The 125,321-nt window shown below is 33.0% G+C and overlaps 14 protein-coding genes and 1 long non-coding RNA gene across 23 annotated transcripts; 9 read left to right on the forward strand and 6 right to left on the reverse strand.

Annotated features, from left to right (window-relative positions):
* The first annotated feature begins 1,297 nt into the window (after positions 1–1,297).
* Positions 1,298–4,917, forward strand: LOC107954037 (TBC1 domain family member 2A). Its single transcript, XM_016889494.2, has 7 exons — positions 1,298–2,128; positions 2,965–3,081; positions 3,333–3,511; positions 3,607–3,700; positions 3,825–3,902; positions 4,031–4,132; positions 4,548–4,917. Exons 1-7 carry the CDS (start codon positions 1,637–1,639, stop codon positions 4,680–4,682), a joined length of 1,197 nt encoding a protein of 398 aa, XP_016744983.1. The 5' UTR covers positions 1,298–1,636; the 3' UTR covers positions 4,683–4,917.
* A 1,190-nt stretch (positions 4,918–6,107) lies between these two features.
* LOC107954035 (BTB/POZ domain-containing protein At2g04740) lies at positions 6,108–10,375 on the forward strand. 2 transcript variants are annotated; one of them, XM_016889492.2, is made up of 5 exons: positions 6,108–6,716; positions 7,699–8,458; positions 8,743–8,779; positions 8,865–8,998; positions 9,748–10,375. In XM_016889492.2, exons 1-5 carry the CDS (start codon positions 6,245–6,247, stop codon positions 10,097–10,099), a joined length of 1,755 nt encoding a protein of 584 aa, XP_016744981.1. In that variant the 5' UTR covers positions 6,108–6,244; the 3' UTR covers positions 10,100–10,375. The 2 variants fall into 2 exon arrangements, with proteins under 2 accessions (XP_016744981.1, XP_016744982.1); XM_016889493.2 differs by having other exon boundaries at positions 8,916–8,998.
* Positions 10,376–10,525: 150 nt separating this feature from the next.
* LOC107954034 (fimbrin-5) lies at positions 10,526–15,192 on the reverse strand. The gene is made up of 15 exons (XM_016889491.2): positions 14,923–15,192; positions 14,530–14,652; positions 14,187–14,357; positions 13,818–14,050; positions 13,555–13,726; positions 13,410–13,448; positions 13,212–13,280; positions 12,980–13,096; positions 12,494–12,705; positions 12,260–12,415; positions 11,973–12,172; positions 11,557–11,714; positions 11,369–11,465; positions 11,041–11,132; positions 10,526–10,918 (listed from the first exon to the last, which is right to left on the reverse strand). Exons 2-15 carry the CDS (start codon positions 14,614–14,616, stop codon positions 10,754–10,756), a joined length of 1,968 nt encoding a protein of 655 aa, XP_016744980.1. The 5' UTR covers positions 14,617–14,652; positions 14,923–15,192; the 3' UTR covers positions 10,526–10,753.
* A 3,487-nt stretch (positions 15,193–18,679) lies between these two features.
* On the reverse strand, positions 18,680–21,083 carry LOC107954033 (fasciclin-like arabinogalactan protein 7). 2 transcript variants are annotated; one of them, XM_016889490.2, is made up of 2 exons: positions 20,765–21,083; positions 18,680–19,729 (listed from the first exon to the last, which is right to left on the reverse strand). In XM_016889490.2, the coding sequence occupies exon 2, from the start codon at positions 19,701–19,703 to the stop codon at positions 18,906–18,908; it is 798 nt and encodes a 265-aa protein (XP_016744979.1). In that variant the 5' UTR covers positions 19,704–19,729; positions 20,765–21,083; the 3' UTR covers positions 18,680–18,905. The 2 variants fall into 2 exon arrangements, with proteins under 2 accessions (XP_016744979.1, XP_040953410.1); XM_041097476.1 differs by lacking the exon at positions 20,765–21,083 and adding an exon at positions 20,473–20,739.
* A 7,234-nt stretch (positions 21,084–28,317) lies between these two features.
* Positions 28,318–31,379, reverse strand: LOC107956619 (rho GDP-dissociation inhibitor 1). The gene is made up of 5 exons (XM_016892218.2): positions 31,063–31,379; positions 30,876–30,942; positions 29,976–30,194; positions 29,755–29,879; positions 28,318–28,593 (listed from the first exon to the last, which is right to left on the reverse strand). Exons 1-5 carry the CDS (start codon positions 31,207–31,209, stop codon positions 28,522–28,524), a joined length of 630 nt encoding a protein of 209 aa, XP_016747707.2. The 5' UTR covers positions 31,210–31,379; the 3' UTR covers positions 28,318–28,521.
* A 609-nt stretch (positions 31,380–31,988) lies between these two features.
* On the forward strand, positions 31,989–35,318 carry LOC107956616 (uncharacterized). 2 transcript variants are annotated; one of them, XM_041097477.1, is made up of 4 exons: positions 31,989–33,295; positions 34,303–34,409; positions 34,505–34,812; positions 34,946–35,318. In XM_041097477.1, exons 1-4 carry the CDS (start codon positions 33,205–33,207, stop codon positions 34,980–34,982), a joined length of 543 nt encoding a protein of 180 aa, XP_040953411.1. In that variant the 5' UTR covers positions 31,989–33,204; the 3' UTR covers positions 34,983–35,318. The 2 variants fall into 2 exon arrangements, with proteins under 2 accessions (XP_040953411.1, XP_040953412.1); XM_041097478.1 differs by having other exon boundaries at positions 32,013–33,295; positions 34,906–35,318.
* LOC121203516 (polygalacturonase) lies at positions 34,992–35,744 on the forward strand. Its single transcript, XM_041096807.1, has 2 exons — positions 34,992–35,338; positions 35,552–35,744. The coding sequence occupies exons 1-2, from the start codon at positions 34,992–34,994 to the stop codon at positions 35,742–35,744; spliced, it is 540 nt and encodes a 179-aa protein (XP_040952741.1).
* Positions 35,745–42,165: 6,421 nt separating this feature from the next.
* Positions 42,166–43,840, forward strand: LOC107956009 (polygalacturonase-like). The gene is made up of 4 exons (XM_016891767.2): positions 42,166–42,312; positions 42,595–42,717; positions 42,809–43,324; positions 43,402–43,840. Exons 1-4 carry the CDS (start codon positions 42,166–42,168, stop codon positions 43,660–43,662), a joined length of 1,047 nt encoding a protein of 348 aa, XP_016747256.2. The 3' UTR covers positions 43,663–43,840.
* An 8,031-nt stretch (positions 43,841–51,871) lies between these two features.
* LOC107954032 (uncharacterized) lies at positions 51,872–55,680 on the forward strand. 2 transcript variants are annotated; one of them, XM_016889488.2, is made up of 8 exons: positions 51,872–52,057; positions 52,154–52,294; positions 52,396–52,544; positions 52,632–52,712; positions 54,732–54,843; positions 54,934–55,003; positions 55,185–55,247; positions 55,358–55,680. In XM_016889488.2, exons 3-8 carry the CDS (start codon positions 52,502–52,504, stop codon positions 55,412–55,414), a joined length of 426 nt encoding a protein of 141 aa, XP_016744977.1. In that variant the 5' UTR covers positions 51,872–52,057; positions 52,154–52,294; positions 52,396–52,501; the 3' UTR covers positions 55,415–55,680. The 2 variants fall into 2 exon arrangements, with proteins under 2 accessions (XP_016744977.1, XP_016744978.1); XM_016889489.2 differs by having other exon boundaries at positions 51,902–52,057; positions 52,143–52,294.
* A 1,047-nt stretch (positions 55,681–56,727) lies between these two features.
* On the reverse strand, positions 56,728–59,952 carry LOC107954031 (heterogeneous nuclear ribonucleoprotein 1). Of its 2 annotated transcripts, XM_016889486.2 has the most exons (5): positions 59,874–59,952; positions 59,334–59,439; positions 58,907–59,135; positions 57,470–58,670; positions 56,728–57,198 (listed from the first exon to the last, which is right to left on the reverse strand). In XM_016889486.2, the coding sequence occupies exons 3-5, from the start codon at positions 59,123–59,125 to the stop codon at positions 57,185–57,187; spliced, it is 1,434 nt and encodes a 477-aa protein (XP_016744975.1). In that variant the 5' UTR covers positions 59,126–59,135; positions 59,334–59,439; positions 59,874–59,952; the 3' UTR covers positions 56,728–57,184. The 2 variants fall into 2 exon arrangements, with proteins under 2 accessions (XP_016744975.1, XP_016744976.1); XM_016889487.2 differs by having other exon boundaries at positions 59,334–59,934.
* A 3,549-nt stretch (positions 59,953–63,501) lies between these two features.
* On the reverse strand, positions 63,502–72,313 carry LOC107956007 (GBF-interacting protein 1-like). Of its 2 annotated transcripts, none has more exons than XM_041097479.1 (11): positions 71,767–72,313; positions 70,556–70,599; positions 70,057–70,159; positions 69,505–69,634; positions 68,983–69,377; positions 68,712–68,894; positions 67,532–67,922; positions 67,044–67,317; positions 66,610–66,759; positions 65,396–65,896; positions 63,502–64,403 (listed from the first exon to the last, which is right to left on the reverse strand). In XM_041097479.1, the coding sequence occupies exons 1-11, from the start codon at positions 71,930–71,932 to the stop codon at positions 64,110–64,112; spliced, it is 2,631 nt and encodes an 876-aa protein (XP_040953413.1). In that variant the 5' UTR covers positions 71,933–72,313; the 3' UTR covers positions 63,502–64,109. The 2 variants fall into 2 exon arrangements, with proteins under 2 accessions (XP_040953413.1, XP_016747255.2); XM_016891766.2 differs by having other exon boundaries at positions 66,610–66,768.
* A 7,931-nt stretch (positions 72,314–80,244) lies between these two features.
* Positions 80,245–82,745, forward strand: LOC107954030 (heterogeneous nuclear ribonucleoprotein 1). Its single transcript, XM_016889483.2, has 6 exons — positions 80,245–80,448; positions 80,538–80,578; positions 80,678–80,841; positions 81,225–81,324; positions 81,439–81,608; positions 81,891–82,745. The coding sequence occupies exons 1-6, from the start codon at positions 80,405–80,407 to the stop codon at positions 82,389–82,391; spliced, it is 1,020 nt and encodes a 339-aa protein (XP_016744972.1). The 5' UTR covers positions 80,245–80,404; the 3' UTR covers positions 82,392–82,745.
* Positions 82,746–87,016: 4,271 nt separating this feature from the next.
* On the forward strand, positions 87,017–93,025 carry LOC107954029 (long chain acyl-CoA synthetase 8). 2 transcript variants are annotated; one of them, XM_016889481.2, is made up of 12 exons: positions 87,017–87,217; positions 88,349–88,956; positions 89,028–89,108; positions 89,280–89,552; positions 89,730–89,861; positions 89,940–90,113; positions 90,210–90,439; positions 90,539–90,656; positions 90,823–90,954; positions 91,044–91,178; positions 91,254–91,460; positions 92,680–93,025. In XM_016889481.2, exons 2-12 carry the CDS (start codon positions 88,408–88,410, stop codon positions 92,842–92,844), a joined length of 2,196 nt encoding a protein of 731 aa, XP_016744970.2. In that variant the 5' UTR covers positions 87,017–87,217; positions 88,349–88,407; the 3' UTR covers positions 92,845–93,025. The 2 variants fall into 2 exon arrangements, with proteins under 2 accessions (XP_016744970.2, XP_016744971.2); XM_016889482.2 differs by having other exon boundaries at positions 87,213–87,351.
* A 2,349-nt stretch (positions 93,026–95,374) lies between these two features.
* Positions 95,375–102,420, forward strand: LOC107954027 (uncharacterized). Of its 2 annotated transcripts, none has more exons than XM_041097480.1 (6): positions 95,375–95,860; positions 97,765–98,073; positions 98,326–98,657; positions 98,738–98,801; positions 98,891–99,084; positions 101,697–102,420. In XM_041097480.1, the coding sequence occupies exons 1-5, from the start codon at positions 95,507–95,509 to the stop codon at positions 99,062–99,064; spliced, it is 1,233 nt and encodes a 410-aa protein (XP_040953414.1). In that variant the 5' UTR covers positions 95,375–95,506; the 3' UTR covers positions 99,065–99,084; positions 101,697–102,420. The 2 variants fall into 2 exon arrangements, with proteins under 2 accessions (XP_040953414.1, XP_016744969.1); XM_016889480.2 differs by lacking the exon at positions 101,697–102,420 and adding an exon at positions 99,337–99,563.
* Positions 102,421–109,443: 7,023 nt separating this feature from the next.
* Positions 109,444–110,340, reverse strand: LOC121219394 (uncharacterized). The gene is made up of 2 exons (XR_005916126.1): positions 110,142–110,340; positions 109,444–109,834 (listed from the first exon to the last, which is right to left on the reverse strand). It is a non-coding gene; the product is annotated as an uncharacterized lncRNA (long non-coding RNA).
* Positions 110,341–125,321: the final 14,981 nt, after the last annotated feature.

Genomic DNA, 125,321 nt, shown 5'->3' on the forward strand with positions numbered 1-125,321 from the left:
GGGAAAATGTAGAAATCAGAAACTAAATGACTTTAGTGTGTCACTTGTGACCAAATCTAATATTCCGGGTTAAACATCCCAATAGAGTCAACCGAGGAGTTATCGGTGGAACATACCACGTAGACCTGAGACAAATGACTTGCGACTGTGGGGGATTTCAAGCACTTCGTTATCCATACGCACATGCAATTACAGCATGTGCCTCGACACGTGTAGATTACATGACCTATGTTGATGAAGTTTACAAACTTGACGCGCGTATAATGTTTGGAAATATGAATTTCTACTTGTCCTAGATGAACGCATGTAGTCTTCTACCTCGCACGCTCTTTTTGAGTTTGTACCAGGTAAGAACTCGCGACACAAGCTGAAAGGTCGACTGAACTCAACTTGGATACGAGACAATATGGATATTCAAGAGCGGGGAGACACACTGAGGTTATGCAGTTACTGTAGGAACCCAAGGCATATGAAGCCAACATGTCTACACAACTCAGGAGCATCGAGGAGAAGAGCTAATTAAAACACTAACTAATGTAGTGAAAACACTGACTTATTTGTTTATTTATTAATTTTTTTCTGTAAAATGTAAGTTAATATTAATTATTGAAGTAATATATATTACAATACGCAAACCAAAGTTTTAATTTTTTTCAGTACCTTTTGAACAATTCTTTGCTTTTTCAAAAGATTGTATTGAACAAATAGACGGAGAAAAACTTAAATGAAAAAGAAACAGAAATAGTTGTAAATTTTAAACTCATAATATAATATAGTACAAAGTAAACCAATTTAATAAATAAGTTTTGTATATTATAAATAAGTGTGCATTTGGGATGTAAAATAAAGTATACAATTTGAGAAAATTACAAAAAACATAATCATCGGCGTCCCGAATATGTATTGAGTATTTGGTTGAAAAGAATAAAGTTTGGAGGGGCTTATATAAGAAATTTTTTTACTGTTGAAATCTTTTTAGCGGTTGAAAAAGCTACCGTTGAAAGGAAAACGCGTTTTTCCTTTCTCTCTCCAAAAATAACATAAATCAGTAAATTTTCAAAAAAAAACAACATAATTTCTTAAATAATTTTTTTCAGCATATTTGTACAATTTTGCCTCAAGATGCCTATACATATGAAAAAATAGTAAATTAAAAATAGTATACTTATTTTTTAATTTTTTAATTTTTTTTAAAAAATAAACAAATCTAAAATAAGCTTTAATTAATTAATTATAAATATGAATAATATAAAGAATATTCATATTATATTTACACCCAATTCGACCGGACTATTCTGTTTTTGAAAATAATTTTTTTTTTAAGAAATGAAAATGTATTATTATAACATGAAGGAAATTTCATGGATATCCAAACATCATCACTGTGGGATTTTTTTTTTTTTGCCCCCACTGTCGTGTCTGTAACTCTTCCTGTCATCAATTTTCTTGAAAGTTAAATAAAAATCCCCATTTGCACGGCTCAACCTTTCTTCAAATTTCCAACCTTGCAAGCTTGAAAAAAAATTGACCTTTTCATGGTCCAAAGCTTACAGCTTTCTCTAATTTTGACAAATCCCCCATAACCCATTTCTTCGTTTTCCTCTTGATCCATCACCACAACCACCGAACAAAAAAAATGCATGGTGCCCAAAGCAAAAGGGACCTTGCCATGGAATTACAAGCACAGCTACCGATCTTAAGACCAAGTATCCACACAAGAAGAGCAAATCTAACAGTGAAATTCCAAGACCTTTATGGGTTCACAGTAGAAGGCAATGTGGACGATGTTAATGTATTGAATGAGGTTAGAGAAAAAGTAAGGCAACAAGGGCGTGTTTGGTGGGCACTTGAAGCAAGCAAAGGAGCCAATTGGTATTTACAACCACAAGTTTCTTCATTATCTGAAGGGATTGTTTTGAAATCTTCACTCAAAATTTCAGCTTTGGCTAATGCTATGACATTGAAGAAGCTTATTAGGAAAGGTATTCCACCTGTGCTTAGGCCTAAGGTTTGGTTCTCACTTTCAGGCGCTGCTAAGAAGAAATCCACGGTGCCTGAAAGTTATTATAATGATTTGACTAAAGCGGTGGAAGGTAAAGTCACACCTGCTACACGACAGATTGATCATGTAAGTACCCTTGCATTGCTTGATTGTGGATCTGTGTTTTGATTGATAATGCATAATGAATTTGGAACTGAAAATTGTTGATGGACCTAAATGTAAAGATGAATTTATAGGTTAAATATTGGGGTTTTGAGATGGTAATTCACTTTATATTGATCTGTATACAAAAGGGTTTTCTTTTTTGGAATGAAATCTTAAGATTTTGGAGTTTAAATGAATATATATTATATGTTTATGCCTTGACAATGAAGTTTATTGAATGTACTTGATAATGAGGAAGGTTGTGCTTTGCCATCTGAAGCTATTGAATCAAAATATAAGAGAATTGGGAAGTTTATCTTTGAAATATAACTGTGGAAATGGTAAAGGTACCTTGGAGGCCCTAATAAAAAATGGGTAAATTGATTTTTGTAAGTTAAACCAAAGAGCAAGTTGTTCTTTTCTGTTAAAATTTGATTCATTTGTACTGTTAAAAACTGGCAAGAACATAGAATAACTAAAAGTGTATCTCATGCCGATGTACACGGACCAGTTTTTTGCTGTAGAAATGGATGAAAATTTTAATAGAAGGACCAAATTGCTCTTTGATCTATCGTACAGGGATTAATTTGCCCATTTTTTAGTAGAAGGGGCAAAATGCATTCTAACTCCTAGTACAGAGGCCTCCATGGTACTTTTATCCTGTGGAAATCTGTTTGATTGGATTTTGATATAAACTAAAAATCCTATTTTTTCGAGCTTGGATTTAGTAGATGAATGAGTAAAATTTAAGTTATTGAGTTGTTAATGACAGATTGTATTGTAGTTATGGTGCTGCAAATTTTCTTATATGCTTGTAGGACCTTCCACGAACATTCCCCGGTCACCCTTGGTTGGACACACCACAGGGCCATGCAGCTCTCCGGCGTGTGCTTGTGGGGTATTCTTTTCGTGATTCTGATGTGGGGTACTGTCAGGTGAGTTATATCGACACTTGTGTGTCCCATCGGTTCATATTTTTGAGCCTATTACGAAAGTTAACAAGGCACTACACATTTTATGCAATTCCGTGTTGCTTGAACTGCAACCAAACTCATACCACATTTCTTTTTTTTACTTTGGTTACTAATCATTCCTACCAAATTTGATGTTCCCTTTTGTTTCGACATTAACAGTTAATACCTCTTGCTTTGGTTTTTGAGTAATGGCATTGTTATTTCTTGTGTAGGGGTTAAACTACGTCGCGGCATTGTTATTGCTTGTAATGAAAACGGAGGAAGATGCATTTTGGATGCTTGCTGTACTCCTTGAAAATGTCCTAGTTAACGACTGCTATACAAATAACTTATCCGGATGCCATGTTGAGCAAAGGGTTTTTAAAGATTTGCTTTCTAAGAAGTGTCCAAGGTATTAAACTTTTCAATTTATTTATGGTTTTTTTTTTCGTTAAATTAATCTGTTTTTGTTATACATTAAACCCGGGGTTTATCTTATAAATGCAGGATTGCTGCTCATTTGGAAGCGTTAGAGTTCGATGTCTCCCTCGTTACTACAGAGTGGTTTCTATGCCTTTTTGCTAAAAGCTTGCCTTCCGAGGTTTGAACATTATTTGGTTACATCTTTACATATTCCCTCCTACAGACATCTCTTGATTGAATTTTGCAGCCGATACCAAATTTGTCTCCTTTTGACTTTTCTCTTTGTTGGGCTATTTGTCCAGACAACTCTGCGTGTATGGGATGTCCTTTTCTACGAGGGAGCGAAGGTTCTTTTTCATGCAGCTTTGGCTATATTTAAGGTGCCGTTTCAGTTTCCGTTTGGCTCTTCATTCTTGCTGATTATTTTTCTTCCCGATATTCTTAAAATTTGCTCGGTTGTCAAAACAATACTACCAGAGCTAATTTAAGCTTCGATCTACTTATGCAGATGAAGGAAGAAGATGTACTTCTAGCACATCAGGTCGGCGATGTTATTAATATAATACAAAGAACTACGCATCACCTTTTCAATCCCGATGAGTTATTGACGGTACTATAAGTCATTGATTGTTCTTCTGTTTTCCTTTTCTTATTTAACTTCTACCTCTTTCCTTGTTTTCTGCGGAGAAATGAATTAGAGTAACAAACCTAGTCCTCAATATAAACCAGATAGGAGATTATTTCAATTTGTTTTAACATGGCATTTCTAGGAACTGACTTATTGAGTATAAACAGAACCCGAAAACCGATACTATATGTCTTCTTTTGCTAGAAAGAAACGGTAGACACTTATTTGTTTGATAAGTTTTCCGTATATGCCTGAATATGCATCGAACATGGAAAGTGGTTGGCCCTATTTTTACCTTCTTGGTCTAGCTCTTTTACGAGTACGGACTATAGACTTGGTGTATGTATCTGAAGTACCATTGTTCCACTGTGATACATCTCGCCCTATATCTCTACAGGTTGCATTCAATAAAATCGGGTTTATGACGACAAACACTATATCGAAGCAAAGGAAAAAGCAGGAACCGGAAGTAATGAAAGAGCTCGACGAGAGATTAAGAAGATTAAATTCTCTGAGAGAAGATGACAGGTAACAACAATGACTGTGGTAAGACCCAAGTTTGTAATGACAAGGTTAAGAGAGTGTTTATTGCTCTTTCTATGGGGACTTAGTTGATAAAAATGTAAATTTTGAAGGTCATATACTTTACATTGCTGAAGTTTGTTTTGCACATTTGTTTAAATTATATGACTAAATTTGTTACCTAATCATCTTCAAATGAATTTCTGTACTTTGTCATTGAGCAATATAAAGGTTAAATTCTGCAATTAGTTGTTGGACTTTACGAAAGTTGTAGATTTAATATCTGTATTTTAATTTGGACACTTTTTAGTCTTTGTATTTTTTAAATTTAAATTTCAGTTCTCGTTAAATGTTAACGGTTAAATTTATTAAGTTTTTGCCATTTCTAAAGTCTAAATTTATTAAGTTTTTGCTATTCTTAAAATCTAATGTGACAAATATAGTCATATGTGTGATGTAATGTGGGATTGTTATTTTCACCTTTTATTCACTAAACTTCAGTTAATGGACCATAGCCATTATTTTCATTTGCATCAAGATAGAAAAGAAACTTTTAAAAAATATATGTACTAATAGTAAATTTTAACCATTTTAAAATATACTTTTCTTTAATGGAAAATATAACCAAAAGTTATGCTTCAGGGGAAAAAATATCTCACATCCAATTTCTGAGTAATTTTGTGTAAAAATGTTATATAAAACATCCCAAACTATCATTTATATTTCAAATTCACCTTTAGATTTTAAAATTTTTTAATTAAGTCTTCAAAATATTAGCATCGTACCAACCAAGGCTTTACATAAATTTATCAATCAATTTAAGCGTTAATTGTGAATTTGGATTCAACATGTAACACATATTTAATTATGTAGATAAATTATAAATATGTAATTTATTGCATGGATAACTTGAATATGACACATTTAGAAAAAATTTCAGGATTATTTCAAAATTTTTAACTTATTAGGTTCAAGTTGTTTATGTAATAAGTATACGTGTATTTACAATTTGATCCACTTATTTTAAATATACTTTATTCACGTTAGATTTGAGTAACATCCAAACTTATTGATAGATATGTGTGCCGAAATTAACCTTTTTAAAAAGGTTAAAATATGTCATAAGTTTATGTAATCTTAAGAAATTTAGAATATAGTCTCTATACTTTTATTTCTAACTTTTATTTCTAGGAATTTAGTTCCTCTACTTTTCAAATTTCAAAATTCAGGTCCAATTGTTAACACTGTTTTGACTTAGAACATGAATTTTGAAATCCGAAAAATGCGGGGACTAAGTTCCTAAAAATAAAAATATAGAGACTAAATTTTAATTTTATGAAAAGTACAAAGACTCATGGCATATTTTAACCCTTAAAAAGTTAACTTGTGAAAGGTAAACGGTTATGACTTGGGACAAAAATCCAGGTTGCAAGAAATCCGAATCCAATAATTTTCATTTTTAATGGGCCCAAAATATAGATTTCCCTTCCCTCCAATTGCAATAAGACCCTTCCCACAGGGGCCTCGACCCAAAACCGGAACTAAAGTGAAAATCTCCATAGCCATTCCCAAATGCCCTCAGCTTCACCCCATTCCTCCGAGCTCGACGAGATAGACCTTGACGCCTCTGACTTCACCGCCTCCGTCCCACTCAAGAAGGTTCCAAACGGTGACATCTTCGAAGCTTCACGTGCCGGCGACGTAGACCGTCTCCGTTACCTCCTCGAGTCCGGCGTCAACGTTAACGCCCGGGATAACTGGGATTCTGTTGCCTTGTACTATGCTTGCTTAGCTGGTCACTTGGATGCTGCCCGTATGTTACTGGAGAATGGGGCTATTTGCTCCGAACATACCTTCGATGGGGATAGGTGTCACTATGCTGCCTTGAACTTGAAGGTTAGGAAACTTCTCAAGGCTTTTGAGGCTCGGCCACCGCCTCTTGGCCCGTTACAGGGTGCCCTTAGAGATACTTTCTTGAGCTGTGAGGCTAATCGGGGTTTTCTGGACCAGGCTAATGAGAGTGGGTTGCATTTCCAGGTTTCGGGTCAGTTCATCCCCTCTCCCCCCCCTTTTATTCAATTCTCGGTTTGGGTTTATTAGGATTAAGCTGATGCTACTTAATTAAACCTTGATTATTGTTCTTATTTAGCGACATGTGGCTTGATTAATGCAGAATTGCTTAATGGTTGATGTTTAGTAAAAGTGGAGTTTTTATACATTGGCGTATCGGGGTTAATAGATATTGGTGTTTTTTGTTTATAATTATTGGAAAGATCTCAAATTTTGGACTAAGAATTGCTCCCCTGTTTTGACTAAATAAAGAGTAATTTCATCATTACACTTATCTTCTCTTCATTTCTCTAATTTCAAAAACGATGTTGGCTAATAAGGAGGATTGGTTTAAGGTCATGTGCTCATTAAATTAGCGTCAAGGATTCAATATTAGAAAAAGGGTATATTGAGTTTCCATCATTTTGGTTTTCTTTGACCTGTAATGCTAACATTAGAGAATGGTTGTAAGTTATATGGTGCTGTGATCCACTTTGAGGGTACTAAAGTCTAGGGGGTACTTATTTAAAAAAGAAAGTTAATTTTCGGGGCATGGTGGTATCACATAAGCTCTATCAGCTCATGGTTAGTAGCTTCAAGTCAAATCTTTAATTCAATTGAAGAATGTAGCTTTTAGACCCCGCCGTGCGCACGTGCATGTTTTTAGTAAGTTTCTAGCATGATTGACTCAGAACTTTATATATGTCCATCAGAGGCAATCTATTTTCTTAATGAAGTAAATGTGAAAGCTAGCTTTGGAAGAGCATTTTTGTTAATTTTTTTCGTCCCTAGATATCAAAACTAGTGGAACACTGAAATTTTTGATGAAATCTTAAGTCAATTGCGTATTACTTGCAGGTGTTGCTTTTTGTTAAGTTATTGGGTCCCTAAATATAAACAAATTTTAGTTGCAAGTATTGTTCTTCTGAGAGTAATATGCATGTATGAGTCTGACATGACGTTGAATATCCAATCAGGTTTTGCATCCAATGGGGCATCAAGTTCCTATTATTTCCCACCAGATGTTGTATTTTTTGTGCAAGGCAGACCCATTGAAGCTCATAGAGTTATTTTAAGTTCCCGGTCACCTTTTTTTAGGAAAAAGTTTGAAAGTGACTGGAAAGGTCGCAATGAAGTGCGATTTTCAAGAGAAAAGTTGTCGTATCCTGCTCTCTATAGCCTCATCCACTTCTTTTATTCTGACAGACTAGAGGTTGCTGTAGATGATATGGAAGATCTTGTGAGAATTTGTAAAGTATGCAAATGTGAATCACTACAAAAGTTTCTAGAGGAAGAACTGATTCACCAAAAATATGCTGAATACAAAGCATTGAGAGATGTAGACAACTCTCAAAAACGGTATATTTTACAGGGCGTGTCCCTACCTGAGGAGGACCGGCTTCCTGCTGCATTGCATCGGATCCTTCAAATTTCCCAGGCAAAGTCATCCAAGGAACACAGCCTTGACATTGGTATTGACAGATTACTGCCTCGTGTTGGTGCAATGCAGTTAAGTGACTCTCTGGATGATCTTGCAGATATTTGTGTAAGAGTTGACAAAAGGATTTTCCGTTGTCATCAAGTTGTTTTAGCATCAAGATCAGAATATTTTAAAACAAGATTGTCTCGTATGAAAGAATTTCATGAAAGAACAGATGCATTTTCTAGTGATACCCTTCCATATCTAGAAGAACATGATTTGAGAGCTGAGGCATTTGAGAAAATGATCGAGTATATGTAAGTGTTCTTTTTTTCTTTTTTCTTTTCTCTCTAACTTCTTACTTTTTACTTCAGCTCTGTAACTAAAGTCTAGGATTTTCTTTTTCTAAATCGGTTCTGTGGTTTGGACATTACTGCTACTAGTGTGAAGGTCTTGAAGCTGTCTTGCATCATAGATCATGTTAGTAAAGGGACAAGAGATATGTTACTTGATATCCTTTGAGGCATGGTCAAGTGTGCTTTAGTTATTCATAGTCTCTCATAACTTCATGGAACTTATAATAGCTCCATAACTGCCTCAGGTACACTGATGGTTTGACAGATATAGACCCTGATCAGGTATCATATATTGTCTTGTGAAAGTGACTCATATACGTCAGTTAAATGAATAATTATTCGATTTTTAACTGTTCTAATTAATCAGGCAGATGAAATGTTTGATGCTGCTTCTCGTTATCTATTATTTCCTTTGAAGCGTGCTGTCGCTGATGTCCTGTTGCCACATCTAGAGATGGTCTCACCGGCAGAATTGTGCCATTGGCTTGTATTATCTGACATGTATGGTATATCTACCTTTTATTTTCCTCTAAAGTATGAAGAATTAGATCAATGCCTTATTTCTTTAAAATTTATTTAAATGGGGGTAATGAACATTAGAGTCATTGCTGGTCTAGGAATGGATTTTGTACTTGCGTGCTACTAGAGGTAGGTAAAAGTATCATAGAAGCTCCTGTACTAAGAGTTAGATTGCATTTGCCTCTATTAAAAATGAGAAAATTAGTTCCTGTACGTTAAATCTAAAGAGCAAATTGGTCATTTTTATTAAAAATTTCATCTTTTTATATTGTTAAAAATTGGCGTGGCTAACAGAATAATCGGAAAGTGACACATAACATGCCATGTGTACATCATGCTGATGTACAATGACCGGTTTTTAACAATAGAAATGGATGGAATTTTTAACAGAAGGATTGGTTTGCTCTTTGACCTAACGTACAGGGAATAATTTACTTATTTTTTAGTAGAGGGGGCAAAATGCAATCCGACTCCTAGTACAGGGGCCTCTATGGTACTTTTACCAATGAAGGTACAGTAATCAACAGCTATTTGTTGATTGTTAAATGGAGCTTTGGGAGTTGTAGACTCTTAGCATGCAGCTTTTACTTGGCCTGCCAGAATAGTTCAGCAATTGCTTTTACATGGAACTTTTGTACTTGTCAACAGATGAACTAATGCCATTATCAGCCTTAGACTAGCCGTTATGGCCATAAAGCCTTTTATTTTATAATTTTAATTCACACGTGTAGGTATGGTGTTTTGAAGATACGTGAGTATTGTCTAGATACCATTGCTTGTAACTTCGAGACATTTGCCGACACAAGTGAGTTCCGAGCAATGCTTTTGACACTGCCACCGCCATCTGGAGATTCGTCACTCCGGACTACAGTTCCAAGTGCCCCAGGTGCTGTAATCAATACAGACCAAGCCAATCTTTTGGATGATCTTCGAGAAAAATGGCTTGAAGCAGAAGGTGCTGAGCTTGACAAGAGAGATGAGAGCGCTCTATTTTTTGATAAGCGCTTAGAGATGCTTATGGTTGTTGCAGAACAAGAAAAATCTCTTCCTTCTGCTGCTGATGGCCATGATCATGTTATATAAGCTCTTTATTTTATTCATCCGTCTTGTCTTTGCTTGAAATTAACTGATAAATTTTAAGCATAGAAATTTTCTTTCTTTTCCCTATATATATTTGACAGAAAAATAAGTCTCTTATGTATAATGCTGTATTTCCTAATACAAACAGTTCTGTGAGTGTTTTTCCCTTTTTTTGGTTACTCTTTTTGCTAGTATTTGATGATAGCAGCAAAGAGTTATATGATTTTGATGTGTAATTTTGCAGAATGAAATTAGAAATGTTTTCAAGTTTTGTTTTAATAAGGTTTAACATCTGCTTTGGCCACTGTACTTTAATGATAATTTCACTCTGACCTTATTACTATTTTAACATGCCATATTTATGTATAATATTGCCAAGTGCTTCTAATCCAATTGAAATTCTCCCCCTCTTCTGCATTATTCAGCATATGAAAATCAATGCAATCCAAATAATATTTTCCAACAGTAGTTAATGTTTTTTTACAGACCCATATCTTTTCTTTTCTCCTGTGGTCTACAAAAAAAGGCAATAAAACTGGAACAATGCCTCTTAGTTCCAGTTGCTTAGAGACAGTTTTAAGGGGGAAAAAAAACTAGAAAGCTTATCTAAGATCATTAATTGTTACCATAATTTTCTTCAATTATTATGGGAATTCCCTAATCTTCAGCTTGGGGAGATGGAGCAGCATCTGAAACTGAACCGTCAACAGACAACCTCGAGACTTCACTGGCAAGGTCACTGTCATCAGGCCCTTCTCCTTGCTGCTGTAGGCAAAAGTACATGATGCTGGCAGTCAATGTAAGAATCATTTTCTGGTTTACCTGTTATGGTAATGCAAAACAGACATAAAAAAGAGAAGTTAAGCGCATTACAAAGATCCCAATCCCCTGCAACATTACTAAGTGCCTAACATCATGTTGATTTGAACTCAGAAATGGTTTACCTCTATGACATCCTCCGGTAATAAGAAAATGGAGCATCCAATCTTTCGTGCAACACTGATTATATAGGTTGCATTCGACTTCTTGTCTTCATCTGCAATGTGACAACAACAATAAACCTAACAGATCTCTTCCATTGAATTTGTGTACATGGTATCATCTATTTATTTGCAAGTGTGAGACTTGAACAAAGTTTTGCGTGTAAAGTTCATACGTTCTTGGTAGGGAACAAAAAGAACCAAATCTTGGCAGGTACTTATTTTTACTGCTCATGTGTTATAAAATATTATACTGAACCATGTTTCATGGAAAGGTGAAGTGATGCCATACCAGTTTCTCCCTTGGTAACGAGATTCCAGTCAACCACCCTTGGCTCCACTGCAGTAAGAAGCTCGAGGAAGAATACACCATTTGAAAGGCTTTTATCCTAAAACCGAGAGTCCAACAAAAAGAAGAGCATCGGTCTATGTGTGACAACAGAAATTTTAAGATACGATTTTGTTCTAATGCTTATGTACCTTGAAGCTCTCCATTTGAGTGGTTCTACCTGACTTCTTTACTTTATTGTTAGCCCAGTTCAGAATGTCGGCATCAGTAATTTCTTTACCATGAGAGAAAGACCTCAAGTTTTTAAGGAGTTGGAGCATAGAGAACCGCATGAGTTGCCATAAAAATGCTGGAAATGAGGCAGAAAAGAAAATGAGAAGAGTGAAGTTGTTTTACAGAACATGGGGTAATATAGAACAAGGAGCCATTTCAAGGCTTGTATATAAATGTGCCACTCAAAAGGTAGCCACTGTAAGGCCACAACTTCAAAATAACAGCCCCTGTACGCACTAGAGAATGGCATAAAAAGGTTAAAAGTGTTTCTCCATTAACAATCAGAAACAGATAGCAGAAGTACTGTTGGAAAATGTAAAGAGGAAGATCTTACCAACTATAAGTTTCTTGTTTCCTGCCACAACATCATTGCCAGCTACATTCACAAGTGAGAAGTTTAAATCCTTCCCAATATTTATAACTTGATTGCAATTCTCAACCTTTTTAAATGGCATCTTTATAGGAGGCTTATTAGCTTGCTTCCAGTTTACCGTTCCAGGAAAAAGTTTGTCTAAAACCTCTAGCATAACCCATCTGCAGGCACAAAAAAGGTGAAAACCAAACAATATCCAACAACTGCTTGATATTTCTGGGAAAGCAAGAAGACAAAGAGAACATTACCCGTTTCTAACATCTTCAAAAAGATTGTTGACATATGTAGAAATTCCAAGACTGTTAATCCAAAGTCGAAAGCATCTTTCTTCACGAGAAGTTTCTACATCATCGGTCATCATCTCAGCATAGGACATATTTTTGCTTTCAGTAGATAAACCATTCCTGCAAGAGAAATTATATGCTAGTTAAAATACATGGAACAGAAGCTACATCAGTTCACTAACTAGTTGAGAAAATCACCTGTTGTGGAAAATTTGTGCAACAAATGCAAGATTGAGATTTGGTGAGCCCTCAACAATGTCCTTAGGAGTGAGAAATCTTTTGCATTCCAATTTCTCAGCCTGCTGAAGAACCATGTTTGCTCTTTCGGTTGGATCACTTGTATCCAAAGTTGAGGGGGTACTGTGTTCAGGGGCAAGCGCATTAAGCAGGTATGCATATGCCTCTCCATCCTACAAATAAAGAGGTTTATTGACAAGTGGCAACGTTTACACATCAACAACTACTAGTTATTTTATTTTAAGTAACCATGAATCAAATCTTTATCCCAATGAGGAGGTGTTGTTTGCGAATACATTTATAATTGCTGAGATTAGTGGAATTTAAGGCCCAAAGCTGAAGATTAGTGCAGCACCAAAAAGGCAAAAACCATGACAAGAATTATCTTTTGTAGATAACGTTTGACATGGCCTCGTCTGGAATTGTTGAATTGACGTGTTTTCTCACCTTCAAATCTGTAGAGAAGTTTGTAACCTGCTTTTCGTATCCCACTTTCTTCAGATGAAAATTCATCCATTTCAGCAAAACCTTTTCAGGTGCTAAACTTAAGAGCTCCTCCACATCCTACAAAATTCAAACAAAATAAAATTTTGTTTCTGACCTGCAAAAACCGAACTTATCCGGCATATGATATTATCAAAACACTGAAAAGAGGCAAAACCAATTAACATTCTGTGACCTGGCTATCATCCACCAATTCCACGAGTTGAGGAGTTTTCTTCAGATTGAGATCTGCTAGTACTTGAATCTGATTTCATGGCAATGTAAACTTCATTAGTAATATAACTAAAAATGCATCCCTTGAAACACCTAGGGATGAAGAAAACAGATATGATCAATATGATTTCCATGATTCTATGAAATACAAACACAATACCTTAATAATTTGAGAAATCAATCCAAGTATCAGATGGGGCTACATAAAGAAAAAGGATGAAAAAAGAGGTTAAAACATTGTGCATATTTATATTAAAAAGCGTGTATAACACCTAAAGTGGTATCAGGAAGGAGAATTTACTCACTCTTCCTTCAGCAAGGTCTTGTGTGCCAATATTAACCACAGTGCAACCAATAGCTTTTGCAGAATTAAGGCAAAGAGTATGGTTCTCATTCCTCTCCCAGGGATTGAGAACCTTTTTGGTGTTAATAGCTCTCTCATCTATGGTCCCAGGAACAGCTACATTGATAAGCTTGCTGCATTAAAGTGCTAAAAACATCAACAAACTTCAAATCATGAATAAATACAAGGGAGTAAAGCTGTTTCAAGTCTGTCTAGCGAACCAACCAAAGAAGAACTCCGTTTTTAGCAAGATCGAATAAGGCATCAGTAGCTGGATCAATAGGAAGAAAATCTTTCAAGAATTTATCTTCAGCTAGGTAGTTATTAATATGAGCAACATAAGAAGCCTTCTCGGATTCATTAATAGCATGATGAAAAGTGGTTGTGGTTGCCTTGAGAAACGAAGATTTTGTTCCACCCGATTTTTCAATTGCATGAGTTTGCAAATTTAAATAAGCCTGCCAATTCACCAAATCAAACAGATTCAACTTAAGAACAAGATATGCGAAACAAGCCAAATCACACAACATATCATCTTCTTCGTCATTAACAAAGCTAGAAAAGTAGTGGATACACTACATCGAGAAGACTCACCCGAAGAAAGCCCTCGAAATCAATTTCTTCACCCATATCACTATTGGATTCTCCCAAAACAGTCTTAATCTCATCCTCATTAAACATTTCAGTAAAAGCCTTCAACTTGGAGAAAACTGGCGGCAAATCACCGAGAGTAACACGACCATGTTGAGTCCTCACGTTGATAAACTGAAGGCAAACAGATAATTCAATGTCCCATCACAAAACAAAGGTTGCCAATTCACTACATAATCTAATTAAAACAATGCTACTTGGTACATTTGCATACAAAAAGCAAACTATATGTTTAAGAGTTATAAACTAAAAATTGAATCTTTTAGACAAAAAAAATAAAGGTTACCTTGGATTTAAGGGTACGGAGCTCAACTTGAGTGAACTGGCTTTGAAGCCAAGGATCAGAAACGATGACACCTTGATAACTAGACATTGTTTTTGCCTTGCTGGTTTCCACCAAAAATGCTACCTTTAATCACAAAATAAAAAATTTAAAAAAATCAAAGGACCATTACTACGTTTCAACAAAAACCAGATCCAATGAATGCAAAAACAAAGAGAAACCCAATTGAGAAACCATCACGTAGGTTTAAAATTAACGTGCATGCACATACATAATTCAATAGGACAAACAATCAAACCAAACTACGAAAACCCAAAAGAAAATTACAATAATATATTTATAAAAAAAACATTAGAAAAAATAAAATAAAAAAACAAAAAGGACCCATCAAAGAACCTTATGAGAAACAGAAAAAATCAGAGATAGAACAGCTAAGATTGAAGGGTGGTTCACTCCATTTTTTTTTTTTGTTGTTGTTGTTGTTTTGCTCGTTGTATGTATGGTTTTCAGGCAAGAGAGAATATAAGGGATGGTTTTTGCTATTGGGTTATGAAAAATGATTGAATTAAGTGAAGGAAATGAAGATGAGAGAAAAGCGTTTAGTCCCCAGAGAACCCGCCAATACTGTCGATTGCAAATGTGAATGAGAGAATGAGAAGAGAGAGAAAAGGCTAAATAAAAACAGAGAATAGATTTTTTTGTGGGGTTTTCATTTACCTGAAATGTCACCATAAAGTTCAATTCTAGTGATAAATATTCTTCTAACTCTTGATAAACTACACAATTATTCATTAAATGTGTGAATATTTATTTTAAAGTTAGAATTTGATGAATAAATTATTTAAAATTTTTATTTAAATTGTTAAGTTTGTTAAAATCGATGTTATATAAATTTTTTATTTGTATTTTTACATCAATTAAAAGTTTTCTTTATCATTTTTTCTACAATTTAATTTTTTTTCATGAAACGACTTTGAATGTCATAAATCTACGAATCGAAATTCAATTAACTTTTTTCTCTAATCTTCGACTCTAACTGTTAGATCAACTTCGATCTAAAGTATATTTTTCTATTCATCGGTGGGTACTGATCTACTACACTAATTATTGAATTTTAACTTGAATTCGTTAGCAAAACTTTTTTAAAAAAAACTTAACAGCTAAGTGACTTAAATAATTTTTTTTGAATTGTTCAATGAGTCTAATGAAAACTTTCAAATAGTTCAGTAACTAAATTGTAACTTTTTTGAGTTAAATGATCAAAACAAAAACTTAACAATATTTTAGTAACTAATGGCGTAGTTTACCCCTTACTTTTTTATGACTAATTGGGATAAGCTATTATTTAGTCACTGAACTTAGTAAAATTTTCAATTTGGTCCCTAAACTTTACTTGGTCCATTTTAGCCTTGGAATGTGGCAACCTTTTTTTTTAAATTTTGGTCCCTGGATAATGTTGGACTTGGAGATTGTGCCACGTTATTACATAATTTTTAGATGATGATATGTCACAATATCAGAGTGCCACGTTATGACATGGACCAAAACTGCTAAAAACTGTCAGGTTTTAAGAATAACATGGATAAAAAAAAAAGATAAAGACTAAGTTGAAAAAAGTTGTTAAATTTAGGGACTAACTATCTCTTATTAGTTCTACGCTTAATAAATTATTTGGTATTTGAATTTGGTAAATTTTTTTTGTGCAATATTTGTCTCTTTTTTTCCTCATCTAGTGTGGCATTTGTATTTGTCGAAAGTTACAAATATTGACACTCAAAAGTAACAATGTTAACTTTTTAATATTTACTTTAGTTTCAATTAATTTGGTAAAATTTTATTAATAGAAAAAATTTAGCTTCAATTGTAAATTTGTTTAATATGTTAAATACAATATGATACTCGTACTTTTTTTCTTTCTATTTTATGGTTTATTTGATGCCGGTTAATTGTTAATATTATTAGTTAATTACGAATTTTTATCACTTCAATCTTAAAACTAAAATTAAGTACTAAAAAATTAACACTGTTATTTTTAAGTACCAAAATACAGATACCAAATTAAAAATATATATTAAACACGAGTACTAAATATTGTGTTAAAAGTTAGTCATTTTTTTAATTTATTAAAAAATGGTCCTCATACTTTATGAATACTAAGAAGTAAGTCTCTCTTTTTTTTTCTTTTTTTTTTTTGCCATCACCAAAAGGTTAGCCTAATTGTTAATAAAACATGTACTAGAACGGTTGTTTTTTGCTATTTTGTTATATATAAATTGTTGAATTGTTAATTTTTATTAATTTTTTATTATAAAATGTTAAATTGCTGATTTTCAGGTGAGCGATTTAATGATAAGTTTATCATTTTTATCTAATTAGATTAACTTCTTAATTTTTATAAAGCACAAGGACCAAAATTAATAAATTGAAATAAAGGAACTAACTTTTCAATTTCCTTAAAATGAAGGGATGAACTTCATAATTAACTTTATGATTAGTAGTACTAGATTACTTTAGGGCACTGTTTGGGTGGATGAGCGAAAAACTGTAGATGAATAAATTGATTCTTGGATTTTTTTAAGTTTTTAATAATTTTATTTATTGAATTGTAAATATTAGGATAAATATTTTCTTAAAATTTTAAATAATGTTCTTTAATATTCTAAATAATATATTTTATTATTGAGTCCATTGCTGCTGGTTGTGCTGTGGATACTAACCCTGTGGAGACTCTGCTGGAACTGATCGGTTAGGCTGCGCCATGTTTGTCCTACTGGTAACTGTGTTACAGATAATATGACTAAATTAATATGTTTGAATAAAAAAAAGATCTGTTTTTTAAATGAATCGGATCTTAGATAAATTTTTTTATCTGGACCTTATCCGAATTTGTAAAAGATGCTGCTGTATTTTACTGCTATTTTTACTGTTTTGTTGTTGTTTCTCCTATTTTATTGTTGTGTTTTGTTATCATTTTATTATTTTATTGTTATTATTTTGTTGTTGTTTGAATATTGTATAATTATTGTTTTATTGTTAATTTTGTTATTATTTTAGAGACATTTGTTAAGTTACACCTATTTTAATATTATTTTAGTGTTATTATATTGTTTTAGTGTATTTGATGTATTATATTTTTTAAAATTGTTTTTATATAAAAATAATATTATAAAAAATTTTAGTACTGATGGGTCGGGCTGGACTCGAGTTTTAATATTTTTATTTGTGTCAAGCTTAGACAAAATTTTTAATCTATTTTTTTAAACCAGACCCGAACTTAAAATTAAACTAAAATTCTATTAAAATCTGATTCGAACTTGACTCGAACCATGATTACCTCTACGCAGTACTCAAACCATGATTACCTAAAACTACCGCGACCTTCACGTTATTGGCACCCCGCTCTAGCCAACTGAGCGAGAAGAGGAAGACCATACTTTAACTTCTAAAATATATCCTATATATTTTAATTATAAAATTTCACAAATGTTCCTCTTTAGTCCAAGGTTAAGCACCAAATTGCTCCAATCCATACTTTTATCTTCATTTGATAAATTATACCTAAGATCATTAACTATTAATATATTCACGTTTTGGTCATTTAACTTCAAAAAGTTACAAAATGATCATTAAATTATTTAAAAATTTTCATTCAAGTTATTGAACTATTCAAAAATTTTAATTTAAGTTATTGAAATGTAAGTTTTTCTTTTAAAGTTCAGCTGGTGAGCAGGCAGCAATTTGACGATTGGTATGACAAATTTGATAGTGAATTTGACAAGTAGAACATGCCTTAAATCTAAGCTAATTTGACAATTAGTGTAAGAGATTAGAAAAGAAAATTGTTTAGATTTTGGTTCATAAATTTGTGACGTTTAAAGCCATTTTATGAAAAAAATTGAACCGTAAAAGAGAAGGAAGAAAATTTTTCAATTGGTGCAAACTATGTGAACAAAAAATGCCACATAATAACAATTTTAACAACTCAGTGACTTAAATGAAAACTTTAAAAATAGTTTAGTGACCATTTTGTATTTTTTTGAAGTTGAATGACTAAACTATAAATTTACTAATAGTTTTAATATCAGTTTACCCTTTTCAATGATGGCCATACCGAAGAACATATTTGTTGCAATATACTAATTACGCAACTAAGAACTTGAAATTTGCGAACTTTATTCAAGTAAATTGAGAAACTCAATTTAAAAAAAAAATAGTAACTGCAAAACAAGAACTCACATTCTTTTCAACACATAAAAATCTCTCCATAACATATAAATGAAAAAATGGTTCTAAAAATCTGAAGTAAATTGAAAAACCCAAATATGATTTTCTCCCCAACATGAACATAAATTAGACTCGAAATGAAAGTCCCTTTGAACTTAGAAGAACATGACCCACCCGCCGAACAATGCCAAAAGCAGCTGATTCCATGTCCCAAAGTTCATGATCCTATGGGATGATGAAGTTGAAGGTTCAGCCTTGGATGAAGAACCTTTTCCCTTGGTTTCTGCTGATGGAGCATCTGCAGCTGGGCTAATATCGGGAGCAGGGGCAGGAGCTGGTGGCATTGGAGGAATGTCAGTTCCGAAGATAGCCTCTGGAAGGAGGACTTTATCGACTTGGTATATGGCAACAGGGTCAGTTGAGTGAACAGCGCTGGAAACTTTCGTTTTGCTCCATCCTGAATCAAGGTGAACAGTGCCGGAATTGTCTGTGAAGTTCAAACTGTATTGGCTACCTGCGAGGGTACTAACAGGGCCTTTGGTACTAAGCTTGTTGAAGTCGGCGAGAGAGTAGAATTTGGGCATGGCATGGAAAAGGATGAGTGATTTAAGTTGGTCGTTAGTGAGATTAGATAATGAAGGCTTCTTAAGAGCTTTAAAGGCACTGTCTTTTGGCACGAAAATCGTAATGCCTTGGTCAGTGTTGTTGGCTTGGTTTTGGAAAGTATCCAGGACTTTAGTGGATTCAAGGTAGTTGAGGAATGTGTGAAATGGACCAGCCACAGAGAGCAAATAAGTTAGGTTTACATATTCCGGTGCAGGGGCTGGTGCCGGTGACGGTGTCGGGCTGGGACTCATTGCCATAGGAGCTGGAGGACTAGAGGCACCATATGCCAAGGAGGAGCACAAGAGTAACGCAAAACAACTAATCATAGAAACCCTGGAAAACTCCATTTTTTACCACCACCAACTCCAAATTCCTACAAGAATCAAATATTTCACAATCATATTGCAACTAATGGTGAAATCTACATTATGAACAACATAATAAACAATTCCCTAAGATCAGCCACATCACAATCTAGATCAGAATCTCAGGGTTCAATCTTATGCATAATGCATTATAAACAGGGTTAAATCACTTTTTGGGATCTGATCTTGGTAACTTTGCCCACATTGGGGCTTGAATTTTGTTTTTGGTACAAGTTAGGCCTTGAATTTGGCACTTGTTTGAACTTTTTTTTTTCAAGTTAGGCCTTAAGCTTGGTAATTATTCTTGCATTGGAGCTTGAACATTTTTTTCCAAGTTAGTCTTTGGAAACTCTAAAGTTCAAGCCCAATGTGAGACTAATTGTCAAGTTCAAGCTCCGATATAGAAACAATTGTCAATTTTAGGGATTAACTTGGACAAAATAAAAGTTCAAACCCCAATGTCAAGTTCACGAGGTAACTTGGACAAGAAAAATTTTAGACCCCTTGCCATCTTCAGAACCAAACAGTGATTTAACCCTTGTAAATAAAACCAAATCTCCAATGAATGGAATGGAATGAAATGAAAAATCAGATCTTGATTAGCTCATCCAACAAATCCAATAATGAAAACACTAGTCAACCATAATGAAACAACAGGCTTAAAACAGGATCTAAGACAATGCAAATATGGATTACATAGAATTAACCATATTTTGTTGTTCTTGAGCTCCTTCACTAAATTACAGCTTACCAAATGGCTCAAGTAATAAAGAAAAAACCAGATCAAAATTACTCCTTTGAATCTACAAATGGCTTGAACACAACTATAGTTTTGCTGGGTACTTTAAAGCCAAGTTCTTCAAGAACCAAAAACAAGGTACATCAACAAAAAAATGTCAAGCAAAGATCTGGGTATAACTTAAAAACTCGGTTAACTTGAAAGAAAAAGGATCTTTAGAACTTAGAAAGACTTAAAGAATGGAACTTTAACAAAAGAAAAACTTAAAACTACAATGAGAGCTGAAAAAATGCAGGGAACTAACCTTACTAAAGAGGAACCCAGGGAGAAAGTTTAGTGCTTGGGTACCCAATGTAGCAGATTGAAATAACCTGGGAGAAAGAGAGCGACTATAAAGATGGGATATTTTTTTTTCTTTGGCTTCTATAAAAGAATAAAAACAAAGTGAGTTTGAGGATGGTACCAGCTGGTGGTGTTTTAAAGTGGGATTTAAAGGGTAAATACAAAAAATAAAAATAAAAAATTGGGAAAAAGAATACACTACACATGGGGGGTGTTGTTTTTGTGTAGTGGGGATTGAATAATGGGTGGGAAATCAATGAATACTTCCTTAAAGGAAAAATAATGCAATCTGGATTTGGCAACTCTTTCAAGGAAAGATGACAATGTAAGTGTAAGGTAGGCTTTCGTAATCAACTTTCAACTAAGTTATATGACTATATTACTGCGAGATACCCTAATCATTGAATTTTTTTTACCATAAAAGTTTTCTTTTACCTTAAATCAGATTATATTTTATTTTTAACTTAAAAATGAGTAAATTAATTTTTATATATAGACTAATCATTCAAGTTAAAGATAATGTAACGCCTCACACCCGGCCTAGAAATTATAATCTAATTATGAATGTTACATTGATAAATTAAAAACTTTAGCCATTTATTCTCAAAACACATCTTATTTTGAAAAACGAAAATTTGGAAAACTAATGGTCAAAAAACATTAATTTTAGCTAACCTTTTATGTGTTTTTAGAAAATCTCATACTCGAAAACACTTATTTTATAATAAGATCACTTAATCACTTATTTAGTATAGTAGCGGAAAATTTTCAGAGTTTTTAGTTTTGAAAACCGATGTTTATTTTGATAATTCGTATGATTATGCAGTTTTACGTTTAAAATATCAAAATCGGACAAAATGAACAAAAACCATAAAGCAAAGTCCAAAAATAGATATACAGTCGAGAAAAGAATTAAACATAAACCGTTTTATGGTATTATCCAAAAAATCAATCCGAGCTCCAATTCGCCGCCCGGTCCTAAATTTGTTGTTCACTTGAGAAATCAAAAATAAAAGGGTGAGCTAACAAGATTATTGTGTAATTCAACCCTTAAAAGCAAAACAAATAGTATACTTCACACAAAAGTCAGAAACTGAACAAAATACATAGCATGACATATGATGCAATGCAATATAATTATCATATCAGATGCGAATGGCATGACATATTATGCGATGCGACACTTAATATCGAATAGATACAAATCTTACCCCCATCCGTTACACACCATTTTCGTCCATCCCTACACACCAATTAGGGTAATAAATACTCATCCAACCCCAAACAGCTAGCGTATGTCACTTTTTAGAATAGTACAAACAAGCTGCCAGAATAGCGTGGTAATCCATCAGAATTAGATAAATATGATCAAACCATTAGAACAGATATGTGGTTAAAACCACCAGATAAGACAAATAATTAAATTGCCACACTTCCTCCATGACATTTTTATCCCACCCCAATGCACATGCAAATTAACACTAACCAGACATTCAGATACACATGTATCATACATGCTTTACACATCAGTACATGCTAACATGCTTGTAGAAGTCATACATGCAAAAGCATAATATTAGATTTCATGTATCAAAATCATATTTACCGCCTAACAAACCCTATGAAATAGCTAACCTTGATACTCACTTCAAATTATGGTCCTAATTAGAGTTTACCGAAAATGGGCCCATACGCCCTTGTGGCTCACACAGCCAGGCACACGGCCATTTAGCGTCAACAGAATGCTTTTTGACATCGTGTCGTTCATTGTTTTTCAAGACAAAAGGTACACACTTGATCGAAACTAGGACGTCAGTAGAACAACAACACCAGGTTCTGCACATTGATATCCACCAACAACCAATTAACAACATTTACAATCAATTGAATTTTACTCAACCAGCGAATTAATAAACAACAAATGGGCATTTGGCTTTTGCCGAAATTCACCACCAGCCCCTAATTGAAGTATTCAACCACTTACCCTGAAAAACACAACACTTAATCAAGTATAATTCGTTGATGAACTATCCGTTTCGCATTCGTTACCCAACAAAATCGTTGAAATTAGTCAAAACCAACCCCAATCCAAACAACCAAATAGCCCACTTACCTCTACATGAGAAACAAGAAACAAAATTTAATTCACTTTACCACCAAAGAATGCACTTACGAGACTTAATCTAGAATAGAAACACGAATTCCTCGCTCAAAACACAGCACCACCACGGTAAAACATCAGAAAACAACAGCTGACAATCGTTAAAAAAGGAACTAAGATTGTATTTGCGCTTACGAAAACAAAAAAAAAAGAGAGAGAGAAAAGAATGAGAAAATCGGCATAGGAAATTAGTCAACAAAACAAAAGAACTTGGGATGTGGGAAAAAGGAGAGAGAAAAAAGATGGCAGATTGGAAAGGAAATGGAAAAGTGGACGACAATCCACGTGGGCAGCACAACAAGAGGGAATAAAAATAGTTCCATTTTGCACACACACAAGATTCAAAAATAGAACGTAAAGTGAAGCCTTACCACTGAACCAGTAGGTTAATTCTTCTTAATAGTTGAGCAAAAATAATAAATAAGCTAGATGTTCAGATATAGGGGTTGAGACAAAAATAACAAAAATTTAAAGGAAGAGATTTGAACACAAAACCTCAAGCAAACATAACTAACATTTTGCTACTTCAACAAATTAACTACTTGACATGATTTCTACAACATTTAATTAAAAAAAGATAGAATGTGATCACTCTTGGTTCACTAACCCAATTTCTACCAACCTAGTTTTTGGGATGTGACAAATAAAATCTTTCTGATAAGTATGCTTCAGAAAATTCGATTTGTGTTCTTACACTTATGTCATAAAAGGGTAAAAGTATAATGTAAGCCATTGTATTAGGAGATGGATTGTTTTTTGCCCTCTTTGTTTAAAAAAGGGCAAATTAATCCCTATACGTTATTCAAAGAATAAATTGGTCTATTCTATTAAAAAATTATCTATTTGTATTGTTAAAAACTAGAATAACTGATAGAATAACCACATAATGATACATGGTGTATGCGATGTGTACCTCTTATTAACGTATAAAAATTAATTTTTAACAATAGAAATAAAAAAAAACTTTAACAAAAGGACTAACTTGCCTTTTGATCTAATATATATGAATTAATTTACCTATTTTTTATTAAAAGGAGGTAAATATAATCCGACTCTTAATATTGATGACTACATGAAGGTTTTCTTTTGCATAATTATGAATTACACTTGCAAATATGTAATTGAAAGGGATTAACCCGGTTTTGGAAACAATTTTTTAGATGTGGGTAAATAAAACTATTGTTATTTTTACAGTGAAAATAAGACCCACTATCCCACAATTTCTTTTTGAAGTCGATGAATGAGACAAAAATAAGAACCCAAAAAACTTCTTAGTATTACCAACCAAACACATGGTTCTTCACGTTTTACAAGTTAAAATTTTCTATTGTACTAATAATTATTATCATAATCAAGGGTAAAAATATTATCAACGTTGTTAGATTATATTTTATCCTTTTCATTTAAAAAAATTACAAATTAATTTCTGTATAATAGATTAGAGAATAAATTAATTTTTCTATTAAAAATTTCATCAATTTCTATTGTTAAAAAATAATATGACAAAAATAACTAAACAGTAACATGTGACGTGTCACTTGTTATATCTTAACCTAATATTCAGTGATCAATTTTTAACAGTAAAAATAGAAAAAATTTAACAAAAAACTAATTTACTTTTTAAACTAATGTACGTGAAATAATTTACGTATGATACTTTTACCCAAAATCAAGCATTACAAATATTAAAATAATTAATTAATTTATCCCACATATAATTTATACCATTAAATCAAAACATCATTAACAACTTTATAATCATTGTTGGCTGGTTTAATTTGAATGCTTTTTAAAATTGAATAAAAAGGGAAAGAAAATGAACTTCTAAATAGAGGTTAAAGGCAGAGAAAGTCTTTAAAAAGAGTGGAAAATAAGAAAAGAAAAAGCATATTAATGTTACTCAAGAGCATGTCCTTTAAATTTCATGATTTGGTATATGATATAAATTCATGATAAGGTGGAAGCCATAATTTTTTTAAAAATAATCCAGAAGAGGTGAATTCCAACGTAATATTAATTTATAATATCATAACTTAAAAAGAAATTAAATTCAATTTTTTTAAACACCAAACTGCCGACCTAACTAAGGCTATCCAAAGATACGAATATAATTAATTTGATTAACATTACACATTTAATGTATTTATATTTTAAATAAGATATAATGATGATTTTACTTCTTAATATTTATACTTTTTTATCACTTTAGTTTTTTTTTATAGCTAAATTGAAAAAAATGTAAGTGTTAAAAATTAAATTTGTCATTATATCTTTAAATAATTTATGTTATGTTTATAATTATTAGGTTAAAATATGTCATAAGTCTCTTACTTTTATTTTTAGGAATTTAGTCCATCTACTTTTTAAATTTCAAAATTCAACTCCAACTACTTGCACTGTTAAAATCATTTTGTTAAATTTAGGTTCATTATAAGGCTACCAAATAAGTATTTTTTTTAAATGTCATACCAACAATTTTAACAAAAAAAAAAATAACAATATTAACAATTGGATTTGAATTTTGAAATCCGAGAAACTAAATTCTAAATTTGTGAAGGGTGTAGTTGCTTATGTTGTATTTTAACTTGATTATTAAATATATTTAGGAAAAAAAAGAAATAGTAAACATAAGTGAAACAAATAAAAGAAAAATGATTAATATATACGGTAGTATCTGAGCTTGGCAATTTATACTTAGTTGGTATTTATGTTTTTTTTTCACTTAACTGGCACCTGAACTTGAAAACCGTAAGCTAACTTAGTACTTTTCTTTAGGTATCTAATTAACATTGTTAAAATATACTAGTGTGGCACTGACATGACGCTGACGTGATATTGTTAACTAATAACATGGTGACACATGTCGACATCATACTTTGACACATGACAAAAATAAAATTTTAATTTTTAATAAATATTTTAATATTTTGTTACATGTCAAAATGTGAGATTATCACGTATTATCATGCTATTAGTTGTCAGATCTACGTCAATCTATTTTAACTATATTAGTCAATTACCTAACAAAAGTATGAAATTGACTAATGATTTCTAAATTTAGATACCAAGTAAATATAAATTATCAAATTCAAATTTCCACGTATATATTAACCAAAAAAGAAAAGAGTGGAGACAGAGAGAGAAGCCGACAAAGGTGGCTGTCGCATGTTGAGTGGTTGGCTGCCGCCACGAGAAGAAGGTCGGATTAGAGCCAATCAGCATTGGCTGTTTGCTGTCAGCCATGATCGACAACTGTAAATTAACTAATTTTATGTGTCCATGAGTTTGCTCTATTTTAATATTCTTACTCTTTAATCCAAATTATTAGATAATCCAATCATCACCCCCCATTTCCTCCTACTTTCCTTTCTTCCCTATACACCTCATTTTTAGGGATGTTACCAAATTCACCTCATTTTATAATTAAAATGCAGATATTTCAATATAATTTTTCAAAAAAAATATTTTTAATATTTTCAATTTGGATTTTTAGTCTTGAAAAATAAATTAAGAAAAATGTAAAAAGAATATAATTTTTTTATAATAAATTTTATATATAAGGGTAAAATAATAATTTTATATAGCGAATTGATTAGATGGTTCATAATCCATTAGAAATATTTTATAATAAAAATTACTTCTTTAGAAGCAAATTGATTCATAATCCATTAGATGGCTCGAATTTTGCCATTCGTATTTATTTTTCTGCATGAAATACGACTATAAACTCAATTCGATTCGATTGATAAGAATCCATCCATCTCGAATGAGAAAAAAAAAAACCAACTCAAAATAGTTTAACTTAAAATAATATTTAAAAAAATTAAAAATTCCTGAATCTGAAAACGGATCCAAAAAAAAATCTTAACTTACAAATATGATTGACCTGAATGTAAAATAATTCCCTCAACCAGAAACAATATGAAAATCCTAATTTTTTTATTCAAAATTTTAATTAACACTTGCCTAGATTTGATGAATTTCCCACATGCACCTTGTTTTAACTAATAAAATCTTTTGGATTAATTTAATCAACAACTTGGACTAATAGTTTGATCACTGACACCTCTTTAAATAAATCTCAATTAACAATTAGAAATTCGTCAATCGGTTGGTGTAGATGCAAAATTTTAATCAAACTTAATTATACAAATTTGATGGAGATTTTCTAAAACTTGATTTAAAGCTGATATATATAATTGCATATACCAACCAGTCAATCATATTCTGAAACTTAATAATAAAATAAAACTAGTGCACCTATTTAAAGGGACATGTCCACAAGTTGCAATATGCAATGGAAAGAATGTACAATAAATAAATAATTCAAAAAAATATGAAATTTATCACACTTTTAAATTTGTGAAGTATAAATTCACTGGCGATGATCAAATAATTACACAAAAAAAAATGTCACAAACATTTTCTTTTTATCGTTAGAAATAAATTTATGTAATTATCTAGTATATAAGGTGATGGTAAGTTTTTATTCTATAAGTAGGATTAAGATTTTGTCAAATATCTTATTTAATTTTTTTTAATTTTTTAAATACAATTTAAGGATATATAATAAAACCTCAACTCTCCAGTAACAATATACCAAATAATTATTCATAAATTTATGATAAACTAATATTATTTTGATATGAAGTTAGAATGCATACAAAATGTATCGTTTTGGGTTGGTTATTTTTAATTGTATTTTATCATAAAATTTTATTAGACCTCGGCTTAATGGTAAGATTGGATCTTTAAGAATTTTGTGAGTTTTTGGTCCAAATTTTAGTTTAAATTTTACCATGTGAGTTATGCTAGATTTATTCTAGTATAGGTCCGGATTTAGATATAAATATAAATTTATATATGAACTTTAATTTTTTGCAATTATACATAACTCATATGTATACATGAAACTTTAGTTTTAATTTAAATGTACATATTTAAATAAATGAATATATTAATTTATTTTCATATTTGACTAATATGATTGTTTATGTATATTATATATCAAACAGAAAATAGTGTTAATTTAATAATGTTGTCATGATTTGTGAAAATTGAATCTAATAAAATTTTCATGCATAAAGTCGCACAAAATCAAAATTTATGTATGACATTATATATTGAATCAAATACATGTATAATTTTGATATTTATCTCTTAAATTTATTTCAAATTTTCAACTTGCTTGTTTATTATAATGATTTGATTTTAATTATAAATAATCATGTATTATTTATGATTATACTTGTAACTAGAACATAAAAAATGTTAATAAAAAGAAAAGAAAAATAAAAGCATAAAATCATGCAAAGACAAGTAACGAACAAGAACAATGTGTCGAGACATCGTCATAAGCCAAACATGTTCCTAGAAATGCTAACTCTCTGCCCTTAAATTAATAGTAAAGTTCTTCCTAGTGAGAGAATTTTTTCTCACTTCATTGCATGAAAAATGTAGAAGTTAAAAATGTCTGAAAGGGATAAACTTTAGTAGTGAATAAAAGAAATATGTATATAATACGATAAGAACATTGATGTGAATGAAGGGTGCTAGAGCTAAGCCCAGTCTTTACGAATGTCAAATGTGTAGTTGATCTCCAAGTGACATTTTTGATCATCGTCAAGAAACTGCAACAAAAAGAGAAATCGATATCGATAAGCATTGAAAAGAAATGTCAAACATGAATACATTAAAAAAATGATAAAATATTTATCTTGATAAAGGTAGCCAAATAATGATAAACATGAGCTATGATTGTTGTTGTCGTTGGTACAAGGTTTGCTGTTAGGAGGATTGGAGGAGGTTTACATGGGGTGCTGAGAGTCTCTAGTGGTAGCTTGTGAGTGTTTGAAGAGTTACGAAGATAGTTGGATAGAATTCTGGTAGTCCTTATATTAATTGGCTCTTTGAGGAGTTTGAAGAGCTGTGTGGGATTTTTTGGATAACCGTCGAGTGGGAAAAAGATTATATGAAACAAAAACGTTACATCATTATGAATCTCTTACCAATTATTTAATATTATTTTCTTATATTTTTATATGTAATCGACACATCATTTTGGCAATTTTTTTAACTTGAATCATTGACCTTTGACCCTAAACCTTAAATTTTGAATTTAGGGTTCATAGTGCAAGATCCAGGGTTTAAAGTTTAGAGTGTAAGATCCAGAGTCCAAGGTTTAAGGTAAAAAAATTATCAACATGATGTGTCAATGATATAAAAAAATGTTAAAATGGCATTAAATAGTTGATAAGAGATATATAAAATGATGTGACGTCTCTGTTTCATATAATCTTTTTCCCGTGGGGAGGGTTGTAGAGTACTACCAGGAATGCTTTATTATGATGTGATTGGATAGGATTTAGTCTTACTCTAGTACAATCAAGAGTATAGTTACGGGAGGCTTTATGGGATATGATAAGAGAAGCATCTGAGTGGACATTGATGTAATTTGGTGATGGCACACGTGATAAGCATGCAAGAATCTTTGTACTAATGAACTCTTCCTTGGTCAAGGGCAAAGCATGGGGGTAGGCAAGTTCTTGGCCCCCTAAAATTACGAAATTTTATATGACTCTTTATACTTTATAAGTTAATATATAGTGAAATTATAGTTTAAACTCTTATAAAAATAATAAAATTTTGATTTAGTCAATAAAATGATATTACATTTTAACCCTTATAAAAATATATAACATAATCTCCGACCTCAAAACAATTTCAGATTTCGCCCCTGTCCATGATCAAGGTGGTTGACTCGAATGTAACAACAAAGTTGAACAACATACCTTTGATTTTGCAGTATATGATCCTCTAGCCATAAAACCAGAAGGGGCTGTTTCTTCTGGCATTTCATGCGTATAAGGCTCTAGCTGAGGACTAAAAGTTCCAATCATATCTTTTGTGCTATAAACTAAAAAAAAAAAAAAAAATCATTTTCAGTCAAGTGTTTTTAATTCTCTCTCTCCTTTTTTTTTTCATGAGTCAAAGACATAGTATATTGGCTTACCCTTAACACCTGTTTTCCATACAGTATTAGTGTACCTGAGACCAGATACAATGTTGTTGCTGACTTGAAAGGTGAACTTCAAGCGATATTGACTACCTTCTTTCAGTGTAAACCATAAGCCATGCGGCTTCCCATCTTCAGGGATCGGAAGAACCATGTCCTGCCTGTCCGCCGACACGATCGACACGCTAAGGAACTTCACTTCCGGATCGAGTGTCTCTGCAACAAAAAATGTATAAAACCATAACCAACAAATGCATTCAAAATGTTGTTCATTGGAGACGTCAAACCCTTCAATGGTTCGATATTGTTTCCGAACAAGGTTTTGTGTCTCGACTTCATGGAGAGCTTTAGTGCGTGAGATGACAGGTTTAATTGTCGAATTGGCTATGTTTGGTGCAGATTTTCTTTGATAGGGTTTGATTGTGGCCATTTAAGGGATAAGGGTTCAAACCCTATGCAAATATCCACATTTCCTTTGGTAGGACGAGGCACTTTGCGAACCTAATGCATCAAGCACTTGAGATCTCAATAAAATTGAGAGACAAAACTCTTGACTGGAAATAATATCAATTCGTTAAAAAATTCTTCAACTCTCAATAAACAACATTTAAAAAACTTTTTTGAAAGAAGTCGGCCTCCCAGACACAAGGGCAGCAGCACTAAAGGAGGGTTGGCAGGGTCAATGCCTTCTTTAAAATGAGAAAATATTATATTCGCTCCTTTAAATTTTATAAATTTATATATTAATAAATTATAAAATTATATTTTTGACTCCTAAAATAATAAAATTTTAATTTAATTATTCAAAAATTATAAAAATGAAAACTAATATAAGGAAGAAATTATATTAATGAAGATTTTTCCCGAAGTACTATTTTCGTGAAGAAGACTACCTACCTCCAATGTTGTTAATATCCACACTTCCAAGAAGCTGTTCTTTCCATTTCCTTAAGCTCTCGTCATCCTACACACAATAAAATCACCAAACCCCATGCATGCATGCATATTGTTTATATAGATTCCACAACTTAAAAAGTCAAATTAAAAAACCTCATCATGTGTGTATGTAAGAAACAAAACAAACCTTGTCTTTTTCAAGCTGTTCTTTGAGAGAGCACTGTGGACCTAATGGAATAGCATTGTCATCTTCATTATCATCATCACTCTCTTCAGGACGAGTTGCCTTGTTATCCTCAGCTTCTTGCTTGTCTTTGTTATCATCTAACGCCATATTAACTGCAACTTTGGAACAGCCAAAGAGACATCAAACAGTGTTCTTTTTTTGACCCTTCCCCAAACAAACAGAAACAAAAACAGAAAAAAAGGGGGTAAGAACAGAAAGGGTCACAATTGTGTGCTAGATGGTTAATGAGTTGAAAAACTCAAATGCACTTGGTCTTCGTTTGTTACTTTATTTATTTTTTATATTTTTTGGTTGGAACGTGAAAGAGGGTATTAGAAAGTGTCATATGTGATGATCCGAAATTTACTGCATTTGTTATTAAGGGGAAAGAGCCATGATTGAAGGTGAGATAAATGGAAACTGATAATAATAGAGTAAGATGGCCTTAAAATGGGATCTAATTTTCAGATAAATATTCTCCCAAATTTATATTATTTCTCGAATTTTTTTTTCGAAAAAGCGTTAAATCGGTTGATTTGCGAATAGGTATGAATTGTATTGAAAAATCAATTAAATTGATGATTGAACTAGGTGAATTGGTTTTTCTATTAATTTTATATTTTTTAATAATTTATTTGATTGAACCAGACAAATTAGTAGAATTGGTCAAACCGAAAATTGGTGGCTTGACTAGTTCGACAATTGATTTGATTTTGAAAACCTTGATTTTTTAATCAAATTAGATTAATAAGTCAAAGAAAACATTTTGATAATACTCTAAAATGACATACTTTTATATGTTAATTACACATATATTTTGAGTACGATTCTACTAATTTGGGCTATTTATGGTTGTTTATCTTGTAGGGACTAAATTGATGGCAAAAGAAAATTTAGAGGCAAAAAATGTGAATTTAAAGATAAAATGAGTTAACATGCAAAATAGGGAAGAATTGGTGCCAAAAATATAAAGTGTAGATGACTTGGAAAAAATTTAAAAGAAGAAATTTATGAACATAAAACTTTATTTAAATTTAAATTTTATTTTTAGGATTATTGTTAGGATTATTCCGATATTATTTAGATTTAATTTCAAATTATATCTTTTGAACATTATCATCTAGAGTTTAAATAGGAATAAACATTTTTTTATTTTTTTATAAAAATACCCGAAGGTCAACATCAATTTATTAAATCTTTCATCACTAACTCATAAATATTCTCAGGGTAATCCAACTTAAAAATCGAATTACAGTTATCAACAATAGCTTGCTTACAAATAAAATCAGCAATCTTATTACAAAATCTGTTGGCCCACAAGACCTTGGAATGGGTGAACTGCTTCAACTGCGTACAAATCACCTCCGTGTAAAAGCCCAAAGGAGTAATATCCTGCCCCCTTTTATTAATGCGGTTTACCAGACTGACACAATCAGTCTCAAAATATACTTTTTGGATATTTAAAGTTTGGATAAACTACAAAAGTAATCACTTTTATTTGTCTCATATTACATTTTAGTCATTTATATTTGAAATGTTACGTTTTAGTCACTTACGTTATCATTTTATTACGAAGTGGTCACTCTACCTTTAAACTCCGTTACCTCCCTAATGACGACCCTACGTGACAGTCCAAATGAGTTTTAAATGCCAACTTAGATATACTACGTGGCAATTCAAATTAAATTTATTTAATTAAAAACTTATTTTCATCCCTGCAACTGGATATCCAAGTTGACATTTAAAATCTATTTGGAGTACCACGTAGGACTACCGTTAGGGAGGTAACGAATTTTAACGATAGAGTGACCACTTTGTAACAAAACGATAACATAAGTGACTAAAACGTAACATTTCAAACATAAGTGACTAAAATGTAATATAAGGCAAACAAAAGTGACTATTTTTATAGTTTACCCTTAAAGTTTTAGCAAATTTGATACTTTCTTCCAAAGCTTTAAATTCGGCCCAGGCAGCAGTCATCTTCGCATCAATAACGCTTCCCCCACCTCCAAGCACAAAGCCATCCGAGTCATGCACTGTCATCCCAACACCAATCTTCTCCGGTGAGACAACAGTATCGAAGTTGATCTTGATGATATCATGAGGGGGTTTGAGCCAACACTTTCCACTCTGAGGCACTGGCAGCATGGGTTTAAAGACCATGTTATGGATCTGGAAGTCTTGACTCAAGGTAGCAACTCTCTCCCACACCACCCTCGCTTCTTCCTCTTTACCTCTAAAAAGAAAATTGTTTCTATTATTCTAGCTATTCCAGAGCGTGGTAACGAAGTCCGAAACAGCCTTATTGTTTCTATTAACAACCATTCAATTTGCATATTTCACAATTTAATCCCTATTTGACATTTTTGTCAAAAATTACTTTACAAAACATATTAATCTATCAACAATTATTCATTTTCCATCATCAACATTCAAAAACATCAAGCTATCATCAATGGCAACTCACAAATTCATCAACCAATTCAAAAATTAAGGCAATGGCTAGCTAGATCACGAAGCAACAATCTCAAAAACATAGAAATAATCAAAAACGAGACAAAAATGCATACCTAATTGAGCTTACAAGCTTGGCCGAATGTTTTGCACAAAAATGACTTCTTTCCCTTCTAAAAATCGGTGGAAGATGGTAATGGAAGATGATGATAATTTTGTTTTGTTTATTTTTAACATTAATTACTATTTTACTTAATTAACCTTTATAAACTTTAATAATTACACAAAATGTCACTCCACTATACTCCACTAACTCATAAATGGCCTATTTACCACTTAAGGACCTTCACTTTAATGTTCTATAGCTATTAGACACCTTTAGCTTATAGAACACAACTTTTACGCTTTACACGATTTAGTCTTTTTTACCGAATTAAGCATTCAAACAGTAAAATTTCTTTACGAAACTTTCACACATATATAATCACATGTTGTAAATACTAAAAATAATATTAAAATAATTTTTTGACCTTAGATTTGTGGTTCTAAAATCATTATTCCGATTTAACTAAAACCGGGATATTACAGCCTTACTCTCTTTATGTAAGAAGGTTTGAAACAAAACAAAACACAAAATCATTCTCTTTTAAAGTAAATGAAAATAAAAATAAATTATGGCTATTCAATTTAATTTTGTTTCATCCATGTTAATACTGTTACTTTTAACCATATCATCCGCTAAAGCTCAAGAGGCTGGTGGTGGTGGCGGTGGAGGAGGAGGAGGTGGTGGCGTTATTGATGTTGTTGCAAAGTTTGGTGCTAAGGCAGACGAGAAAACAGATTTGAGTAAGGTAACAAAAATTTCATATAACTTTATAGTCAGATGGTAAAAGCATGTATAATTGTTTTTCAAATCTCTTATCGTTATATATGTTTGCTTTTTTAGCCATTGTTGGATGCTTGGAAAGAAGCATGTGCCTCGACATCTCCAGCAAAAATTGTCGTTCCTAAAGGGATATATTTTTTAAGTACAGCTACCTTAGATGGTCCTTGCAAGGCTCCTATTGAGCTTCAAGTTGAAGGCACTGTGAAGGCTCCGGCAGACCCTGGTGCTTTCAAGGAGCCTAATGGATTGCCTTCAATAGAATTGAAAATTTCAAATTGTCTGGCGCAGGAGTTTTCGACGGCCAGGGAACCACTGCTTATAAAAGGGAATGTTGCAAAAAGCATGATTATTGTGATTCACTTCCTATTGTAAGTTCTTTTCTTATCGAGAAGTTATGACTTTTGTTTTTATAAATAGAATTAAGTAATATTTTTTTTTTGTTTCATTCTAAAATTAAACAGAACCTAAGGTTTGATTTTTTAACCAACGCAATGGTACAAGGTATAACTACCAAAGACAGCAAGCAGTTCCACGTTAATGTTCTAGGATGCAAAAAATTACTTTCAAACATTTCACCGTATCAGCACCTGGAGAAAGCCCAAACACAGATGGGATTCACATCGGGAGATCAGATTGGGTCAATGTTCTTAACACGGAGATAAAAACTGGTGATGATTGTGTTTCAATTGGGGATGGTTCCAAAAATTTGGTTATCAATGGAGTAACTTGTGGACCAGGACATGGTATCAGTATTGGTAGTCTCGAATTGTTTAAAAATGAAGAACCCGTTGATGGAGTTACTGTAAAAAACTTCACATTGACTAATACTTCAAATGGTGTCAGAATCAAAAGTTTGCCAGGTGTTGTTCGAACATTCACTTTGAGGATACTACTGTGACCAATGTCAGTTCTCCTATTATAATTGATCAGAAATATTGCCCATGGAACAAATGCAAAATAAATGTATGTACATATTTATCAAAATGGTAAGAGAGCAAAAAGAGTTAACCGGTCATTGAATCATTATTTTGTTGATGCAGGAAGAATCAAAAGTTAAACTAAGCAACATTAATTTCAAAAACATTCATGGCACTTCTGTGCTTCCAGAAGCTGTCAAGATTATTTGCAGCGTACTTTGCCGTGTGAAAATTTGGAACTTGTCGACATTGAAATTACGCACAGTGGACCGACTGGACCTGCAGTATCACAATGTTCGAATGTGAAGCCTAAAGTTAGTGGCAAACAAAATCCAGCTGCATGTTCTGCCCTTGTCCCAACAAACCTTGCCCGCACCGCTTAATCAATAGCATAGGTATAAAAAATTTTGATGAGGTTGTAACTTCTATAATTATTTATTTTTTACAAACAATTTTTTTTGTTTTACATTCTATGTTAAGAATTTTTTGCTTAAAATTAATTATTTTTAAAAATACAATTCGACAAAAAATATTGCAATGTGATAACATTTTATGCATTTAGGCTTACGATATAATTATTATTAAAATACTATTAAACCAGATACTATTTAATTATTTTTTATTTATATATATTTTTTGTTTTTTATAACATAAATTGATGCTTTTAAAGAAAATTGAATATTAATGTGAAAACTCTAATTATAATAAAATTAAAATTATCATCCTAATTCATCTAATAAAATAATTACAAAATATTTTCATTTTGAAGCAAAGTTGAAGAGCTTTTTTTTAAGAGTATTTTTTTATTATTCGTATGCACTTGCACTTATGATTATATTTATACACATATTTCAATTTCGTTTCAATTAGAGATTTGGAGGCATCACATTACATACTCAAATGATAGCAGGTTTAATCTATGGTATTGTACTAGATTTAAATAGTTATGACATGTAAAGACGAGCTGAGACCTTTTAAAGAATGGTACTACGATATCTTACAATTTTGAGTGAAGAATGCATTTAATTTGCTAATGTGTATGTTATGCTTTGGTTTAGATTTTCTTTAAACTCACTTCTACAATGAATCATGTTTGAAATCCCATTTAAATGTGTTCTAAATGGATTGAAACTTATTAGTAAGTTCTGTGGATATTTAGGGGTAATTTGGGGATATTTTAGAGTGATTTTGGGCTATTTAGAGGACGACATTGCGACCTCATCCTTGCAATGTCACAACATTCACTTCTGACGTCGCGACCTCACCCAACCAGCAAGTGACGTCATGACTTCATATGTGTGACATCGCGACCTCGCGCGCTACCCCAACATATTGTCCTCACTACATTGTTTTAATTCTTTTTGGCTCCCAAATGTCTTTTTTTTTCAGCCTGTACACTTTCGATCACCCACAAATAGCTTCTAAATGATTGTAGGATGATTTTAAAGTCTCCAAAATGATTTTATCTTATTTCTAAAATTTTATTTAAATTGTTTTAAGTTTTAAGTTATTGTAAAACTCATATCTTCCTCAACCCGAATAACCTCAATTTAAGCGAAGGAACATTTGTTTTATGATTTGGACGTGTCCCTATATGTATTCAATGCCTCGAAATGATTTCTAATTATATTTGAATAATTTTAAATGTTCCAAATTTGATTTATAAAACATAAGTATGTTTCGAAATGGACACTTGTTTCTTTTTTATTTAAAAAAAGTGTTTAAGCTTGAAAGTGTAACTGTAGCATCTCATGTCCATATAGATTTTCAAGATAAGTGAGGGATGTTACAACAAATGACTACTTATCAAGTATCGATACCTGGGTTACAGAGTTACTTTTCCAACTCGAAATTAATGTTTCTAATGGCTCCAAATTATCCGCAATAGTCATAAACGTTCACAAACTTATTCTTTTACATTAATATAAGTCAAAGACAATTCCAGACTCGATGGGGACATGTCCAAGCTTTGAAGTCAAGAGAACTCATTGTAGATCTCCTTTTTTTCATATTCTCTTATACATAGCCTCTTAGGTGGTTATTGAATTTTTTTTATCATTCCCATTTTTCATTCTTTGATTGAGCTGACACTTGTAAACACACACCTTTGAGGCATCTTAGGTTTCTACACATTTGTCTTCATATTAAAGAGTTTACTTAACATTTCTTCTGGTAGAATACCTACAGAGGATTGTAAGGGATTTCTAATTGAGCCAGAAAAGCTAGAGGATTTTAGCTTACTCACAAAAATCAAGGGGAAAGTTCTATTGTAACCATTTTATAAAGATAGAGACTGTAAAGGTTATACCTTAACTTTGAATGTACCAATTCTAAATAGTGAATTGAGAAAATCCTTGGTAGAGACATAGCAAGGTAATGGAGTAGGAAATTATGGCTGAACCACTATAAATCGGTTGTGCAAACTTTTCTCCCTCGTCTTATAATATCTAAAAAAGTTTGTAGATATCTAAAAATATCAATTTATCCCTTCTTGGTTTTTTCTAGTCCAACAATTATAATGGCACATTGGATTGGTTTTTAAAAAAATATTTGTGTACCTTATTTTTGTTTGTGTTTGCGTAAGTGTGTGTGAAAGTACCTAGCAATTCTATATATTATATGGACCAGATCAAATTGTTCCATCTATTTTTAAGGGAAACAATCTATTCCTTATTTTTTTAAAAGAATCAAATAAGACAATATTTTAACAATTAAAATTTCTTGTGTAAAAAATGTCATTTTTTCTTTAATATAGTTAATATTTTTAATATTTTTATAGTTCTTGTTGAGTTTGACTCATATTTCACTCAAATTTGAGAGATAATCTCTCAGTTAAACTCTGTTTATTTGTTTTAGTCGAGCTCTGATTAATTTAGAATGTTTTATTATTATTTGACCTAGGAATTTAGCCTATAATTAAATATGCTCTTTTATAACCTTAGAAAATACACCCATTAATGATTAGAACTTATAACACTTTTGGAGAATTTTGTGTTTACGTTCTGAGGGTTTTTTGTTTTCGACTTTTAGGGTTTAGTTTTTTTTATCTCCATCATTTGTACTCTTCATTCTTTTGCCATTGAAGTAGAATTATCTTTGCATGTGGTTTTTTATTCTCTTTGGAGTGGTTTTTCCACGTTCAATTTGTGTGTTCAATATCTCAATTTCTTCTACTATTCTTTTACTTGTTCGTTACTTAATTAAGTCAATCACCAACAAGTGTTACCAGAGCTAGTTCAATTTTTGTAGATCAGTCCGTTCAGAGATGGCAGCTACAAGGTTTGTAACAACCCGTTTTCAGTGAAATTAGAATAGTGGTTTTGGGACCACAAATCCGACGTCAAAAAATTTATTATATTATTATTTTAATGTCTACAGCATGATAGTAATGTTGTATAAAAGTTTCACGAAGAAATTTTTATCATTTGCATGTTTAATTTGAAAAAAAAAAAGATTAAATTGCAAAATATGAAAAACTTAGTTTGGAGGGTTTATGTTGTAATTAGATCATCCATAATGTGACTGGACTTATATGGACACATTATTAATGGTTTTAAAGGTTTTTAATTAATGTTAAAGTTGTAATTTAATAAAATAAACTTAGTAAAATAATGAAAACAAAATTGTATCACTTTCTAACTCATCTTCAACCGAAAATAAGAAATAAAAAACCCCATTATTGTGCTTTTGAAGGTTCGACCACAGTATCCTTGCATGTAAGTGCATTTTCAACTCGTTTTTAATTATTTCTATATTTTCGGGATCGTTGTAGCTTAATCTAGCTAGCTCGGGGACTAATTTGCAAAATTGTTAAAATTCTAGGGTTTTACCATGAATGTGTGTTAGTTGTTTTTCATGTTTGATGGATGAAAATGAATATTTGATGATAGTTGAACAACTTTTGTAAAGGAATTTTTGATGAATTTGTCATTTAAGGATTTAATTGAAACATAGAAAAATGTTCATGGTAAAAATGTGAAATAAATGAAGTATAGGCTTGCTATGGACCTAGGTGGTATTCGACCATAATGGGTTGGTACTAAATTGCATGAATTTTCATTTTTATGAGATAGGGACTAAATTGTACTAAATTCAAAATTTTAAGGGCAAAAGTGTAATTTTTCCAAAACATGATTTTTGAATTAAAGTGAATAGAATGAAGTTTGGATTAGTTAAATTTGATTATATAGATCAAGAAAAGCAAAGTACGAATTTAGATCGAGAAAAAGAAAAAGTATTAGATTAATCGATCGTAATTCTCCATTCGTGTTTAAGGTAAGTTTGTATGTTTAATTAGCATTAAATTATGTTTGACTTAAATGCTTTTATGATATATTCTTGGTATTACGACTCTACGAAATTATCCAACAAAGTTTCGGCGACTTTTAAATCCCGTTTGAACCTTAGGAATATATAGGATATAAATGACATGTCATTAGGGGTTACCGTGTTTCGAGTGCTGGTCTTGTACGTCCTACCAATGGCTGAGTTTTTGGCATGTGTTGCGATTACTTGACAGCTTGTGTGAACAGTACTATGTAGCTACGTCTTGACTGATAGCTTGTGTGAGCAGATCCATTTATGGCTCGAAAGAGAAAATTGATACAATATATGATATAGTTGTGGTTCTGACCATATGTTGGCACATAGTGTGCGGGATTCTCGTGTATCCAATATTATTCTAGTGGTTCAACGGGTACACAAAAAGGGAAGGATTGCTATAAGCATCGACTTATAATTTCACGAAAGCATGGGAAAGGTGTGATAAGATATTGATTAAAGATTTTTAGTATGTTCATAATAGAATGAACGTTTACATGGAAAGCTTAATGAAGCTCTTTTTTGAATAATGAGTTTGGTTAATTTATATGCTAATCACATTTGTGAATTGTTGTTGGTCTTTAAGCTTGTGCCAAGCAATGTTGGATATGTTCACTATTTGCCTTTAAACTTTTATAATGAAATGGTAAGTAATGCTAATGATTTACGAACTTACTAAGCATTATATGCTTACTTGTGTGATTTTCTCTTATGTTTCTAGTTAGTCGGAGGTTCATGTGGTTTGGAAGCTTGTCGGAGATCCATCACACTATCCATCGGTTATATTAGTATATTTTGAAGATTTTGAGTCATGGTTATAATGGCATGTATAGGTGTCTTGTTTAATGAATTTAGCCATTATGTGTGGCTTGTATATATGTTATTTTGGTTGATGAATTAGTTGGTATGATATTAAGATTATATGGTATTTTGTGTGGTTGTTAATTTGATGTTGTGTTGGTTAAGATGATGGTAAGGAAATGTTGATGGAAATGATATAGTGGCAATTAATGGTTGATGTGGAATTAATGTGGCATAATGTTGAAAATGGCTAGTTTTTGGTAATTTGGAAGTGAACATCTTTGGCCAAATTAGTATGGTACATGTTAGTTGAGAAATGGTCATTTTGCATTGGTTGTTTATGAATTTTTGGTATAAGATCATTATGAAAAATGTGTTAGTGAATTTGTTCATTTGGTAGTTAAATGATGATTGAATTGGATAGTTGATTAAATAAGTTTGTTTGTGGAAGTTGAGGTGACATTTTGGCATATTGGTTGTATGGATAGTTTCTATGTTGTATAAACTTGGATATGTATATGCAAAGTGAGTTTTGAATGCTTAATTTTAGGTGCAAATGGTTTGTGCATGAGTTGTGAGTTTGGGTGAGAAAAATGTCTTGGAAATGGCCTTTTTTTCCATACGGGTAAAGACACGGGTGTATGTCTCAGCCGTGTATGACACACAGCCAGGCGACACAGACATGATTCCCCTGTAGCTTTCAAAGGGTTACAAGTCAGGTTGTTACACGACCTAGCACACAGACATGTGAGGTTATTTCGAAGGGTATACGGCCTGGCACACGGGCATGTGGCTTGGCTGTGTAGCCCAAGTCAGTGAGTTATACGGGTGCAGACACTGGCTGGGACACAGCAGTGTGTCCCTATTTTGAATACCCACACGGCCTAAGACACGGGCGTGTCTCACCCTCATCATAGGTGAAAAAAGAATCATGTAACAAGTATATTTAAAAAAAAGTTGATATAAAAAACAAATAAGGCATTTTTTTGAAATGGTTAGGGAACCATTATGTTTATTTTTTCTACTTCTCATATGAAAGATATAAAAAGACAAAAACACCCTCAAAATAATATAATACACTTTGTAAACAAATGTTAGTTTAATTATTACCCAGCAGAGTTGTCGCTCCTTTGACTTGTGACACCAACTCAGTAAAGGCTTAAAATGTAATATAAAAAATAAATTAATAACGGATAATTTTATTTATTATTTTTTATACAATGCCTAGCAACAATGTCAATGCTAATCAAGCTAAAACACAGTCGGTAATTTCATTCATCATTTTTATTGCATTAAATAAATATCTTATTATATAGAGAAACCTAAAATAATTATATTAATTCATATGTTAGTTAACTCTTTTTACTATATGATTTTATTGCATCAAGTTTGTTGGCAAATTAACCTCAAATTTATATACCCAAACCATGTAGAAATAAAAGAAAGGAGTTAATTCCCTTCCAAAAAAGAAAAAGAAGAATAAGAGCTAATTATAGTAAGTAAAACTTGGTCATATTATTTACCCACACTAATTAAAATAGAAAATATTTAGTTGGTTGTAATTTGGTCTTACTCTCTTTATATAAGAAGGTTTGAAACAAAACAAAACACAAAATCATTCTCTTTTAAAGTAAATGAAAATAAAAATAAATTATGGCTATTCAATTTAATTTTGTTTCATCCATGTTAATACTGTTACTTTTAACCATATCATCCGCTAAAGCTCAAGAGGCTGGTGGTGGTGGCGGTGGAGGAGGAGGAGGTGGTGGCGTTATTGATGTTGTTGCAAAGTTTGGTGCTAAGGCAGACGAGAAAACAGATTTGAGTAAGGTAACAAAAATTTCATATAACTTTATAGTCAGATGGTAAAAGCATGTATAATTGTTTTTCAAATCTCTTATCGTTATATATGTTTGCTTTTTTTAGCCATTGTTGGATGCTTGGAAAGAAGCATGTGCCTCGACATCTCCAGCAAAAATTGTCGTTCCTAAAGGGATATATTTTTTTAAGTACAGCTACCTTAGATGGTCCTTGCAAGGCTCCTATTGAGCTTCAAGTTGAAGGCACTGTGAAGGCTCCGGCAGACCCTGGTGCTTTCAAGGAGCCTAATGGATTGCCTTCAATAGAATTGAAAATTTCAAATTGTCTGGCGCAGGAGTTTTCGACGGCCAGGGAACCACTGCTTATAAACGGAAAGGTTGCGAAAAGCATAATTTTTGTGGTTCACTTCCTATTGTAAGTTCTTTTCTTATCGAGAAGTTATGACTTTTGCTTTTATAAATAGAATTAAGTAATAATTTTTTTGGTTCATTCTAAAATTAAACAGAACCTAAGGTTTGATTTTTTAACCAACGCAATGATACAAGGTGTAACTACCAAAGACAGCAAGCAGTTCCACATTAATGTTCTAGGATGCAAAAACATTACTTTCGAACATTTCACCGTATTAGCACCTGGAGAAAGCCCAAACACTGATGGGATTCACATCGGGAGATCAGATGGGGTCAATGTTCTTAACACGAAGATAAAAACTGGTGATGATTGTGTTTCAATTGGGGATGGTACCAAAAATTTGGTTATCAATGGAGTAACTTGTGGACCAGGACATGGTATCAGTATTGGCAGTCTCGGATTGTTTAAAAATGAAGAACCTATTGATGGAGTTACTGTAAAAAACTGCACCTTGACAAATACTTCAAATGGTGTTAGAATCAAAAGTTGGCCAGGTGCAGAACCCGGCACTTGTTCGAACATTCACTTTGAGGATATTACCGTGACCAATGTCAGTTCTCCTATTATAATTGATCAGAAATATTGCCCATGGAACAAATGCAAAATAAATGTACGTACATATTTATCAAAATGGTAAGGGAGAAAAAAGAGGTAATCAATCATTGAATCATTATTTTGTTGATGCAGGAAGAATCAAAAGTTAAACTAAGCAACATTAGTTTCAAAAACATTCACGGCACTTCTGCGCTTCCAGAAGCTGTCAAGATTATTTGCAGCGCTACTTTGCCGTGTGAAAATGTGGAACTCGCCGACATTGAAATTACACACAGTGGACCGACTGGACCTGCAGTATCACAATGTTCGAATGTGAAGCCTAAAGTTAGTGGCAAACAAAATCCAGCTGCATGTTCCGCCCCTGTCCCAGCAAACCCTACCCCTACCTCTTAATCAATATCATAGGTATAAAATTATTTGATGAGGTTGTAACTCTTATAATTATTTATTTTTTGCAAACAATTTTTTGTTTTTGTTTTACATTCTATGTTATTAAGAATTTTTTGCTTAAAATTAATTATTTTTAAAAATACACTTTTACAAAAAATATTGCAATGTGATAACATTTTTTGCTTTTAGGCTTTCGGTATAATTATTATTAAAATTCCATTGAACCATATACTATTTAATTATTTTTTGTTATTTATCTATTTTTTTTTGTTTTTTATAACATACATCGAAGTTTCTAAAGAAAATTGAATATTAATGTGAAAAATCTAATTATAATAAAATTAAAATTGATCATCCTAATTCATCTAATAAAATAATTGAAAAATATTTTCATTTTGAACTGAAGTTGAAGAGCTTTATTTTAAGAGTCTTTTTTTATTATTCGTACGCGTTTGAACATATGATTATATTTATACACATATTTCAATTTCATTTCAATTAGAGATTTTGAGGCATAACATTACGTACTCAAATGATAGAAAGTTTAATCTATGGTATTGTTCTAGATTTTAATAGTTATGACATGTAAAGACGAGCTTAGTCCTTTTAAAGAATGGTACTACGATGTTTTACAATTTTGAGTGAAGAATGTATTTAATTGGCTAATTTGTATGTTATACTTTGGCTTAGATTTTCTTTAAACTCACTTCTACAGTGAATGATAGTTTGAAATCCCATTTAAATGTGTTGTAAATGGATTGAAACTTATTGGTAAGTTCTATGGATATTTAGGGGTGATGTGGGGATAATTTGCAGTGATTTTGGGCTACTTAGAGGATGACATCGCAACCTCGTCCTTGCAACGTCACAACATTCACTTCTGACATCGCGACCTCACCCAACCAGCAAGTGACGTCATGACTTCATATGTGTGACATCGCGAGCTCGCGCGTTGTCCCAGCATTTTGCTTCACTGCGTTGTTTTAATTCTTTTTGGCTCCCAATCGCTCTTTTTTTTAGCCTGTACACTTTTGATCACCCACAAATAGTTTCTAAATGATTCTAGGATGATTTTAAAGTCTTAAAAATGATTTCATCTTATTTCTAAAATTTTATTTAAATTGTTTTAAGTTTTAAGTTATTGTAAAACTCATATCTTCCTCAACTAGTTGATTTTAGTAGTTTTTGGATGTTTATTTTGGCTTATATGGCATGTAATAGGTTGAGATGAAAATGTTTTGAGATTTGATACGTATATATGATGTAGCCTATCATAAGTGTGGTTGCTTGTAAGATTAAGATGTGAATGACATGATAATGTTATGTGTTCACTTGTATTGTGGTTAACTTGTAATCTTTTTGCATTGTTAATGTTTGGAGAAAAACTTTGGTATGTTTAAAATGGGTAGAAATGTGTACAATTATGCTAGGTGTGAGCTAATGTTATATATTTGTGGCATGAAAATATACCTTTTGTCCTAAATTGTTTTGTTTTGATTTGAAGTGCCTTTAAATGGCATATTAGTTAGAAGGTTTAGGTTGTTTGAATTGATATGTTTTTGAATGTTTAAAGTGGAGTTAAGTTAATTGAATGCAATATCAATTGGGGTAACTTGTTGGGAAAGTTTAGGTTTTGAAATGGCTTGTTTTAAGGGTTCCTAAAGCTAGTTTTAAGCTTTGTAAATGTATGCTATGATTGAATTTTTTTTATTTATTTTCTTTTAGTTAAACATTTATTAATATACTGACTTTATGTTACCTGTTATAAACTGTTAACGTGTCATAGCATCTCGTAACCCTAGTTCGGTGACGATAACGGTTGAGGGGTGTTACATGATCCGTTAAGTAACCCTACAAAATAGTTAACAAATCATACCTCCACTCACTAATCCCCCATATAGGGATTAGTTCCTCATGGCGTTCATAGACAATATATAATCGATGTAAAGAGAAAGCATGCTAATTAAATCTACAGGATATAGTGAATGAAAGAGTCTGACTGTATTGAGATTTAAGCGTAAATCCACAGAGTTGAAAGATTCCACAATCCAGATCTCTTAAAATCAACAAGAACAAGAAAACTGAAACGTAAGAATGAAAGAAAATATTAAACTAAATTTTACACGAAGAATCTAGGTTAAGGGAATGATGTCCATAACAAGTGCTAAAGGACCCTATTTATAGCCTTTAAGTAGCCGTTGTCCCTAACCCTAGGTTAGCTGAAGTTCTTGAGTTTTAAGTTTGATTGTGCAGACCAAAATGCCCCAACTTCGTATTTATTTTGTCATTGAGTCGATGTCGCGACACACCAGGACTTGTGTCGCGACATAGCAACCAGTATACTCCTCTGCACATATCTTTAGGGGTATGTCGCGACACCCTAAGTCTATCTCACGACATCAAAGGTAGTATTGAGATTTCTTCATTCTACTCCCTATGTTGCGACATCGAGTATCCCGTATTGTGACATAGCAACCAGTATCAGTTTAAAACGCCTTCTAAAAGTCTTCTGCACACTCACAAAGTGCTTTAGCTCACCTTTAAGCCTCATTTGGCCCTTAAGGTTAATAAAAGACTCAATTTGCACATTTTATTGAATGTAAATAAAACTAAGAAAACATAACTAAAATGTAACGAAAATGTTTGTATTCAAGCTCTTTAAATGCGAAACTAGTTTAATCTGTTACACTGAATTATGGCAAATCAAACTCCCCTACACTTAAGTCATTGCTTATCCTCAAGCAACATAAAAAAAATGAAAAATAACAATGAAAACCCTTGAGAAAATATATACAAGTATTGACTTCAAAGCATATAACTTAGGCATTTCATGCTTACTAACAATTTCAACATGATGCGTAGATGACTTACCACTTTTAATTTCAAACATCTAAGTTCAGTATGTTACAAAATATACAAGTATTAAGGGTTTCACCTATAGAAATCCATCAACAAATCATACAAGTACTTTGATTATCCGAGAAGCATACAAATAGTTTGTGCATATGGTTAGTATAATGTACATTCATGTATAAAGATAAATTAAGTCACATAGGGCTTTTCGGCTTGTAACATTCTAAGGCTTAGGACATGTATGAAATTCAAAACAATAGGCATCAAAGGGGTTACAATTACAAAAATAGTTTGGCACATCGTATTGGTCCCTATTCTTCCCCTCTTAATGACCCCGACCCACTCACCGCCTTATTTCTCCTTCTCTCACCTTCCTTATCTCTCTATAGGAAATCATAGTACAACATGGTAACAACGGCTAGCCTACGAGTTTTTCTGCACTAATGAATAAGTTTCTCTTTCTTTTGTGACTTTGTCACTTACTTTTTCATCTCATCTCACTCAATAATGATTTTCATTTTTCAAGAACTTTTTCTACTCATATTACTTTTACTTCTTTGGATTTTTCTTTTATTTTGCACTTTTAGGCTAGTCTATAGTTCCCATATCACACTAATTCTTCATATTTCACTCTATTTTTACAAACTTTGCCTTAATGTATTTACTTAACCCTCAATACGTATGGTCAGTCATCTATTATAGTGTAATACAATACCAAAGAAAAAGGGTAAATACAAATTAACGTTTTTAGGCTTGGGGTTTGTAATGAGGTTTATCAAGAAGTGTCAATAAGCTCAAAATCAGTACTAAAGGTAAATATTAATAGGTTGGCTTTTTGCTTGGGATATGTTCCAAACAATCCCTTAACTCATCCCTAAATATCTCAACATGCACAAATTTAATCAACCAAACAAACACACATTCTCCTATTCATCATTCATACCAGCATGCTTATTTCTTTGTATTTTCTATATCATTTGGTACAAGTGATTGCTTAATACATATTTATAGTGTAACATATAGAACTTAGTAGTCTAATAATCAAAAATTTAAAATCACCTACCATCATGCCAAATTTGTTCATAAACACAAGAAACCTATTTACATGCTCTTAACCAATCACTTGTATTTCTACAAGCTCAAACACACAAAAGACAAGAAAAATCAAATTTCCTATGTTACCCCTCACACTTTAGTTGACACATTGTCCTCAATGTGTAGTCCATACAAAGGTAAGGAAAGAAGTTACTTGATTGATCGTGGTTGCTCAATTTGTTAATGGTAGGAGCTTCCTTCCTTTTTATTTTGTGAAGTTTTAACTGTTTGTGTCTCCTTCGTGTTAGGTTCCTACATAATAAACTTAAACAAAATTCAATAAAATCAAAGCTATACTATTAATCCTACTCCTATAAAGTTTAAGTCAAAATTATCCAGAAATTAGTGCAAGTTTAAACAAAATAAAAATGGTCAATCATCCTCATCATCATCCCAATTTGGTCTTTACCTCATCTCTATCGGAGCTTTGCCCTTTCCTTTAACATATGTTTGGTGAGAGTTCCCACCTATTGAATGCGCATAACGTGTTGAGCTTCGCATGATAGGCCACTTTGGTGTAGAAAATTGCAGTTGAAATGTTGTTTCATATTCGTCCTCCGTCCAAAGATACTCTTGAGCAGCACCTTCCTTCTCAAGATTAGCCCCATCATCCTGATGAGTCAGAGTCGACCTAAACATATCCGAGGGATAATTCAGAGTGCGTAACTCATTCATTTTTGCAAATTCTTGGAGTACCGAGCCTGTTTCCTGCATCCATCTTATCATCCCATCGAGTTTCGCTTTTATGTTCCCATGTGCTCCCTTTCTATCCTTCAATTGATCTCTCTATTTGAGTGATGCTGGTATGTTTGTTTTATTCTTCCTCATTTGATTCCATTCTGTAATTTGTTTTCATTAAGTTCAACGTACTGAGTGTATAAGGTGTCACCAATGATGCTTCTGGTTGGCTTCAAAAACTGTTCGTTTTCACTCATTGGCACTTCTGCCTGGCGACATAATGTTGTTACGAGATAGGGAAAGAAGAATCCAACTTTTTGGCTCTGTACGCACCATTTCATTTCTCGAAAGATCCAGCACCCTACACAAATTTATTTTCGTTGCAGGATACCATATAATAAGACAGCTTGAAACACATTAACATTAGAGACATTCAATGCGGGTGCAAGTCTAGTGCCAATAAATTGCATCCACATTTTAGCAACAAGAAACATAGTAGGCTGATTAAAATTCGTGTGAAGCTCAGTGCTTGGTCTATAGTTCCAACTACCTCTGCCTCAGGTTAAATACTTTATAACATCTTCCATGTTAATATTTTGGAATTTCTCTAGATCTGTATTATCAATAAACCCTTAAACCCACAAGTGTCATTAGGGGAGATTGGAACATCTTTCCTCCATACTTCAACATCAAGTATCACTATATTATAGCCTTGCTTAAACATTTGGTTCTTAAGGGATGCATAAAATTCTTGCACTACAAGTATGTTTGCATTATTCATGGGAGTAACTCAGAACTGCTCCCATTGATGGTAACAGACCAAAGTCCAGATTTCTTTGCAGTGTATCATCGAAGGTTCAAACCCTTTTTCCTAGATTAGTGGTCTCCCTTGTGACTCAAGAAAATATTTTTCCATGTTGGCATTATGAAATCGTACGGGGTCAAACACACGGTGTTTCTTGAACATAAGTTCTCTTGTTCTTTTTAAGAGGCATATTATAAACAATATTTCCAACAAAGATATAAGCAGTAATCAATAAAATAGTAGAAAAGGTTAAGAATACTTGAACCTCAACTTTTGCTAGACTTGTGTAACCTTAACTTTTGCTGGACTTGTGTGCACTTGCCTCTTTGTTTTGTTGTTGACAACTCCTTCTAATGTAGTCTTCCTAGAATTTGGAATAAAGGATTTAGGATTTTAATGAGAAAAGGGGCTTTGGGGATTAAGGGTTTTGAAGAGGTTTTGAAAGTGTTTAAATGTTAGAATGGGGTTAGATTGAATTAAAGGTATATTTTTATGTTTAAAAAGACTGTTCTTAGGGTTAAAAATTAGGTAAAATCATGGTTATTTCGCCGGGTCGGGTTGACCCTGCAAAAATTTGTAGCGATGTCACGACACAGGGGTTCCGTGTCGTGACATCCCTAGCAAACTACTGATGTCACGACATTGTGGTTCAATATCGCGACACATCCTATAGTTTTGGAATTCTAAGAAAACTATCTTCTATGTCTCGCCACATGAGAGTGATGTTGCGACTCTAATATGATTTTAGAAAATATTCATTACTAACCATGGTGTCGCGACATGACCTTGTTTTCCCAAAATTTGATCTTTAGAGTGCTTCGAGTGCTTGTTAAACCTATTTTTTCACATACCAGTAATATGTTAACAATTTGGTTAGTAAAATATATAGTTAGCACAGTTAGTAATAATCAATCGATGGAAAGATGTTAGGTCCTTCTGCTGAACTCTTCCGTTAACTTAGTAAATATGTACCAGGTTGTTCCTTGTAATTTGTTTCTATCTGTATTAGTCCAACACCCATCATGCCATTATATCCGTCTGCTATTGTCTTTTTCTTTGAATTTACCTTTCCAGCCTATTTTAACGATCGACAACTCTTTTCGCAAGTCATAACTATTGATGATTTGCAAAGCCATATAACCACACGATTGGTTTACTTGGTATTTAGCATTCATGCTTTGGAAAAAATTTGAGGAATATGGTTCACAACTGTTGCCTATGGTGTTTATGTCCTTTTCATTGATCAGGTATGGCTTTTCAGGAGAATTTCTTAATGAGATCGGTAGAGTAATTGAGAAAAAATATTGTATTACGCTACTGAAATTTTGTCTCTGCGGGCTTTTAATTCATTCATTAGCCTACAAATAATTCCCATGTTACACTAATTAAGAGCCAAAGCTAGCATCCCATTACCCAAAGTAGCTTTGTAGATAGTGAGTTACCCCTTGAGCTCCACAATTTGTTCCTTCAAAGTCGTTATTGTGGTTTTGAAAGCATCATTCCTCTCAATCAACTTCTTGGCCTAGTCATCCATAGAGGCATTGAGGGTCTCTTTCATCTCTGCCACATAATCTCTGAGTTGTTCTCTCATCGAGTCCAACTCATCGGTGCATCCCTCAACTACCTCAAGTATGTCATTCACACTACTCATGGATTCCTCGAGATTGGTCACCCGACCTTCAAAAGTCAACACAATATCCCTCGATCAATTTTTTTCTTGGACCTCCCACGGGACTCCATCGGGATATTTTGTTCATTTCCTCATTTTGTCATCTCAATTGGCACCTTCGAACACTACCTCGAATACTAACTATCACGGGGCTAAAACTTAAGTCTGGCAAACCACGTGGCCTTAGGCAATTTCTTGGGTTCAAATTAGCCTAAGTTAGCCTTACTCTCGAAAAATGAGAATTCTTGTAGAAAATTTCTAAGGCACCAAAGTAAAGTGGAAGCAAACTCGAAAAAAAAGAAGTCATAAACAAACAAAAAAGCTAAAAAAAAATAGTGCACACCAAGTGTTTAAGTAAATGCCCTCAAAAGATTTTTTAACTTAAGAATGAAGTGATTACAAATGAAGGGGAAATGCTTTATTTATTGCTGACATCTCCTAAATCTAATGGTACGATTCGAATTACATCAATGGCTGAGATTAGTTCCCGTCTACAATGAGTAAGTCCTATGAGATTTAAATTCTATACATGTTTATCCTTTAGGATATACAATAATTATCCTGGTAAAATATAATTTATTAGAGTTTTTACATTTCAACCAGGATCCAAGTAGATGGAGTCAGACTTGTCGAGCTGAATGACCCAATGGAACATAAAAGGTCTGAAATATGTGCATCGGTTGCTAGCTCCTTTGCGCGGCCCGTGACAATTAGATATCCTTAATTACACACTTTCAATTTTGACATGGATTAAATTTCCCTATTTTTTTGAAGGGATTAATTTTCTCAATTTCAGTCGATTGAGTCTTACCTTGATTGGCATATGCATTATTGCCAATGTATGAAGACGTGGGCTCAAGTACGTTGAAGCGCATTATACTCCTATTTATGGGTTGGGGAGAGACTATGGGTAATGCTAGACATTATGTTAAAAAGAGCAGGTATAAACAGAACCTATAATGAGATTATTTAAAAAAAATAAATTTCAAAATTGGGAGGAAATAAAAAGGTGTTTTTACATGTAGAGATAAAAAAATTTGTTTGTTTATTATTGCTGGGCTAAATCTGTGCCCAAACAAATAAAGCCCCGGTGAGACCCAATCGACCTACTCAAGCCTTTAAAATTTTGAATAAAAAAGGGGGGAAAAGACGAACACTAAAATTTAAAAAAGGCTATTGCCTCCTTTGAAGCTCTTCTTCCAATTTTGGTGCTGCCAATCTGAAAGGCAAGGCTGAAGGTGCTGTGTTTCTCTTATTGCTGCTGCTGTCTCATACCATTCGCTATCGATTTGCTTCAGGTTCTTTTAATTCATTTGCAATTTTAGGGTACAAAATTTGAGAGAGAATGAGGATGATAGTTTACTTTTGAAATCATTTAATTAGTAATTGTACAGAGCTTGAGAGAGAATGAAGATGATGGTTTAATTCGTTTAATTACCCAATCGACAAAAGGGTCGGTGTACAATTTTCCACATGCCTCGTTACAAAGATGATCCGCCCGCGGTTCGCGTCTATACAGTCTGTGACGATTCCAGGTATCCTTTCCTTGTTCACTTACCAATTGTTTCCTAGTTGAAGAATTCAACTTCTTTTTTATTTTACCAATAATCATCAAAAATCCCTGAAATTGAAACAGTTGAAGTTGAAAACTATCTTGCCACAAACACAAATTTATCCCCGAAAAGGAAATATTGTTCACGGATATTTGATTGTGAGAAACGTTCCCGCGTTGGGATGTGGCGATGATTTGCCGAAACTCTTTGCTAATTACGGAGATGTTGAAGAGTAAGTTCTCTCTTTTCCTTTCCATTTTTCATTATTTTAAGAAAACTTTTGATGATGCTAATGCACCCATTCTGTTTTGCCTTTCAGATGTAAACCAATGGATGCAGAAGACTGTGAGCAATTTACTGATGTTTATTGGATCGAATTTCAAGTCATTAGCAATGCCAGGTTCCTTTTCTAACATTTTCTATCAATAACTATCACACTGTTACATGTACTTAAGTCAATAATATACCTCTGTTGGAAAGCTAATTTGAATAGGCAACCATACAAATTGGTGAAAACTGAGTATATATTTTGTTAACCATTTACCCCATTAGGTTTGCGAAGAGAAAAGCATGTTTTCAGATTGACAGAAAAAAGCTTCAAGCTTTCTGCCCCCAATATCTTTTTTTTATGCCACCTCTTGTGAAAATAAAACTTACAAAATAAGGTCTTTATATAGATCCTAAGTCTCATTTCTCTCTTTTCTTAAGCAATGTGAGATATGGGTCTATATAGACTCATAATCCATTTGCAATTTGTTCCTAGACATTGTGGGATTGTTTACTCTTTTAACTAACAATATAAAATTAAGTGCTACACTTAATTCTTACAAATTGAAGACAACCTTGTACAACATTAAACTCTAAACAAAATATATTTTGTTATCTTTAAATGCTATATTTTTTGTTTGATATTGTTCAGATTATAATTTGAGGAGGTTGGTCATTGGACAACTAATTATTATCTTTAAATTATTTTTTGAGGTAATTCGGGTAAATAATTCATGTTATTTATTTTATAACTTTTTTATTTTCTTTCATTTTTTTATCATGAAAATTTTATACATTCGTACCGTATTTGTATTATTTTTCGTTTTATAATCATGTATTAATTTATATTTAAAAATATTATTTACACTTGCAAATTTTTTATTTTTTTTACAAGAAAAAAAATAAAAATATTCTCGTAATTTTTTTTTTGTAAATATGTAAATTTATTTAAGTAATTTTCTTGATTGATTTAGTCTCAACTCAACACTAAATTTACATTAAGAGAGTAGAGCTATTTCATGTTTGAATCTAAAATTATGTGTTAATAAAAGATTAAATAATAATATCTATAATTATTGACAAAATAATATCTATATTTAACATATTCAAAAATAAAAACTAAAATATGTGTCACTATATTATCTCTATTAATTTTTACACTTTAATAACTATATATAAAATATTGTGTGTAAGTTTGTCTTTCTTTTCTTATTGGACTTCTCTTACAATGATAATATTTGTATAAGAGTTTATAATGTTTTATTTTGTTAGAGTTTAATGTTGTACAAAGTTTTGTCTTTAATTTTTAAAAATTAAGTGTAGCATTTAATTTTATGTTGTTAGTTAAAAGAGTAAGCAATTTCACATTGTCTAGGAACAAATTGCAAATGGTGGATTATGAGTCTATATAGATCCATATCTCACATTGCTTAAGAAAGGGAAATGAGACTTGGGGTCTATATAAAAACCTGTTTTGTAAGTATTATTTTCACAAGCGGTGGCACCAAAAAAATAAAAAAAGATATTAGGGCAGAAAGCACTTCCATCTGGAAGCGTTTTTCTGTCAATACGCTGAAAACGCTTGAAGTGTTTTTGTTATTTCGGCCTAGTCCCATAATTCTTAAAAAATACAGCCTAATCCAGTAATTATTTTTTTTAAAATGGCATTTTTGGGAAATTTACTCCCAAGGATAAGTCAGAAGGAAATAAAACCTTGCAAGATTGAATTGTGTGCTTATATATTACTCTAAAACTTAGCTTTTTGAAAAAAACAATTCCATGTTTCAAATAGGAACTGCTTTCTAGTTGTGATTATAGATTCTGATGCATGGGTAAAAGTATTATGGATGCTCCTGTACTAGAAGTGGGATTGCATTTTGGCCACTGTACTCAAAAAATGGACAAGTTAGTCTGTACATTAGAGCAAATTGGTCTTTTTATTGAAATTTTTATCCATTTATACTGTTAAAAATTAGTTCCTGTACTTCAGTAGGAGTTACACTGGACATGCCACATGTCAATGTTTGGTTATTTTGTCAGCCATGCTAGTTTTTAGCTGTACAAAGATCTAAAGGGAAAAATGTAATCTAACTTCTAGTACAATGGCTTTCATGGTACTTTTACCCTCATGCATGTTATGTTGTGATATCAGCTCAAAGATCTAAAGGGCATCCAGTTCATCACATGCTCTCTTCCAAGGAGGCAGCTCAATTGCTTTCTGCTTCATTTCAGCATATTCCTGATCAGAAAAATTATCATCCGAGGTAGTACACTGTTCAAATTCATGTTATTGTCATCATTGTTTCCTTTTTGCATTGTTTGTCTAAATAAACTATGGTTTTTCCTCTACATAGGGATGCTGGAGATTCAGAGTTCAAGTCTCACAGTAACAATGCTCAAATAACAAGAGTGTCATCTGACAAGGTGTGGAATACTTTCTCCAGATTTTACTCCTTTAACTTAAACTTCTTTTCTTTCTTCTTCTTCTTTATTACGTATGGAGGAATACATAGAGTTGTACATGGTAAAATAAGAAAATTTATGCATAGTTGCGGAATTTGTGTGATAAATATTTGCTTTATGCTGATATTGGGACTGCTTTCAGGACTGCTTCCCTTCCCAGTCCATGAATCAGACAGTTAAAGCAGTCCGGGACAAACTCAATAAGGTGATAAATCTCTGAACTGCATGATTGCCTTCTTTTGAGAAATATTTTAAGTAGTTATGTTAAAATTCTCTTCTTCTTTTTTACCTATTCTCTACAATTGTTTGTTTTAGATTCAATCAAACACTGAACATTTGCAAGCTGGACTGCACCCAAGAAAAGAAGAGTAGACAATAGAAGAAGAATATGATCAAACCTTACTTTTAGGGGTGGATAGAAAAAGCATGTGTAAATATCTCGTTGGCATTGAAATGTCTACTATTGAGGTTGAAACTTGATTCTATTTCTCTCCTTTTTTATTTTTTTCCGAAGTGTGATGTTTGGCGCGTTGACCTTCAAGGAATTTCTAACTATTTTGAAAAACTTAGAAAAATAACAATCATATATCTGTATGTGACACTTAAAAGTACGAGAAATATAGCTTAGATTTGGTAAATTACAATCCCAAGAAGGAAATTCAGGGTCTTGTCTGTTTGCCCTTCGAATATGGTGCTATTATTGGTCTGGAATCACGACGAATGTATTTAAACTAACTTTTTTTCGGTATTCAAAACCACTGATATATCACATTTTATTAACTTATAAGCATCTGCTTACTATAACACCACTTGTATCATTGTGGTTTTAGGGTGAAAACTAAATTATCTTATTATGAAATTAACACTATTGTTTCATCCAAAACTTGTTATAATATTTTTCACCCTCCTCTGCCTTAATTTAATAATATATAGAATTATTTGGGGATTTTTTAAAATAAGGAAAGAAAGTGACTTTCTTCATCACGGCTTGCTCGACTCAGCGACAACTTCCTATGTTTTAAAATGTACTATTAAACCAACAACTCCAAAAAGCCGGTAGCTAAAATTGGATTTAAGTTTGCCACTGACATGTCCCTCGCAAAAATTTCTAACGTACCAAAACAAATGTAATTATTGACCATTAAAATATGATTTAATTTCATTAAATATGAAAAAACATGAATATCACAGATGAAATGTGAAACATGTTGAGAACCATTTGTAGCTTAGAGACTCATATTGAGATATGCTTGGACAGGAATATAATGAAGCACCAACTCGGGTCCGGTATTCAGACCAATTGATCGAACAAGTTCCAGCAAGGTACTAGAGGGGATCACCCCAAAAACATGAAAAAGTCAGCACTCGTGTGCGGCTAGCAAGCCCCGGAATGCATGGATGATGGATCAAACAAAAACAAGGAATGCAAGCTCACAAGTCACAACATAATAAGAGTGAGTTGAAGCACCTGGTTCTAAATTAATGGATGCAACTTCAAATGATGGATTTAATATCATATGCAAGTGATATAAGAACAAGCTCAAGCAATGAAAATGCAATGCAATGCAATGACTTACGTATATTGCAAGGGAAAAAAAGGGTATTAGATCAAAAATCGATTCCGATCATCCATTTCGGCATTTAACAAGGAAAGTTCCAATGGAGGAAGAATCAACATATTCAGATCAGAGAAGGCTTATATATGTATTCCTTTTATTGTTTCATACTAGTAAATCAACAGGTACAATCTGGCCGAAAGACAAACCGGAATAAACGGAAGAAAATGGGACAAAACACGAAGCATACCCGACAACAACTCACAACTTTGCCAGAGCCATTACAGAATAAAATCTATATCCTTAATGTATGATACACTTACAACTATATCCCGAGATCTAAGTTTATGTCTCACTCAAATACCACCTTAGAAAGGTATCTCAAGACTCGAGCCTTAAGCCCTTACCGCAAAATCCCTTGTCATCATCGCTAATTCTAAATTTAATTCTCCAAAAGGGGTACTGCGGTTAGCTCTAGATAACCAACTTCCATGAAAGCGTATTAAGACGGGAGATATGCAGAGTAGATCACCTGCTTCGCAAGATTGTCTATACTTGCCGTATTGTGATAACCCGAAATAATTTTCTAGGTAGCAATTCCTGGACCAAGAGAAAACTTGATTTGGTAAGTAATTCAATTGAAACATAACTTATAAAATGCCGGTAAATGAATGAATCATTTGGTTGTTATGTTCCGGATTGTCTATCAACCGGAAAGATCATATAAATAGAGGAATTTGTTGCCAAATTTAAGACTTATTCCTATCGAAACTTAGCTACAAGATCCCTCGTATGAAAGGTTTTAAGGTTCTTTATTTGCTCAAGCTGAAAACTATAGAAAGATCTTAGGATGCATGTAAAAAAGTCATACCGCTATTTGCTTGTCTTCTATTAACACTATAACCACCAATATAACCAGGAGAACTTTTACGCAGAACACCAGAAGTGGCACTATCGAGTCCATACCCAAAGGAACCAGAACCATCTCGCTCGGACATTGATGATCCCCTAGTGGCATCCCCGTAAACCGAAGCACCGCTGTAAAGATCTGCAAAGGCTCCATCGTAACCACCATTTGATGCAGCATATGCTGATGTTGGTGTCAAATTGGTCCCACTGTTTCTTCCATACCCTGTTGTCCCCAACCCAAAGCTGTTATCGCCGCTTCCATAGCCAAATTCCACACTATTTCTAGAAACATTATTCCCCTCACCTTGACTGGAAATTGCGGAAGAACCCCAATTAATTCCACTGTTTCCAAAGGCATTTCCTCCAATAGTACCACTTCCAGATCCAACATACAGACTGGAACTAGAAGCATTTGTGTTATAATCAAGTCCCCCATTTCCCCAAAGGGTCCGGGTCACTGAGCTGAAAAAGGAAGTATTACCTCCACTACTTCCATCATACCCGATAGGACTACCAAATCTATTTGTATTACCAACATAGTATGGGCTCAATCCTCGTCTATAGCTCATATTACTACTAAAACTTGCACTATTGCCAAAACTCGGGTTTAACTTAGGCTCAATGTTCATGCCCATTGCATAACCAGAACCAAAAGGAGGAACCCTGTTTTGGCTATTAGTAACTGGACTGAATCTCGCATCTACCCTAAGTCCATAGCCTCCGACATTGCTTGGACTATATCCCTGAGTGTAGCCATTAAGAAAGTTGTTGACCCTATTCAGATCATAGTTATATCCAGAAACGGGACTATGACTAGGACTAGGTGATAACTCTTTGGGAACTGCTCGCTTAACCTCGACCATTTTACCATTCAGTTCATGGAAATTTTTTAGCAACACCTTGTCCACCGCCTCTTCTGAATCATAAGTGATGAACCCGAAACCCCTAGGCCTGTGTGTGTTTTGATCATACATCACTACAACATCTGTGATATTCCCGAATTGATCAAAATACTTCTTGAAATCACTCTCCGTAACTGTAGATGCTAAACCTCCTACGAAAATCTTTCTTGTGTTGCCTGGACCAGGTGAACCATGGATGCTACTAGTGCTTCTACTCATAACGTTCTGGTCATCCCTAGGAACCGCCTTTTTTGCTTCAACCTGAACATAAGTAACTCGATGATGAAAACAAAACTTAAACATTGCAAACTCTTTTAACTCAATGTAACTGACAAACTAACAAAACTACTCTAGCTGACATCATTGCAAAGTAGGTTCATAACTACAATAAGGTATTTTCGTTTTCTCATATTGCTTCAATAGTCCAATAGCATTAATTCATAGTAGATTGCACAACAATGATATACAAATGGTGTGTTTATAGATCAATAACTCACCATCCTGCCATCAATGCTGTGTTTCTCCTTGATTACTCTCTCGGCAACGATGGGGTCAGCGAAAACAACGAAACCGAAACCACGAGCACGCCCAGTGGTCCGATCCTTCATGATCACTGCCTCTATTACTTCACCAAAAGTATTGAAATACTCCTTGAGATGCCCTTCATTGGTGTCCCAAGATATCCCACCAATAAATAGCTTTCCATTCTCAAACATCTTTTTTTTCCTACATTGCATAAAAAAAAAAAGTTCCATTAACGCAACGTCCAAACTAAGCAAATTCATTATAGGATCCAATGCAAGACATTAAAATAAAAATAAAAAACCAATACCAAAAATATTCTCTTTTTTTGTGAATCAAATTAATAATAACACATCAAATGTATGCATTTAATTGGCTATATATAGTAATCCAATTCAGTACCTTTATTTTATACAAAAATGATTTTTTTCTCTCTGATTCAAAATTTGGAAACGAACAGATCTTTCCACGATCAATCAACCGAACAAAACCCAGAATTTAGCTTCACCTGGAATTCAGAAATGTAAACGAAAAGAATCCCAAAAAACCAAAAAATAATAATAATAAGCTACCCAGATAGATGATCAATCGATACAGCTTTAAAATTTTTCTGGGAAAAATCCAGATTCAGCAATGACCCAATAATCAAAAGAAAACCCAAGTGCCAAATCTGGCCAAAAAAAAAAAGCTAAGATCTGAGAGGAGGCACAATAAGAAAAAGAAAAGAGGAGGTTAATTTCATCCTCCTCTTCTAATTTGCCTTCCCTCTTTCAAATGATATTTTTCCCTTTTTCTTTCAACTGTACCCTTTTTCTTATAAAAAGTTTCAATCTTTCTCTTTTTTTTCCCCTTTTTTATACCCAAAATTGCAAATTCAGTTACAGATATTTATACAAATTTGTAGTGAACAAGCTTTTATTTAGAGAGAAAGATGGAACATACGGAGATATTGTAGAGAGAGAAATTAAGACGAGCCTGATTTTGTTTCTTTGAATTTGTCTTTAAAATGAAAAGGTTGCTTTTAAAAAATATATAGGTAAAAAGTAAGAGCTATAATTAGTTTATAAAGTCATTCTATTAGAATGTAAATTGTATTTTAATTTATCAATTTAAAAATAAATTAATTAATTTTTGTATATTAGATTAGAAAGTAAATTAGTTTTTCTGTTCAAAATTTATCTATTTGTACTATTAAAAATTGACATGATTAACGAAATAATTAGACAATGATATGTGACGTGTCATGTGTACCTCATGTTGAAGTACAAGTATCACTTTTTAATAGTACAAATGAATAAAATTTTCAACAAAAAGATAAGCTTGCACTTTGACCTAATGTACAAGAACTAATTTGTCCAATTTTTTTATAAGGGTAAAATGCAATCTAACTTCTAGTACAATGACCTCCATAGTATTTTTACTAATTTGATTCTTGTGAATAAAAGAATTACCGAGAGAATTAGCCCTTTTCTTATCTTATTTTTACTAATTTTAGTGTACATGTTTAATGCTTGTAACTCTAATGTTATTTTTAAAGTTCAAACATGCATTTTCTCTTTAAAGAATGTAATTTATCTCATCATTGTACTTAACACTTATTAGTGAGAGAAATTAACTCTTAAAATAAAGTTTGACTTGACTCTATTTTAAATTTGGTTGGGGCCAAAAGTATAGGCAAAAAAATTTTGTTAAAGGGTTGAAATAAAATTAAAATTCTTAAGAGGTAAATATATAAATAATTTAAAATATACCATAAGTCTTTGTATTCTTAGTAAATTTAGAATTTAATTCCTCCACTTTTTAGATTTTAAAATTCAGATTTAACTATTAACACTGTTAAAATTATTTTGTTAAATTTAGGTTCATTACAACGTCATTTGTTCAGTTACATTGTTATCAAATAAGTTTTTTTTTTTAATTTTAAAATGTCACATCAATAAATTTAACAAAAAAATAACAACATTAACAATTGGAGTTGAATATTGAAATTTGGAAAGTAGATGTACTAAATTCCTGAAAATAAAAATATAAAGACTAAATTCTAAATTAATGAAAACTATAAGGACCTCTAGCATATTTTAACCTAAATTTTATATTAAAAGAATCTAGATTGAAATGTAATTTTAACATATCATTTTTAGAGTTTTTAAAATGTATCAAATTATAATAACAAATACAGGTTTAATACAAAACACAAATGAACTAAAACTCGAAATAATTCAAATTAAAACCGACTCACACATGACAACTACACATGATGTGACTTGAACATAGATCACAAAAAACCAAAACCTCAAACAATACAATGCCTCTTTCGCAATGTTTATTTATTTATTTATTGTTATTTTATATTACGTATTGTTACGATGATTTTATTGTATTGCATTAGGTAAAAAGAACTTTCTAGATCTTATTTAATTTTGATATTGAATAAATTGATCCCTCTCAAAAAAATTAGAGCAATTAGCAAATAAGAATAATGAATCTCGGCATTAATGGTTTTAGTCAAATTTACATAAATTTGATTGATATAATAGCAAATTTAGCTCTCATAATTTACACATTCTATCAAAGTGGTCATGATTTAACAAATTTAGTCCACAAATATTTTTGTAAATGTGTAAATGTTGAGGCTAAATTTGTTAATTTTTTTTTAGAATTAAGACAAAATTAACAAAAATATGTAAATATTGAGGAGAAATTTGTTATTAATAAAATAGATTAATAGTGTGATTAATTGTCGGAGCGTTATTACCTATGGCATTGCATGCATGAATATCATGCCGTTTTCAATTGGTTTAATCATCCTCACTGTAAACAATAATTTTAATTGCCAATTTATGATCAATTAATTCCATAAGAAAATTCAATTGGTTCGTATAATGATTCGTACAAGAATTTATGATCTCCCTTATATTCGAAAATAAAATCGCAACATTTTTTTTTCAATTAAAGCTAAGAAAGATGAACATCTCTGAATCTCTTGAATTCAATTGCTTGTGGATCAAGGAATAAACACATATCTGCAATTTTTATAACCTGCAAGGTAAATCATAAGAAAAGGGGTTATTAGCTATTACCAAAAATTAAACATATTAATTAAGCTCACTGGGATCAAGTTCAGTAACCATGGCAGCTCCTCTGAAATTGCAAGAACCACCTTTATGCTTGAATTTTTGGTAGTAATCATTGAATGCATAAGAAGCATGGTTTTAGGGAAATAACAAGGCTGGTTCATTTGGATCTTACTGCAATCAGCACCACCACCACCACAAGCCCAAGCCATGTCTGCCTTCAACTCATAATCTGCTGTATGTTCATCAGCTGATCACATAACAACATGCACACACAAATTCAACACCATACATATATACATACATACATACATACAAATGGTGCCTGGTTTTTAAGGAATCATTGACACTGGTAGCAGAAGAAGCAATATCCTTATGGCCAAGGGTGAGATTATTTTTGGGCTTTTAGAAATGGTTTACCCAATGAAATATCTCAAGACCCACAAGCAGTAAATTTCCCTTATATACTGAAAAATAATTCTGAAGTCACAACCATAAATTTCGGAAGGCAACCGTGAATTGCAAAAAGAATATAAAAGACAAACTTAAAGTCCTTTTTTAGGGTTTCGTCCCTTTGCAAGAATAGAAGATAAGGTAGTAGGAGCCATGTGATGATGCGAAGTACATGGATGTATGGCCTTTTCATGATGGTGGCCATAGTTTTTCAACTTTTTTATTCGATAACAGAAATGTTAACCACTGCTCATTGTTTCTGATTAAAGTAACATTTAATAAATATTTTTTGGGTAAATTACATCATTAGTCACTAAATTATGGATAAATTTTTGTTTTGGTCATTTAACTAAAAAGTTACAATTTGATCACTGAACTCCTTGAAACTTTTCATTTAAGTCACTGAACTATTTAAAAGTTTTTATTTAAATCACTAGGTTGTTAAGTTTTTTTTAAAAGTTTCACCAACAAGCTCCAAGCAACAATTTGTCGATCGATACGGTGAATCAATAACCATCGATGAGTAGAAAAACATACCTCAATTCAAATCAATCTGACTATCAATTTTAGAGATTGGAGAAAAAGATTATTTGCAGTCTGATTCGCAAATTCTTGACGTCCAAAGTTGTTTCATAAAATAAAAAAAACTAAATTGTAAAATAGATGAAAAATAAAGCTTTCAAATGATACAAACAATGTGAACAGAAAAAATCATATCTAATTGATTTTTAACAATCCAGTTATTTAAATAAAAACTTTTGAATAATTCAATAATCAAATTATAACTTTTTTTAGTTAGGTTACCAAAACGAAATTTGCCCCATTGAATACCAATAATGTAATTTACTCATATTTTTTATTAATTTATTAGCATTACTTAAATAATAATTAGATAACCCAAACCCATACTTATGAGTATTAAATAAATTTAACATTGAATATTAAATTAAAAGCCTTAAATCATATAGATTTTTCATTTTCTTTAAAATACATGGGCACGAGAATATGATACTTCAAATACAAGCACAGCTCAAGTGAAACAGTTGGAAAAATGTCGGCATGTGCTTTATACCAAATACAACAGTTCCTTACATCCTTAATATGGAAATTCTCTTTACAATTAAAAAGAAAAAAAAAACTATTAATAATTGTTCATCAACCCTTAAAACTTACCTTTCCAAAAAACCCTAAACCTCAAAATAAAAGGGAAAAAAGGGAATGAAACAGATTCTCACCACTCAATAAAATTCTTGTTCAAAAACTTGAAAACATAAAAAATGGGGGTACGGGGGAGGTGCATAAGCTTCAGGGTAAGGAAAAAGAAAAATGGTAAAGGACCATATTGCAAGAGAGACCTGCACATCCTTATCTTCACTAACATTTAATGGTCAATAACAGGTACAAGAAAACTGGATCATTTATGCTTCTCATCAACACCTGGCAAAACAGAAGATACTACTATTGACAAGTTTTTGGTTTTTCTGATGACCTCGAACGATTTACACTCAGTTAACTCTGGCCAATGATGTATCTTCTTGATGTCCTCCATTCAAACCTATTGGAGTTTCCCAAAAACACCCCAAGATTGGACATTGAATGTCTTGGTTGGTTGGTTTTACAAAAAAAGAGATGTTTTGTTCCTTTTTTTTTTTCAATAGTTACTGGGCCAGTTCATCTGTGCATGTTGAGGCTGCCGATAAACACCAGCGGCAGATCCCCCCATGTTAACAGCTCCGGCCATAGTTTGAGCTTGTTGTAGAAGAGGATGAACGGCTGCCGCTGTTGCTGCTTGTGGATGATATATACCAGCAAAGGAGCCAGGAACAACCTGCGTTGGAGCAAAAGTTACATTCTGACCTTGAGGGGCAAGGTTATAGAATGAACTTGCAGGTAGGCTGGATATGTCTCGCCCGGGGGGAGCAATCCATACAGCCGAACCTTCACTCTGCAAGGAAGTAATAGGTTAAACAATCATCTTAGAAGGGAAAGATTGTTTGAGAAAAAGAAAAAAGAAAAAAAAGACACATGAAAGTATTCAAGAATGTTAAATGTCCAATAACATTTTCTATCTGAAACCTATGTTTTATTCAAAGTACCATGGAGGCCCTTGTACAAAAAATGGGCAAATTTGTCCTTGTACAGTAGATCAAAGGGTGAACTAGTCCTTTCTAATAAAAATTTCATCCATTTCTATTAAAAAAAGAGACATATGAAAGTATTCAAGAATGTTAAATGTCCAATAATATTTTCAATCTGAAACCTATGTTTTATTTAGTAAAAGTACAATAGAGGCCTTTGTACAAAAAATGGGCAAATTTGTCCTTGTACAGTAATCAAAGAGTGAACTGGTCTTTTTTATTAAAAATTTCATCCATTTCTACAGTTAAAAACTGACATAACTGAAAAAATAACCAAACAGCCTCATGCTGACGTAAAGAGACCAGTTTTTAAGAGCAAAAATGAATGGAATTTTTAACAGAATGACCAATTTACTCTTTGATCTAATGCATAGGGACTAATTTGCGCATTTTTTGAGTAGAGGTAAAATGTAATCCAACATTTACTGGTAGCAAAAGAACTAGCAGCCTCTAAAAGATTCTCACACTAAAATAAAGGTCATCCTCTTGTCTGCTGTGATAAACACTTTTCAACAGTATGCACTAGTTTGCAATAAATACCACAAGGCAAAATCAACGCTACTATTCTTACATTCTCATCTTATTCTCCAAATTTATCCCACTCTTACATTGCTAACTTATGTTTGCAAATTTAGTCCATACTAGGAAAAGAAAACTAGAAGAAATGGGGACATGAACCTACAAAATCATCGATCCATACATTGTCATCTTATGTCACAAATACCTCTTTTAAGAAATGTAATAAATAAGTAAATAAATAAATCACAGCAAGAGGTAGAAATGGGAATAAGTTGTCAACCTGCTGCCCAGTGACGTAGACATTGCTTTCCTTGAACTGAGCACCACCGAGATCCTCATTCGTGGTTGAGTTCCCAGTTGCCACAGCAGAACTTGGATTATAACCAGCTGGGGAGGAGCCATATGGTCCATAACCACTTGGCATTCCAATATGAATAGAACTTGGTGTATTACTTCCAGATTTAAATTGAGGAAGTGAAAATTTAACTCCTGTAGTAGGAGCCGCTGGTACAGAAGGATAAACAGTACCAGCTTGAGGTTGTTGAGGAAACACCCCATTGTTTATAAATTGGTGGATCGCAGGAGAAGGAACATAAAAAGGAGAGTAAAAGGGGGCATATTGAATGTAGTTTGGAGGATAATGTGGTAAATGCACCCCAGCTGCTGAGCGGTAGACAGGGACTGGTTGCTGAGTCACAGCCAAAGAACTTTGCATCATCCCAGCAGCTTGAGTCACTACAGGAGATGAGCTTGTTGTGGTCAGTACCAATGAGTTTCCACCCTGCCAAAAGATGCAAATCAGCTCCAATTTCCAACAGTTATAAACAAGTTAGGGAAAAAAAGAAAAAACCTTAAAAAGAATCATTGTTAAGAAATGGTTAGTTAGCAATCTTCTAGTTCGTGCAGTTAATGGAAAGTAGCACAGATTTCTATGTGCCAGGAACCAGAATTTATTATGATTTATGAAAAATAAACAGTACAACCCTGTGTATTAGATATATTTAATTACCATATATAACTTCACATCTAGTGCTTAGAAATATACTGCACTACTCTTGTATAAAAATCAACAATAAGGAAAAGATCAACTTTTAATAAGGATCTAGTTTTAAGTAGACTTTTGCCAAACAAGCCTAATTTTCCCCACAGAATCGATGTTTGTTCAATTGTTCATCCTTTTTACCTAGTGTTTTTCCCCAAATTATTTGCCTAAAGAGTAATCCTATCAATTAACCATTTGAAGTTCAAGAAGTATTCCAGGACCCAATTGGAAGCAGGCAAATGTCCAAAGCAAAGAAAATGTGTCATTGACAATGTTACCAGAACACTACAAAGAACAGAACTTCAGTATATAATGTAATATGATATAATTTGCATACCTCAAACTGGTTTGTAATTAGAGAAGGAAAAGCAATATGATCATTCAACAGATAATAGATATCATAACATAATTCAAGTAGATATGCAAGGTGCTTAATCTTAATCTCTGCAAACCTCTTGAGACTGAGAAGTCTGTGGAGGAAGAACTGAAACGTTCCCATTGTACTTTGCAGCAACTCCAGAAGAAGCAAAGGGAGAAACGCGACCATCATTGTCAACACATGAACGGTAGAATTGGGCATAATAAGTTGCTGGGTCAAATGGCTGAGGAACCTAAAGATTGAAGCAATTAATAACAGAAATAATTGGAGCCAACAATCAGCACAGCTGCAATTGACTTTATTGAAACAATACTTCAGATTATAGCAATCGGCATAATGACCAAAATCAAATGAAAACTGAGAATATAACATAAATTAGTTACCAATATAAAATTTTCTACTTTCTACATAAAACCCATGCTAAAGAATTTTAAGTTAGAGAATAAGATATAGAAACCAACAGAGCAACATGTAATAAAGAAAAGAATGGTGGAAGTGGATTCTCACGACAAAACTTGAAAGGCGAGAAACTTCACGTGCTTGAGATTCGGCATTTCCAAATGAAGCTAACATAGGCGGTATAACTCCAAAACTGTAATTAGGAGATGTTACAGCAGAGTGCTGGCTGCCTCCAGAGAGCAATGTATTCTCCTGTTTGTTTTCATCAGACTCTGGAATGGAACTAGCGATATCACCAGACAAATTTTCAGGTGCATGAGCAGGTGATTGTGGACGATCGGCGTAATCTCCTTCCTCAGCAGTTGCCAATGCATTTTGATTACTGGAATCATTAACATAACAAGAAAATAATATGAGCCAAACATACAAAAGAGACCAAATGGTAGCAAGGTTATGATCCCTACAAAGGCTAGACTTGCTTTTTCTCTGAGTGTATGTGTGTGTGTGTGTGTGGTGTGGGGGAGGGGAGGGGAGGGGGGTCAACATTGCTAAGAAGAGACGTCAAAAGTTAAATCCATTGGAAACACTTAACAAACCTTGAACCGTGTTCCTCTGCAGTTTCATCAGCATCTTGAGAAGCCTCAGACAAAGGTGTAGAACTCTTATCACTCTCCTGACCGCCAACATAGTTCAATGCTACTCCAAAACTAGCATCAAAACTTCCAAAACTCAGCTTGGTTCTTTCAGATTCCGGGACATGGATATGGTTGGGAATTATTACATGTTGACGTTGTGGGAGATGTAATTCCTCCAACTTCTTCTGCAATTTTGAAGTTGCTACTTCTGAGTCAAGAACACTTGAAACAGGCAGCGACCGAGCATTGATTTCAAGTGAAACAGTAGGAACTTCAGATGCAGTAGCTGCTCCAGAACCTAGCCCAACATTACAGCTGACTGGCTTTGGTTTCCACTCCTTGTTAGAACCCACTGTTGAAGACATACTGAAAATTAATACTTGATCGCATATCTTTAGCAACCCTTTCAACTATTTTTAGATAAGAACATAAAGAGGTCCAAAGATTTGTAAGTATCAGCCAAAATATGTTCCACCAAACATTTTCATTGTAAATCACCCAACCATTGGTGAATAATATGAGAATAAAAAACCCAGCAAACTTGAGTTACAAGGTACAGTATCTTAACCATTTTATCCCTTCTCACAAATAAATTGTTATTTAAGGTACTACTTTTGATTACATAGAACTCATCACCTATCCTACCAAGTTCTAGTGATGCTTTTCATTCAAAATTTATAATTAACATTCTACTGAATTTAGTCTTGCTCAAAGGAAAAAATATATATTAAAGATACCCATTTACCAAAGATAGTTAAGCATTCCAATTATGATAAGGGGCAAAATAATGAGTCTGAACATTTTTTCAAGCAAATGTGTCTTCAAGTAAATTTTCCTACAATAAATGAAGTTACATAAATGCCATATCCAAAAACCAATAATGCTCGATGCTGAGGCTAGATCTAGAAAACATAAGCATCTATGTAGAATCTAGATAAAACACATTAGTACATCAGTAGCTTCTCCCTCTTTCTCTGCATATAGGGAGGAAGGGTTATAGCACCAAATCCACAATATTTCTCCAGTTTTATGCAATAAGTTGCATCAAACAAACAGAAACACATCTCAAGCTAAGTCAACTATGACCAATACATAAAAAAGTGATAAAAAACAGCATTGATCAACAGGAAACTCCAATTACCTTTCTGAGGACCAATTATTTGTTGTGAGCGGCTGCTATAATTGGATGAAGGCCGACTTGCCGAGGAACCATGGGTCACTGTAGATGAAGGATGAGCAGACTCACCTGGTGGATTTTTCACTACTCCAGAGGATTTGCTTGGCATCTTTCCTTGCAGGAAAGAGCTATTTATCTCAGCGGCTTCTATAAGTAGGAGAAAAAAAATCAATCAGATTGATGTCTACAAAGAATAAAAGTTATCTAAAACTAATTACGGTTTCAAAGTTCTGACCAGAAGCTAATTTGTTTTCAGTAGGAATAACTGCATTTGGTTCTGTAGAAGCTCGGTTGCTTTCAAGTTTGATTGTGTCCAAAGGGTTGAGGAGCCGAGAATCAGTGGATGGAACTAGTACAGGGTCTGAAGATGAGAAGCAGATTGCTGATGAAGATGCAGGGGCAGTAGACATGGAGCAGTCACTAGAGCTTGCTGCAGGTTCGCCACTCATGTCCCCACTTCCAAATGCAATAGTGGGTTTGCTTATTGTGTTAACAGGGGAAGGTGCACTCTCAAACTCACTGCTACCAACTGATGAATTTTCTTGAGGTTGATTGGCAGCTTTTCTTGGAGGAGCAGAAAAGGTTTCAGCCACAACACCGCTAGGACCATTGGCCATTGCAGGTACAGGGCTGCAAAACATAATAATAATAAAAAGTAATTCAAACAAATCATAATAAAGTGAAGCAATATTTTTAATAATAGACACTACTAAAATTGAAAATTTAAAAAAAATAGCAGATATTAAATTGCAGCCACCTGGCAACAAGGGTAGATTCTTTTGTTTTTGACTCCTGCAAGGAAGACAAGGACTGACCACTGCCTTTCTCTGCAACTTGATTCATTCCATTGTCTCTACCAGGACCAGAACTCTTAGAACCACCAGCCTCTGATAAGATAAGCAGGTGGAAATTACAGTAAGCACAATTGCTAACAAGTACGCAACTTATGTACTAAAATATAGCACAAGATTCATGAAAATCTTATTCATTAGACATCTACATTACAATAAGTACAAAAGAATTGCAATGTTAGTAACAAAAGCAGGTAAACAACCACTACATCAGCACCACAGGGGTTAGTAAAAGAAACAGAATCCAGCACAAAAATCAAAAACATTGCAAGCGTAGGGGCAAAGAAAATATGTTCAAGATAAAACTTGAGAGTGTTCATTGACCTAGCAGTAAAGTAGTCACATGGATGAAACAAACATAAATTTATGAAGCACAACAAACTCATTGTTTCAGAAGCCAGACAGTATTAACCAAACAATAATCTCAAACAGATTTGTGTTCCGAAATTGCTGTTTACCATGTGCTGCATAACGAGGAAAATTTCCCCAGCCACCCCTACTTCCCCTTCCCTGTGAACCAGGTCTCCACCGAGACTCTGCAGACTCTTTGTTGTTCAAAACCTGCAATAACGATAACAAATATCACATTACCACACAGAATAAATATGAGCCTCCTTTGTATCATTTGTAACCCTCTTCAACCTTCCATCCTCATGTTGTCAGCCAACCCCATACACCCCCACCACTTTATACCCAAACTCTCCAGACCGCAGAGCAACCTTAAAAGGATATACAATTGACTCTGGTAAAACAAAAAAATAGGTGCTAGTTATCTATGCCTCCTACCCTCTGTCCTGGTTAAATTTATGCTTTACCTACTCATCATATAATACCATTGCAACTCTTGTAAACCGATACAATAAGAAATTTCAACATAGCCAACACAGAAAAATGTAGAACTTACAGAAACCCAAAATAAATAGTAAACACTTCAAATTTTGCAGTAGAATCACTTACCTCCTTTTTCCTGTCACGCTTTCTTTTGACTTCACGAAAAGGATCTGAAGAACAACATACAAATTTGTCATCTATTTAGAAGAAAAATAAAACAATAGCAATGTTTAGAAAGAATGCACCACTTAAAATTGTCATATATGAGTAACAGGCGGTAAGATATAAACAAGGAAGTATCCATAGGCTAAGAACTATATGCATCTACAGCTGTTTGCTCAAAACCAAGCCGAAACTCGTATGAACTAGGGAAACAATAAGCTTACATCACATAAAAGGCCATAATATGATATCAATGCTCAACTTGATACCAAGCTGAAGTAGTGACCAAAATCTAAATATCAAAAAGTAGGAATAAAACAGACAATAAAAAAAGGGGAAACCCTAAACCAGTAAAACTTCTCAGAGTTAATAATCCATAGCTTTAGCAGATGCATATCACTGTCATTAAACTTCCTCAAAACATTTGATGTGGCATTGAATGCCTGACTAAAAGCTTCACTTAATAGGTATGCCGTTTCAGAGTTCAATAGAAAGCCAATTAGTGTTATAATAGTAAATGCCACAGGTTGTAGCAATGTGCTTAAAAATAAAAATATTTTAAGGAAAACAAGACAATGAAAATATTGATAGTGAAAACCTTCTTTTTTTCTAATCTTATAACATAAAGTGATAGCTCTTAGAAAATGCAACAGAATCAAATGGTCTGAATTCATGAAATGAAGGCGGGAAAAATCAAAAAATGAGCTTCAAGGGAATAAAATTTGCGGCAAACACTATCATTTAATAAGCAATTTAATCAAAACCACATTTGTAGAGCTAAATTTAAAAACAATAATTTGAATAACAACAATTACGTAATTTGCAAAGAAAAATTAAATAAAAAAATCAAAGCTTGACATTTGCATATAAAGGAATAAGAAAATTTTGAAAATAGGGAAACAAATATCAAATCAAGATCTAATATAATCTCATGAACAGTGCAAACCCATCAGACCCAAAAAAATAAATAAATACTAAAAAATAACATACTACAGTCACCAAAATGAAATTAAGATCAAAGACAAACTGAAAAAACATAGATCAAAATAAAACATCAAATACCCATTAAAAATATCAACCCCATTTTAACCAAAAAAAACCTACCCCATTGAGAATATCCAAAAAAGAAATCGAAAACTTAGCTAAAAAGAAAGTTCAAAGAAAAAAAAAGGTACCCTGAAGGAGGAGCCTCTGAGCGGTTTCATTGGGATCCATAGAACATTCTTTAAGCATTGCATAAATCTCATCTTCACTATGATTACCCGTGATCTCTTTTATGTTTTGGATCGTTTTCCTCACACTGTTTGGGATTGATGAAACCCTAAACCCCCCACCGCTCATCTTCTCAAACAAATCGATTTTCCTCTCTCTCTCTCTCTCTCTCTCTCTCTCTCTCTCTCTCTCTCTCTCTCTCTTTTCTTCTTCTTCTTCTTCCCCACTTTTCCCCTTCAAAAATAAAGCGCTCTCTCCTTCCCAAATTCCCTTTTGTATAATACCACTATATATTTTCTATATGATTATTATAATAGTATTTATTTTGGTGCTATTTTTAGTGTATACAAAGAGGAGAGAAAATGGAGAGAGTTGGAGAGTGAAGGGAACTACTTGAAAACAAAATGCAAAAAATAAAAATAAAAAAGTTCAAACCTTTAAAACCCAAAAAAGAAAAATGTTCTTTTTAAATGGATGAAAGGAAAAGGAAGAGGAAGAGGAAAATATAAGTGAGGAACAGTAATGCTAAAATGCAGTGTATATAGCTTTTTTATTTATCAATTTACCTTTTTGGGGGTTACTTTTTAATGTAGGTGAGTTGGATGGCGATGCAAATCAGTAAATTGCCCTTTTTTCTAATTTTTCTTATAGTTTTTCTGAACTATCCAATCATAATTTATAGTCTAATACTTATATAGATAAATTACACCCGAAGTCATTAAAATTATTAGTAAGTTTATATTTTGAACTCAATTTCAAAAAGTTATAAAATGGTCATTGGGCTCTTAAAATCATTGTTATATGACTTTCTTTATTTGCATCGTCTGCACTAATCGAATGTTCTCTTCCATTTCTCTTCTACAATTAAATTTTTTTTATAAAATAGTTTTTAACGTCACGAATATGTGAATCAAAATTCAAACGTTTTCTCCTCCGGCACTGATCGTCGGATTGACTTAGATTTAAGGTATGTTCTTCTACTTATCGATGGGTATTAATCCACTGTATTGATCGTCGATTGTTGCTTGGAGCTCGCTAATTGGACTTTTTCTAAAAAAAAAAATTAATGGCCTAATGACTTAAACAAAAAGTTTCAAATAGTTCAGTGACTTAAATGAAAAGTCTTGAATAGTTCAGTGATCATTTTGTAACTTTTTGAAATTAAATGACCAAATCGTGAACTAGTATAGTTTACCCTCCCTATGTCTATACGAATCTTTACTAACTTCAAACCTTGAATTGATATCACAAGTTAACTGAATACAAACTCGATTAAGGCAATGAATTAAGTACACTTTTATATACAAAATAAGTTACAATACTATAAGGGTACTTTTATCTTTTTATATTTTTAATTTTTATATAAATATTAATATTTGTGTACAAATAAAAATAATTTCACAATTTGGTATATATAAACTTTCTAATTTATGAAGTTTTAGTTTAATGGGAATGAGAAGGTTGAAATTTTATATTTTGGGCTCAACCTATCATATGTGTGGGCTCTTTTATATATATCGTTTTATATTTTAATTGTTAGTTTAATGGTGCACTATAATGTTTAATTTTTGTTGTAATTGTAGTTATTGTAATTATAATTATTTTTTAATTTTTAATTTTTAAGTTATTACATGATAGTTTTTTTACCTCTCAAGAGATTCGTATTACACGAAATAAAAGAATATCTACTAAAGAAATTGTTGAAAAAAGGGATAAACAAACCAATAGTATCAAATGGAAAGAATATATCAAATTTAAGGGAGAAGTATTTAAGTTGGTTGTTAATTAAACTAATCATTAATTAGGGAAAAAAACTATTTCATTATTATTCATGTACTTTTCATTATTCAAAAAATGGTAGCCATTTCCTTTTTAAATATTATTATTTTCAAAAGAGTTAAATATAAAATTGATATTCGAATTTGTTCATATTTCACATATTGGTACTTATGATTTTTTTTTGTCCTAATTTGTTTTCCGTCCACTAGTTTGGTACCTGAAACTAACGGCGTTAATTTTTTACTGGCGTGGTAGCATTGACCAATCACATGCCGCCACTTGATATCCTATTTGGTTGTTTTTTTATTATTTTCCCTCATAGTTTCCCTTTTTTCTTTTCTTTTCTTATTTTCCTTTTTTTTTGGGCTTGCCTCTTCATCTCCCATTTCATGTCTTTTTCAACCTTTTACTGACTTCTTCATCTCCATTTTTCTTTCAAGCATATTTTTTTTTTCAAAAAAAAAGTAATAAAGAACCATAGATTCATAAGACCTTCAAAAGGGAGAGGAGTCGTTCTTGTTCATCAAATTGTTCGAAGTGCTTTTTCCATCGATTCCAATTTCAATCTCCCTCTTTGTCTCGTTGCCGCCATCGGTTCTCAGAAATGTAGTCTTTTTTTGCGGGGTGTCTACGGAAAGGGTTCAAGTACGAATTGAATCGTTTGACGGCACTTTTGATAACGTCTACAATGGCAAAGTCCCACCTCTAGCTAACGGAATTGTTGTTAGAAGAGTTATCAGAGCAGTGACATAGAAGTGGAATCGGGGAACCTCACCAGTGGGTGATAAAACTATCTTCTAAAATACGAAAATTAATGGCTCGGAATGTGATATTACCAAGCGAATGAGTTGGGATTGAAGCCATATCTTTATCTTTGCTTTTGTACTAAATTTTCTTCTTTGTTTCTTTTAGGGAAGGAGGAGAATAAAATTCAATTATAATTTTTCTAGAAAAGGATGAATTTGAATAGAGTGGGAAAGGAAGAAATTTGAGGTTTGGGTATTTGATTTGTGAGAAAAAGAGAAAAAAGAGTGGCGGCAGCGGTTAGTGGCAGTGGTGAGGGTGGCGACCGGTGGTGGTGAGTGTGGGGAGAGTACGAAATAAGAGATGGGTCCAGCACATGCATTCCATAACTGTGGATCTAAACTCTTCTCTAATTCCTTCATCGATTTATTGATTCAGCCTTTGAAAACAAAGAAGAAAAAGGAAAACTAAAAAATTGCCTATGAATTTAAGCTTGAAAAAAGAAAACCCAAAAATTAGCTATGAATTTAAGCTTGAAAAAAACTGAAATCAGTTCATTAAATTTTTCTCACCTTTTCTCTCTGTTGTATCTTTATTTTCTTTCACTTTCTCACGTGAAGATTAAACAAATTGAATAAACAGACAAAAAAATGAACATAGTTGATGATGGATTTTCAAGGGAGGCAAAAAATGATGGTGCTGTCGTTGGTCAGAGAGCTCACTATAGGAGGTCGAACGGTGACCTAGCAACAGTGTAGATGCAGGATGGCTAGGATAGGAAAAAGAAAAAGAGGGAAAATGAAAAAGAAAATAAAAAAAATGATCTACAAAAGCAGTCCATGTGGCACCACGTGAGTGGCCAATGCTGCCACGTCAGCAAAATCTTAACGTCGTTAGGTTTAGGTACCAAACTAGTGGACGGAAAAAAAGTTCGGGTACCAATCTAAGACAAAAAAAAACATAAGTACTAATCTAGGAGAAGTGGATAAATTCAAGTACTAATTTTATATTTAACCATTCTCAAATTGTGTGATATATTATTTTATAAAATATAAGGTTGATATATGAAAGATGGGATAAAAAAATCAATAATATGTTGTTTTGTTATAGCTTGATTTTAAAACTAAAAAGATATTAACATATTGTGGATTAGATATGCTATAATAGTAAATAACTTGCATTCATTAGGTTTTAAGTTCAAACCAAAACAATATTTTCTCATACTTTTCGTCAAAACAATCTCTAATGGAAAAAAATATTTTTTTAATCTTTTTATAAATGATAAAATTAGAAGTTAGTATGATAAAATCACTTTAGTAAAAAAAAAAGAAAATATTCTATTCAAAAAGATGAAATTATAAGTTAATAAAAGATAAAATTATATTTTGACCTTATAAAATAACTTATGGTTCAATTTCGACCCCTAAAACAATTATAGCTCCACCAGTAAATCAAAACATATAAGATATTAAACTTTATTAAATTATTCGTTTTGATAATGCCTAAACTTTTCTTTTAACTTCAAACTCCAAAAAGCATATTCGTCGAGATTAATTTACCTTAGGGTGTGTTTAGGTTCTAGAGGGTAATTGGATGATAGTGTAATTATTAGGATAGTAACTACACCGCTTTATAATTACAAGGAATTCTAGTTCACTATACACATTTGACGAATAGCGTGTACTTACAACATAATTCCCCAAGTAATATTTAGTAGTATAAATTGTAATTACATGACTATATAATTTTAAAATCTAAAAAGACTAACTATTGTAAAAATTATCAATAATAATTTTCTAGACATTTAACAATACCTAGAATCAAATCATTGTATATAAGTTAGTCCAAGAAAGTATTTGAAAATATGGTTACTAATAAAATTAACAAAAGAAATCATCCTAACAACAAAAAAATTATAATATCTAGTCATGTTTTGATGTATATATGAGATTTGCCAGTATAAATGTGTGGCTAGATCCATTAGAAACTGTTATCGGAGGGCCTTGTCGTGAGAGAGCATAATGATGTGTTTTTAAAATTGGAATTTGAAATGACAAAGAAGAGGACAGACCATCTGAGACTTGGTCGATTGTACTAATGCGTTGGGTCTATTGGTAGTTATTTTTTGGTTGGCTGGACTTCATTGTCAAGTTGGTTTGATAATGGCGGGGATAAGATTCATTTTTTAGTAGTTTGATCAATGTGATGCATCAATGGATTGTCCATCAGTTTGTAGTGTTTTATTTATCGTCTATGCAATGTGTCATGTATTTGTATTTTTATAGTTCATGGTTCTTGTTAATGATAGCATTTTATTTAAAAAAAATCATAAATACTATGTATATTAAAGGTGCTCATGGGTCAAGCCGGGCTGGGCCTAAGTATAATATTAATATACTCATCTAATAGACAAAGATTAATTTACCTTTTTTAAACAAAAGAGCTAAAATTTAATCCAAAATATAGTATAGGGAATTTTATGAGACTCCTATCTCAAACATGTCATTGATATAAATAAAAACGTTTAAAAATAATTTTAAAACATATAAATAATTTATTTAAAATCAAAATTAATATTTACTTCATTAACGAGGTACAGGTTATAATTGATGGTGTATAAATATAAACACTTTTTTATACTCATATTATTGGTATTAATTTTTTATTTTTTATTTTTTTACCAATATCATTATAATGATTATATTTGTTCTTTTTGAGACAATGCCTAAAATTACTTATATTCCCTCCCCAACCTATAAATAAGAGGATAATGCGCTTCAGTACACTCGAACCCACGTCCTCCTGCATTGGCATCAAAACTCATGCCAGTCGAGTTAATACTCAATCGACATATTTACTTTTTATTAAATAAGAAAAAAGAAAGAAAGCAATGTGATGTTTGTGTTGGAAAATGTGTCAATATTGTAATAAACATGTAATAATTTTCTATGTATTTAAACGATGGATAAATAAATGAAGTTTATTTCACATTTCACTATTATATCTTTGCATGTCTATTTTTCATGTTTTGTATGTATAGCGAAATTATAACAAGCAAATATTAGCTCATTGATTATTTAAGTTCAAATTGATAATAAGTGGTACCGTAAGAACGTTTATATTGCGAGAAAGACAACTTACTTCAGTATATAATTTAAACGAGTTCGTAATCTCGTAAAATAATCAAAATGAGCATTTGATTCAAATACTCAAAATGATTATTATGTCGTTTACAATTCCAATTAGGGAGATGGTTAGTCTTAGCTATCGGAGCAGTTAACCCCATGGGTAGATATATAAATATACTAATTGGAAGAATGATACATTGAACTGGACTAAAGATGAATTATTTTTTAATACATTTGTGAATTAATTTACTTGTGACATTCATGGTGTGATTTATCTAAATTTTGAGTTAGTAACTGATCATGCGTATGTAATTCATGTGCTTTGATATACGTGAAGGCTTATGCGCTAAAGATGATCGAACCCATAACCGGTATGTTGAGTATATGACTTGTATATGGCATGACTTTACTAACAACAATTGAATTCATAGCTTGATTAAAGAGTCAACGATATCATCTTATTAACATTGTGTGGATTGATAAATATGGAACATGATCACGGGTTGCTTGTTCTCGAACAAGCATTTTATCACAATCATCTATTGACAGTAATCATATTAATCATGAAGAAGACACAATGGTGACAATGAGATAAAATATGATTGTACTGAGTGAACGGATTTAACTCAAATAAATCAATGATATCATATGAGGGTAACACACACATAACAATGTCATTAGACAAAACAGTTGGATGAATTGCTTTTGTAAAGAATATACATTAACGAATTTTCAATCATGGTACTTCTTATGGACTGATTCCATAATTAAGTAAATTACGAATTATCGGAACGATACTTTTGGACATAATTGCAATTACTAGAGTCTAATTGTATATGTTCAATTGGTTCATCTACTAGCTCAACAAAAGCTCAATCTGACTGCATTTGAATTAGAAAAAAAATCTATAACTTTGTAAATAATTTAATTGAGTTGATTTATTCGATAAATCGATGTGAAATTAAACTAGGCGGTCGTGTGAATTGTTAAACTGAAGAATTTGATTAAAAAATTTTCTTGAAAATTTAATTTAAGAAAATCTCAGTGATTTTTGAGAAAATTAATTTAGATCAAGTAAAATTAAATTATTCAATTTAATTAAAATAAATATGATGTTTTTGAAAATTAATTTCAAGACAAACAATTGGTCCAATAGGTAATTGAACTTGAAAATTGGACCTGAGATTGAAATTTGATCTCAATAACACAAAATCGAGATCGAGACCTAAAAATTGGTTGAATCGGACCTGATATGTGAAACCAGGCCGACGATCCAATTGGTGGCTAGACCAGACCGATCAGACCTTCATTGGCCTAGACCGAACCGGCTCGGGGGTGTCGTGAGGGTGTCACACCTACAACGACATCAATAGGCACGACGGTGCCGACAATTGTGATGGCAACATTCCGGTGACTGGCGGATGGTTGATGGTGGTTGTTTTTTCGCAGTTGAGCAGTGGATGAATCGCACTCCTACTGTGACTTTAACGGTTAATTTAATTTCAAATTAACTATTCAAAAAATAATATAATTTTAATATATTTAATATTAAAGTGATTAAGTTTAATCATAATTAAACTCTTTAAGCTCTAAGTTTAAAAAAATTGTGAATTTACCCCTAACGGTAATTTTATGAAAATTTTTCTGATTTGAAGTGAGCCCACACTCGGCAAACATTATATTGATGATAGCGAAGAAGACTATTCAGTCGAAGCGTTAATCCTAGACGAATTGAAAAAGTATAATTTTGATTAAGTGCTTATTACTTTAGATATCACAACCAAGTTATAGTTTTGGAAAAAGAAAATTAAAGCTTTGATTTTTCCAAACTTATTTTTTACTGCGTTTTTCAAACTCATTTTTCCAACAAGTTGGTCGTAGATTTTAAGACTACCTCTATTAATAAAATTATTGAAATGTAAGATTACTCAACAAATTATCAAGCATGTCACATTATTACCTCATTTGGTTCACTTGATTGAAATGTAAAATTTAGTTGTTTGATTGACGGAATGTAAAATTAGTCACAAACACATTCTACTAATTTCTCTCGTGGAATTTGCGCATATATATATCTAGGTTAAAGTACCTAGAAAGTCCTTATGTTATAGGGTTTAGATCAAATTAGTCATTTTATTGTTAAATGAATAATTTTAGTTCTTATACTATTAAAAAGAATGAAACAAGTTTAAATTGTAACAAAGTTAACATTTAACATATAAAAAATATCTTGAAATTTTTTCAATTGTAATTTAATTCTAAACAAATGATTTCATTTACAAAACTATAAAAACTTTTAAAAATATTAACTCTGTTAACTAGTAAATGATATTTTATAAACAATAAATATTAACTTTATTCTAATTCCGCTTTATTTGATTCATTTTAATGGCATATAGACTAATTAAGTCATTTAATTGTAGAGGAACTAATTGATTAATTCCCTATAATTTCTCAAATAAAATCACATATATTTTTGTTGTATAATAAGTGTTTTGTTTTACTAACAATTTAATGTATTCTCCTGATAAATTAATTCATATATTGTTTTCCAAATAAATAAGCTGGAAAAATAATAAATGCTCAAGTCTTTTCTTTGATTAAAGTGATAAGAAAAAAGAAAGAAAAAAAATATTTTAGTGACTAATTGCAAACTTTTAAATATTTTATTCATATTTTGTAATATTTTGAAATTAAATGACTAAAACGTAAATTTATTAATAGTTTAGTGACTTTGGCTGAAATTTATCCTTTAATTATCGTTTATTAAAAGGAAATAGGAGTCACAGGTTTTTATTTTTTAATGATTTTTACATGTCTTCTTCAACCATCTATTTCTAACCCTAAAAACCTACAATAGAGCTTATCTTAAAAGCAAGAGCATCCCTTCCCTAATTCTCTCTTTTACCACCTCAGATCTCAAAAAAAGAAAAACAAAAAACAACCTTTCATGGGTTCCAGGAAGGGCAACGACAACGATGGTGCTAGCCCTGGGTACATCAATTTATACCCTTTCCCCCCTTTCTTTCTATTTCTCAATATTTAATGGTTTTTATTGAATCTCTCTTTTTTTTATTGTGCAGGAAAATATTTATTGGAGGCTTAGCTAAGGACACAACTCTGGGTTAGCTGAGCTTTTTTTTGTGTTTTTTTTGTTGATGAATGTTCTTCAAATTACTGACTTTTTTTTCTGGATTCTTGTTGGTTGGGATTTATTTTTCAGAGACTTTTACTAAGTACTTTGAAAAGTATGGGGAAATAACTGATTACGTTATAATGAAAGATCGACATACGGGTCGGCCCCGTGGTTTTGGGTTCATTACCTTTGCGGATCCTTCTGTTGTTGACACTGTTATGCAAGAGGATCATGTTATTAATGGCAAACAAGTAAGCAAAAGTTTCACTTTCCATGTATTTGAAGAGAGATAAGGAAAACCCTTTTAACTGTATTGGGGTCTGATAAATTTTACAATTTGGATTTTGATTTTTGGTTTCGGATTTTCTTGGTGGCTGTCACTTTCTTTGCATTTAAGTTGTGTAGCAGAGCTAAGCTTCTTACTGTTAATATTCTACTAATTGAATTGAAGGAGCCAAAATAAAACTGTTCTTTGCAATTTGATGCTTGAGAAGTGATAGCTAAAGGTTTTTTTTTGGGGGTAGATTTAGTTGTAATATGGGTTTTGTGATTCATGGAGAAGTTGTATTGATATTGTTTTGTGAGCTTTATCAAGTGTTTAAAATCTTGCCTGATGGATTGATTATTGGCACAGGTTGAGATTAAAAGAACTGTTCCGAAAGGTTCCTCACAGTCGAATGATTTCAAGACGAAGAAAATATTTGTTGGTGGGATTCCAACATCAGTTACTGAAGGTCTGATATTTGTTATATATCGTAGACCTTCTTCCGTGACATTGAGTGTTGATGCTTTTAACTGGCAAATATTGTTTACTTATTGATTTTCCTTTTTGATCTTCAAACCTTTAGACGAGTTCAAGAATTTCTTCTCGAAGTATGGAAAGGTGGTGGAACATGAGATAATATGTGACCATGCAACCAAGCGTTCTAGGGGGTTCGGGTTTATCGTGTTTGACAACGAAAAAGTTGTTGACAATATGCTGGCCAATGGAAACATGATAGATATGGAGGGTACTCGGGTGAGTACTTCTGTTCAATGGCTCCCTATGCAATCTAATGTAATCAAATGTGTATATCCTTTTGCACAGAAACAATGTGGAGTGGCATATCAAATTCTTCTGTTGATGGAAATAACCGTTCTCATTGTTTTTTTGGGTTTTATTTAGTTTTTCAAATTTCAAATTTGCTAAGTTCATTGCAGGTTTATTGTTGTTATTACATGACTCTTTTCTTGTCAAGGCAGGCTGTCAATATAGTGTATTGGTGCAGGGAACCTAGGTTAACTTACTTCTTTGTTGTAGGTTGAAATCAAGAAGGCTGAACCAAAGAAATCCTCAAACCCAGCACCTGGCCCTGCATATGGTAGTGAATCTAGGGGACGCTCATACAATGATGGTTATGGTGGATTTGGTGATTATGGTGGTTTTGGCCCTGGTCCTTATAGGTCTTTTGGAGGTTTTGGCAGTAGATATGGAGATTATGGTGGTTATGGTGGTGGTGCTGCTGATTTTGGTGGTAGTTATGGGGGGTTTGGTGGTGGTGGTGGTGGTGGTTTCTCTGGTTACCGCGGAGATCCATCATTTGGTTATGCTAGCCGATATGGTTCCTATGCTGGTGGGCTTAGTGGGACTGGTATAGGTCCGTATGGACGTGGAGGTGGAGGCTATGGAAGTTACAGTGGTTCAGGCCCTAGTGGTAATTATGATTCAGGCCCGGGTGCTGGTTTTGGTGGACCGGGTGGATTATATGGTAGTAGATCAGGATACGGAGGCAGTAGTCGCTATCATCCTTATGCAAGATAGAACGTGTTTAAGATCTCCCATAAAAGTTGCCCCAGGTTTTCAATCTCATCACATGGTTCGATAGGCACTGTGCACTTTTGCAAGTTGTCACTATCTAGAAGATCAAATCTATTTAGATTTGCATGCTTAGTGAAAACCCAAGTTAGATCAAGCATCAAACTAGAACTGCAGCTACTCATGGTAGAGCAAGCAAACTCGATAATATTAGTAGAGCTTCTATCTTTCACTTTAAGTTTATTTATTGTCGGTTTTATTGTAGTTTGTGAAGACTTGTTTTAAGCTTTGGTTAGAATGACTATTGAGGTGTGAATGTAACATTTAGTAAATTACACACTAAGATTGCTGTTTGACGTATAGAGCTTTATGTTTTAAAAGTTTCTAGTTCTTCCTCGTATGCAAACCTCAAGGCCTAGGTAACTTTCACAAATAGCAAAGGCATCCATATTACGTTACTTGGGCTCAATCATGTTAGATACAAGAACATGTCCATTATTGTCATGTTCAATCTTTTAAAAGTTTTTCAATGTCTTTGGAGTGTACTTGGAAGGTACATATTGTTTCTGTTGCTTCTATAGCTACACTAGTAAGAGAACTATCGAATAATCAGTTTTTAGTTTAGGGTTAATGTAATTTTTGGTTCTTGAACTTGGTAACTAGGTTCACTTTGGTACTTAAAAACTCGGTAATTAGATCTATTTTGGTCTTGAACTTGGAAAATATAGAAGTTTGATGACATTGTACTTTGAGATTGTGCCACGTCATTAAAGGATCCAAAAATTATATTAACCTTTTAGTTTATGTTGGACTAAGAGCCGTGGTTCATCTTAGATGGCTAGTCATGCTGTAGATATATGTTGGTTAACTAGTGAGATGGCTTTCTTAGTGTGGGTCTTTGTATGTTAATGGGGGCACAGACAATAACTAAGTGCATCAAATTTTTTTACAACTTACATGGTGACCGCATCTTTGCTTTTGGGAATGTATGCCGGGATGGCAAGAGAATCGTAAAGCAAGGGCTTAGTTGAAATGGGTTTTTCACCTATATACCAAGTTTTACTTGTGCGAATACATGGCCTTGCATGTGTCATGGTCTGCCGTGAGCAAAGCTACCTGAAGCATTAGATCAAGTCTTGGCTCGTGACACATGCATGTGCTCTGCCCTACTGTGGCTTCAATTGCAGCTATTGTTTGTTCTTTCAGGTTTTATGCTTTTTTTTATCACTCCCAACTGTCATGAAAATTTTTTATGTTGAAATTAAGTGGCTATTATGTTTCAACTCTTCATTTTATTTTGAATTAATTGCAACTTACATTCCTGAGTGATTTTTTTTTTTTGAAATTTTGGGTTAATATAATATTTGACTAATGAATTTGGCAATTAGGTTTATGTTGGTATTTGTAATTAAGTGTATTTATTGCATGGGTAATTTAGATTAGTTAAAAGAAGTCCTTCAATTTTAATAACATTATTATTTAATATGCTATTCATGCAATAAAGAATTTATCTACGTTTTTAAAAATATGTTTCATATTAGCTTAATACTCAGGAATTAATTAGAATCCTTAAAATTTAAATGTTGATTGTTTTAGAATATGGGTTATAACTTGGAACAATTACTTTTTTAATATTCATATATTTAACATATGTTCTTAAATGCATAGATAACAGTATAAACTCTTATCATAATAGGAAGTGTTTGAGAAAGGTATAATAATATGACTTTTGGTTTTTAGGTTATTTTGGTATTTTTTTTACTTGATTACTATCCCTAAATAATTTGAAAGAAAAATATAAAAGTTTGATGACCTAATTTATTAATAGGTGGCTGAACAAATTAGATTCAATCAATTTAAATTATTGATTAAATTTTTTTTAAAAATGGAAGTAAGTTTTTTTGTTAATACTGTTCAATTGTTAGTTACTTTTTTGGTTTTTAATTTTTATTAATTTAAAATAGATTTTTAGTCAGTTCAACTCTTTTTGTGGACTGTTTATATTGTTCAAGTCTTCCTCTATTGAATTTGATCTTATTCTAATAATATTGGTTACATTATCAATTTTAATTTAAAGTGTAGAGATAAAAATATATTAAAATAGATCTAATTATTAATTTTAGGGGTAAAAAAAATGATCTATTTAATAAATTATAGGTTCTAATTGGTAATGAGGTATTAAGGATAACAACTAAAAATAATTTGACTTTTATATACGTTTCAATATTGATTATATTTTATTGATAACGATGTTTTTCTTGTGAGGGTATACGACGATCATTTTGAAGTTTCATAATTTGAGAACGGTGAAATCTCATTTTTCGTTTTTTTTAAATTTAGATATTAAGTAAAATGATTTTTAAAAAAAGTTATAGTAATTTAATTTCATCAATTTTGAAAGTAAATAATTAAGGATAATTAATAATGTCGATAGTATTTTTTTATGAATTGTATATGATTTTGATTGGTATAATAATCGATTTATTTGTTGGTGTTTATTTATTTTATGAATTTGATCATGATTTAGCACATTCAACTCGATTTTGTCAATTAATCTTAATTTAATAAATTTAATTTCTAACATTTATACATCATATTAAATTAAGATTAATTGACAAAATATATAAAATTTAAAGGTTTAGTTTGATAGCATATTATCAAATTATGTACAATTGACGGGTAAACATAAATATCGTGATTGATTATTTTACCTACTAACTTTTAAATTCTACGGAAATTAAACTGATTTATTTTAAGAAAAACTAATTGACTTCATATCAAAATCGAGAAGTTATTCATTCAAATTTATATTTTTATATTTTGGATATCCTATTTTATAAACAAAAATTGTATAAATAAAAGTAAGAACAAACACTATCATTTATTACAAACTACCGGGTGTTGTGCCAACATCAGTACTTTTTGAAATATAAAATCGTTTAAAAAAAGTTACTAAAAATATAATATCAAAATATAAACTTGCAACCTTTAAAAAATATTTTAACCTTAAAATACATAGTTTAATCTCCACGATTGAATTGAAACTGTGATATATGTCTCAATAAAAAGTAAAAATAAATAAATATATACATAAAGGAGACATGTATCACTTTTTAATTGTATGTTTGTGAAATTTAAATATTATTGTATATCAATTAATTATCCTAAAAAAAATCATATTTTATAATTTTAAATTTGCATTTTATTTTTATAAAAATTTTCTTCATGTCTTCATTAATAATTGAGTAAATATATATTTTAGTATTTGAATTTAGTTTTATAATTTAAATTGATTCAAATAAGTATTGATTTGGATTAAGAAATCAAGTATAAGTACTAATTTAAATTAATAAGCTAAATTTAAATAATTAATTGAATTAAAAGAAAAGAAAATTTTAAAGTTAAATTCAAATATTTAATTGGAATAAAAACATTTAAATATCAAAGTTATGGATCAAAATGTATATTTTTCGTTCGGTGAAGCATATAGACAACAACCTTATGGAAACATGTGTGCATTATTGTTGGTTAAAAAACACGTGGCTGGTTTAAAGGACGTCATCGCTTACGCCACGTGTTACCGACCAGCTCATGACTACTTTGCAAATGTACGTGGCGTAATGACTGTTCCCTTGTACTTCCCTCCAAGTTGTATTTTTTCTCTTAATACCCAAATTGCGTCAACCGAAATCCGGGTGATCGTTTCAAAGTGCATTAAAACCTTGACATTTAAGTGAAATCATGGGAAAATCAATTATTTTTTTATTGAGTCTTATTTTATTTAATTAATGAAAACAAATTTAAAATAATATATAATTTTTTTAAATATTTAATATTTGATTTGATTTTAATTTATATTTTAAAAATAAAAATACTATATGATAATAATATTTTCTCCCAAAATGTTTAAATTTTACAATTAATTTTAGACTTTGCCTAATTTTTAAATTTAACTTCTGTATTTTAATGGGTTTAATTTTTTATATTTTTAAAATTTGAAATTTTAATCACCTAAACAATGAACATTAATTTCATTAAGTTAAATTTTGTTATCTCTTAAATTTTATATGGTAAACATGTTATTTTATGTGTAATGCTATGTCACATTATTATTTTCATATAACACTAAAAAAAAACTTGAAATTTTAATTAATTATTTAGTTGAAATTTAAAAATTAAAAAAACTATAAACTAAAAATAATCAAATTAAAAAATATGAACAAAATTCATATTATACATAATACAAAATTAATAATTAAATTTAACTTAAGTAATTGAGTTAGATATGAAATTTTAAAATTAAAAAAAATATACAAAAATTATATTACTCAAAATGTGAATTAAAAACATTAGTTTATGTTGCATAATTCGCTAAAAGTATTATCCGTAAATTAGAAGTTAAAATTAGATTGTTGATGTGTCACATGTACTTCATATTTATATATATAAATCAAATTTTTTATTATAGAAATCGATAAAATTTTTAACAAAATATCAATTTATTCTTTAATTTAATAGAAATAATTTATTTATTTTTAAAATAAAAAAACATAATATAATTTAACACCAAGTATAATAGCTTCAATGGCAATTTCACCGGCATAGCTTACAAAATCGAACCGAATCAAATCATTTTAAATACCTTCTATGGAAAAAAATCTGTTACATCAACTTTTTCTTTTCCTTATCCTTTCCATTATTTTAATAGATTCAATTTTGATATTTCATAGTATTTGTACACAGCAATCTTCATTCATACGAAAGCTAAAACAGCATTGCCTCCCTTCTTTCTGCTTCTCACAGCTTCTCCAAGTTTAAAAGCAGTGTTGAAGGTAAAAAAGGAAAAAAGAAATCTTAAACCAACATATTTTGTTCATCAATATTCTCATTTTAGAGTTCATTTCTAGAATATATTTTGCCAGTTATCCTTTGGGTTGATTTAGTTTGCTGTTAGACACATGTAAAGGTGACGACTTTTCATGATCTGTGCATAGTCATTTCTAGAAATTTTCTTTTTTGGTTGATTTAGTTTGCTGTTAGAGACATGTAAAGGTGACGACTTCTCATGATCTTTGGATAGTCATTTCTAGAAAATTTTTGGGGTCGATTTAGTTTGATTTTAGACATATAAAAGTGATGACTTTTGAATTGGGTTTGTACCTTGTTTGATTGCTTCAATAATCTGGGATTTGATCAAGGTTTTTTATCTTATTTCTCAATATAGTGAACGCTGGTTTTTGCTGCTTTATTTTTTCTGGGTTTTTGTTTTTATGAGGATTGAAGGACCACTAGTCTTATTTATTTATTTATTTTGGATTTATGGAATTTGACTTCACTGATGTGGTAATTATTAGAAAAGCTTATGTATATTATGATCATGATGTGCTGTTTTACATCTGGGTTTTATGAACCAATTTTTTTGTTCTCATTGTTTCATCATGCATGATATTTAATACATTCAGGGATGAAGTTATAGTGGAAATGGGAAATTAGCCATTTTTTTACTGCAAAACGTGAAATAAAGTTCAATTCTTCTTTATATCATGCCTTATTGTTTTTCTATAATATCTTTATCTTAGTTTGCTATATACCATTGCATGTTCTTAGCTTCAGTCATATTTTTTTGGATTTACATACGTATTGGTTGTTTTTAAGCCATGGTCAAATTGTAAGCCATTATACAAAGGACTGTCAAGACCATTATGCTTTGTTTTTAATCATTACAAAGTTTTGGGGAGGGGATGGTTGACACAGGACTCGAATCTAGTCTATGATGTTGATGAAAAACAAGTTTGCCACTTCAACTGTGCCTTCGTCGGCAAGACCGTTATACCTTTGATTTAGTCATGAATAGTTTAATATCGTAGGCCTCTTATTTTGGGAAGAATTTCTGATTAGAAAGCTTAATTCTCTGGTACGTGAATGTTTGGTCGAGTTGTTAACCTTTTCTGTCTATTTTATAGTTCATTTTCAGGCTGGTCTTGTAAAGGAATGTTATAGGCTTTCAATATAAACATTCAGAATGAAGAATACCAAAGCGACAACTCTCAGCCAACCCTTGACAAAAAAATTTCATGTCGATGATTATTTGTCATCATTTGGGGAAAAATTTGGAACATATGGGATTGTGAGTGCTGCTATTGCTGCTGTGATTGTACCCATATTGCTTTCCTCTATCATGAGAAAGAAAAAGGGGAAAAAAAGAGGAGTTCCAGTCGAAGTGGGTGGTGAAACAGGTTATGCTGTGCGCAATGCTCGAACCACTGAGTTGCTTCAGTGTCCTTGGGAAGGAGCCACTACAATAGCTGAACTTTTCGAGCAATGTTGTAAGAAGTATTCACGGAATCATTATCTTGGAACAAGAAAAGTAATTAAGAAGGACTTTGTTACTGCTAGTGATGGAAGGAAATTCGAGAAGCTACAGCTTGGGGATTATGAATGGCAAACTTATGGAGAAGTTTATCAACGTGCTTGTCACTTTGCGTCCGGTCTTGTTAATTTTGGTCATGATGTTGATACTCGTATTGCGATATTTTCTGAAACTCGAGCAGAATGGCAAATTGCTTTACAGGTATTGCTATGATCCCTCAATTTTAACACTTCTTATTCCAAGTTTTTTATGCAGATCTTTTTGACTTCCAGGGTTGCCTTAGGCAGAATATAACAGTTGTCACTATTTATGCTTCATTAGGTGAAGATGCCTTGATCCATTCCCTAAATGAGGTGAGAAATTTATCATGTTTGTTTACTTTGCGACCCTGAATTTGTCGGCTCTTAAATGTTCTATTGTATGTACAATGTGATTATATGATTACAATATTGCTTGTCTTACTTGCTTCTCGTCTCTCATTTCACAATGCTCCTTGTCCTCATTCAGTGTTTTTATTATGACAGACACAGGTAACAACCTTGATCTGTGAATCCAAGCAGTTAAAAAAGTTGGCTGCAATACGCCCAAGCCTGGAGACGATCTCAAGTATCATTTACTTTGAAGACAATGAAGCTGCCAATATTTCTGGTGTATTTGGAAGTATCAGTAGCTTGAGTGTTTCATCCTTTCATGAAGTTGAGTTGCTTGGGGAAAGAGCACCTGTTCCGCCTAGTCTACCCTCCAAGGACAATATAGCTGTTATTATGTATACAAGTGGCAGTACAGGTCTGCCAAAGGTACGCTCCTAAATTTAGTTTTTTTGTGTTCAGTATTTTGTTTGCATGTGAAAGCTTAGGGACCTACCTACAGCAATGTTAGCAAATTTGCCAATTGGCCTTTGCAACTGAGCAACTAGTTGTGTCGTGGTTATTTGTTTATATAGGCTAACATTATGTAACTCTTTCATGATTTAGGGAGTTATGATAACTCATGGAAACATTGTAGCCCTTGCTGCAGCGGTTTTGACTGTGATCCCAGGAATTGGAAAGAATGATGTATACTTGGCATATTTGCCCTTAGCTCATGTTTTGGAATTGGCAGCTGAGGTAGGTTCATATCCAGTTTTTTTTGGTTGCCTGTCAATGGCATCAAGATTATTCTTACGGTTCTGTGTTGTTCTCCAGTCGGTGATGCTGAGTGCAGGTTGTGCAATTGGCTATGGTTCACCTTTGACACTAACTGATACTTCTAGTAAAATCATGAGAGGGACTAAGGGAGATGCTTCTGTATTGAGGCCTACTCTAATGGCAGCCGTTCCAGCTATATTAGATCGTGTTCGGGATGGAGTTCTGAAAAAGGTGCGAACTGGTCTAAGTCCCTTAGATATGTGTTGCTCTTAGCTCCCTTATATATGGGATAACAGCGAACTGCCTAATTGGTTCTATTTCATGTAGGTTGAGGAGAAGGGAGGATTAGCAAGGAAACTTTTTGATATTGCTTATAAACGTCGACTGCAATCTATAGAAGGAAGCTGGTTTGGTGCTTGGGGACTTGAGAGATGGTTGTGGGATGTTATTGTTTTTGAAAGGGTACGCGCTGCACTAGGAGGTCGCTTACGACTTATGCTCTCTGGTGGGGCTCCTTTATCTGCGAATTCCCAACGCTTCATCAACATTTGCATGGGGTAATGATTCTCTTCACTTGAGAGATCTGTATAGTTTGATGATAAATTAGTTTCTCTCATTTTTTCCGGTACTGATACATATCTTATTTTCTTCTTTAGGGCTCCCGTATGTCAAGGATATGGCTTGACAGAAACATGTGCTGGAAGTGCTTTCACTGAGTGGGATGATACAACTATAGGCCGAGTTGGGCCACCCGTTCCTTGTTGCTACCTTAAGGTATGCCGCATAAGGGATGGCTGATGCTCGTGTTGGTATATTTTAATGAAAAAAAAATGCTGGAAGTACTCCTGTAGCTTTCAAATTAACATTTACTAGTTACTCGTGTTGGTATTTATTTGAGGTTCATAATGTATGATATGTTGGAATTGGTTTACTTTTTCAGCTTGTCAATTGGGAGGAAGGTGGGTATTCAATATCCGACAAACCAATGCCTCGAGGAGAGATTGTTGTTGGGGGACATAGTGTAACTCATGGCTATTTCAACAATCCTGAGAAAACCGATGAGGTTTACAAGGTGAACTCCATGCTTTGTAGGCAAGTTCATGTTGGTCTCATAGCCTGTAAGTATTGACTATATAAACCGTTGTTCACTTGCACCTGCAGGTCGATGAGAGGGGCAAGCGCTGGTTTTACACCGGGGATATCGGACAATTTCATCCTGATGGATGTCTTGAGATTATCGATAGGAAAAAGGACATTGTCAAACTTCAACATGGAGAGTATATATCTCTCGGAAAGGTGATTATTAAAAAACCGAGTACTCATTTGCTGATACTGGATGGGATGCTCATTTTGTTTAAATGCTGATTGCAGGTTGAGGCAGCATTGACGTCAAGCAAGTTTGTCGACAATTTGATGGTGCATGCTGATCCCTTCCACAGCTATTGTGTGGCTTTAATTGTTCCGTCACGCCCACTTCTTGAGACGTGGGCAGTAGAAGCTGGCATAAAGTACCAAGATTTCCCAGAACTGTGTGGCAAAGCTGAAACTGTTAGTGAAGTCCAAAAATCACTTTCAAAGGTCAGTTCATTATCTTTTTGGATTAAGTTCCCTGACATCCTTAAAGTATGATTCAGGTTTTTAAATTGGTTTAAAAATTATGATTGAGATTCTAAATTGGTTCAGAGTATTGATATTATATCAATCTAGTCCTACCGTTGGTTTCTCATTAGTTTAGGCATCAACCTACAATGTTGTTGTTTGACTTGTTTAAAAAAAATGCTTTTCTAAATCTTAGAATTGGTTAAAATATGTCATAGGATCCTCTACTCTTTATAAATTTAGAATTTAGTTATTGTAGTTTTATTTTAAGAATTTAGTCCTCTACATTTATTTATTTTTTTGTTAAATTTGTTGATTACATTTTGAAACAAAAAAAAAATACTCATTGGTAGCGAAGTAACTAAGAAATGACTTAATGAACGCGTTGACTTAACAAACAGTTGATCTGAAAAGTAGGACTAAAGTTTTAGAAATTAAACGTACAAGGATTAAATTTTAAATTTGTAAAGAGTAGAGACCAAATTTGTAAAGAGTAGAGACCAATGTCATATTTTAATCTTTAGAATTCTCTTTTACATATTTTGAATTTTTTGTACTTTGCCTCTTTTATTGAAAAAATTGGCTCTAATATTTTAGACTAAAGAGTAAATTGGCCCTCAAAAATGATTTTCCCTTAAAATTTTTAGAAAATTTTAATTATGCCCCAAAATTTTTGTAAAATTTCATTTCTACTTTGAAGTTTTTAAAAATATTTAATTAAACCCTTCAAATATTTGAAAATCCTCATTATAATTTTTATTTTTATTTTTTTGAAAAATTTAATTAAACTCATTTAAAGTATTTGAAAATTCTCACTAATCTCACAAAATTTTAAAAATTTAATTTGAGCTCCTAAAATTCTTGAAAGTTTTACTAGCCTCCTTCAAAACTTAAAGACCCGCTACTGATTTTATTAAAAATTTTATTTATTTATATTGTTATAATCAAACAGTTTACTCTTTGATATAATGTGAAGTACTAATTTGTCTATCTTTTTAGTAGAGTGAGCAAGATGTAAACTATACAAAGGTGGAGGGTTAGGGTATTATAAGCTTGTCATTGACTACACAAATTATTACAAATTTTATAATGTTTCGTGTAACACAAATTATATAAAACATTATTTAATTAAACAAATTATTACAACTTTTCTAATGTTTTATATGACACTGGAGCTGGTTTTTTTTTGAAAATGCAGGTGGGGAAAGATGCAAAACTAGACAAATTTGAAATACCTGCAAAGATTAAACTGATGGCAGAACCATGGACACCTGAATCAGGATTGGTCACAGCAGCACTCAAAATAAAGAGGGAACAAATAAAGTCAAAGTTCAAAGATGATCTCCAAAAGTTGTACCAGTAATATACCCATAATAAATGCATTGATTTAACCTTGGTATTTTCACTGTCATATGCTCTCTTTCATCTTCTTTGTAAGTTTTCATGTATGTGGAGACAAAAAATCAAACAGTGTTGCTCCATAGATGAGTTGTATTAGATAATTCGTAGTTTTGTTCTAAAAGAATAAGCTCTGATTTCAGTTATTAGTTTCTCTTACTTTAAGCCACCTGTCAACTTTTCATCATTTATTTATTTTGGAAAACTACATTCAACATTATTTTAAACTATTAATAAGTTTGCATGGTTATTGGGCTATTTGAAAGTGTTTAGTCCGGTCTGTGGCTGCCGAGGGACTATAAATACCGGCTGGAGAGGTGAAGTGCTAGAGTAGAGGAGGGACTTAAAGTTAGGTATCTAATACTTCCAAATGGGCAAGGCTGGGATATACATAAGCTTTTTGATCGATTTTATGTGCATGAGGTAGAAGCTATAGCTTCAATCCCTGTTTCGATTTATGCGGCTAGAGATATACTACTAATTTGGCACTTTGATAGGAAGGGAGGGTAGACAGTAAACTCGAGCTATCACGTTGCATGTCATTTATATCTTAATAGTCAGGATTGTTTGATAGAGGTGAATTGGAAGTCAGTGTGGAAGCTTTGTATTCCTCCCAAAGTGAAGGAGTTTATTTGGAAGGCGTTGCGGAAAATTTTGCCGACTAATACTAGTCTCTTGGATCGGAGGGTTCAATGCAGCTTAGCCTGCAAATCTTGTTCAGAAGTGGAAGATGAAACACATGCTGTTTTAAGGTGTAATAAGGCTGCTGCTGTTCGGTGTTTATGGGGAAAGCTAAGGAATATTACATTAGGTTCTTATGGCAGTTTCATTGATTTATTAAGGAACTATGAGGTCGTTATATTGGAAGAATTTTGTGATATTAGTAGGAAATTATGGTGGGCACGTAATCAATTGCTATGGCACAACAAGGTAGTCACGCCTTATACTATTGTGGCCCAAGCGGTTGCGTTTTCATGAGATTGGAAGGTGGCACAGGCTTATAACCGGAGAATGAATGACGTTGGAAGCAGGTGGTGGAGGTAGGGACGATGGAATATGAAGGTGATTGGGTATGTTGGGTCAATGTGACGCTTTTTGACGATGCTGATGGGTGCAGGATTGGTATGGTTGTGCAAGGTGTTTCAGGTGACTTAATTCAGGCCATGTCCTCAGTTGTCGAGGGTCGATTTGCATCGAAGGTGGCGGAAGCTATTGCATTAAGGGAGGAATTGCGATGGTTAGATACCCATCTATCGTCGAGAGGTGTAGCTCTTATAGACGCTTAACAACTCTGCTTTGCTTTGTATTAGTTGGATGAGGATTGGTCCGAGTTTGGGGGCTTGGTATCGGACTGAAAGGAGTTGTTGAAACATCAGGATTAGATGGACTAGTAGATCCGACAACACGGCAACTCACACCGGCAAGAAATGCAATGCGTTTCAATTCTAGAGAAAAGATTTGTCATTCTCCCCTTAAAAAGAAAAAAACAAAAAAGGTGACATCACAATTTTATACAACCACATCTCTCAATTTTAGTACTGTTTTGAACTCTATTCTCCAGTTATATTGCTCATTTAGTTCGAATGAATAATCAATTTTTATCTCAAAAAAATCAAGATATTAATTATTTTAATTTTAAGAACAATCATGCAAATATTAAGAATTATTACATCTTTATTTGACTATTTTAAAAGATTTATCTTTTATTTTACTATTTTTAAATGTTTGAGTTTTTAAAATAAAATCTACAATCAAATCAATTAAATGATCAATTTTCAATTTAAGATTATACAATTCAAAGCAGATAAATTATTAAAATTAAAAATTAAAAAAATTATTTAAAAATTTATAAAATTTGGTTCACCTAGGTTTTTAGTTAGTCTTATTGTCTTCCTTTGTTTTGACATTTAACTTTTCCTAAACAAAGAATTGGATAAGTTTTAACCCTTATTAAATTATTAGTAAGTTTAAGTTTAAGTTTAATATATATATATACTAGTAAGTTTATATTTTGACTACTTAATTTTAACAAGTTACATAATAATCACTAAACTATTCAAAGTTCTCATTTAAGTAATTGAGCTATTAAAATTGTTACCTTATGGCATTCTATGCTCGAACCGCCTCTATCGATCGAGAGCTCTCCTTTCTTTTCTCTTCTCCAATTCAATTTTTTATCATGAAATACTTTTGAATATCACGAATCTATAAGTTAAAATCTAAATAATTTTATTCTCCGATCTCCAACATTGATATTCAGATCAAAGCTGATTTAAGGTATGTTCTTTTACACATCAATAAGTACTAATCTACTATACTAATAGTCGGATTATTGCTTGAAACTCATTAGTTGTACTTTCAAAAAAATTATCAATTTAGTGATTTAAATAATTTTTTTAAAATAATTTAATTATCAGTTTATAGCAAAATTTAATCACCGAAACATAAATTTATAATAGTTTAATCTTTTAAGTGAAAAATAAAATCGAGGGATATTCTAGAATCTAGTATTGATAGTGTAAAATGTAATCCCTGCAAAATTCCAATAACCGAACGAAAACGGAGGCAGCTTTTATAATTCCACAAAAAAGGACCAAAAAAGCAAAAGCCGTTTTCTCTCGTCAGCAATGTCACATTCCGGCGACGATAGCTTCTCCGACGCGGCGGAGGAATGCTACAACGCGGAGTTCCGATCGTATCCAGATGACGCCTGGTATAATGTTCGAGTATTGTTTGCAGGCAATTCGGGTGACAAAATGAGAGTCAAGTACGACAACTTCTCTGATGATTACGACAACATTTTTATCGCCGATAGTTTCAAGTCCGCTTACGAGGTTTACGATTTCATCGGAAGGTTCCGTAAGGCCTCCGCTCAGCTCCAGGATCCGGATTGTTCCATGGTCGTGAAAGGCATGCGCGTTTGTTCTTCTGATTCTTTTGGAAATGACGACGTTCGCTTTTACGACGCTATCATTGATGAGGTACGCACAACGGCACAAATCTTTGCTATTACTGAAATAGATTCTTATTTGCAGTTTTTTTTTTTGGTTATAAAAATTCTACTGCATTGTTATTGTTGTTTTGTAGATGAAATTTTTAATGTGTATAAAAATAGAACCTTTTGTGCTAGCAGTGTTTTTAAAAAAAATAAAATGATGTATCCTTAAGCTAAAATTGCATCACTATTAATCTCCATCGAGCAATGGCCAGAGCGCGATCATCTAATAAATCTCTCACAGTACTCGATGGCATCTTATGAATAATTAATTGTTTCATTTTGTCTCGAGCCTATTTGGTGATACAATCTGTCACCCTGTTATTGTTTCTCAGATCTGTCGAAATTTTACTTTCATTCGGCTTCTCATCACTCCACCTATGGCCGCTCTTGGTCTAGAATTTGAAACCGAGCCATCGACGTTCACCTTAACCCATCCATGAATAGGAAATTGCCACCAATCCTTAGTCATGGATCTACAAGCCCAATTTCTAGACACTCCTTTAATATATATATAGACTTTGTCCAAGCTCTAGCTGCAGCTAAGAGAGCATGATTGCTGTTACTCGCTTCAGTGAAGATGAATTCATTCCGACTCTTCCAAAGAAACCAAGTAATAATAGAAAAGAAAGTAAGCCATTCACCATATTAGGACTCTATATTATCTTCATTCCCAATATTTCAAATGATCCATCGAACAAGCAGCAAGCTAAAAAAGACATTCCACGCGCTTCTGGGTACAACAGATTTCCAAACTAAATTAGAAAACCCTCAGTCCCTAACAGCATGTATTATAGACTCTACGTCTAGTCCACACCGATCACAGAAAGGAAACGAAGTCATACTTCACCTTGTCCTCATTTGTCAAGAGTCTGTCTCGAGCCAATAACCAGAACACTCGACCCCTTTTTTGGCGCCCTTTACTCTCCAAGTGAGCTCATCACTTGCAATCCTATCCAGTTCATTTGTGGTAATCAAATGTTTATAGGATTCAGATACAGAGAATTTCCCCCCGGACAGCCATCTCCATGCTAGGTGGTCCGCACCTGCTTCCAACAAAGGGGGTATGTAAGCCAATATCCGCTCCACAATCGCTTGCGGAAGCACCGAGACTAACCATTGAACGTTCCACACCCCTTCCGCCACAACGTCACAGACGCGAAGAGAATCCTGTAGGTGTGCAAGACCGATGTAATGTTGCCATAGAATGTCCACTTCCCTTAGCCAATCATCATTCCAAAAATTAATCAATCTATCATCACCCACTGACCAATAGACTCCCTTTTTAACCTCATCCCAAATATTGGCTATAGAACGCCAGATACACGAGCAGTTGCTTCGATGGGTTACAGTGTTTTTTTTGGTTGTGTTTTGAAATAAAGCCTCTTATATTTACTCTCTTCTTTTCCATGATGAAACTATTAGAAAAAGGCCTCATTTTATTGGTACTATAATAGGAAATTTAGTTATTCACTATAAAAATGGAAATAGTAAATAAATTCATTCTCTGCAATGTTGTTGCTTATGAATTGGCGTTTATACTTGTTATAACATAAAAGTTGGGGTTGCTTGTTATGGCGGTTCACACCAGTGCAGAGAGTCACTAGAAATGGTGGTGGTTCACATTATAAATGTTGCATAAGAACCACTGGGAATGACCCCTTTTTTGGGGTCTCATGAGCTTCGAGAACTTCTCGGGAGGGATTTGGTTGAGCTTTTGCATATCTCCTAGAGACTTTCGTGTTATAACAATACTCATGTCAAACACACATCATATTTGACACTTATTGACTATCCTTGTAACATAGCTTGCTTTTCGGTCATGCTCATAAAGTTTGTTTTATATAAAAATGTATGTTGAGTTCTTATTAAGTGGTATATATATATCAGGTGTTGCATAAGAAGCATTCTTATGTAAATGGACAAGAAGAGTGTGAATGCACCTTCCTAATCTCTTGGCTACACGGTCCTAATGTTGGGAACATAACAGACAAGGGGGTTGCAAATATATGCCTTCTCCAGGGTTCTGAGATACCGCCAAAACTTGCATCTTTCTTTGAGATAGCATTGCAGAAAATAGATAAGGCCTTATGTAATTCTATTTCTGGCACTAGCAATGATCTTGTTGCTCCACATAAGGATAACAAGGGTAGCCCAATTATCAAGTGGAAGCCAAGTTCAACGGAGTGTATAAGACAAGTAAGTTTGTTTGTTGTGATCTTTTCGAGTTTCTTTTGTTTAAGCATGTAGCTGTAGGGAGAAGTAGTAGTTGTGGAATTGGTAATTGAAGTGGATTTGCTGGCCAACACAATTTTTAGGTGCTTTCTGGAGATTTATGGATGCATGTATTTTGGTGTTCTTTGTGTTTTTTAGTTCCATTTAAATGTAAGTCAAGTGTGTTTTATGGTGGCATTATATTGGATTGTGATCTTAAGGTTTTTATATTTATAGAGGAAGTGTGCTCCGCGGCCTTTGAGTGCGGTGTGGCCATTAAGAGGAATAGAATTTGGTTGTGCAAGTAAACAAGAAGAAACTGATCTAGGAGGGGATAAAAACCTTCACAAAATACTAGTTCAGAATCTTGAAAAGGAATTGTCCTCATCAACAGTTTCCGAGTTCATCCATAAACAAACTTCCATCACTACACGAGTATATATTTTCCCGAGTCTACCATGGGAGCCATACACCAATGGTGTCATTATGATGAATTGCCAAAAAGACCTTGAACGGTTGCTTGGGTTTTTGCAGAATCCTAATCATTTCATTGCATCCTTGAATGGGCGGTAAGTGATTGTTTTTGTACCATTGTAATTTAGTACCTTAGATTTGCTCTGAGAACAACCTTTGATGTCAATGCCTGCAGACCATGGGTGGCCACTGAAAAATTGTTAACCAATGATCATTGGACCTTAATGCTCAGCTCTCCGGTAAGTCCAATACAAGGCCATGCTTGACCCGTTAAACCAGAACCTTACTTACCTTTTTTAACACTTCAAGCATATTTACATTTTTACAGAACAAATTACTCAACAGAAAAGTTGCTGGATTGAACAATGAATTGAAGGTTGTTTGTTATGGGACAAAGGAATACAATAAAGCAAAGGAGTTAAGGGATTTATTTTTGCAGTTTATTGAACACCAACGCGGACTTTACAAGAAGCTAAGAATGGAAGAGAGAAATATCTCATAGCCTTCTCTAGCAGTCAACAGGTACGAGATACTGTGCACATCGATAGTGTCTCTGATCTAAGGCTGTTTAACTCTGTTATACAATGCTAATGTGTTGTAGAGGAAAGAAAAGAACATGGTCAATTACAACTATGACATAACCAAAAAAAAATTTGTTGTAGCCATGCTTGCGTCATTCTAGTTGTACAGCTGACTATGCTATAGATGTCTCATTTGCCAAAGTTGAAATATATGATTTTTAATGGCAATTGTTTTGGTCCATATTGCTTCTAGGAATTGAGGCAGGGGCTGTGCCAGGAGGGACAAGCAGAGAGCACTGCTCTCACCCCAATGGAAAATTTTTTCTTTAGTCCCTTTAGATTTTAGAAGCTAGAAAGGGTGGAAGTATTTGATAGCTCCCTCTATTGTAGGGATTAGATCACACTAGGTCTATTATTAAATTGATCAATTTAGTCTTTTGTGCTATTAAAAAGAATCAAATAAGACCAAATTTCTATGAAGTTAACATTTTACTATTTGACAAAGTTAATATTTTGAAAGTTTTTATGTTTACAAGAATGAATTTTTTTATTTGGAGTTGAATTGCAAATGAAAAAAAATATTTTTCATGTCATTTATTAAACAGTAAATGTTAATTTTATAAAAATTTGATCTTATTTAATTCTTTTTAATAGTAAAGCAATTAAATTGGTTCACTTAATGGTAGGACTAATTTGGTCCAATCCTTACAATAGGACTTAGTTGGTACTTTCAATGTAGAGAGGGTAATAGCAAAATTTAACCTTTTTCAATAGTACAGGGGACAATTTAATAGTAGAGATTAATAGAATTTAACGTTTTCTATTAACCAACATTAAGGACAGTTATTGGTTTAAAACAATATTTAGTCCCTAAACTTGACATTTTTTTCAATTTAATCTTTAAATTCTTTTTGTCCATGTTAGACATGAAACTTGACAATTTTCCTCAGTTTTGGTTCGTGTGATAATGTGGTACTTTGATATTGTGCCACGTTATCACCTAAAATATATATTATATAAACAAAATTTAGGTGATGGCATGGTGCAATGTGTCATGTCACCACTAGGATCAAAATTAGAAAAAGTTGTAAAGTTCTAGGACTAATGTGGATAAAAAAATTTAGAGATCAAATTGAAATAGTTGTCAATTCAAAGACTAAATGTTGCATTATCCCATGATTATTTGATAAAATTTTTAGACTCTACTGTCATTTTGGCGAAAGCAAAATCTTTATCATCAATGCATCAAATTATAATCTCAAAAGATAAGAATAGCATGATGATAAATTAGCTTTCATGTTTACATTTTTTACCAATTTGATCCTTTCTTTTAAACTAAATTTGGTCATTAACCTATTAAAAAGAGTCAAATTACATTTTTTAACAGAAATATTGACTAGAACATTAATTTTTTTAATGATTTTGATATGACAACTCATGAAATAGTTCGCATGTATTTCATGTTGACATGTCAGTATTTATCATTTATGTCCACTCCACAAATAATTTAAAAAACTATAAAAAGGTTCATATTTTAAAAAAAATAATAGTGTGAAATATAAGTGAATTGTTATACAAGTAGTCAGGTTAAAATTTAATATTTTAATCCGTATTTTCATGAAAAAAATAATAATTTTGATATTTTAAAAAATTATAATCAAATTTAATTCTTTTAAAATGATTGAGGATCAAATTTAATAAAATAATTTAAATTGATAAAAATATAAATATTAAAGATTACATTAATAATAATTACAATTAAGAATGGTGAAAATACTTCAAGTTTCAACCCCCGAAGTTTAAGAGAAAGTATAAAAAAATGAAAGCTTTCTTGCAAAATAACAACAAAACTCATAAAAACAAAATCTACAAAAGCAAATTAAAGAGAAAGGCAGAGCGTCGGTTTCAGGTTTGCAGCTAAAGTTGGCTCCCTTTGGCCCTTTTCTCATTTTCCTCGATACCCCTAAACGAAGCCAATTCAAGCTAAACTGTGCATATATGCTGATTTTATTTTTTTAATTGGTTTTTTAGGTAATTTTTTAAATTTAGAAAAATAAGTCGATTTTAGAGAGAGTGTGTGAAAACGCGCCTAGCAGAAAACGCTTTTACATTCTCTCTCCTCGACCTCATTTTATTATTATTTTAATTTAGGGTTAGGTTTTTATTAGTAATTAGGGTTTAGTGTTTTAAGAGTGGAATAGTGAAAGTTTATAGGTAGATTTGAGGGGTCGAGGATGCGATAACGCATCTTAGAATACATACATTTCATATATCATGTCAGGATAGGACTATTACCTCAGAAACTCATCCTATAGAAGTTGGGTTTCGGGGTGATCGTGCTTGATACAGTCACGGGTCGAAGTCTAAGTGGAGGTCTTAGTCGACAGTTGTGATGCAGTCACGGATTCGAGTGTAATCGGGGGCCACTTGACGGTCGTTATGTGGTCATGAGTTCAAGCTTTTTGGATACGTGCAAATGATGCCTTATATATACCATACATAAGATTGATGCCATAATCACAGGAAAAAACGAAGGGCTTTCTAGTGTAATCAACGTAATTTTTTCTTTATTTTCAAACAGCCGATATCTTTAACCTTTTATTCTTATCCAAGGGCTGACACCGAGATGGACACAAGAGGATTCCCAGGCGGAGAGCAGATATTCCGGCACAGTAGAGGTCAAACTCGGGTCGGCGCATCAGTGGTTGTAATTATTAATGAGTTGTTTAATAACGGAAATCGTTGCCACCTTGAAAGGAGTATTACTTTTACTACATCGCAATAGCCGCTACCTGTCTAAGAGTCCTCCTGCGTTCACAACGGTGCTGACCTTTGGATAAGAAGGAAGGTTAAAGATACCATCGTTCACAACGGTGCTGACCTTTGGATAAGAAGGAAGGTTAAAGATACCATCTACATGGAAATAGAAAAAAAATTAAGTCGATTATAACAGAAAGTCCCACAGTTTTTCCCCATAATTATACGTTTAAACTTGTGTATGGTATTTATAAGGAAACACCTTTGGCTATCCAAAAAGTTTGAGCTCGTGCCCACATAACAATCGTTAACTGACTCTTCTGTTATACTCCGATCCATTATCTCATAACAATCGTCGATCGAGACCTCTACGTAGGCTTACACCCATGACCGTATAAAGCAAAATCACCTTGGAACTTGACTTCCACAGGATAGGTTTTCGAAGTAATGGTCTCATCTCGACAGGATATATAATATGTGTGTGTCTCAAAATAATATTACATCATCGACGACACAAGAATACCTTAAACAAGAAATTTTTTTAGTTACGAAAATTTTTAACATTGGAATGAGGAAGAAAACCGAGAGAGAAATATTGTAAAGTGGAGGGATAGAGGCCAGGAGAGATGATGGGTCTAGGGATGATGGAGTATGGAAGGGGAGCCCCCCATTTATTGGCGTGGGGAAGGGATGAGATTGTAAAGGAAAAAACCCTGTGGTTGAAAATACGTCGTATGAGAGGCATTTTCATCGAATATCTGAAAAACATGTTTCAAATCTTACCTGGGATCTTGGTAAGATTTAAAGCACTGAATATCCTTTGAAGCACGCGTCTGATGAAATTTGTTGATTTCTGAAACGTGTTTTCAAGCACAGAAGAGCGTTTTATTATAATTCGATGAAAACGTGTCTTCTGAAATGCATTTTGAAGCATGTTTTTTCTCTCTCATTATTCTATTTTGCTATGAAAGTATCGAAGTATTTAGAACTTAAACACATGGAAAATTCATGTCAAATATTGAAGAGGTTCACTGTGAGTGTCATTTGCATTTCTTTGGATAACCATCTGAAGAATTTTTTGTTCTAAATATCTAATTCGTTTTAAATTAAAATTAGTCGACGAGTGAAATCCGTCATTTACTACGATAGTCAAATCTGTAATACGGAAGTCGATATTGTATTTGCAAGAGCCTAGTCCGTGGAATTGGCTTTCAACCGTACCATTCAATTGTGTGAGTTATAGACTAGAATCTGGAAGAAAGTTGGGGGTTCAAGCCGGGGAAGAATTTCAAGCTTACAATGTAAATATCTAGCATCGATTAACCCCTTCAAATATGAGTTATTTGATGTGAAATGCGAGCTCGAGTTGGAGGCAGTCATATCATCGTACTGCTTAAGCGGAAATGCTATAATGGAATTCTATGTCGAGTTCCCTGAGCCTGATAGAACTGGTCCATCTTTGACCACTAGTGTGGCTAATACGAGAATCGAAGTATAAACAAAAAGTCCTACTACACGATTGTGCGGTGGGTTCTCTGGTTTGTTATAAAGCTCCTATTATGATGTCCCTCAAGCATTAATGGGTAAACATTCTTCGATTTTAGGTATCGATTGCAACTTCGAAAACTGTTAGTCAAGGTATGAGTGTTACCTGAATCTCGACACTCGTGCACGACATTCAGTTAGTACGTTCGATTTTAACTTCGATGGTGGGATGTTCTACGGTAGAAGCACTTATACCAGGGGGCCATCAACCTACACCAGTTGGCAATCCAGTACAAATTTTACTGGGCATATGGGGAATAAAAAATTGATAACTTCTCCCTACGATCGGGTTTGGCGATGGTACATCGAACCCTTTGGTTGAAAATGAAAATAAAGATGCCACTGAGGAAGAAGATGCAGCCGAGGAAGAGGGGCAGCGGATGTTGTTGACGGATCAGAGTCATACCCCGATCCAATTCGGTAGTTAGGTCTGGATAGTTTGGAAATAACATTTTTTTTTAAAATTAGAGTAGGTTCCAATTGAGCCAGAACTTTGTGGTTCTGACGATGAACCTTCGCCCCACATGATCAACATTGACCTCTCCATCGAGGGTGGTTTAGAGTTTTGGTAGCTCCTACACAGAACCATGCAAGCTTATCGTCAAATGTCTAAGTATTGGAAGTTGGCATGGAATACCCCAACAAATATACTTTTCTCACTGCACTGAAATGGTACAACTACAAGAATGGTATGAACTATCACATCATAAAATCTTGTTCGAAAAAATTCGAGGGAAAGTACGCAATGCACGACGAGAGGTGCAAATGTACGCAATGCGCGACGAGAGGTGCAAATGGAAAATCATGGCATCTTTTTGGAAGAAGACGGGTTTCTGAATGATAAAGAAGTATTCTGATCCACATACTTGTGTTATAGCAGGTGCGCGATTCGATCACTCAATTTTCTTACATAATGTGACCTGATTGGGGTTTTCATTTTTACCAATAACATAGTTTTATATCGTACTTTGCAGGTGTAAGTCAGAATCATCCGATGCTAGATTCCGACATGATATCTGACATAATTTTACCCATGGTAAAAGCGAGTCCTAGGATTCTCGTCTCGGTGTTGATTGCCAACATCCGTAGCTAGTACGATTACACGTCATCATGTTACAAGGCACAGGTCACAAAACAAAAGACTATGGATAAGTTGCACCACAGTCGAGACAGGTCGTACAATGATTTGTGGCAATGGTGTTAGGTATTAGATTGGTATGTATCAAGTTCTGTAATCGATTTGGAAACGCACTTAGTGTACTTTGGCGATTGACTGATCATTGGGAAAAGAGTATTCCACTGATTCTTTTGGACCTTCAATTAATACAGAGAAGCTGTAACACACCTAACCCTTCTCCGTCGTCATATTAGGGTCACGGACATTACTAATCAATTAGAACATTTAATTTCATAGCAAGCAATGGTGTAAGCTAAATATTAACATCACATGATACATGAGCAATGTATGCTAATTTGATATATTCATAATCGTATCTTATACAATTCAATAACGAATCATGCCATATCATACCAATTCAGAGTAAAATTTACTTTTACAGTCCTTACTATAAGTTTACGGGACCTTAAAAATATTTTAAACATAGGTAGGAACTAATTTGAAATAATCCTAAAAGTTTAAGGTGAAATCTAAAAATGCCTAGAATTAGGGGACACACGGCCGTGTGGAATGCCCCAGACCGTGTGGCTTTCGAAGTTGGGATATACGGCTGTGTCCCAGCTCGTGTCTCCATCGGTGTAACTCATTGACTTGAGACACATGGCAGTGTGGTAGCCCGTGTGAATCTAAATGTACCATAAAACTCAAGTTTACCAATTTGTGATTTCTTGGACACTAAGCAACCAATTCATCAACCATTTAATCTATTCGAAACACATTTAAACATGCTCAAAATATGTCAAAACAACCATCTTAAATGCCTAACCAATGTGTCCTCATTGACACCACATTTTAAACATCCAACCCAAACCAACAATTCATTCATCCATCATTTAATTAATATGTCATTCATAGGTACCTCAAACAAAGTTCAATTATTCAAATAAGTAGGATAAGTAGATCCATCACTCAAACCAATTACTCATATTCAACATCAACCAAATGACAAAATATATATATTTTCTTCTAATACTAACTCAAACACATCATTCATAACTTATAGGACTACATTCATCAGAATTCACTAAAAACAAAATATCATTATTTCAAAATTGACATTCTAGGTACATTCCAAGACTTAAAAAGAAAATACATCACCAACATTGAGTACGAGATTTGTCATGGATGTTTAGTTGTATAACAACAATAAATACCTAACCTGTAGTCAAGTAAAAATTTAAACAGTAAGTAACCTATGTTTTCAAAGGATCCCCTTTACAACTATTAAACAAAAGTTTACATTTCATAACATATAAGTCATCTCTATAAAGTTACCATAATTTCCATTGAAACATATCTACAACATCATTTATATACAAATATCCTCTCATGAATTATTATACCTTACTGAAATATATAATCCACTAAATGGCATCTGGTGCCTAACGGTAGACTGTACATAAGGTTTTGCATCCAGCGCTCATCGTTTAACTTGACAAGATCATTTGTATGCCCAGCACTAGTCGAACAAGTCAACAAATTATTGCGCCTTGTGTTAGTCGGATAACCGACGATAGTTATGCCCACCAAGAATTAAATCCTTAAAACCATATTCTATAATCTAAGCAACCACAACAATAATAATGAAAATATTTTTGATCTAATTCATATACATTCGAATCTTATTCCATAGTATTCCATCCAAAATAATTAACCAGTTATATTAATGGATATAATTTGATATCAAATACGACTAAATTAATTAAATTAAATAGAGAGTTCGAGTCAAGGACCACGAACTTACCTGATTGTGGTAGCTACTAAGATCGAAGATGGTTACTCGAATACCTTTTCCTTTCCACGGTTATCAACTGATCCTCTTGCTTCTCGATCTAAAATCAATAGCTTAATTAATTTACAATTCAACCATCCAAAATATTTATACACAAGCCATCAAACTTTTAATTACATTTTCCTTATTTGCTCTCAACATTAACTTTTAATACAAATTAATCCTCAATTAAAAATCATGAAATTCAACCATTATCAACAAAATATCACGCTAACCATTTTTCCCAAAGGTTTAACACAATTCATATTTTCCATTAATTCACAAAATACTCCTTAAGTTATCATTTTCATAAATAAGTCCCTAAACTTTAAAATAATCAAGAATAATTTAATAAATAAGTCTATTAAACTCTCAAATTTAAAACCCAACAAAAATAACACCAAGAATTAAATTTCTCAACAATGGTAATTTCCACAAATATTATTAACTCTCAAAATTTCAACATAGGTAAGCTACTACATGATTTTAAGGTTTCAAAAATATAAAATTTAATTAAAAAGGACCAAAACATTCCAACCAATTTGAGCTTCAAAACTTAAACAACAATGGCCAAATGTCTCTTTCTTCCCTCACCATTTCGGCATGCAAGACCATAAAGAAGAAAAATGTTTTGTTTTATTCTTCTTTTTTTTATTAACTTCTCCACTATCTATTTCTCATCTTTATTTTATTTTGTTTATAATAGTTTAATATAACATATATATTACAGTTAACATAATATATATTACATACATATAAATATGATATGACCGTCCACTTAGTTAAACAACAAGGGTATAATAGTTTTTCAAGTCCTTTAATTATAAATTAGTTTATAGTTTAATAACCATTACACTTTTATTCTTAAGTCCTTGTACCTTAATTTAAGTTCTAATTTAATGAAATCACCTAACCAAAATTTAATTCGTCTCTAATATTACTCTGTAAATATTTAATAAAAATATTTACGAGTCCATTTTACGGAAACAAGGTTTCGATACCTCAATTTCCAAAATCATCGACTTTAGAATCGATACATCTGTACCTTGTTAACTTTCCAAATAATTAAAATGATTAGAACAAACCTCAATATAATACTGTAATATGCTTGTAAATATTAATAAATAATATTCACAAATTCTATCATCAGAAAATAACATTTTGAAACTACTATTTTCGACTCCACTGACTTTTGGATCGTTACAGAAGCTTTTTGGAACTGTAAGCATTTGGTACAGATTGACGACACCTAACTGTACGAGAGGTATGGGCGTCAGTTGTTGATGGTTATTTCCCAAGATGGTAATCAGAGGATTCTGTTAATAGCATTTGCAATAACTCCCTCTAGAAAGGTAGATGATTGTGATTTCTTCCTTAGTCATTTGCACCATCGTGTTTCCCTACAGCTCGACATATGTATCGTATCTACAAGAGACCCAGAATCTTGGCCGCTATTGAATAACCTGGTAGCCTTTGAGATCACTAGAAAGGTAGATGATTGTGATTTCTTCCTTAGTCGTTTGCACCATCGTGTTTCCCTACAGCTCGACATATGTATCGTATCTACAAGAGACCCAGAATCTTGGCCTCTATTGAATAACCTGGTAGCCTTTGAGATCACTAGAAAGGTAGATGATTGTGATTTCTTCCTTAGTCGTTTGCACCATCGCGTTTCCCTACAGCTCGACATATGTATCGTATCTACAAGAGACCCAGAATCTTGGCCGCTATTGAATAACCTGGTAGCCTTTGGGATCACACACACCATAAGTATTGTAAATAACATGTTGACTCCAACTACCATACAAAATGGCCTTCGAAAAGTGAGCGAGATCAATGCATCGACATGGATACGTAACCTCTCACCATGTCTAGCATCATGCAAAACCATATTTTGTTCATTGTTTGCATTCATGGGTATACTTTTCTCGACACGGTATGAGCTCATCCAATATTATTTTCATGAAATGTTGGATAACTTACACGCCATCAACAACGCCGGTGCGGAATACCTCGCCAACATACCCTTTAAACAGTGGACACAATCGTATGATGGGGGTCTACTGTATGGGCACATGACAATGAACCTAGCAGAATGCATCAATTTCATACTGAAGGGGATGCATTATTTGTCAATAACATTGATTGTCAAAGAAACATATTTTCGCCTGGCTACTTTATTTTGAAAGCGAGCTGTGGCATATGTTGGACAGATATCGAACGGTCATGTTTGGTATGAGGATGTCATGAAAGAAATTAAACAAAATGCAGAGAGAGCAAACACTATGTATGTAGTGTGTCACTCGCGTCCAAACTTGAGATTTCGGGTCACGGAGTATGTTAGGCTTGGCCAAGACATGTCAGAGAGATCATATAATATTAACCTACCAGAAGAGACTTGCGATTGTGGGAGATTTCAGGCACTTCGATTCTCATGCGCACATGTAATTATCGCATGTGCGAATGTACGAATTGAGTACACACATTATATTAACGATGTGTACAGATTGGAACACATGCACAATGTATGAATATTTGAATTTCCACCCGTCCCAAATGAGAGTATGTAGCCGCCAGTCTCCAGCACTTCGTTCGAGTTGGCCCTGAATAGAACTTGCATCGCATCCCAAAAGGTCATCCGATTTCTACTCGAATATGTACCAATATGGATGTTTGGGAAAGAGGCAATCAACAAAGGTTATACGGGTACTATAGAAACCCAGGGCATACGAATGCAACATGTTTCATATTGAGGCGTACATTGAAGCCTCAACGTTGCTAACATTCTTTTTTTTTTTACAAAAATTGATTATAATGTTTTTTTTTATTTACAAAATTTGTTCATTTATTTTTCTTGTACTTATTTATATTTCCCACCATCTACTAATATTAATATAGTAGGAAAATTACTAATAGTACCAATTACAAATTCTCTGGCGATTGAACTTTTACCATTTTTATTATTTAGTTTTTGTACTTTAACTAATCACTAGTTCGAAAAAAGTACCTATTCAAAGTTACATATTTCATATCAAATACTCGTATATGGAAAATTATGTACAATTTACATTATATTTTAACAAAGACAAATTCGAGTTGCAACATAAATATAAAAAAATGATAATTTTTTATTGATATGATTCATATTTGCATCACAAAAAGTAATTGAAAAATATATTATTGGTGTCGTCAGGCCGAATGTGTGCCACAGGGTGGTGGCTGACGGTTGTGGGTAGGATTTTTGCATACAAGTTGTATTATTGTCCAAGGCCCAAAATCATTTACACAAACCAAATACTAAAACTAAATACATTTAACCCAAATAACTCAAACTACAAGCCCATTAACCTAAACCCAAGCCCAACTACAATATAGCCCAAGGGAGAAACCCTAAGCAGTTAGCAGCAGACAGCACCGCATGCCCCACGTTCTGTAGCCTCCACATCGCCCACGTTCAGCCCTCCGCGCGCACGACGCACCTCTTTCATGTTTTCCATGTACCTACAACGAACCACTAATGGAAAATAATGGCAGAAAATACGACGAGAATGAAATGAGAGTTTTTTTGTTTTGTTTGTTATTTTTCGGCTATATAAAGCCAAATAAAATTTGTAAAAGGGGGGAAGAAAAAAAATTTGTATCAAGAATTTCAGAAATATGGAAAAAACAAAGAATCAAAGATAATTTTGAAGGTGATCAGTTTATTCCGTTTTTCCTTTTCTTCTTACTGTTTTGTTTCTTTTTTTAATTTTCTTCCTTGTTTTTAAAATAAATAAACGAAGTAAAGAGAAAGAGGGGAGATTCTTACCAACGGTGGCGCGCCGTTGACATCTTTGCTTCGCTTCGTTCCAATCGAAGTTGAAAGGGGGGAACTTCAGCGTGAGGAGCAAAGAAGAGGATGAAGCAACCCCTGCGGCTGCTGCTGCTGCAAATGGAATGAGTTTTAATTAGGGTTTGAAATTGGATTTAAGCATTGATGGGTTATTTACATTTTTAATCCTTTTCATTTTTCCATCATTTCAAAACCATGGTTTTTGTTTTTAAATTTTTCTATGAAATATTGAAATTGTTTTATTTTAATCCCATTTAAATGCAGTGTTTGAGAGGTTTAGGTGAATTTCCCTTTTGGGTCCTCCTCCTATTGAGCGCATTTTAATTTGCGCCTTTTTGATGTTTTCTATCTTTAAATTCGGTCCTTAAACTCTGTTTATTTTCAATTTAATCCTTAATCAGTCGTTTTAGGTTTTTTAGTTTTTTAATATTATTAATATTGTTATTGCATCATTATTATTACTATTATTATAATTGTTATGACCACGTTTTTTATTCCAAGTTTCTATATGTGATAGCCCGAAATAGGGCCTAATCGGAATAGTGGTTTTGTAACCATAAATCCGAAGTGAAATAGTTTAATTTTATAAATTTTTATTAGTTACTGATTGATTGAAATATTGTGTGAAAATATGGATAGGAAATTTTAATACTTTAGTGCTTAATTGAATTTTTAGGACTAAATTGAGAAAAATGCAAAGTGTGTCTAATTAGTGATTAAATGACTTAATTGAATTATTGCATGAAATTGGAAGTGTTTATGTGGCAATTAGACCATAAATTAGTGTTATGGACACAAAAGGGTATTTCTAGAAAATATATCTAAGTAATGGGTCAAGGGCATTTTTGTCCAAATTGGGTAAAAGACAAAATAAAGAGAAAATAAGTGTCCATCTTCTTCAAAAAAATCAGAAGCTTGCTGCCGAAAGTTTCAGGTTACCATAGTTAAGGGTTTTGATTTTCCTAAGCTCAATTGTAAGTGATTTCTTGCCCCGTTTTTAATTATTTTCGTATTTTTATGCTTATTGAAGCTTGAATTTCATGTTTCTACCATTTAATTTAAATGAAATTAAAGTTTAAAAATTGACCCATTCATGATATAATTGTAAATTGATTAGTGATGTTAGATAATGAATGTTTGAAGTGTTAATTACAAGTTTTACTAGATGAATTTCAATGAAAAATGTTGAAAAAGGGCTAAATTGTGAAAGATGGTAAAGTGTGCATAAAGTTGTGATTTTGTGAAATTGAGGCCCGTTATGAGCATGAAATATGATTTAGTGAAGTTTGAAATTTAAGAATTTAGAGAATTTTATTTTTACGAGCTTAGGGACAAAAGTGGAATTTTTGAAAAGTTATGGGGAAAAATGTAAATGTGTCAAAATGTTGTGTATGAATTGTATTTGAATGGAATATTGATAAAATGTATTAAATTGTGTTAATATAGATCAAGAAAGAAGAAATAGTGCAAGTGATCGGGGAAAAGAGAAAGTTATCGACTAAATTACAAAAATAGTCGTTTTGCATCCGAGGTAAGTTATATGTAAATAATAGTTATATTTGTATAAATTGTGAATTATATTTGATATGTGAATTAATATTGAATGTGGAAGGAAAGTTGTTCATGAATTATTCAAGTGATAAAGTGTTGAAAATAAAGTGTTAAGTGTAAATTCCCGGTTGAACTTAGGAATAGAATTGGATACAAGTGACATGTCACTAGAGACCAGTGTTACAGTGTTACAGTGAGTCCCGGGTGCTGGGTGATCTAGCATGTGTTGCAGACACCTGACAGCTTGTGTGAGCAGACCCGTGGACATTTCCAGTGTTATTGATCAGTGGTAGCTTCGGCTACATTTCAGTGGTAGCTTTGGCTACATCCAGTGGTAGCTTCGGCTACATATCAGTGGTAGCTTCGGCTACATATCAGTGTGGCACTTATTTGCTAAATCTCTACGTATCCGTGTATATTCCAAGTGTTCAACGGGATTAATAATGAATTAAAGTGAATATGAAATGTTAAGTGTGAAAATGTATATGCAAGTGAATTGGTAAGATTGTGTATGTGTAAGTGATTGAAATTGCTAAGAAATATTTTGATTAGTTATATGTTAAAAGTGTTAATTATTAATTGAGTAATTATTGTTTACATGTAACTTACTAAGCTATTTATAGCTTACACATCTCTTTCTTTCCTTTGTTTTATAGTGATTAAACTTGATCGAATAGTGGACCGTCGGAGCTCGTATCACACTATCATAACCATCTCGGTATTATGTGCTTTTCAAAATGTTTAAACTATGGCATGTATAGAGTCTTAATCATTTTGACCATGTCCAAATGATATGGCTAATGTTAGCTATTGAAGTAGTTATTAAAGAATATGTTTTGGAGTTATGTATGTTTAAATGGTAACTAATTCAAAGAAGCAGTTTCTTTGACAGCAGCAGTGACGTGAATGTGAAAAATCACCATAAATAGTAGAAATGGAATTAGAGGGTGAATGATATATAGAATTAAAGCTTATCAAGTCTATTTTTACATGAAAGAAACGGTGTAGGCAAAGGAATTTTATATTTTGAGATATTTAAATTTTAGTGAGACAGGGTCAGAATGGTTTTTGAAGTCCCCTGTTCTAACTTTAGAAAATCATTATAAATTGTACAGAAATAATTATAGGTCATAATTTATATGTTTAGATTCCTTAGTGAGTCTATTTTCAAAATAAATTAATGGTAACCTTATATGAATTCTGTACAATTAGATATTTGATTTTTAGCGCCAAGAGGTCAGATCTGTCGAGCTGTGAAACAGGGGATACTTTAATGAATAAACTGTACTAATGTGCTAAGTCAAAAATTCTGAAACTTTTATGGTAAGTAGGAATATGAGTCTAGTTTCACGGAAAATTTACGGATTTAAATTTTGAGTTTCGTAACTCAAGTTATAATTAAATTAGTGACAGTTGCGCAGGTGGACAGTGTTGTTATGAACAGTGAATTTAATTTTAAAAGCAAATTTTTATGCTCCGAATCGGTAAGTTAAATTGGATGACATCTCGTACTCGATTCCGGAGACGGTCTCGGGTAAGGGGTGTTACATTTAGTGGTATCAGAGCTACGGTTTAGTCGATTCTCGGACTAACGTAGCGAGTGTAATAGACTATCTATACATGCCATAATTGAATAATGATAGTGTGACGACTCCTGACATCTTAAAATGTTTTTTTTATAGTAATGGATTCTAACCGAGATACAGCTGATGATGCTCAAAGTAATGTGCCTGTTGAAAGTCGATTCGAGACTCAGGGTCAAGGAGATGAGGCTCGAGAAGCTTTTCTCCAAATGATGAACAATTGGTACACTGAGTTTGTTAGAACTAATCCTAATGCTCAACCTCCTCCGCCCCCTCCTATTCCTCAAGCTGTTCCCATAGCTCCTCAACAAACTGAAGTGTTAAAATTGTCAAAGCCTCCAGTGGACAAAATTCGAAAGTATAGAGCCGAAGAGTTCCGAGCTAATGTAAATGATGATCCTGAAAGAGCAGAGTTCTGGCTTGATAATACTATCAGAGTGTTGGATGAATTATCTTGTACTCCAGAAGAAAGTCTCAAATGTGCTATCTCATTGCTGAGGGATTCGGCTTATAATTGGTGGAAAACTTTAGTGTCAGTGGTGCCTAAAGAGAAAGTTACATGGGACTTCTTTCAAGAAGAATTCCGGAAGAAGTATGTGAGTCAGCGTTTCATTGATCAAAAGAGAAAAGAGTTTCTTGAATTGAAACAAGGGCGCATGACGGTAGCCGAATATGAGCGAGAATTTGTCAAATTAAGCAAGTATGCCCAAGAGTGTGTAGCTAATGAAGCTACATTGTGTAAAAGGTTTGAAGATGGATTAAACGAGGATATCCGATTGCTAGTGGGAATTCTTGAAATTAAAGAGTTAGTGGTACTAGTTGAAAGAGCTATCAAGGCTGAAGAATTGAGCAAAGAGAAAAGAAAGGTGGAAAGTGAAGCAAGAGATGAAAGAAAAAGATCAATGGGCAAGCCATTTCAGTCTCAAGCGAAGAAGTTTAAAGAAATGAATACTCGATCGAATGTTTCTAGTGTGAATTTTCAAAGAGATCGAGGAAGACAATATTCAGGTTCTAAAGCTCAGGCAACTTCTATGGCAAGTACAGGTAGTGTTAAACCTACTAGACCGGAATGTCAACATTGTGGAAAACGACATTTGGGGGAATGTTATTTAATCAGCCGAGCTTGTTTTAAATGTGGATCTCAAGATCATTTTGTGAAAGATTGTCCGGAAAGAGAAGAGATAGAAAAGTTTCAGAATGTGAGATCGAGCAGTGTGACTACTAGAGGAAGACCACAGAGAAATGTGGGGATTGGAACTAGTGGTAGAGGCGTAACAAAAGACACGACTGTAAGATCTGAAGTGGGAGCTCCAGCAAGAGCTTATGCCATCCGAGCTAGAGAGGAAGCATCTTCTCCTGATGTGATCACTGGTATATTTTCTCTTTACGACACTAAAGTTCTTGCATTGATTGATCCTGGTTCTACTCACTCGTATGTATGCATGAATTTAGTGTCTGATAAGAATTTGTGTGTTGAATTGACTGAGTATGTGGTTAAAGTGTCGAATCCTTTAGGCAAGCATATGATAGTTGATAAAATATGCAAAAATTGTCCTTTGATTATACAAGGTCAGTGTTTCCCTGCCAACTTAATGTTGTTGCCATTTGATGAATTTGATGTTATTTTGGGAATGGATTGGTTGACATTACATAAGGCCAAGATAGATTGCAGTCAGAAAATTCTTGAGTTGAAGTGTGGTAGTGGTACAGTTCTTCGGATTGAAACAGATAAGTCAAATGTGATGCCAATTGTGATTTCTGCCATGTCTGCTCAGAAATGTTTGAAAAATGGTTGTGAAGCATATCTTGCTTATGTGTTGAACACAAAAGTGTCTGAAATAAAGATCGAATCAGTGCCAGTGGTATGTGAATATGTAGATGTGTTCCCAGAAGAGTTGCCAGGTTTGCCTCCGATTAGAGAAGTAGAGTTTGGTATTGAAGTAATGCCAGGTACTGCTCCAATATCGATTGCTCCCTACAGAATGGCACCAACTGAATTAAAAGAATTAAAAGTGCAATTACAAGAGCTGACAGATAAAGGATTTGTTAGACCAAGTTACTCTCCGTGGGGTGCTCCCGTGCTATTTGTGAAGAAAAAGGATGGGACATTGAGATTGTGTATTGATTATCGTCAACTTAACAAAGTGACAGTGAAGAATAAGTATCCATTACCCCGAATAGATGACTTGTTTGATCAGTTAAAGGATGCCACAGTGTTTTCCAAAATTGATTTGAGATCCGGATATTATCAATTGAGGGTTAAAGAGTCAGATGTGCCAAAGACTGCTTTCAGAACCCGATATGGCCACTATGAATTTCTTGTAATGCCTTTTGGTCTGACTAATGCTCCAGCTATTTTTATGGATTTGATGAATCGAATTTTCCGGCCCTATTTGGATAAATTTGTTGTGGTGTTTATAGATGATATTCTTATTTATTCCCGAAGTGAAGCCGAGCATGCTGAACATTTAAGAATTGTGCTACAAACGCTGCGAGAAAAGAAATTGTTTGCTAAATTTAGCAAAAGTGAATTTTGGCTTAGTGAAGTTGGATTTTTGGGGCATATTGTCTCGGGAGATGGCATTCGAGTGGATCCGAATAAGATATCGGCAATAGTTGAGTGGAAGCCTCCAAGAAATGTATCTGAAGTTAGGAGTTTTCTGGGCTTAGCCGGATATTATCGTCGATTTGTAGAAGGTTTTTCGATGATAGCTTCATCGATGACAAAATTGTTGCAAAAAGATGTTAAGTTCGAATGGACCGAGGAGTGTCAACAAAGTTTTGAGAAATTAAAGAAGTGTTTAACTGAGGCACCAGTGTTAGTGCAACCTGAGTCAGGAAAGGAATTTGTTGTTTATAGTGACGCGTCACTAAATGGGCTTGGATGTGTATTGATGCAAGAAGGAAAGGTGATAGCGTATGCTTCTCGACAATTGAAACCGCATGAACGAAATTATCCTACCCATGATTTAGAGTTGGTTGCTATTGTCTTTGCTTTGAAGATTTGGCGTCATTATTTATATGGTGAGAAATGTCATGTTTTTACAGATCATAAAAGTTTGAAATATGTTATGACACAAAAAGATCTGAATTTGCGGCAAAGAAGATGGTTGGAATTGTTGAAAGATTATGAACTTGTGATAGATTATCATCCGGGAAAAGCTAATATAGTTGCTGATGCTTTGAGCAGAAAGTCTCTCTTTGCTTTGAGAGCTTTGAATACGAGATTAACATTGACTGAAGATGGATCATTGTTTGCAGAGTTAAAAGCTAGACCATTGTTTCTTCAAGAAATTTGTGAGGCTCAGAAAGTGGATAATGAATTGCAAAGAAGAAAGACTCAGTGTGCAGTGGACAATAATTCTGATTTTCAGATTGATTCAGATGGATGTTTAATGTTTCGTGATAGAATATGTGTTCCGAAAAATGTTGATTTAATTCAGAAAATTTTGCAAGAAGCACATGATAGTCATTTGGCAGTTCACCCCGGTAGTGTAAAAATGTACAATGATTTGAAGAAATTTTATTGGTGGTCGGGTATGAAACGGGATATCTCCGAGTATGTGACAAAGTGTTTAGTGTGCCAACAAGTAAAAGCTGAACACCAAGTACCTTCAGGATTACTTCAACCTATTATGGTGCCCGAGTGGAAATGGGATAGAATTACTATGGATTTTGTTTCTGGATTGCCATTGTCACCGAAAAAGAAAGACTCAATTTGGGTTATAGTTGATCGATTGACTAAGTCGGCTCATTTCATTCCTGTGCGAATGAGTTTTTCACTTGATAAGTTAGCTGAATTGTATATTGCTGAGATAGTCCGATTACATGGTGTACCTATGTCTATTATATCTGATAGAGATCCACGATTTACTTCAAGGTTTTGGAAGAAATTACAAGAGGCATTGGGTAATAAATTGAATTTTAGTACAGCATTCCATCCCCAAACCGATGGACAGTCTGAAAGAGTAATTCAAATACTCGAAGACATGTTGAGATGTTGTGTTTTGGAATTTGAAGGTAATTGGGAAAGATATTTACCTTTGGTGGAATTTGCTTATAATAATAGTTATCAGTCAAGCATAAAAATGGCACCTTATGAAGCGTTGTATGGACGAAAGTGTCGGACTCCATTATATTGGACTGAACTTAATGAAAATCAGTTACATGGAGTCGATTTGGTAAAAGAAACCGAAGACAAAGTGAAGATAATTCGTGATTGTTTGAAAGCTGCATCGGATCGACAGAAGTCGTATGCGGACTTGAAAAGAAAAGAGATTGAGTTTCAAGTGGGAGATAAAGTATTTTTGAAAGTGTCTCCATGGAAGAAAATTTTGAGATTTGGCCGTAAAGGCAAATTAAGTCCAAGATTTATTGGTCCGTATGAAGTGATAGAAAGAATTGGTCCAGTGGCTTATCGATTGTCTTTACCACCGGAATTGGAAAGAATTCATAATGTGTTTCATGTTTCTATGTTGAGGCGATATCGATCGGACCCATCACATGTGATTTCACCGACTGAAGTGGAAATTCGATCGGATATGACATACGAAGAAGAACCGATTCGAATCTTGGCACGAGAAGTGAAACAGTTGAGAAACAAAGAAATTGCTTTAGTGAAAGTGTTATGGCAACGACATGGGGTAGAAGAGGCAACATGGGAAACCGAGGAGGCTATGAGGAAACAGTATCCCAACTTATTCACTGGTAAGATTTTCGGGGACGAAAATCCCTAAGGGGGGAGAATTGTGATAGCCCGAAATAGGGCCTAATCGGAATAGTGGTTTTGTAACCACAAATCCGAAGTGAAATAGTTTAATTTTATAAATTTTTATTAGTTACTGATTGATTGAAATATTGTGTGAAAATATGGATAGGAAATTTTAATACTTTAGTGCTTAATTGAATTTTTAGGACTAAATTGAGAAAAATGCAAAGTGTGTCTAATTAGTGATTAAATGACTTAATTGAATTATTGCATGAAATTGGAAGTGTTTATGTGGCAATTAGACCATAAATTAGTGTTATGGACACAAAAGGGTATTTCTAGAAAAAATATCTAAGTAATGGGTCAAGGGCATTTTTGTCCAAATTGGGTAAAAGACAAAATAAAGAGAAAATAAGTGTCCATCTTCTTCAAAAAATCAGAAGCTTGCTGCCGAAAGTTTCAGGTTACCATAGTTAAGGGTTTTGATTTTCCTAAGCTCAATTGTAAGTGATTTCTTGCCCCGTTTTTAATTATTTTCGTATTTTTATGCTTATTGAAGCTTGAATTTCATGTTTCTACCATTTAATTTAAATGAAATTAAAGTTTAAAAATTGACCCATTCATGATATAATTGTAAATTGATTAGTGATGTTAGATAATGAATGTTTGAAGTGTTAATTACAAGTTTTACTAGATGAATTTCAATGAAAAATGTTGAAAAAGGGCTAAATTGTGAAAGATGGTAAAGTGTGCATAAAGTTGTGATTTTGTGAAATTGAGGCCCGTTATGAGAATGAAATATGATTTAGTGAAGGTTGAAATTTAAGAATTTAGAGAATTTTATTTTTACGAGCTTAGGGACAAAAGTGGAATTTTTGAAAAGTTATGGGGAAAAATGTAAATGTGTCAAAATGTTGTGTATGAATTGTATTTGAATGGAATATTGATAAAATGTATTAAATTGTGTTAATATAGATCAAGAAAGAAGAAATAGTGCAAGTGATCGGGGAAAAGAGAAAGTTATCGACTATATTACAAAAATAGTCGTTTTGCATCCGAGGTAAGTTATATGTAAATAATAGTTATATTTGTATAAATTGTGAATTATATTTGATATGTGAATTAATATTGAATGTGGAAGGAAAGTTGTTCATGAATTATTCAAGTGATAAAGTGTTGAAAATAAAGTGTTAAGTGTAAATTCCCGGTTGAACTTAGGAATAGAATTGGATACAAGTGACATGTCACTAGAGACCAGTGTTACAGTGTTACAGTGAGTCCCGGGTGCTGGGTGATCTAGCATGTGTTGCAGACACCTGACAGCTTGTGTGAGCAGACCCGTGGACATTTCCAGTGTTATTGATCAGTGGTAGCTTCGGCTACATTTCAGTGGTAGCTTTGGCTACATCCAGTGGTAGCTTTGGCTACATCCAGTGGTAGCTTCGGCTACATATCAGTGGTAGCTTCGGCTACATATCAGTGTGGCACTTATGTGCTAAATCTCTACGTATCCGTGTATATTCCAAGTGTTCAACGGGATTAATAATGAATTAAAGTGAATATGAAATGTTAAGTGTGAAAATGTATGTGCAAGTGAATTGGTAAGATTGTGTATGTGTAAGTGATTGAAATTGCTAAGAAATATTTTGATTAGTTATATGTTAAAAGTGTTAATTATTAATTGAGTAATTATTGTTTACATGTAACTTACTAAGCTATTTATAGCTTACACATCTCTTTCTTTCCTTTGTTTTATAGTGATTTGAACTTGATCGAATAGTGGACCGTCGGAGCTCGTATCACACTATCATAACCATCTCGGTATTATGTGCTTTTCAAAATGTTTAAACTATGGCATGTATAGAGTCTTAATCATTTTGACCATGTCCAAATGATATGGCTAATGTTAGCTATTGAAGTAGTTATTAAAGAATATGTTTTGGAGTTATGTATGTTTAAATGGTAACTAATTCAAAGAAGCAGTTTCTTTGACAGCAGCAGTGACGTGAATGTGAAAAATCACCATAAATAGTAGAAATGGAATTAGAGGGTGAATGATATATAGAATTAAAGCTTATCAAGTCTATTTTTACATGAAAGAAACGGTGTAGGCAAAGGAATTTTATATTTTGAGATATTTAAATTTTAGTGAGACAGGGTCAGAATGGTTTTTGAAGTCCCCTGTTCTAACTTTAGAAAATCATTATAAATTGTACAGAAATAATTATAGGTCATAATTTATATGTTTAGATTCCTTAGTGAGTCTATTTTCAAAATAAATTAATGGTAACCTTATATGAATTCTGTACAATTAGATATTTGATTTTAGCGCCAAGAGGTCAGATCTGTCGAGCTGTGAAACAGGGGATACTTTAATGAATAAACTGTACTAATGTGCTAAGTAAAAAATTCTGAAACTTTTATGGTAAGTAGGAATATGAGTCTAGTTTCACGGAAAATTTACGGATTTAAATTTTGAGTTTCGTAACTCAAGTTATAATTAAATTAGTGACAGTTGCGCAGGTGGACAGTGTTGTTATGAACAGTGAATTTAATTTTAAAAGCAAATTTTTATGCTCCGAATCGGTAAGTTAAATTGGATGACATCTCGTACTCGATTCCGGAGACGGTCTCGGGTAAGGGGTGTTACACTATACATATACACGCATATTTTTTTAATTTAATATATATGCCTATATTTTTTAGATTTTATAAATACATGTACATATTTTATACATATATATTTATTTTATTTTCATAACTTTTATATACACATATATATACATTTATATTTTATAATACATGTGCTTTTTCCTTATTTTATAATCCATGCACATATACATGCATTTTTTTATAATATATATATACATACTTTTTTAAAAAAATTATTTATAAGTTTTTTTTTGTTTTATATATTTCATTTTTTTATTTTTTTTATTTTTATATGTGAATACTTATATGTATGTATTTTAATATATGCATACACATATTTTCAAAATTTACTTATATATTCACTTATATATCATCCTTATATATATATTTTGTAAATACATATACATGTATAATTTAAATTAAAGTATTTGTTTCATATTATACATTAATTTTTTAACATCCCTTTTGAAAATATATATCTTGGTTTCGTCAAAACATTAAAATCATTTTCTTTTGATTCAAAGGTTTTTAAAATAATGCAATATTCGATATTCGAGATTTTCGAGGAAATTAAGCCCTAACGTATTGGGTTCTGATTTTCTTTATTAATCCTAAATAACCGAGATTATTCTTTATTCAAAATGCATAAGTATAAAAATCATTTTCAGGAACTTAACTTGTTGTGTCCTAATGTATTGGGCATGACATATTACTTTCTCGAAAAGAAGATTTTCTTATAAAATAAAAGCGATATTCAAAGTTTAGGGATTTTGAGAAATTGTACCCTAACGTATTGGGTCTCGATTTCTTCGTCTGACTTAAACAATTGATTATCCTTTTCAGATTTCATCATTTGAGTTTTTTTAAAAATCTTTTTAACCTTCGACACTAAGACATTAAACAATCAATTTGGTACCGATTTTGGGCGTTACGAGGGTGCTAACCCTTCCTCGTGCGTAATTGACTCCCGAACTTGTTTTCTCAAATTTCGCAGACCAAAATCGTTTTTAAGGTGAGCTGATCACACCTCAATAAAGGATCGGTGGCAACTCCAGTTTTTTTTTGTTTTTAAAGTCGACAACCAAATTTTTGTTTTCAAAAAATGGTTTCGACAGTGATCATCATCCTTATCTTATTCGTCTTCACCTTGAACCTTGTACTCATCTTCATCTTCGCCCTTGTCTTCATTTTCATCTCTACCCCCATCTTCGTCTTTATCTTCGTCTCCATGATATTCATTTGTGCTTAAGTGCGGTGTCATCTTAGCCTCCTATTGTGTGTCCTCTACTCCACGAGAAGGTGGTTGCAGCGATGACCCACCTCGATAAGACAACAAAGCGGTGGATGTTTGTGACACTATCAACGAATAACCGTATGATATCGTAAAACTCGGATACGCCAACATTAATAATGACATTGATGTCACTATTTGACACGACCCTGCCCTGGAAACATTTCTTGGCTAGACTCACGAGCGAGGCTCGTTATTCTCACAAGCTCGTCCCAGCTCAATTTGGGCGGATTCTAGCTTATGGAGCTAGAATGCAATTTATTAAGTTTGCATTTAGATGATGGAATAAATAAGTTGCTGATTAGTTAATTAAATAAGTTAATTAATTTGTTTAAAAATCTGGACATTTTTATTTTAATGTGTCTTAGTTTATTACCTATTAAATAGATGTCTAATAGTTAATTAAGTGTGTCTAAATTTAAGACAAATTTAATTCATGTTGTTAATTAATTTTTCCAGACGAATTTAATGTGCAGGATATTGTGTACTTTGGACGAATTTAATGCTGTTAATTAATGTGTTTTGCTGCTGTTGTTTAATGCTGCTGTTGTTTAAATGCAGAATGTTAAACATGTCATGTTTCAACCGAATTAATGTGTGAGATTTAAGCTAAGTAAATTTGTTGAATTTGCTAGGACAATGTACATGGACGGCAAAGAAGAGGTGGACAACATCATGCATAATTTGTGGAACAAATTAAGGAAGCATTTGACCAACATCATGCATAATTCATGGAAGAATTTGAGGAAGCATTTGACCAACATCATGCATAATTCATGGAAGAATTTGAGGAAGCATTTGGCCAACATCATGCATAATTCATGGAAGAATTTGAGGAAGCATTTGACCAACATCATGCATAATTCATGGAAGAATTTAAGGAAGCATTTGGCCAACATCATGCATAATTTAAGGAACAAATTGAGGAAGCACCATGGCCGAATTTGGCTTCCAATTTTACCCATTCGGCTACCCTTTTGTTTTGCCTATAAATATGTGTTAAATTTCATTGTAAGGGGAGAAGAACCTTGAATTAATGTTTTTACATTTGTGAGATTGTTTACAACTCTCATTGTTCTCCAAAGACTCGTTTGACTTATCAAGTAACCCTTGTGGCGTCAACCCATTCTTCTTATCCGAACTTATCACTTTGCATCCAAAGTGTGGCGTTCAAGTTATACCGAGGTTCCTATCATCTTGATAGTGGGTCAAGGTTCCATTTTATTCGTTTTCCATCTATACAACATTTAACCTTTCCTAAGTATTCGTATAAGTCCTGGGTTAACACACTTATATTGTGTTGGTTCAACTTGAATACTTGGTTTTCATTCACCTATCATCCTCAATACACTTCATAACCCTTTTGAACTAAATTTGAGCCTTTATCCCTTCTTTCTTAACCTATCTTCGACAAACCTTGATATTACTCCAATTCACGATTGGGTACATCAACGACTCGACTCTCATCACCGAGGCCGAGGCGTATCACCATTGGTATTGGTACATGTGACAGCATTTGTGTTGGCATCGACGTCGGCATAGGGGCATAGTATGCTGGGGTCGATGTGCTTCAAAATACATACCTGTAGGAGGTCTAGATGTAGGGTGCTACAGTGTTGTGGTGCTTGTGAATAAAATATAGGGTTAGTGAAATAAACAAGATTATATGAAAGGAACTAACTGGGATATAGTGTAGAAATTGATTGCATTTGTCGGGTTAAAGCCAGGGACGAAATCATCGCTGCACCTCCTTTGGACCTACGATGCTAAAACGAGCGTCGTGGCCTCTTCGGACGAAGTGGCCTACTTGCCTCCACCGACAGTAGATATGGTTTGCTGGTGACTCTAAACTAAGGCATGTACTTCCAGCAGACTACCATGTCTGATGAGAAAAAGGGTTCGTGAATGGGTAAGAATTTCATCCTACGATCCCAAGTGTTGATGTACTCCTTATGGTAATCTCGCCAATTTTCATCGATCTTCCCTTACAGATCAAGCTTGTACAGTGCTTCCATGTCTCGCGGTGGTGGCAAAATTTTTTGCTTTCATCCGAACTACTACATCACTCGATCCGATGTATGCATCTCCGCCATCACGTAAAAAATAAATGGCACCTTCGTGTCCCATATACTCCGAATGGTAAAAAATTCGGGTAAGACGTATTCTATGATATCCAGATCGGCGTATGACATTCATTCAAACTGTAGTGCTTAATTATAAATTTTGTTATGTACAAAATTTTAAATTTTAAATCATTGTGTAATTATTATAGGTTTGAAAAAATCAATAACTAACCTCAACTGTCGAGTGTTGATCTAATAACAGCTCCGGAAGTCCTACATAACTTGACCTATGGTTCCACCTATTCAAGCAATATGTTAATTCAAACATATAATAAATAAACAACATTTACTATATTAACTACGTATTATTATCAAATGAATTTTACCTTGTCCTCAATGGGAACGTATAAGGGTCGTTCACTTAAGGACGTAGAAATGTAGCCGCCACTACGCCCATGGCTGCTGCAGAAGCAGACAACCACTAATTGACATCTCATCCGATTTCGTCGCCTGACACATCTCTTAGTACAACGTGGTCAACACGGTTGATCGCCAACTCAGTCGTCCGCATTCTTTGATGTCGACTAGGTGTAGTAGCCACCTTATGTGTACCAAAATTCAAGATTTATCGAGCATTGAAATACCCCCGATTAACCTCAGGTTGAATGCTCGTGCGTATTGTTCTTTGACGACATCTGTCACGTTCGGAGAAATTTCTTTAAAATTATTTTTCAACCACTTCATATTTATCCAACCACCTTGAAACTTGTTAATACCTTTCCCAAAAATGCCTCGCAAAGGTTTTCTTTATCGGGGATGATCGCTGACCCCATAACGATATCCCATCCACCAATAAATCGAGTTGTAAAGCTACATCCTTGAGTGTGATTGTACACTCACCGTATGAAAGATGAAATGTATGTGTCTTGGGTCTCATTCTTTCTGTCAACGGGCTGATAAGTGTAGGATCCAATTTGCAACCCCCGAGCGTACGAGACATATGTAAGAATCTCGTGTCTTGCAGATAACCATGAATTTTAATGTCTGGACTCTTTGACAAATTATGTATGCACCCTTTCAAAATACGATCGTCCACCTATTTATATCGAAAAAATAAAATATTTTAAAAATTAAAAAACTTTAAACTTAACTTAATTGAAAATAATGAAATTTAAAATTTCTCCTTATCATTGTCGCTTGAGTGGCAGAAATGTGATTGTTTTCGAAATGAATTAGAGAGCTTGTAATTCGTGAAAATTTAATTGAAATGAATATACAGAATAATTAAATAAAACTATAGTATTTTTA

Source organism: Gossypium hirsutum, chromosome D07 (genome assembly GCF_007990345.1).
Source record: "Gossypium hirsutum isolate 1008001.06 chromosome D07, Gossypium_hirsutum_v2.1, whole genome shotgun sequence".
In the NCBI taxonomy this organism is placed as follows: Eukaryota; Viridiplantae; Streptophyta; class Magnoliopsida; order Malvales; family Malvaceae; genus Gossypium; species Gossypium hirsutum.

What these genes read in the sequence shown, in the direction of transcription:
- LOC107954032 (XM_016889488.2), top strand. Translation starts at nt 52,502, where the DNA reads ATGATTTGCCGAAACTCTTTGCTAATTACGGAGATGTTGAAGA. An exon ending in CAGAAAAATTATCATCCGAG is followed by an intron (nt 54,844 to 54,933) that starts GTAGTACACTGT and finishes TCCTCTACATAG; the next exon opens with GGATGCTGGAGATTCAGAGT. An exon ending in CAAGAGTGTCATCTGACAAG is followed by an intron (nt 55,004 to 55,184) that starts GTGTGGAATACT and finishes GACTGCTTTCAG; the next exon opens with GACTGCTTCCCTTCCCAGTC.
- LOC107954035 (XM_016889492.2), top strand. Translation starts at nt 6,245, where the DNA reads ATGCCCTCAGCTTCACCCCATTCCTCCGAGCTCGACGAGATAGACCTT. An exon ending in GTTGCATTTCCAGGTTTCGG is followed by an intron (nt 6,717 to 7,698) that starts GTCAGTTCATCC and finishes ATATCCAATCAG; the next exon opens with GTTTTGCATCCAATGGGGCA. An exon ending in TGGCTTGTATTATCTGACAT is followed by an intron (nt 8,999 to 9,747) that starts GTATGGTATATC and finishes TCACACGTGTAG; the next exon opens with GTATGGTGTTTTGAAGATAC.
- LOC107954037 (XM_016889494.2), top strand. Translation starts at nt 1,637, where the DNA reads ATGCATGGTGCCCAAAGCAAAAGGGACCTTGCCATGGAATTACAAGCA. An exon ending in CTGATGTGGGGTACTGTCAG is followed by an intron (nt 3,082 to 3,332) that starts GTGAGTTATATC and finishes TTTCTTGTGTAG; the next exon opens with GGGTTAAACTACGTCGCGGC. An exon ending in CAGCTTTGGCTATATTTAAG is followed by an intron (nt 3,903 to 4,030) that starts GTGCCGTTTCAG and finishes CTACTTATGCAG; the next exon opens with ATGAAGGAAGAAGATGTACT.
- LOC107956007 (XM_016891766.2), bottom strand. Translation starts at nt 71,932, where the DNA reads ATGAGCGGTGGGGGGTTTAGGGTTTCATCAATCCCAAACAGTGTGAGG. An exon ending in GCAGAGGAACACGGTTCAAG is followed by an intron (nt 67,318 to 67,531) that starts GTTTGTTAAGTG and finishes TAATGATTCCAG; the next exon opens with TAATCAAAATGCATTGGCAA. An exon ending in AGACTTCTCAGTCTCAAGAG is followed by an intron (nt 65,897 to 66,609) that starts GTTTGCAGAGAT and finishes ATCTTTTGGCAG; the next exon opens with GGTGGAAACTCATTGGTACT.
- LOC107956009 (XM_016891767.2), top strand. Translation starts at nt 42,166, where the DNA reads ATGTTAATACTGTTACTTTTAACCATATCATCCGCTAAAGCTCAAGAG. An exon ending in AGAAAACAGATTTGAGTAAG is followed by an intron (nt 42,313 to 42,594) that starts GTAACAAAAATT and finishes GGAGCCTAATGG; the next exon opens with ATTGCCTTCAATAGAATTGA. An exon ending in TTTGTGGTTCACTTCCTATT is followed by an intron (nt 42,718 to 42,808) that starts GTAAGTTCTTTT and finishes AAAATTAAACAG; the next exon opens with AACCTAAGGTTTGATTTTTT.
- LOC107954033 (XM_016889490.2), bottom strand. Translation starts at nt 19,703, where the DNA reads ATGGAGTTTTCCAGGGTTTCTATGATTAGTTGTTTTGCGTTACTCTTG.
- LOC107956619 (XM_016892218.2), bottom strand. Translation starts at nt 31,209, where the DNA reads ATGGCGTTAGATGATAACAAAGACAAGCAAGAAGCTGAGGATAACAAG. An exon ending in GGATATTAACAACATTGGAG is followed by an intron (nt 30,195 to 30,875) that starts GTAGGTAGTCTT and finishes TTTTTGTTGCAG; the next exon opens with AGACACTCGATCCGGAAGTG. An exon ending in ATGGAAAACAGGTGTTAAGG is followed by an intron (nt 29,880 to 29,975) that starts GTAAGCCAATAT and finishes TTTTTTTTTTAG; the next exon opens with TTTATAGCACAAAAGATATG.
- LOC107954034 (XM_016889491.2), bottom strand. Translation starts at nt 14,616, where the DNA reads ATGTCTAGTTATCAAGGTGTCATCGTTTCTGATCCTTGGCTTCAAAGC. An exon ending in AAGACCTTGCTGAAGGAAGA is followed by an intron (nt 13,449 to 13,554) that starts GTGAGTAAATTC and finishes TTCTTTATGTAG; the next exon opens with CCCCATCTGATACTTGGATT. An exon ending in ACTTCTCTACAGATTTGAAG is followed by an intron (nt 12,706 to 12,979) that starts GTGAGAAAACAC and finishes CTTTATTTGTAG; the next exon opens with GATGGAGAGGCATATGCATA.
- LOC107956616 (XM_041097477.1), top strand. Translation starts at nt 33,205, where the DNA reads ATGAGGGGGTTTGAGCCAACACTTTCCACTCTGAGGCACTGGCAGCAT. An exon ending in TCTGGAAGTCTTGACTCAAG is followed by an intron (nt 33,296 to 34,302) that starts GTAGCAACTCTC and finishes CATCCGCTAAAG; the next exon opens with CTCAAGAGGCTGGTGGTGGT. An exon ending in ATTGTGATTCACTTCCTATT is followed by an intron (nt 34,813 to 34,945) that starts GTAAGTTCTTTT and finishes CAATGGTACAAG; the next exon opens with GTATAACTACCAAAGACAGC.
- LOC121203516 (XM_041096807.1), top strand. Translation starts at nt 34,992, where the DNA reads ATGCAAAAAATTACTTTCAAACATTTCACCGTATCAGCACCTGGAGAA. An exon ending in TTCACTTTGAGGATACTACT is followed by an intron (nt 35,339 to 35,551) that starts GTGACCAATGTC and finishes CTGTGCTTCCAG; the next exon opens with AAGCTGTCAAGATTATTTGC.
- LOC107954030 (XM_016889483.2), top strand. Translation starts at nt 80,405, where the DNA reads ATGGGTTCCAGGAAGGGCAACGACAACGATGGTGCTAGCCCTGG. An exon ending in TCCAACATCAGTTACTGAAG is followed by an intron (nt 81,325 to 81,438) that starts GTCTGATATTTG and finishes TCAAACCTTTAG; the next exon opens with ACGAGTTCAAGAATTTCTTC. An exon ending in TAGATATGGAGGGTACTCGG is followed by an intron (nt 81,609 to 81,890) that starts GTGAGTACTTCT and finishes TCTTTGTTGTAG; the next exon opens with GTTGAAATCAAGAAGGCTGA.
- LOC107954029 (XM_016889481.2), top strand. Translation starts at nt 88,408, where the DNA reads ATGAAGAATACCAAAGCGACAACTCTCAGCCAACCCTTGACAAAAAAA. An exon ending in AGTATATATCTCTCGGAAAG is followed by an intron (nt 91,179 to 91,253) that starts GTGATTATTAAA and finishes TGCTGATTGCAG; the next exon opens with GTTGAGGCAGCATTGACGTC. An exon ending in TCCAAAAATCACTTTCAAAG is followed by an intron (nt 91,461 to 92,679) that starts GTCAGTTCATTA and finishes TTGAAAATGCAG; the next exon opens with GTGGGGAAAGATGCAAAACT.
- LOC107954027 (XM_041097480.1), top strand. Translation starts at nt 95,507, where the DNA reads ATGTCACATTCCGGCGACGATAGCTTCTCCGACGCGGCGGAGGAATGC. An exon ending in CAACGGAGTGTATAAGACAA is followed by an intron (nt 98,074 to 98,325) that starts GTAAGTTTGTTT and finishes TTATATTTATAG; the next exon opens with AGGAAGTGTGCTCCGCGGCC. An exon ending in CCTTAATGCTCAGCTCTCCG is followed by an intron (nt 98,802 to 98,890) that starts GTAAGTCCAATA and finishes ACATTTTTACAG; the next exon opens with AACAAATTACTCAACAGAAA.
- LOC107954031 (XM_016889486.2), bottom strand. Translation starts at nt 59,125, where the DNA reads ATGTTTGAGAATGGAAAGCTATTTATTGGTGGGATATCTTGGGACACC. An exon ending in ACAGCATTGATGGCAGGATG is followed by an intron (nt 58,671 to 58,906) that starts GTGAGTTATTGA and finishes ACTTATGTTCAG; the next exon opens with GTTGAAGCAAAAAAGGCGGT.